The sequence below is a fragment of the Bombus pyrosoma genome, linkage group LG8, assembly GCF_014825855.1.
Source record: "Bombus pyrosoma isolate SC7728 linkage group LG8, ASM1482585v1, whole genome shotgun sequence".
Lineage (NCBI taxonomy): Eukaryota > Metazoa > Arthropoda > Insecta > Hymenoptera > Apidae > Bombus > Bombus pyrosoma.
In genome coordinates this window covers 5914690-6058868 of record NC_057777.1, presented here as the reverse complement: position 1 = coordinate 6058868, position 144179 = coordinate 5914690, and the positions used below count along the sequence as shown (strand labels likewise).

At 42.4% G+C, this 144179-nt stretch overlaps 1 protein-coding gene across 1 annotated transcript; it reads left to right on the top strand.

Moving 5' to 3' along the window:
• The first annotated feature begins 42295 nt into the window (after positions 1 to 42295).
• On the top strand, positions 42296 to 132243 carry LOC122570037 (chaoptin-like). Its single transcript, XM_043731848.1, has 6 exons — positions 42296 to 42655; positions 47226 to 47877; positions 123865 to 124158; positions 125510 to 128602; positions 129488 to 129831; positions 130320 to 132243. Exons 2-6 carry the CDS (start codon positions 47805 to 47807, stop codon positions 130860 to 130862), a joined length of 4347 nt encoding a protein of 1448 aa, XP_043587783.1. The 5' UTR covers positions 42296 to 42655; positions 47226 to 47804; the 3' UTR covers positions 130863 to 132243.
• Positions 132244 to 144179: the final 11936 nt, after the last annotated feature.

Sequence of the window (144179 nt, the reverse complement as noted above, 5' to 3'; positions counted from 1 at the left end):
TGCTCCGTGAACATCGGTGACCGGGGGATGGAAAGAGAAGCTGAACGGACGAATCGGAACGACCGGCCCTATTTCGTTTGAGCATCTCTCGATCGGTATTTCCCGGGGATAAGCATATTTCCCTGGAGTTTCGAGATATCGTGGAAACTTCTTGCCCCACGGATTCCAGGGGATTCGGCGTAATGCAAACAGCCCACCCTCGAAATTGTTTGCCCGCGTGCGTACACCCCCTGTTTATTTCAACCCCTGAAACTTCTTCGCGGCCGCCTATCTTCTTTTCCTTAGTCAAACACGGGATAACCGTACGTCACCGTATCACTGCTTTAATCGTTCTATTTAACGTTCCCCGTCTACGTTGTTTGCACTTACTTTCGCCACGCTGTAGAGCCACATTGTGATTTAAAATTGCACAAGATATTCCAGCATTTCGTACATTTTCTAAGCGTATCCCATAGATGTAATCAACTATGAGTATCGTATAAATGTAAGACATTAAAAATTTGATCAAAATGTTGAGTTTATTATTCTGTTGTAATCGTAAAGCTGAAGCTCGCTTCGGTTTTGTTTCACTTCACTGGAACAGTTATTCAAACGTAAAACTGTAATGGTTTAAAATTAGGGGCAATATTAAAGTTCGAAATACCGTTCTCTTTGTGTTCCGTATATTTCCATGCTATAACCTTTTAACGAAGTTCTAAATGACCTACATTTACGTAACCTTTTTTCGCTTCCTGATACCTATAAAGTATATCGATAAAGTATAGCTGTCACCCTATACATAGGCACAGCCTGTACATTATACCTCACTTCAAGATCTATAATTACAAAGTTAAAGACCTGTTCGTAGGAGATTGATTAAACGTTAAGTAACGATCGAATGTCACTGTCTTCCAAATTTTAAATTTCGTCACGAGGAAATGCAGATTATCAGATGCAGCCGGCTGAATTTTATAACGCGACGGTATTTTAATCTCATTCATTTCGTCGGTCAACCGCTCGTCGATCTCGCTGGTGTATAAAGCGCGTAAGATCCATTGTGCATGGATTATAACGTGTTCCGCGGTGGTGGGACAATACGCAGCACTGTCGCGAATGGGATGCAAACTTTTATTTATTGTTGGTCGTCACGGTATTTCTGCTCGCTTTCTCGATTCCTCTCGCGATCTCTGTACGTAGAAACAATATTTACATACGTGAATAATGATCGTGATTTCAACATCTCTTATTTTCTCAGCGAATTTATGCATCAAAATATCTCGTCACTTGAGAGAAAGCTGTTTGAACACGGACTGATGATTTCGAGCGTGCGATATCGCCGGCTGTAAACAATTTATCTCGTCCTTTCCACGGACCCTATACAATGATACTATCACGAAACGTCGGTAAAATCGAGTTCATGCCTTGGACGATTTGATTACGTTGCCTTATGTCATCGAAGCTGAAGCGACGAGGTGATTCTCGCAAGATTTGTTTCAATCTGTTCCACGCTCTTGACTTCATTTTTTGGTGAAAAGCGTTCTAAACGAATCGTCCGTCTGAAGAAGTTTCAAGCAGTTGGTATAAATTACATCTTTTGCTCGAAAAAGCTATCAAACCTTCCTTTTTGTCCTTTTCCCTCCTTTTCGATCCCTTGGAAAGAGGCTCTCCTTTGTGCAGAGTAGTTAGACGGGTATTCAAAGCTTTTCGGTCGCGCTGCATCTTCCGCTGCTTTTAACTAACAAAATGAGAAAAAGACAGTATCCTCCCTGTCACCCGTAAAACGTTGCTAATACAACGTCACATTTAAATCCAAACACAGTCATATGAACTCTTTTTGTTCAGCACACTCTAACAATTTCTAGAATTTATTCATCGCAAATGTTCAAAGCAAATATCTGTTACTTTCGACGATTAAAATATTTCCGTGTTACTATTCGAGAAGGTCTCGAACATTTAATTGACAATCAAGAGCTGGACGTTTCCTGTTCTGCAACGATAGACGTGCCATAATCCTGGAGGATTAAGGGCTAAACGCGACCAGGACAATACAATTGCCACTTGGATTTTAGTTATTACCGATTACTAACACGTGTTACAACTGTACCTGTAGACAATATGAACGACAATGTGTGCGCAGCGGTTATGCCTTTATAGTTAGCCTGTTAAAATTCTTCATTTTAGCCGCCAAATGGCACAAAAATAAGAAGATCCATAAACATAGATTTACTTTGCACTTCGTTATATTTTGCCCGCGTAGCTTTCTCAGGTTTGTCTTATTTTCTGTAGATGTCTTACTATTTATTGGTGAGAGTGTACTTTACAACAACGCAATACATAAACCACATTCCATCTAAATAGGACGCTCCTATACAAATATTCCATCTATCACTACTATTTCGCGATATTTCATAATACAGAAATCGATAGCAGCTTATAGACTGTACAAACCAAGAACGACTTATAAAGCAGCTCTTTCCTTATAATCTCGAATAGGAGAACCTAAATCCTTTCTAATACACTCTTTCCAAACTCGTCCTTTCTGCCGATAGAAGTAGTCGCGTCGAACGAACGAAGTAGAGCCGAACGATCGTACACACGAGGATGATCTGAGTTTGCCGAGTGACTCGTCAGCAGTTTCAAAAACGGCGAAACAAGCGAATCGTTGGTAGGATTACATACGTGTCACGGCGTCGCGTCGACCCGTTTATGGTGCGACGCGTCCCTATATGGCGATGGACCACCATTCGAAGGCAACGTAACGACTGGCGAGGATTAATTTATGGCTGCGTTACGGCGCTGCCGGTGGCGGGCCATTAGCACGGGGGCAGTGAAATGACTCCTACTGGGATTAATTTAACACCGTGACAACCGCGCCGCGGTGACTTTTGACACTGGCGACCGAATTAACGAGCTATGTTAGGTTACGACAAAAAAAAAGAGAGAGAGAGAAACTGGAGAAAAAGGAAGAGAGGAAAACGGGGGAACAACAAAGCAGATAAAACGGGAGGGGATGGTGTTCCGTGCTGGAAAACACGAAATAGTAGTCGTCGAAAGTTGTCCTTGAACGATCTCATAATCCGATCGTACAGCAAGATTATTTTTGAATAAAACGTATTGGAATATTAGCTACAATCGACACTAGTTACCAGTTAAAATTACTCCTGTCATCTTTTTTTGTGACAAATTATTTTATAGAAATAACTCATTGATTTCTTAATAATAGGAGATAAATCATGGACTTGTGTAATGCAATTGCGGGATTAGAAGAAGGTAGAGTTGATCGGTTTGGCAGGTGACAGTTGTTTTAATCGTTACATTTAAATCAACCAACCATCGATTATTTTCCTCGGTCTACCATTTCACCGAGACTGGATAAGAGCTAAAAAATATTCAGTCCCGAGCTCGTATACATACACATACGTATGTAACACGAACGAAGACAGATACGACGATCCAGATGGAGTGGCCGTAGCCGAATGCCGAATGGGAAGCGGGGAAAGAGTACGGTAAGACAAACAGCGAGCGACAGATGTCGTTTAGTCAATTAGTGTAGCGAACAGGTTGGTAAAATGCTCGACATCGAGGGAAATACTTAGGGCCAAGAGTAGAGAACGGAATAAGGAGAGTGATTGAAATCGATCGCAACGTCGAAAGGCAGTTTAATTAGTCTGCCTCGGTTTAACGTGTCTCCTCTCGCAAACAGATACGGCTGCGGTAGCAGCCTCCAGCAAAGGAAATCAATCGAGCGCCGATATATCGGTCAACGACTCGTTTTCAAAATATCCTTGGAAATCCAGAGGATTGTCGGATCTTCCGAGTAATCTCGGATACCGAATTTCGATCTACTGTAATTAATTTGCAATAACGATTTCCTCGTCGCGTTTGTTTTCTTTTTCTTCATCTCTGACAATTTATCGTTGGCCATCCCTCAAAGATAAAAGACACAATTGTCGTCTGTGTGCTATATGGAAAAAGAACTGTGCGACCACAGACTTTTCCCTTTATCCAGACCAACCAATATGTTTTCTCGGGTATTTCCTTGATAATGGCGGACAATTCATCACAAAATAGCGCATACGTGTCCCACAAACGCTCTTTATTGTCCTTCGCTTGGTTGGTTGCTCGTAAACCCTCCAACAGTGTCCGCACGCTCCGTGGCGGCGTATAGTTTCAACGTATGACAGGTTCCAATTAAAACTTTAGAGTTGCCAGCCTGGCATTTCGGTGAAATTATTGCTACGATTACCGTTACTATTGCTGCGTCAAACTGCACCTGGCCGAGCCAATGGATATTCAATCCCATAACGCGGCAACACGATACTCCGACCTGCCCTGCCTTTGTTCTCCTCTCGATTGTCATCTTGGCGTTACTTGATTTCACAACAGCCAACTGAAAATCCTCTCTCCGCTCGATAAAATTGCACGATTCGAAAGACAGAAAACCTCGAGCGCATCGTAAATCTAAATGTCCGTCAGCCAGTTATTTCAGTTTTGACTTTATCCGAAAGAAATCACGTGGAACGCCTCGCGAATCCTGTTTTACGACGTTACAACTCGCCCCGTGCGACAAGAGCGATTCGACGATGACGAGTTAGCGTGTGGTCGTTGTTTACCCAGCTCGGGTAGCAACAAGTATTCTTAAGAATATGCTGGTTCACAGGGTCGCGCTTCTTTATCCGAACAAAGTGGAGCACGTCTTTCGTACCGGATACGTCCTTTCCACGAAGCGGCGAGACATAATCAAGTTTTCCACGCCATTGGTTCGTTAGCCACCGCCTCTCGATCCCATCTCACGAACTAGACTCTTCCTATTCTCGTTTTTCGAACGCGGTATTCGTTGATCCTCGAAACGAGAAGAAACGTTTTATTCCCAGTCCATATCGAAATAATTTGACGATCTACGCGAAATGTAGAAAACGGTCGTAATTCAGAGCGCGAGACTGCGAGAGCGCAGATTTCGGCCGCGTTATCTGATAACGCGAGGTATGCTTCCTCGCGCGGATCCAATCGAACGCGTATTGAACTCGATTCACGAGCCGAGGGATCGGATAAGCGAGTTCGTTGGTAACTTCCAACTTCATAGATCATCCCGCGGAAATATGATGTCGAATACGCGCCGTTTAAATTTTCGACGATCGACCGGTGCCTGGTTGGCGCGTAACAGTGCCGTTCGCGTGTCCCTCGATCGCATCGGTAAGTCCCCCCGATACTGTCGTCCGTAAACTAAAGGAATTATAGCGATATTCACTTGTCATCGTGGATCGTGTCGTCTTTGTGCCGATGGAAAATTCAACGGTTTATTCCCTTGAGTGTTCGAAATGTATACAGATTCACACAGATATGAATACATTATGAATATATTAATGCCTGTAGTACGAAACATTTCGAAAACCGACGTTGTTACGAGATTCGACTATCACGATTATGTTGTCAAAATTAGAAACTGAAGGGAATATGTATGTAGAAATTACAGTGATATGCAGGGGATGTCTCCGGCGAATATCTTAAAGCGTATCTCTGTCATTTGCCAAGCGTGCGTTAAGTTTTAGCTCGATTTAGTTGCATTTCAGTTGGATTCGCGGCAAGTTTCGGTCAAACCTAATTACAGAAAGCAAAACGCGAGAGTTAGGTTCCCATTGAGACACGGTCGTTGGATGCTGATTATATTCACTTTGGACTTGCGATAACTTTAAATTAGATATTGGTTAAATCATGGCCAGGTTTCACGGGAAAGACGTGTGTTAGCCATGAAGCGGCCGGGTCGATGAGCACGGTAAATCTTGCGCCTCCGGTTCACTCTGTTTTTAATTAATTGCACGGAACGATTACTTAATCGTGCATCGATTGTTTTGTAATTGACGGCCAGATGAATTGGCTGAACTGGATGAACGCCGGGTGATAAATTAGTAGACACGAGACCCCGAGGTGGAGCACGCGCGAGTTTAAAGCTGCCCTTGTTTAAGCTATATTCATAGCTCATTCCCGGGCTGACGTGTTGCACTTTCACGGGAACGAGCACGGCTTTTTTTATGCGATCGTGCACTTTCCCTTGAAAAATTACCATGTACCCCTTACGTTCCGGCAAAACGACCTGAGCGAATAATAACCGAGCCGGAGTTGGTCGAAAAATTCAACCCAACGATCTCACGAATTCCACTGGGTTATCTTCTAGCAGGGAATTAAATTTCCATTTATCGAGCGTATTCCCATTTATTTAATCGCGAATATGATTTTAGAGATCGGCTCAAAGGAGATACGATAAAAATGAATTTTCCATGTTGTATGTAATTTTAAAGTCGAGAATCATTTATTAAAGTTAGAAAGCAATTCATAAATTTTGTTAAACGCACGACAACCATTTCAGTAACGGTGAAATGTATGTTTCATTATCGTTAATTCGATATTAACCAAAAATGAAATGCATGATATTGTATTATAAAAATGAAAATATAGCAAAAACGATTTTATTTTTTAATTTGGAAAGAGAAATTATTAACAGCGTTAGTTTCATACGAATATACAATGATATTTGTGTTGTAGAACCAGTGATATATGTTAAGCTATCGACCAAAAATAAAGCTTGGAATATTACATTAAAAAAGTAAAAATCTAAAGAATCGTACATTTTATCATCACTAATGATAAATATTGAATAATTTTCGCGTTCTATAGTAATTACTTTACTATAGGTTAATGTACCAGGCTTTCGCGAGTACCAAACGAAAGGAATTTTTTAACGAGTTCGATAACATCCAGTTAATGGGTTTAACGCGAAAACGCAGGGCGTACCTTCGCAACGAGAAACAATGTTTCGTTAAGTTTGTTCGTAGCAAATTTGTCTAGAAGAACGAAACTAATTCGAATTTCAACGGAAGCCGCGGCGACCACACCCTCTTCCTTTTAACTTTGAAAGAATGCAGCCGGAGGAACACGCGACACCAAGGGCAGCTACGTGGAATTCATACGCGTCCAAAGACTTTTGGCCAGCATTATGCTAAAAAAATCCATTAATTATAAGCGCCAGGGGCTCGTTCGCGTTTAATTATCGCCGCCGCAGCGCGTTCGTTTCGCATTTCTATTTAACGGAGCCGACGATTATTGATGCTCGAAAAATCGTATCGCGAGCGAGAGAGAAGCTGCCGTCTACCCAAAAACCATTCTCCCATCGAATAGGATGAAACGTCACGAATTAAAACAGAAGAGACGTGAAATTATCCAAATGCTACGTGGACGTACGACGTGAACAAACGAGCCGATCGAAAGAGGAGAGATACCTTCGTGGCGAGAGTTTTCGAAGCTGGAAAAAGCAGGTAGCGAGGGAGAAAAACGCGCGAGCGAAGACCCACGGCAAAGACGGATGGAAGAAGGGTCGGAAGAAATCGTGGAAAGAATCACGCTGGCTTTTCAAATAAATTCCCGCCTCCGTTTGGTATTTAGCCAGTCTGAAGAACTTAAAATATAAATCTTCTTTCCTACAGATGTATTCTCTTTTTTTTTTTTTATCAGAAACAACCCTCTTTCGTGATCCGTCTCTTTTCCGCTGTTGTTCGCTATATTTTATAAGCAGAGAAATGAAAATTCTCAAAATGTAATCGAGAAACCAGGTCATGCGGTCCATTAACACCTTTTCTGCGATGAAAAAGATATCGTCGTCCGGCAATTTCTTGCCTAAACAACTCGTTCGCGACTCAGCCGTCGAGGCTTCTCGTTCCGGCTTTTATCAGCCCCATGACCAGGTGAGATAAGAACGTTATCTCGACAACCGGCGTAAAGGCGGTGGAACGTTTCGCCTGCTTACTTTCACAGGCGATTCGAAATAAATTTGAAAGACTGGCTTTTCTGATCGTCCCTCGGGAACGTTCCACGATTTCCGTTCCACGATCGAATTCTGAGGACAAGGTATCTCGAACAAGGACCCTCAGGACGAAACTGTACAGGCTCTCGAGTGCACGGACATAGTTACGTCGAGACTGCCTCGCTCCCTTCGAGATCCGGCTATTATGTGCCTCGCGATTATTAATTTCCACTTACAATGCCGGCAGGACCTGTCGTGTGTCGATGGTCCTGGTTTCCTGCACGGATCCTCCATGAACACGGGTTCGAGACCTCTTAATTATTGTCGTATTCCACCCTTCTCGCTGCTGCTCCATCTTCAGGAAGCGGTTAGCTTCTCTCGCGTATTATTAGCGTCTAGCTGCCTGCCCTCATAATCGACTATATTGCATTCGGTATAGTGCTGTAATGTACAATTCCAGATTCCTCGCTGTTAAGTTTTTACTTGAAATAACTGTGTTCCTTTCAGAAGTGGTTTGCTTTCTATTAGATCGTGAGCGTTAAATGAGATTTATATTATCGTCCATAAATATTTTTATGGTTCTAAGTTATTCCAAATATACGAAATACGCTTGAAATGAGATTCCCTAAATCCCAACTTGGCCACTGATATTATCTCAGACAAATTGAAATGTTAGTAGATATCGACGGAAGGAGTAGTTGATATTAGATCTGTATGCATTCTAAAAGTTTATATAAATTTTGTACAGTGATACGAAGTACGTAGATTTTACACATAGATTTTACATATTTTATTATAGAAGGAATCTTGAGTGATGCAAGTATATTTCTTGTTTCAATATAAATCTAGTGGCATTCGATATAAATCGCCTGGCAAGGGGTAAAGAATTAACTGTAGAGAAACGTTCTTCTACGATAATTTGGAAATGTAGCAAAATTACGAACCTTTTGACGAAATTGTTCCGAGTGTCCAAGTACTTATCGACGGTATATTTTCTGGTATATCGTTCGTATATATAAAATTCAGTTTGCTATAGAAACGTTGGCGTTAAACGAAGATATACGTTATGATCGCCGATGCGATACAAACTGAATTAGAAATGTTTTGATTTTAATTTCGAGATTTACTCTCAGTGCAGTGATGTGACTAACTATTGATTAAAAATTTATCGCTATTCAGACGATATTTACAAATCGATAAATACCGATGATCTTCGATATTTTCCACGCTTTGAGAATTTCCGAAATAACGACCCCTTTGACGGGTCGATAATTCGAACAGAAATTACGTTCTCTGTGAATATGGCATTTTTGTTTTCATTGATCCGATCCAGCGTCAATATGTACATCACAATTACACTAATTGGAAAAGACTCGGCTCTCGTTTGATGTTTGAGGAATTTTATTTATCGTACAATTTCGCTAAATCGATCATAGAACGAGATCAGTCAGGTACGATCAAATTAAATTGAACCGCGCACAAACGCATCTCGTAATTGAAACGTCATGTTACCAGTAATAACATAAATTCCACTTTACGATTTTCTGTTATCAAAAATATATTTTCAACGCGCAGTACCGTTTAGCCATTCAAACGACACTCTTTTCCAAAGCCTCGTTATTTTACCTGATCATGAATTAAAAAGCAAATATTAAAATAAAGTCGGTAAAAGAACCTTCATAATTTTCACTCTTCTCGTCTTTATACTCCGATCTTTGAAACTTTCCAAATATCGGAAGAATGCGCTAGCGAGATAATAATTATTTCCGCCGTGGATATCTCTTGAAAACTTTCGCACACTCGAAAATTCTTTCCCCCGGTTGCAACCACTCTTTCAAGAGGCGCATGTTAATTTTGAAAACACGCCGCTCGCGAAAACAGCTCGATATTAAACTCAATTTAGAAATTTCTTACCTCCTGCCTTCGCATATTTCGGACTGCAATAGCGCGTTTATGTATATGAAACATAAACCGCAATGAGACGAAGAAGAATGATCATAGAGAGCGTTTCACATCTGACTGATTAAATCGACGAGAATTTCTCGGTTATAGTGGCCACGCTCTGGGTCGAATCGAAAATCCGCCTGTTCCACGTGCGAACGATAATTCGATTCGAATGCCAACCGCCGAATCCATCCAAAATGCGATCATCGACTAGAATCGGATGATCCAGTGTTCCTAATTTCGACTTACTTCCAGGTCGATTTGCTTCCGCTTACACGGATTCTATTTGTATCGCTTTCGATCCGAAAAACGAGATGAATATCCAATCGTTCGTCCGATTCGTCTTATCGAACGTGAAACTTTAACTTCTTAGGATTTTAGAAACGTCTATCGTTCAATTTTATTTCAGAGTATTGGAAGCCATGAATTTCGAAACAGTACACCTGTCTAGTCTTTGAAACTATTCGAAACACTTAGACCCATCCATTGTAACATAAAGATCTCATCCTTTAAACATTTTTTAACAAAATTTACGGCTTCTTTTCTTTTATTCTGATTGGAATCAGAAAAATTTGTCACGACATATTTGCAGAGAATTCATCCATGAAAGGAATGGATCGACGAAACACACAGAAAGATTCGATCGATTGGGATGCCTATTACACCGATAATTCAGAAGTCGATGAAACGCCTATGCTTTTCTATCAGCCCCGAATCGAATACACTTCGCGGCTGTTATTGATAGAGAACATAAAGTTCGCTGTGGATTATTATCTAAGGGCGCATCTATTACATCGTCGTAGATTATAGATTCCTGGGTTCGTGTTCAATTTTCTCCAACTGCGTCATAAATCTCACCTCGAAAATTGAAGGCACCACCATCTCGGTTCGCTTGATCGGCTCGTAGAAGCTTCGCCAAGGAGTCGACTTTTCCTTTTTTCGATTCTGATCTTTTTTCACCGTTTCTTTTTTTTTCTCGGTTTCCAGCCAAAGTGGAAACTTTTCCTCCTTAAAAAATCCGACATCGCTTCGAAAGTCACTTTTCCACGAGAGAACATTCAAATGTGTGTCTCATGCATATTTTTTCGATGTTCTTTCATTTCAAGTTGGTTGTCCAAACGGCAGGCGGAGAAATGCAAATTAACCAGGTTCTCGAAACTACGAAGGCGGAAAAGCTCGTGTCTTTTTCGCGGTAATAAAACGTTTTCTTACATTCTTAATCTCCTAATGACTTTCCTCTGGGTAATTTGTCTTCTAGATTTGATATTTTATTCCTGCATAAAACTCAATGGTTCGATAACTTGACATTACAGAGAAACTTCATTTTTCTTTAAAAACTTACGTCATTCTAAATTATTGCCAGTTAAATATCATCGCAATGCTCATTTTTAACGTATTAGTCGATTTCAATCGTTCGATTTAACAGTTAATCGTTTCGATCATCTTTAAATCAGTCGCTGAATGGACACTTTCCTGTCCACATCTCGTTAATATTATTTATATACATGTCTCGTGTAAGACTCACTTCAGGAGCGGACAAGGGGTACAAAAACAATAAAAGAAATTCATACGAACATGTATTCTATTTAAGCTTGTTTCAATATTATACTGTACTTTCGTGTTTTGATAATCCACCACAGAAATTGTTCCAAATGGCTGTCCTCGGTCTGTATCGTTCGAGATACACTTGGAATTCTTGAAACACTGCGAAATTCTTGCTTACGTACAAACCGAGGATTATCATTTCGAGCACCTTCTAGGAAAATAAGCTTTCGCGGATTATCGTAATACAACAGTTGCTATAAAGTTGAAACAAGGTCAAATAAAATACAATAATTTATACGAATTTTTTCCATGGTTTCCGTGTTCCTCGTCCACTGCTGAAGTAAGTCCAACGTATTGTAGAACATTTTGTACGATATTTTACTTTGTATCTCATAAATGTACACATTTTCCAATTGCTTTTTCTCTGAATAAGTAAACAGCCTGCGAGAACTACGTCGCGAGAATTCGAAGAGGATCAAACAGATGAAATCAACCGGATTCATCGAATTGGAGTCTCGTTATGAGAATACGTCTCAGAAGAAAGTACCGAGAGACTACTCGCCGTTAACGGAATTCCGAGACTCGGTTTTTTTTTGTAGTGGCTGGAAGAAAACCACTTCGGCTCGAACGGCTTCGAAACTGTCGATTCAGGCGGGCTTATCGAGGCAATTAAACTTCTTCCGCGCACGTGACTGCTGAGGAGGAAATCTCCGCGAGGGAATATAGCCCACGACGTTCTCGCCGGTTCGCAAATCGTGATTCCCCAGGATTTCTTACCTCGTGGATTCTGTCGGATTGATGGCCGGGTAAATAGTGGACGGGCCTGACAGTCGACGGTCGTCGATTCGATCGCGCTCCATCGGTCGAATTAATTGTGAACCATCGTGCACCGTGAATTAATTATAAGAGCCAGCTTCCAGGGGTACAATTTCGTCGGTTTGTTACTCGAAATTGGACGACAGGAAATTCACGGACGTTGAATTTTACACCGAAGCCAGCCTCCACGCACGTTTTTCTCAAATTTCACCTGTTATCGTGTTTTCCGGAAGCTTGTTCCGAGGCTCGTTTATTTTTCCCAGAGAATCGACCTTATTGCCAACACCATGTTATAACAATAGCAAGTTTCGAAGCGGAGAGTTATGATTTCCCGGAATCAAGCTTCCATTTTGTCCAATATCTATCAAATTACTCTGGCTTTCACGTAGCCAGAAATAAAGGGTTGCGTGTTTTCGCGATACGGTACAATGGTGAGAGTCCGTGTCTCGCTGATTCAGAGATTAAACCGACTGCGGAATTTTATAATAAATCCCAGGGTACACACGCTTCGAATTTACGATAGCGCGAATTTTTCTTTTTTTTTTTTTATTTTATTCTCCCGATCCCGAGGGCATCCGAGGAACAATAGGCACGACGTGTATAAAAAGAGCTGGCACTACAATGACGATCCACGTTGCGTATCGGGAACGCTTTTCTCAAATAGAAAAGTCACCCGGCGAGTTTTCCCGAGGACGCGGCCAAACGAAACAGCGACGCGTCCCAGGCTGAGCTTAAAAATGTATCCGTGAGCTGGTGTGGCCGAAACGAACGTCTTTCAACGAGGCGAACCACGACTAGAAAACTCGGTTTCATGGAGGTCCGTGGTGGGACACGATATCCAGTAGCGTATGATAAACGTGGTCGCGAGCTTTATTGTTTCCTCTCCAGGGCTCGTCCTCCCAGTCTATCCTTCTCCGAGTGAGCAAAACGAAACGAACCGGTCGGGTCATCGCACGGAAACGAAGAAAAAAAGGGTCGACCAACAGTGGAGACGGAGGAATAGAAGAATAGCTCAGAGGGTGGGAAGGATTTGGGAGGGGGGAAGAGAAGAAGAGGCAAAAGGTGCCTCTAGCGATGCACAGCGTGGGTGAATCGAGCCAGAGAAGGAATCGCATATTCAATCGCGAACGAAAAGAATGTCTTTTGTCGGCGGGGCCGGGTGTGCGACTCCAACAGTAGATTCACATGCCGTTTGAATAACAGCAACCCCTTCCTTCGCTTCAACCTTTCGCCGAATCCTGTCACGGTCTTTCCTCCGATATCTCAGTCACATGTAACCGTTGTTCTTCCTTTTCTTTCTATCGTTAGCCCGTCCCTCCCTGCTTTGGATAGCTGGTTGTTCGCCTTCTTGCCGTCTGACTGCCTAAACTGCATCGTCTATCGGAGATCCAGCCCCAAGATCTCTGTCCTACGCTCTTTCCGCTGCTCCTCTCTTCGAGATGCGAGTTGACGCTTCATTTCCCCGATACTCTCCAGCTGCACTTGCGAGCGGCGCGTCGATCGCGACTCGTTCGGCCGATCTTTTGAAGCGAAAGTTGTTCTTTATATTCTGTCGGATGACCACGTGTGACTGAACCGTGCGGAATACTTAAATAGCGCAGGGAACTGTCAACGAGAAGCGAGTACATACATGCTGACGAATATCTGAAAAACGAGACGGGTTGAGATTTTTGTCCGCGAGCAGCGTGGCTTCTGACCGTGCGCGCCAGCGCAATTAGGGGCAGGCCACGAGGTATAAACGACGCGGGTGAAATTCAATTTGGCGTCGGGGGACACAAAGGCGTGACAGAACGCGGTAGAATTTATTACCGCGGTATCCCGGTTCCTATGTACTCGGCACAGCCCTCCGCGAATTAACATTATAATAAGCTAACGTAAATTCGTTTCGACAAACGCCCGGGAATAATCGCGAACACGTTTAGCTGGCGTTTCGCATTGATTATTGTGGGTCAACGTGCGACCCGGCTTATATGTATTTACCTTGCAAACAGCCGGACTAACGCTTTGTGCGATGACCCTGCTTCCCGTTCATAAACTTCCACCTACGAGTCGTAAATTACTCGCGTAACGTATCGACCAAATGGTCACTGGCGATAACGCTCCGCGTTATGGAATGAAACTCGACCAATTCTCGATGCTCCTTCGCTAATTCTGGAGACGCAAATTGTTGATAAGCGCTCCGTTCCTCGATTTCTAGTCACTGCTGAGGGTTCAGTGAAGTAAGATAATATTAAAAGCACGCTAATATCCTACTAACGACGGTAGCTGGAGACACGAGCAAAATTTCGATTAATAGAACACGCCATTCGTCATCACGATCGGTGGTTCGTTCGACAAATAAGCCTCCAAGTCGAGCTTGGTCCAATTCGAGTTGGCGCCAGAGCCAGTCGGCGTAAAATGAGTCCGTACGAGGGAACTATCCTCGCGCTCACAGTGCGCTGCCTTATTTTCAGCGGCAGATTCTCATCACCTCACGTCCCGTTGAATCACAAAAGGCAACCTCTGGTTTCTAGCTTCGAAAATCGAGAAGCGTTCGACCATAGACCCTTTATCGCCGAAGGAAAGACGATCCTCTCTCGCCTTTCTCTTCCGCCGTTGTTACCCGGTTCTCCGCCCTAGTATTCTTTCTTGCGCGCTTAATTCGTCCGCTAATGTCCGGATATCTTCTTAATCGCGATGGCTACCTGCAGCGGCTACGAAATTTCCGCGTAACTAACCCAGAACGAGAGCAACGAGACAACGGGAATGGCCACGCGAATGGTCGAAGAACGACGAAGCCAGCGCATCCATGCGTCCTTCTTGTCCGGCAAAAAGCATCGACCACTTTTCCGCTGGAAACTTTCCGAGAAGAAGCTCGTCTCTCCCTTTTCTCTTCTGTTATCCACCTTCCACGCTGGTCTTCTGCAATTCTCTATTCTTTGCTCTCTGTTTGGTCATACCGTGCGTCAGCGAGACTGATAGCACCGGCAAAGTTACGCGGACGAAGGGGGATGCCTTTGGACGAAGAAGCTTTCGTTTCCCGGAAACTAAGAACCGTGAGAGAGGGTAGTGGTAGTAACCGGCAACGACTCCGGCGATCTCGTTTACCCTTTATGGCGCTGACTTATATCGCGTCCCAGCGTCCCCTGTAAATTTTCCTTCCGCGACGCTCTTCGTCGACTTTATCTCCTCGCTGGTTCGGGGTTTGCGCCGCGCGCCATTCTTTCCTCTGGTCACGGAACGTCTCGCGTAACTAGCCAGGAGGGCCGTCTTAATTGCGTAATCACAGTGTTTGTGGTCGAACGAGAACCCGAGATTTCGGGGATTTGCATATAGATTGCGACTTAACCGCCTCTCGACGCGCTGGAAAATTTCTCCGGCGACGGGAGCTGCTCCTCTCTCCCTTTCTCTGCAACCTCTACAACGTCCAGAGTTCAACGGTCGAAGATTTTTTAGCAGAGTTGAGATTGGGAAAGGTGGAATAGTCGCGCATTTTGGAAAAATATCGTTGCCACTTGGAATGGAGGGAGGATTTCTGTTTTATCATGATTGTAGAGCAGATAGGATAAAAGGTGGAATGAAAGTGTACATGTAGCTGAATATTGGTACGTCGTTCACTCTGTTCTCTAAACTCAGCACGAAGATATTGTTAGTTATTTCGATCGTTAAAAAAATACTTTGCAGGATTCAAGCGAGCGAAATTTAACCGAATTTCAAACCAGTAATCGAACATTGTAAATCAAAACCCTGATAATTTTTAAAATGGAAAATTAAAAGATTCATCGAAGGGGTGGACTATAATTTTAGAAATCGGTAAAAAATATATCATACATCGATAAATACGTATGGATATGTATCGGTAAATAAATGATGTTCCATTTCATATATTTACCGTGGCTGATTGACCACGAAATTTAATTCGAAAATTTAATTAACAAAAAGTTAAACGATATTCGATTTTAATGTTTCGATAGCATCCTGAATATCGTACGGTAAATATAAATAATTATTCGACTTTGCTCCGCTCCTTCTCCGCCTATTCCTTTCCGTTGCCTAACTGGTCGAGCTGTGTAACTTTTATTAATTTGGTTCTGCATCGGTAACAAGATCTTCTCACTTTGTTATCAATAATAAAAACGCGGAGATTAAAATTGTCCACGCGTCTAGAGATACAAACTTTTTATTGGACGATCCCGGGCGGGAACCTAAAACAAAATCAATTTGCTTTATTAAACAGTTGATACGGAATTGTCTGTTCACCGGGAAGCCGCTGGAAACGACAACGAGTTGGCTTGATTGATACCAGTAAAGAATATCGCCGAACAATTTATTCCCATTGTCCGATTGTAAAATGATTCGTCAGTTTCAAGGTATCGATGTGTTGGCGCGTTGAAGAGCGATTTTCGTTAAAAATATACTTCGCGTTTCGAATGCAAAACACTGAGGAATATTCTTGAAACGAAGTTTGCCGAGATTGGATAGAAAGACCTGTGCCGAAACTAATTGCCTCGGAACAATCTTTCGCAGATTCGGTTTACGCTCGTACACGCCGAGTAAAAATCGTAGCTCGAAAACGTTTCTATTCATTGCTGGATCCAAGGTTGAAATATTTTCAAAGAGAACGAAATTTTCCGGAGAACAGCCATTCAAAGAATTTTTTTTAAATTCCTGGATGCGGGAAATCAGATTACTCGTTGTAAACCGCATAATACAGACGTTTTTACATTCGTGGCGCGGAACACAATTTTAAATTACCGAAGGAGATTATTTTCCGTAAATTGTAGAAATACGATGCATAATGAAACCGACGAATTATAAATTGCCAGCATGCAGCTAAAACGAAAATTACATTTATCCTAAAAATATAATCTTTTGTATCCCATTTACTTTGAATATGATAGAAGCAGAAATTGTTTCACGACGTTGTAAGATAAACGTCTGAAATAATCTTCAACGATCTAATAGATCGTACAAGGTCGTTCAACGCTAATCTGTTAAATCGAAAGTCGAATAAATTGCAAAGTTTCCAAATTTCGTCTGTCGAGAAACGTTTTGTAGGATATTCAGCGACTCGGCAAAGAAAGGAGAAAGAATCTCGCATGGTTTTCGCTGATCGAGTCGCGAATCGAATCCAGGGGATAACCATCGTTGGAATGATGGCATGCAGATTTTTATAGCGGACCGTTTACGCAAAAGTAGAGAAGTTTCGCCGGTGAGAAATAGATTTCTCGGTCGGCGAGAAAAAAAAATGGCTCGGTAAAGGGGAGAAGTCGCTTTGAGATCTTCTTGACGTTGAACTAAGCCTCTTTGGCTCGATGTGCTCAAACTTTCGTCGTTTCGTGTCTTTCCCTACCCCAGGAAAGAAAGATCAAATCGCGAATTGTGCGATGTAGGAGAAAAATAAAATTTGTCTATAATACGAAAGAAGAGGGACGTTCATAAATCGTATACAATATACGTTCTTCGTATTTTATCATAGGATGATGCGAACACGTGGAATAAACTAAGGCAACGACGAAAATGGAACGTCTGTAATAAAAGTAAAAAGTTGTCGAGCTACTTCTGCAGGTAGGAGGGGTTAACGCAAGTGCAACTGACAGGGAGTGCAACGTAGGGTCAAGAAGAGCGTAACTGACGTAATATGAACACTGCGATGAAAGCTTACATAATAAACGTGTAACTAAGATAGAGAGAAAAGATAATAAAGAACTGTCGTGTTTCATGAATGTTTCAAATTAATAACTTAGTTTATTTGTTAGTAGTGAAATTAACAAGCAACCATTCGATAATAGTAACCGTATACGAAGAAAATAATCCAGCAAGTTTAACTGGTAGGGCGAGTAGATTTGATTTCGAAACTTTGACCAACGTTCAGTTCCTTGACCCTTCGTTTCTATATTTTTCACCATTTCAATCGATCACTTTGGAAGTTCATTTCACGATAAAAAGAAGCACTATGTGGGACAACTTTAAGAAAAAACAATGACAAATATTTGAACCAAATTAGAATCATTATCTGGAATTCAAGAGCATCTCCAAGTCCTTTTCCGTTGTCGGATAAATTCGATGACCACTAGTGGCCACAATTGGCTGTACGGAACTGTCTCTGGTGAACGAAACTGACCATTCGGTGAACAATTCAGCTATTATTCCCAAATACGAAATGCACCAAAATACATGAGCAAACGGCTCAAAAAACAAAAGAAAAGAAAAGCGAATAGAAAGGAATGGAATTTGGCAACAGGAATGAGAAACAATTCCGGCAGACACACAAAAAAAAAAACTGGAAAAAAAGAACAAGACAAAGAAAAACAATTTCAAAAATCCGATAACGAAAAATAAAACATTCAACGAGCCTCGATTGTACATGTTGATCCATTGAAAAAAATGAACAAAACAGTTCCGAAAAGTGGTGACAAATGCATAGTTAAAATCAGTAGGACGCATACGCGTATGAAAGACAGAGAAAGAAGGTGTAGAAAGGTGAGTAGTGACCCGACGGAAACGAAAACCATGAATTCTGGCCGCAATGTCAGGCAAGTTTTCTCGCGCTCTGCAGCGCGCACGTTTTCCAATGAAGATCCCAGCTGTGCGATAAAGTTCATTTCGCTGGCCGACCGGCTGGCAACGACAGTATCTTCTCTTCTTTTCAAGCAGAGAGTCGAGAGATAGAGCAGACATCCAAGAGCCCGGCGAGCAAGCGAGCGAGGCCAGGAGGACGATTATCGCGGCGGCAACCGGGTGAAAATTGAAATTTGCCCTCGTCGAGGACCGATCGGCTGCTTCACGGAACAGCGAAGTGCAGGCGATGGAGGGGGAGGAAAGAAACGAAGCAGCCCAGCATCCATTGGCTCGAAATAAGTTTCATTTTCGATAACGGGGAAACGAGAAGGGGGAGTGCGATCAGAATGGACGAAATAATGAGTTCTGAAATCAATCGTCGCGAATGTGCGATCCGATGCGCGGTTATTGCAAGTGGCGGCTGAGAAGAACACGCTATCCAGATGAAAATATGAATTTTTCTGTACAACGTAGAACAGTGTAGGTTTCTCGTTGAAGGAAATGAGAAGCTGGTCAGACGGAATTTTGTTTCGGGGAATTGAAAACCAGTTAGCCGAAACCATAAAAATTACAAATCCATTAGACTCGTCGATCGATCGTCGACTCGAAACGATTTGCCGAGCAGGCTCACCCTTTCCATACACGTTCTCGTTGGTTAAATAGATAAACAACATAGGTTCTTCAATAATTCAATTCTGGGTCAACACTACGTTCTATCCGCCGTTCCCCCTTGGCGAAAATTGCGTCGCAAACTCCCAGGTTTCTTGAAATTGCAGCTTATCTCTGGCGACAAGGAACCGACCATCGTCTCCACCTTCCTTGCCAGCGTTCGTTAAACAGGAAGCTCGTGGAAATTTCCCGTGGTTTCATATGTCACGTACCAGCGTCGTAAAAACGCGCACTTTTCCCGAAGTTAGGTGCTTTCAGTCCAGATTCGACGTCTGCATGTTTACGGAGTGGCCGCTGGAAAAAGTGAAGCGAACCGATGACTTGTCGGGCAACACGATATTGCTAAAAAGGATGCTCGGCGACGTCGTTTATAAAAATTAGCCAGCTTGCCGCTGCACCTTCCAGAAAATTTAAATCTAAGCATCGTTAGACAGAGAAGATATTACAGATGCTACGAAGATACTAATTGTGAGGCCGTATATACACGAGTATATTCTCGAAAAGCTCGTTTTCTCGGTGTAAAAGTTGATCAAAAGCGGGGATGATCTCAAAGAGCGCGTGAAACAAGTAATCAGGAAGTCCAGAGTTGTTTGTTCGGACAATATTGTTCGGCGCATTCGAGAAACAGTATGGCTGTATTTTCTTGACTGAGAAACTCTCCGAAGTAGTCTTAAAATCATAAGGAAAACTGTTTTTCTTTCGGCAAGGCGGATAGTGAAAAAGAGAGAGAGAGAGAGAGCTTTTGGATTCTCGAAAAATCACAGATAGCGCGGTCGACGGCAGCCATATTGTCAGCCTTTTAATTTAATTTAAACTCTAGCTTAAACTCTAACAAACTTCCACTCTAACGAGCGAGAAGATCACGGGGAATAAACTTTCCTACTTTGGGCGGGTATCCCGTCTCATTTATGCGAGAAGATCAAAGACAGGACGAAGTTCGACCGCGGCTTAACAAATCGATCCTCTGGAACGATAATGCCCGGTTAATTAAACGAAGACCAGCGCCGCCGCGGCTCGCCTCGATTTTCGTAATTAAGTCTCGCTCCATGTCTGGAAATTGACAAGCCCTTTTTCGGAATCACAGTTTGCTTTAAGCGCGGAAAAGCTTAATTACCGGTTGATTGAATACATTACGCGATTTCCACGGCAAATTGATCGAGCTTGTTTCTCATGATCGTTTTTATTGAAATTTACTTTCGAAGACTGGAATATCGTTGACGTTCCATCGAGTCGTGTACGATCGATTGGATGAAATTCCTTTCCGTATTATAAAACTCGTATTGTGTTTCGGTTCGTGTCTTTACCTTAAGGCGAACCATTCTTCAGGCAGAATCAAGCTTTTACGTAATCCTTTAAATTGTTTTAAACGATCTACACTTATTGCTGCTGTAACGTAATTCATAAATGTTGATTCGTGTTTTGTTCTTTTATGGGAAAACCTTTAATCTATCGGTATATAATAGATAAATAATGATAATAACAAATAAAATAATACAGCCAATCATTCTCAGAAACCTTCGTCATTCCGATGAACGATATTTCCGACCATTTCGGAAAGCTCTCTATTGTTTACGCAGCTGCTGCGTAAATATTGGCGCAACGTGCACGTAGAAATATCCGTTACACGTCATAGCTTTTCCTTCTGGATAAAATCGTCGAGATTTCGCCGCGTACCGGCGTAAAGTCATCTGGAAACACTGGGATCTGCGACTGCGATTCGTGCAATCACCGTTGCATTTAATAAATTATAAACACGATAATTAGTTCGACTGAAAATTTCCTCATTATTTCCAAACGATCTCGTCGTGTTTTTTAGTACAATGAAATCGAATATCTGTAGAACACGGCCGGTGGTAATATTACGTTATCTTTAGGCCTCGTCTTTACGAGAACACAATGGAATTTCCTTTCCAGAATATTACACTGGCAGAACCCTCCCGTAAAATGTCGTTGCTCCACCAATACTTCTACAACGCGTCCTATAACCAGCTTCGAATTTACCGTGAAAATCCTCAACGATTCTTACCATAATGTTACCATTTCCGCTCAGAGTAACACGAAATGCCCGGAATATGCCTCTCTCTCCTTCTCTCACTCACTCTCTCTTTGTGTCTCTCGATACGTTACCGTGTGCAAACGAATTCTTCCATGGTTCCATAAGCGATTCCATGGCCGCAAAAATAGAACTAGCTTCTCTCATCTTTGGCATGAAAAGCGACGGGGGCCAATATCTTATGGGGCGCGATCGCCTCGAATTCTCGCTTTTACCGATTTTCGTCCGGGTACAGATAAAAAGGGAGACCAGCGAGCCGTGAAAATACCACAGGGAACAGGCATGAATTCGCGGAAATATTTCGCCGCCAGCCAAGCTACACCTGTTCCGTCGGTTCTTCGCCACCTCCCACAAACGCCACATGATTCGTCGCGAGAAACTTTCCAGATTCTGAGGTTGACGTCAGGGATAGTTTCCTTGACAAACCGACGCTCGTAAATTGGCGAACAAACGCAATTCAACAACATTTGTCGGCGATTTTTCTTTCGTCCAACGACGATGAAATTCTCACCACAACTATAGGAAAAGCTATTTTATTTGAATATTACTACCAACTGGTAAAGTGATTGATGGATTCATCTTGTACTTAATTTAATTTACAATTTCGTGATTTTTCGATCACGCCCTTCACATTCAACTGGATATCTAAATACACTTCCCATTAGCATCTATATATAATGTGTTGCAACGACGAACATTACACAAAAGTGTCCAAATATTTCATTACTTTTGACAATATGTACTTTGTTCATGAAATTAACATATAAATCAACATATACGAACATTGTTGCATGTCCTTTTTGGCTTTGGATCTCTGGGAGAAAATGTGAAAAATAAGAATCTATTTGTAATTTTCAACATTGCAAGATAAATTTTACAATATAAAAATATTTATTCCAATACGACAAACCTCCTACATTAAGATCAAAAAAAGAACAACAAAATAGTTTCTAAGATAAGAATTCCTAAATGTAATCTGATTGGGAAAAAATGAGGAAAAAATGGTCAGAGTGGGAAAACATTGCAAAGCTAAATAATTCGTATTTATTAAACATATTGGAAACTAACAAAAATGCTAACTTTAACTCCCGCTAACTTCACGTCGACTATATAATACTTCGTCTTAATCAAAATCCTTGGCATCGAGGTCAGAATGCGACCGATTTGACATAAAATGATCCCTATTGCTGTGATTTTGCTGAATTTTCGATTCACTGCTATTCAATACGATTCAATGTAATCTATTTAAACTATGAGAAGCAGTGATATCGGTGTAAAGTCGACGAAGGAAATCAAGGAGCGGGGAGCGTTACCAGGAGTTACTCGTTGTAAGTAGAATTGGACGCTATCTGGCCGGACGCGAAGTCAAACCGAAGTAGGTTGGCCAGAAGTGAAAGCAAACCTTGTGATACGAAGTAGTCAGGCAAGCAGAAATAGAGCGATCGTAAAATGAAGATAGTATAGCAAATGGGAAGAGAGAAAGAGAAAGAGAGAGAGAGAGAGAGAAGGGAATCAAGCTAGTAGAAATGCAGTAGTTAAACGCTACGGAAGAACTTACACAAGACAGAGTAATTAACGCTAAAGTAGGAGCAGAGATGCATGTAAAAGTAGCTGTAACAAAGGTTCACGAGAAAAGCTGCATAATTAGTGGGCTACACAGGCAGCTCTGCGTTAATGCGTAGAAACAAGGAGTAGTTGGTAGAAAAGAAGCATTTGAGTGAGTAGCAACACGCTAATTAGACAAGTTGAAATAAAGTTGCGGGTCAGGCAAAAAACGTCATAATTAACGTACAAGAGACTAGTATACTTGGAAAATAAAGGTAAAAGCTGAAGAATTCAACTAATTGCACGCAGTACATCGATGAATTAACAAAGTCGGAGTGGTGGATGCGAAATACCAAATCTCTGGCAGAAAAGACCATGGACCCGAGGGCTAAATAAAGGGTATATGAGAGAAACAAAGATGTAAAACTAATTCGTTGGAGATGTTTCATTAATTGTCAAGAGCCTGGAAACATACCAGGCCGCCATTAGCCGAACCAGAATCGAAACATGGACTGAGAGGGGCAGGATTAATGTTCGGTCCGCGCAAACGGTTTCCCGCCAGGACTTCCCCTTTCGCGAGAGCGCGGCTCTTGCGAGCAAGGTGCGGCGAAAAGATTCTTTTCTCCCCCTCGAACCCGCAGACTCATTATTTTTCCCTCGGTTCATGAACCGCACGGACTAAATCTGCCAGAAAACGCAAGGGTTCCGGACAAAGAAAATAGGGTCGACCGTGTCGTGCAATCACGGACGCGATAAATCCGCGAGGCCGAAGCTCGATACGTCGATCCACCGATAAATCATGGCGATCCCCTTCTGTAGCTGGGTCAATCCCGGTTCTGAAATCAAGAACACCGAGGTTGGTGACTCTTGTCCGCGAATTTTTAATAACCGCGATAAATCTCGCGGCCACTGTATTCCAAGGGAACCCGTGGCTGAAACGGGGAGAAAAGGGAAAGAGAATGGGGAGAAGCGAGCCCCAGAAGGTATAACGAAGCTGAGTAGAAAAAAAAGGGAGGAAGAGCGGTCACGATGAAGAATATACTCGGGACTTACTAGAAACGAAATCCTCTTTCGAATTTATCTTCTTTTCGAAGCGGCAGGGTGCACTGAATCTCTGCAAACAAGTACCCTGCGAGCGGGACTAATTGAAACGCTGTATTCAACGGAAGATAAGTGGACTTGGAGCGAGGATGAGCCCAAATGATAGCCATTGAGCGTCGTCGATTCCACCTGCTCTTGTTGTCGAACACCCACATCGATTCTGTAAATTATATCGCGGAATACGTTTTATTAATGAAAGTTGGGAGACCCTTCTGTCTATCGAATTCGCGTATAGCCAAAAGAAAGGACGATTCTTATCCTTCAATCTCAAGTTGCAGGTAGAATCTATTGCACATTTGTTCTCGCATTTCGCCTTCTCGTGAAACTAATGATGAAACGCAAGATCCTGAAAATTGGATATTTAGCGTTCTCTAATTTGTTACTCTTTTACCAACGATTTCCCTAAGGAAATTAAAGGATGGCGGATATTAGTGGCTCGACACGGAGTAGCTTCCGGTCTTCCAGTGAGCCCGGTGAAAAATGAACGAGCCGTTTTTTTTTTTACTGTCACGACGCTCTTAACTTTAAAATAATTTATTCGTGTCTAAATGGACAGCGAAGGAACCTGGCCGCTTTAACGATCCCTCGAATCGGAAGATCTCTTATTACCATCACGGCAAAACGTATCTTTGAAAGCTTTCCATCCATGAATTATTCATTTATCGATAACATTGTTAATCTCTTTCCTTCGTCCCCGCGAGGAGAAAAATTCTTGAACAAAGGGGATCGCCTAGGGATTCATCGCACTACTACCAAACATCATCATTTTGATGTCCGCGGGGCAAAATTGTTTTAATTAGTTGCTCTAATTACATGAAAAGCTACGGAACACCTCGCGACCCGCGAAACGGAGTTACCGGGAAGATTTTACGAGCGAGCACGAGTCCGTGATAAATCACAATTAAAAACGAAAGAAACGAAGGATTTGCAGAGGAAGAGAAAGAAATTTCGTGGCTACTGTTGCCACGCGAAAGCAAATAAAGAAAACAGAAGAAAAGAAATAGGAGAGAGAAGGTAATAGTTGGCGAAGGACGCGGAAAAGGGGTATAAAAATGGCGCACCTCGACTAGTCGTAATTTTCACGGTAATTGTTATTAAGTAGCGGTTCAACCTCCGTATCTCCGATGCGATCGTAATTCATGCGAGATGCTTGCGCATTTGCCAAAAAACAACAGCGAATTAAAGTAAAACGTGAATAAAGCCGTAACCGCGAATCCCCACGGCTATTCTTTTCGGCCTTCCTCCGTGAGAAATAGCCCAAGTTATGAAGCAGAAGTTAAATCGAGCATGGGGCAACTTTTAAACCGGCCGCCGTAAGTTTCCTTCGACTGCTGCAAATAGTTTAATCGCTGATTCTAGTCGGCTCCGAGGATTAGAAGGGCGGCTTCGTAATCGGGAAGTTGTTGGTTTGCTTTGGCAATTTAAGTAACTGGCGTTACGTAGTTTTCATTTCTGCTGATTCGGTGCTTGGACTCTTTCTGCGATGTATGTCGAATAATTGGAAATTGAAAACTGTAAGCTGCTATTGCCGTATAATTAACCTTCTCTCCGGTTATTTCCTAGAAATGTTAATATTAAATTGCGAATGTTTATGCGTTTATGTGAAATTTAAGAGAGCAAATATGAGCGGAATGGACGTAATATGCAAAATTCTATAAAATATTCAAAGGAGTACACATTTGATATTTGCACATCTCCATTTGCATTCCGCTCCTTTGGTTCATAAAAATACGAATTTGAATAAACATTCGCAGTCTGGTGATTATTGTGTTCGATCTCGGTGGCCTCAAGTTCGCTGCTTCCATCGATTACTCGAAGCTTATTCCGATAAACCCTTCGAATGCAACCTCACGTCTCGAGTGTAAGTCTTCCTTTCATTCTCCAATCTTAGAAAGAAGATTCCAAACCGAAAGACCTGCTTCAACGAAAATAAAACTCTTCGTACTTATCTTTGGTTTCGCTAACTGCCAATCTTCTCACGATATAATCTATCTACGATCTTTCCCTCCCAGTTTTTATACCATCGTCCGCCACGTCAGACGTCGGTGGTTCGAGTTTTGCCGTCGGAACGAAAGGGAGTAGCGAGAGGGTGAGCGAATAAATAGCTGATTGCGCGAGGGAACCGAGAGTAAGGCAACGCTGAAAAGAGGCGTTGCATATACTATCAATCAAAAGTTTGGATACATACCAGGAACACGTATCTACGGGTAATGTAGCGTGAAATGTGCGGTTATTTTTGTTCCTTGGAAAGAGCTTAGTCGTAACGGAACGTGTATTCCGCGTAATCGATCCATTTCTATTTCCCTTCTTGCCGTGTAAATTCTATTGGCCTTCTCGTCGGGCTCGGAATGATTCTAAGATTACGCGACATCTATCGTTGTCGCGGCAAAGAAAATCAACGGAAGGAGATCAAGAGAAACAGAAATCCACCCGTTGTGTTTCCAACGCTGCTGTGTTACTCCTGTGACAAATTGGATGAAGACATCAGGAAACGTGCTTCAAAATCGAAACGACGTTTGTCAAGATTACTAGCGCGAATAGAAGCACCCGTGGAGCTCTCGAAACTTTCCGAGGTGGAAACAGAAAGCACAGATCCAGATTCCATTGGAGGAACGTTTTAAAAATTGTTCCTCGAACACCGTAAATCTTCGAGCGACGAGTTTCTTTCTCATTAGCACGACCGAAAGTTTCGAGCGCTGTAAACGTCCGAGTGGATAAGCTCGCGAGAATAAAGGGAGGCGAGGAAGATACAGAAGGCAGACAGAGCAAGCGTGTAACGGGTGGAACGCTTTATGAAGCATTTTCAGACGTGCGAGGCGTGCAAGGTGACCGAAGTTAACCACTAATTGTACCCGGCAAAAGAGAAATTACAAAGGGAACCGACTATCGTCGGCTCCTCAATTTTCCGGCATTCCGCTCGGGTAACAACAACACGTTTCGTCGACTGGATTCATCCTGCACGAATTAATTTTTCAGTGATATCTTTTAATTAGAATATTGTCGAGGGATGGCGAGCTACTCGAACCTCTTGGAAACCAAACTGATCCACTCCACTTTTTGTAAATTTCTCAGCTTCGCTACCTTCATACATGATCGATGTTCACTTTCTTCCATCGTACAGTTTACATTCATCAGTTCGTCCAATGCAAGAATTTTATAAAAATAATAAAAAATAAATAGAAAGATACTCGCAACGTCATCACCTTTTCCTGTTCTTCGGTTTACGGGGGCGAACGATATAAGTTCTGAGTGATTTATTTATCGAATATCCAAGTTTCTATGTGTTTCAAAAGCTACAGAAAACTTCAAAGTCTCGACAATCATTCCTAAGGTCCGAAAAATCTACAAAGCTCTTCGAAGCAAAGCATCAAAATCGCATCTCTCGAATTTTTAAATATCCCATCGCAATCGTTTCTACTCGCACGAAAAAAAGTCCATTATAGCGACCAAGGAAGCAGGGTAGCGTGCATGCAAGCAATTGCCGGATGGTAATGGAAGAAAAAGAAAGGAGGCGACCGCGTCCCCACGAAATAAAATAGTTCCGACCGAGGGCTGACCAAACTCCATCGATTCCCGAATTGCAGCTCTTTCGTTCGTTACGTCGTTAGCGTAGCGGCGGTGTGTCCGAGCGGATTCAATATCGATTACAATAGAGCCGGGCAACGAAGCGGCGGAATTCCGTAGCCGCGTTCGATTTACTTTCAATTCACTGTCCACTGCGCCTCTGCGACGTTTCTCCGGTAATTGTTCACGCGATTAATCACTACTCCAAGAGCTCTGCTTTCCACCAAGATTCCCGAAAATGCCGCGCGAGTATCCGATACCATCGATTCTAGTTTGTTGGAGTTGCATGTTAGACCAGGTTTAATATATGGCCAGAAACCATAGTTATTTTGGAAAAGCAGATTTTAACTGTTTGGCCGCCTGTATACCAACACTCAGATAATACGTGACTTGAAATATTTTAATAGAATAGATTTAGACGATATACGGTTTTAGGTTTCACGTTCGCATATATCAACAGCAAGTACCTTTGTCACCAATTTCGTAATTTTCAACGATCATACTAATAGAGATCCTTTACAGTTTTCGAGCACACAGTTCGTTTTATTCTATAATTGCAAAAATTCGACGGACTTTTGTAAAACATAGAAAAACGAAGAGTTTTGAATGATTAGTCAGATTTTTAAGACGTTAGGAGTACACAGAGTATAAAATCGATATTCACAGAATCGCACGTTTTAATAAATCGAGCGTTATTTCTTCACGATCTGAATTCCGATAAATTCGGTGATTCATCGAAGCAATTGAAGGTTTTTAAGCAGCAACAGCATGACCTAATATAAAGGAACCATTGCAGACGATTCCGACATATGTAACAGGAAAAAGCAAACAACTTTCCACGAACAACACGCGTTGTAATACAATGTGCCACGCAAAGGGCGATATGTGCGTTACCGGGCAACGACTGCACCTCGTTCGACGTGCAATTTTGATTGCATTATGCGCATAATGGATAGACAGCCGGGAATGTGTTTAGCGTCTAACGAAGAAATGATTTGATCGGAAAGCCGCGGTTGATGAGGCCGCCCGAAACGCTGCGCCTCTGATTACGTATCAGCTGCGAATTACAAACACGTTCCGCCTGGTAATTTTATTTGCGCCACAGACAAATATCGATGGGAATCCAACGATCCTCTATGCAACACGTTTGTCCAGTCATTCGAGATTACAAGCGGTTTAAACGTATGGAACTGCATGTTAATATCTAAGGAAAATTGGGAAAACGGTTGACAAAGCTGTATATGCTTCCAAAGCTCCAAATTTTAAAGAATTATGTTTTGAAGAAGGAGAGAAAAGAAAGAAGAAGAGGTCCACAGACTGGAAAGTTCGTTTGTCCACGTAGCCACTGGTGGGCAACGCCAATAAACTTTCATTATAAATCTCCGTACTCGGCGGGGAGAATCAACGAATTAACGTAAAAATATTGCGCACGTTGGAAACCGAGAGCAGCTTTCGCTGCCACCTAGTTGGCCAAAATCAACGCCGTGATATATCGCTCGGATCTGTTCGTACGTCCTAACCGAAAGGAATTCCGCACAAATTTGCTAGCAAGCGTTCCTACTCCTCCTCGAATCTCTGCTGTACCATTCCATCGAACTTCACACTAATTATCTTACGAAAAGAAAACGAAGAATCCTTCTGACGAAATTCGATCGGATGGTATATGTATATATATATATAGAACTCTACTTTTTGTTAATTTCTTCATTTCCTTATACAAGCCTCCAATTATCCAACTCAAATATTCGTTTTAGCGCAAACCTCGATCGGAAATCTTTTAGGCAGAATTTCTATTTAAAGGACTCGTTGCAATGGGGAAACATCGGTTCTTTGCATTGCCGATTGCATCACTGGGTTCCCCGGTGGTCGGCGCAGTGCGCGATACGTCGATTTCAGGTCGCAACGTGGAACGGAAACGCGTAACCATGGCAGAAGCCACCGGAACCATGTCAACCAATGGTCGTACAGAGCCAAATACAGGTTTACAAAGCGGCCGTTTGACCGAGCTCCGCATACGGTCATGCATGGCCGCACGAAAAGCGGATGGAGCTTCGAGGACCGTGGCTCTGCTACGTCCAGGCGTCGTCGTTTAAGCGTTCCGTCGTTGCAACGACGACGCGAACCGAAGCCCGGCACTCTCCGCGCGTTTCCGCCGATCCGACCGAGACCTCTTGTGAACCGGACGGAATCACGACAAAACAGACCTGGCCACTGTTCCCTTGGTTCGGTACAACGTGGTAAAGCTATGAATTCTACAACAGAGTAACTTGTTTTGTACGACCAAGAGTGAATGTGTATTGTTTCAGGAAGAGATGGAGTGGTAACGAATGCTGTCAAGTTCTCGGTTGTTCAATGTAATTCTAAAATGCAGAAATATTCAGAGTTGATTATCGTTAAACCGAAATCCGCTTTTTAGCAATCTGATTTATCTCTTAGAGAGAGAGAGAGAGAGAGAGAGAGAGTGACAAGAAACAATGGAACGTTAATAAGTTTATTCTGTAGGGGGAAACTCTAACTACTGAATGTACCTGTCACGATTCGAGTTCATGTTTCGTGTATCTACGTAACAGACGGAATACTGCGTTTCATCGGATCGAGAAAATCTTCAGCGATTACTCGTGGTCGCGTTTCGATTATCAATTGAACTGCAACGTGGCTTATAATCGAAGCGTCAGAAATCCCGCCACTGGATTCGATAACGTTTCATTGAACCGTTTAAGAATGCATCGTTGGAACGATCGGAACGCAAACGTCGCTTGACAAGATTATACAGCTTGTTTCCTATTCCCGGGTTGCGCTCATTGCCGAGTGTCTCCGTGTTCCAGGCGCCACGGAATCGATAATCGAAGTCCATTAATGATCATACACCGTTATCCTCCGGAATGGCTGCGAATAGAATGCAGCTTAGGAGAACCGAGCGCACCACGGATCCTTTAATTGGTCTTGTTGCGAGACCATCTTTCACGCGAACGTAATTGCGACCCGATTTGCATAAAAAGTAACTGCTGCTGTGTTACGAATATCCGGAAAATTAAAAGATAGCTTTTTAGCGTTGCCGCTCCGAAAAGTTTCCTTCAATCTAATTATCAAATATCGTGTTAATAAAGTTAATACGACATTAATAAAGTTAATTTCGAGCGGTTCTATTATCGAGTACATTTTAGAGAATTGGTTTATCGGCGAGCAATGAAATCATTGTCGATAGTCTTTTACCGTGCATGATTCACGAGCAACATTAGCGAGTTTCCAATTAATCGAAAGAATCTTCGTCGCGATCAAAGAACAAAGAAGGGATGTCCGAAACGGAGATGGCAAGCGGCAACAATTTGGCATAAATTAACTGATTTTCACAATGGACCTTTATACGAGGCCGTTTAACCTCGCGTGTGTAGCACCTATCGAGTTCATTGTTTGCGGTCGCAACACTACGCAGTCACGCTCGAAACGAACAGAAAGGGAGAGCAGTGCGCGCCAGAGTTGAAAAGGGAGAGCATCGTATTATGCGGCATTGTCCCTCAGTATTGTGCATGATCGCTAGCGAGTAATAATGTGAATCTGTCTTTCGTGTGTAAACTGATAAATGGTTGTTCGATGGTACATTAAATAGAACTGGAGTATAAACGGGCAAAGAGGAATTCATTTTACTGTGAGATAAGATATTGATTTGGTATAACGAAGGAACGAAATATCGAATCAGGGGTAGTTTATGTCAGAACAATTGAAATAAGTCGTGATGAACGATGATTAAATACTAATAAGATAATAAGAAAAGTATAATGTAGAATAATGCGTTATGTTATTAGCTCGATATCGTTTTATGGTAACTATTTTTTGAGAAACCATGTCGATTTTCCAGGTCAGAATGAACATCGCTATCAAAATGGTGAACCAATCCGCGGTCACTTTGCTATTAACGAAATTCTTCCAAAAGTGAAAGGTGTCAATAGCAAAATGAAAACTAAGGACAAATATACAGACCTGGTTTATTTTACTTCTCGCTTGCGAACACGATGACAATAATCGAAGTTCTACGAACGATTATGTATTATTCCGAGAAGACGATTGACAATTACAATCTTCTTTATTATACCAGGAGCAAATCGTACGCAAAGGAGAATTCGTGGTTTTAATTAAAAGAATCCCAGCAATATATAATTGAGAAAGTCTTTGACTTTCACCATAGGACTGTCGCTGAGAAATTCGTAATTTCGATCGAAAGAATTTGAAGTATCCTTAAATTATCCGACTCCAGACTTTGAGTAGTTAGAAATTGCAATCGAGAAGAGCTTGAACAATTACGACAAACGTCAAATAATTACAGATCGTAGTCAAGAAAAAGTTAAGCTGTATGATCTCTAAATGAAAAATATACAAGTAATCGTAACAGCCGCTGGTAAGTTTCAAATATACAACGAACCAACAAATTGACACTAAATAATTTATAAATTCAAATTCTTTGAAATCCAATACTTTACACTATAAGAATACTCGTGGTTACTACGCTTCGTATTACACAGAAAAAATACCACCATCATGTACCGTAAGCTATGACAGCGAACCGGACGAATAAAAAGCATGTGACTGATCGTTTGTAGACCGCGCAACTATACACTTCCACTGCCTCGCCAAAACGAATTGAAGAAATATTCTTTTGATCGAGATTCATCTTGCACGCTAGAGGAAGATACTAAATGAAAAATAAAATAAAAAGTTGAGAACCTGTTTGAAAACCAACATCCACGTGCACACGTATACCGGAAACCGAACTACTAATATAATATTCACATCGGTTTTTCTAAACGAAAATCGGTACGAACGAACGAAATACTGATGTACGTATTCATGTTCGAACACGGAACTGTATTACGTCTGATCGATACGAGCATCGCGATCGAACTAATGTCGAAATGCGACGAGACACAAGGGAAACTCACAAGGCAGTATACATTTTATCGTACTGGGAAGATATTTTGTTTATGTTGCTTTTTATAATTCACTCTGTTATGTTAATTATAATTTTAGTCATTTTGTTTATTATCAAGAATTGCACTTAATATTGATAATATGGCTGTTATTAACACAGTATTTATTAATATTACAGACAATTATTTTCAACAATTATTAATATTCTACTTTAATTCTTGATTTTAAAATACATTAGAGGGTGCAAATGCGCGACCATCTTGTTTCTACCAGTAAATATACCGCATGTTAAAATATATTAAACGTTTTGTACGCGAATTGTATACTGATTATAATAATCTTGCGTTAATTCTTTCATATGAAACAACGTTTCGAGAATTTGCATGCATTTAACTAAATTTCGTTCACGGTAAGCTATTTCCGCGATATTCCTCACCGAGTAGCTCTTCAGGCAGTAACTTCACGCTCCTCTGCGAAACTTTCATACGAAATCATACGTATTAAACAAACTACACTTGAATGTTATTTATTTCCTCCCTTTCTTGCAAAGTCATTCACATAACTCCTACATAAAAGTAAATACGCTAAAGAAATTATTCTCCCATTTATCTGTTTCCATTCTTGCAACCTTGTTACTTTAATTCTTGAAATGTTTCACTAATTTCCAGAAATTCCTCATGGATATTCCATAATATTAGTATAAACTAGGTAATTTTCATACTAATTTTCAAAATATTCGTAACTGGTAACGAATAATCTAACGCTAGAACGGAGAAGAACGGTCCTCTTTGAATATGACGTGTGCCAAAGGGACTCGAGCGAATGCCGCATACGTGCCGTTTAGTCTCGTGAATATTTACAGAGATACACTAAGTTCATAGCATTATGAGCTTCTGAGGCTGTGCCACGTGAACGGAACAATCTGTTTGTCCGAAATGTATTAATATCCTACAGCAGCTCGTATAAATATTAATAAGCTGTTCGTATGACGGACGCTGCTGGCGACGCGTTATTTCGATGTTATAATATCGAATGCGGTGCTGTCCTCCCCCGCCTCCTGCTGTTTACCGCATTGAAAATATCACCATGCTAGGAGCATTAAAAGGAGAGCCTCGAAAAAGCGACAATATAATTTATGCCACGTTTCCAATTACGATTTTATACGGAAATCAAAATATACATGAAATCGTATTGACAGAAGAATATATAGCAAAATTAATAGGGAACTTTGTTGAATAGCCCTTGGTTAAATGTGCAATTAAGGAGATAAAACATACGAAGAGATGGTGGATTGAGTAAATTCTATTGGAAGTTTCGTTATACATAAAAATAAGCATGTGATTCGGCTATAGTATTTGATTAAAAAGACTTAATCAGGATAGTATTTCAACTGTATGACTAGAAAATTCACTCTGTACCTATATATATATTTATTATAGATATCTAAGACCTTTTTATCAGAAAGCTCTTTAGTTCTTAAAAGTTCTGCTTAGTTCGATGAGAAGAAGAACTTTAGAAGTGTTAAGTATAATTAATATACAGCTCGACACAAACTTGACATCGTCTAGCCTCGAGACCAGGCTAGAAATCTTTCCTATTATATTAATTCCACGGCATGCATACTTTTTGCCGTGGCAACATGAACTATGTTGTATCTGGCAAAGTTGCCGCCTTAATTTATGATAATCTCGAAGATCCTACTTGAATTGCATTACGCGAGGTTGAGTACCCCTCGTTATCGGTTTTATTCATGCATCGAATAACAAACTTCCGGTTATGAAATGAACAGATCGAGCTCCGGAAAATTAATGTGAATTTCAAGTTATACAACAATTACGCGTAGAAAATTTTCTGGTAATAATCGCTAATAGAAAACCATTAACTCACTCGGTACGAAATATCTATGCGGCTATCACTACCAGGCAATAAATGCTTCGTTCACCACTAATTTGAAATTCTTCCTCTGCTGGTATTGTCTGTGCTTAACGCTCCTGTTCTCCTGGCATCAGTTCCAGTTTCCTGGTTCTCCACGGTTCTTCGAACGAAGCATAAAGACACAATTGTTTAAACGTCCAACCCTTCGTGAGCAAACATATTTTTTAATATTAATAACATTAGTTACGTAGATTGATATTAATTAACTCAAACAATGACACAACGTTGTACATCTATCACCTATTCTTAAGAGGATTATATCTTTGAATCTATCAGACTTTTTGTTCCCTTCTCCCGTATTCCTTTTTAATCCAAGAATTGATACAAACATCGAAAATCCACAAACATGTGCTTATCGTATTTTTCACTCTATCGTATGGTCTCTGTATGAGACACTTAATGCTAATTTATCTTTATGAAGTAATCACTAAAGAAAGTGTAACTATGACGTTGGTGCGCGATTTTTCCAATGTGCAGAAAAATCTTCATTGCTGAGAACAAACAGTACTTTTGCGCATCAGTCTCGATTAATCCACGGATAAAAAAGCTGTTATTGTTTTTAACGAATTCTTATAATCGACCTCTATCTCAGCCGATATATCGACGTATCCCAGCACTATCCATTTTAACGTCTCTGTTACTTAGAAATACCACAAATTCTCCACTGAAGTGATTGAATTTATCAATTGCTCCAACAAACTACCCTTTGCTCTCTGCATCTTCCTTGCGTCCCCGTGTCTTGGCGATCGTCCCACGTCGAAATAACGCGCGTTCCTACTCCGTGCGCGAAAAGGAAACGAGGACGATGTATGGTTCAAGAGGTGCTCGCATGGTTCAGAATCGGAATTAAATCCCGACGGTATCGTCGCGGCGTGTTTGCGAGGGAGTAGCGGGCCGGAACGCTCAATCGCAATTCGCCCGAAAGCGAGCTTTGTGCCTGCCACGTTTCCGGTAAACTTCTCCTTCTCCTCGCCCCTTTCTCTCTTCCTCTCTCTTTCTCTCGTTTGCTCTCCAAGGCGAATGTTGAACTCTCGTTCGCTCGCGAAGTCGTAGGCGTTCCAGGAAATTTCGAACAGCGGTTGTACTCGGCCACGATAAGCCGCCCTCCGGGCGAGACGACCCGTTGCTCTGGAAGCAAAGGAACTTGCCAGACGAGGAGCCAGCGCACTATCTACCAGCCTCGATCCGACGTAATATTACCAGGGCCGAAGCTTCCTCCGCTCCGCTGCTTATTATTCGGCTCCTAGCGTGCACACAGAGTACAGCCGTAGCTTCAAAACGGAAAGGAACCGCCAACCTCTTCCGGAACCGCGTTTCACCTACGCGAGCTCTACTGTTGCGGATCAATGGAACCGATGTGCATCGATCAGCTTTCCATTCCTTTGCTGTGTGACTCGATTAATTTTGTTGTAGCGCGTTGCTATCGATGGAGACGGTCTTCGTATGCTGACTATGAGGATTGCTTCATGTCTTTAGTCCGCTAAATTAGCACTGTGTACTGAATGTGCACTTGTGCGTCGAATTTACGCTGAGAAGATGGACAGCAGCGTTTGGTAGTCAATCCGCAAGAGTCTACATTACGTTACTTAATTTTAAAGTATTTCCCTTCAATTCTCACCCTGTACTTTGGTGATTAAGTATAATATAGAATAAAATTAGGAAATATCTGATCCTCCAATCCAAACATCTATGATCGATGATATCGATTGAACGTTTAAAAAAAAAGGAGGAAATTTCCAATTCAAAGGTGTGTTGGGTCGCTTTATCGACCATTCCGCCACTTTCTTTCCTTCTTCACCGTGCCACTGCATTATCAAAGTGTGAACAATCCCAAACAGTTTCCGAGCATTCGCGTAAACGTATGTATTGGTTCAATTACTCTGGCTTGTCCAGAGCTGAAAATCGGTCCGCTCATTCCGTAATAGTTCCCTGCGGGTTAGATCGGTTGTTTTTCCGCGAGCTGTCGCGCCCAAGGTATGTATCCCCGTATCCCCGAGTAAAATTTCAATGGTTATTCGATCGTGCGCCGGAACCGGGCTCGCCTCCCTACGTGCATGAATTGCAAAACATTGTCACGCGTTGTGACGCCACTCCTCTCCCGTGGGCTTTCGTCCCGGTGTGAAACAATGTTACGCCGATATTCGATGGACTGGTTTGTTTGCGTTCGCGACCGCGCCGGGCCGTGGGCAATCCGTGGAATATCCCCATCGAAACTCATCCGTGAAGTGGCCGGCAATGGTACATATCAACTGGTCGAAGACGTGTAAACGCAGCTACCAACGATCCGCATTCATCCATCCCAACCACTGTAACGAACCGGAATTTTACCCTCGCGATCGAGATGATTCTGGTAGTAATGGGCTAACCTGGTTCATACTAGAACTCCAGTACTATACGAGGGCTATGATATCTTGTGGATTAAATCGATTTATTGTTAGAATGGTGGAAGGTAAAAGGTTGAAAATATAAGCGATATCCATCCATGTATAAAACTACTATAACTTTGCAAGATGCAATTATATTTGCCAAAAGCAAGACACAGACACATTAGTATTTATATAGTCTGGGAAAAATGAATGTTACCAACATAGTGCGACGTGCTTGATACAAGAATTACTAATATTAACAAGTATATAATATTAATAATATTAATAAGTACTAATTTTAAACTATCAATACTAAAACAAGAGCTTCTACTAGATGAACTAATTCTACAAAATTCTATTGTATATTCTCATCTTTACCGATATTTCTCAGAGTTCTATCGTGACCATTATGTATCAAGATTTTATAAAGCACTCGGGTATCAAACAACTTCAAATCCTTTCACGGAGATACAGGCAGGATTCTGCATTCGAGTGGTTGCTTATCAAGCGCTTTTGCCTGGTTACGAGGTAATTCCTTCGGGACGTAAAAAACACGGCTCGCGAAGGAAAACCTGACCTGGTCTAGGGCAATCTCCATGAATCGCGGTCGTATGCACGAGATCGCGCGGTTTTCGCATCGCTCCGCCACTTTTAATGCGTCCTCCGCAGCAACCGGTAACAGTCGGCCCTGCAACCAACCTCGTTCGAGATTTGTCACGCCATGCGCGGATTTATAGACGCGTTCTATATGTACACGCGACTCGTTCATTGTTATTCATTGATGGACGTAAATAACAAAACAGCAGAGACTCGTTAAACAAAGCTAGAAAAGGAAGACAGGCGCCTGCTGGAATATTCATGCAAATCATTGCTACGGCTTTCTTCTCCTAGCAATCCCGTTTCAATCCTTCGTGTTCGATCAGGAATTAATCAAACTAGTGAGCGATCCATGTGCCTCTTTTCAATGCAACACCTCTCTAAATGTTCTACGAGTAGTTGATAATCCTAGCTTCTGAATTTTTGCCCAAAAAGTTTACAATCCCCTCCTCCATACCTTGATTTTCCAATTTCTTTTCCAAAATATTCGTAACTCTCCCTTTCGCCAAACATCAGATCGAGCAATTGATTTACCATAATATCGCAAATACAACTGCTTCAATGTTCATAAAATTATGAAATCCAGGTGGCAAAAAGAAAAAAAAATATTAGGCGAATTCCCAGAAATCAGTGCAATCGATCGAAAAAAAATTCCAAATGAAGCGTTACGCCTTAATTGCACCTTGAAATATTCTCAAGTTTTCTCCGAGCACTTCACAAGTTCCAACTTTTGAAGTTAGGAATCAAGAATTACTGCGAAGCATGACGAATTTGCACACTGTCCAAGTTTGAATCAGCTGGCATTCGACGCCGGTTCTCTCTTCGTCGAGGCTCTTTCTCGTTTTCTCGCCGGCCACACATTCGACAGCGTGCAATCGTATTTCACCCGATGTCCGCCACTTCCGATCCAGCGAAGCTCGCAGGGCTAGCAGACGACTTTTTGTCCGAGCGTCACGTACGCGACGACGACGACAGGGGTAAAACGGGTGCGATTTTATATCGGTGAATCCCAGCGGACGACGTCTGCATAATCGCCGGCTGTCCAATGTCCAACGTCCCGATGCTCCGTTCGACGCGTCATAAACACGTCCCGCTGAAACGCGATGCCTTTGTGCCAAGTTTCACAGATAGACGGAAAATATTGTTGTTCGCCAAAGACACCTTGCATGGTGAAAAGCTCGTACACGGGTTATTATGGGGCTTCTCTTAACTTGGAGTATCATAATAAATGGTGATAAAATACACCTCTGCAATATTACAATTTTAATCAATCAATGTCATTATTCGTTGACATAATTCGGATAATCTGTTTTGACAAGAAGCTTCTATTACGATAATACGTTGTTGAGGCGTCAAACGTACCACGACAAAATTGGATAAATCGACAATTAGAAAAGCTGGTTAAGTCAAGTAATTACCACAAGTTGCCACAAAATTGCTATAAAAGATGATAGAAGAAAAAAGGAAACAAAAAGATAACGCTTCTCTTACGATACACTGTACATATACAATGAATCTACCCTGCAGGTTAATATTAGATTAACCAGTAGTTTGATCACACTCGGTTAATCTCCAATTTATTCCATATTCAAAGGGGAACTCTATAGAAATTCTGTCTTACTGACTGCCTTTAAAGGATATCGTGGTAACTGCCGTTATTCGGCGTAGGGATCCTGCGCAAACTTAAAGCCAGAAAATTTGGTATCGCCCCAGGCGTCGCAGAGGCGGCAGTTTGAAAGACTGGCGCGGAAATTGCCGGCTGACCTAATCTTGGCGCAGCTTTTCGAGCAGCCCATGGAAAATTCGAAGCTTGTGGCTCATGTTGAAGTTCTTGTCTTTCAGATTTCTTGGTGTTCGTGTCGTCGAGACACACACACCGTTGAACACCTTTCCGCGCTGCTTTCTAAAAGCTTCCACCACGTCAATCGATGTGCGATAGGTGTGTCTTCTTCGGGACGAGAACCGGGGTGCAACCTCTCTAGAAAACTCACGAACACTCCCCTTTGCCCCGAGTAGGATCGTTTCATTAATTCCATGTATATGTTTGCAACGGAGTTCGTTCTCGATTTGGATCATCGAGCGGGACTGCTGCCCAGTGCATGCCAGTTTGGCTTGGACATACTGCGAATGCATGTGACTTTGTCCAGCTGCATTTGAATTCTTTCTCAAAAGTCCTCCAGAGGATGCAACTGTCTTCTGATAACTGCTGTCTGTTCGCGTTATAACTCTAGTATAGTCTAGTAAAGGCAAACGATACGTAATTCCGTAAAACGTGTAAAATAAAAATACACGAAATGACGTACGCAGGCATATGGAAACTGTGTTTGAAGAACTTTGTGCGATTCTGTTATAAAGACCGGTTGAAATGCGAATGTTCTATCCTTTACAACGAATCGTTAATAAACGCGGTCATTCAGGTAATAAACAGATCAGTGGATATTTTATCCTCTTGACTTTAAACATCAAAGAGTCAGTTATGTCGAATGAAAGAATGCTGATAATATTCCAAAGTCTTTTACAAACATTCTAAATTAGTCGGCACGATCAAACTGCGAACACCAGAAATGTATCTCCAACGGCGTGTAAAAGCGCAAGTGCCTGCGGTGAATCGCTTTAACGCATTTTCAAAGCTATAGTCGTGCAAATCGTGGGATATTTACGGTCGAATTAACGCGATAACTTTGCCGGCAACGGGGAAGCCCTCCGTTCGGACGCGGCATGTTCACGAGTATGGTTGCGCGTGAGAGTTTTCTATCGTACAAACCCTGTTCTAGTCTAGAGACGAGAACGAAAGCTGTTAAAATCGACTTTTTCGGCAATTAGTGGGAAGTTAGGCGAGAAGAGGATCAACGACGGCTTGCGTACGGGGATATACTTTAGAGACAGATAATTTGCATCAGGCTGACATCCAGGAGCAGTCTAAGCCGGAAATTACACGACGTTTCGTGGAATTCTCACGGAATATCGGTTATCGACGAGCGGAAGAAGCACGTGTGCGCGCGAATTTGCTTTGAAGACACGTTTAGTCCGCGACCATAAAATTTCCGGATACCATCACCCGTCGACCGTCACGTTTCAGGAGCACGATAAGACGGCTAAACACCATCGAGAACTCCGACTACGAGATCCCTATTAAATCATAGCACTTTATGAAGACTTGTATGCTGCCTAGGATTATCAGGGCAGGCTCTTTCTTTTTCGTTCAAGCGTTTGGTCTTTATGCGTTGGGACGTACGTTGGCTTCTGTCGCTGAATTCAAATGGAGGTAGTTGTCAAACTTGAAGGAAACATATGATGGTGCTTCTGAAAGCTGGAATACACGATTAAATTTCAACTCCCAAAATCTTGATTTACACCACTACGATTTTCAGTCCATCGATTAACATTGTCAAGTAAGATACGTTCATTTGTGACAAAAGTGATTGGTTATTAGTGACGTAATAAACGGTGAAATTCCTTATACAATTACATTGTTCTTTATGCGAGTACCCTTTGAAATGAAAACGGACTGAATACGGCAAAAAACCTTAGGTTAGCCTAATGAGCAATTGTGCAAAGTTTCATTAAAATCGGCAAGTACCAGTCGCCAATTTTCCTTCTTAAGTAAAGTCTTAAACCTTATCTTTTCATAGTTTCGCTAACTCGTTCGTGCTGAGTAACTGGAATATTTAAACTTTGACCCTTGACCGATTTTACGATTTCCGTATATCTCGAGGGCAGCTCCTCTCGAAAAGCGCAAAAGCTTCCTGCGAGCAGCTAAACACGCTTGTCCAGCATTTGAAATCCAGATCATCCCCTAGAGAACAGGATGTTCCACCTCTATTACATCGACTTCGTTTTCCTTCGATAATCAAAGTATCTCGCCTGCAACGTCGGTGGAACCGCAGACTGGTAACGGTTTCCGTATATCGTATGAAACTGTACCGACAAACTGCTGCCAGTGGACGGGGAAACGCGACGAAGGGAGGAGGATGGTCAAGAAAGGAAACGCATTAAAGGGCAAAGAAGTGGGGTCGGACGTGTGCGCGAGCGTTGGAAAGGAGTACGATGTGCCGAGAGAGGAAAGTGGAAGGCAACAGGAAGAGAGGACGCATCGAAAACGGGGGAAAAGCGAGGTGGAACCCTCTCAGTGAGTCTCTCTTTCCGTCTTCGAATGTTATTTGTATCCGTCCTCTTCTGCTTCCTTTCTATATCGCGCTTCTTCTTTTCTCGACTCTCCCTCTGCCATCTTGCTAGCGATGGACTCAAGAGCGCTTTGAGTTATTTCATAGCCGAGACATATCCGTCTGGATAATACAAGTCCCTGGCGACTTATTAGGCATGTCAAAGAACTTCCAGAAACGGAGAAAAGTCAATGAGCATGCTCAAAATGTAACATAACATAAGCTGTAGAAAAGTGACACAACAGATGCGGTAGAACAATTTTTCGTTTCCATTTGCCAAAAACAATGAGACGTTCGACTTGCAAGCGAGCTCCTAGTCACAACATTTGTCAGAACGTGCCTTTATCGGGTGAGAAAGGGTTTTCTCCGCAACTCGACGATAGAGTTCAAACTTCACAAGCTCTCGGCGTTCGACACCCTTAAATTCGAAGCGACTGTAACCTCTGTACGACTAAATCGCTCGAAAACTCGCGACACAGAGGATCGAATGCCCATCACTACTCATCCCGTCCCTTCGTCGTCTCGGTTCTCGACTCTCTTCGTCTCTCGGGTTCGGACCCATCGTCGACGTTCTGTTCATCCAAACGCCCTCCCACGCCGCCCCCGCTTCTCGTCCAGCGTTCAATCGAGCCTCTTCCCTCTCTCTCGACGCGCGCTCTCTCTCTCTCCCTTTCTCTCTCTCCGTGTCTCGCCGCCCCTCGCGTCTCGCGCCGGCTCCACCGCTCCCATCCAGTCGGAGGCTCGCAGTCCGCCGGCGACTCTTCAATGAGAACGACGACGGTTCCGTGGCTGGGCGAGCGTTTCCACCGGGTGTCACGTTTCCGTCGACGGAAATAAATGCGTGTGCCGAAGTGCGTGTCCCTGCTCGCGCCCTACGTCGTCCCGTCCCTAGGATCGTTCGGGAGAATCGTCCACGAGAAATTCCACTCTCGTTGTGTGCCGGTCCGTGGCAATTTTTCCAACGCCGCGCCTCGTCGCTTCTGAACCACGATCGCTTCCTATTACACGCGGCTGTCAATCACAAAAAGGCAACTGCAAGCGTTGTCTGTTACCATCTACGCTTTTCAGAATATCGATCATCCGATCCAGAAATTCTACCACGAAGACTCCAGTACTATCGGTACGCAGTTATTGTTCCGTGTTTGTGGATGGGTTGTTTGATCGGTTTGAAGGGGGATTTCGGCGACGCGGCTGGGCAAACAGAGAATTCGTAGCGATAGGTAGTGAAGAGAAGGATTGATTGATTGATGACGAACCGTGGATGTGAGGTTGGATGGGTCTGTTGGTGTTGCGGTAGGGAAACGTAGGGTGAAGTATCTTTCGCGGTTGCACTAGGCTTCACCGGAAAATCTCGGCAAGTTTGTGGTTGCATCGTTCGAGGTAGGAATACCTGAGCACGTTGCGATCATTTTTCCGGAGCTTTGACTTTATACTTTCTTTTGATAGAATAATTGTTAGAGACGCTTCATACCTGCAATCTTTCTCTCGTCTTTCTTTACATAAACGCAAACGATAAAACGTGAACGTCGTTGAAAAAAGCTGAACGAGTTGCAAGGGAAATTTATCTGTAAATATTTCTTCGTCTGCATTAATAGGAAGCTAATTAAAGAGCCAGCCATCGACGAGTCAGCGAGAGAAAACGATTCAAAGATCGCGAAACATTATCGAAAAGGGGTGGAAAGAGATCGGTGGACCGGTGAGAGATTCTGGTCGTGCGAAGACAAAGCGAAACCGCTCGTTCAATCTAAATTTAAGTTACGGTAGAGTCACGTTTCAAAAACGTTTGAACCTCGTTTACCTCCCTAAGTACAGGCGAGCAAGTTTAATAAAGGCAGCCGGATAGAGGGTAGTTCGCAACGAGTCCAACTTTCTTGCCGAGGACTTTTAATCTCGTGATCCGTCGGCCCGTATCAATCTCGAGTGCCGAGGGACAGAGACGAAACGAGAGAGGACGCGTCGTTTCGGCTCGCACCATCCTCCGTGTTACGTGAAAACGCGCAACCCTCGCGGCGGCCAGAGGTGAGTTTCGTGCGTTAACCCTTCGCCAGCTGCGAGACCGACGTACACGCGGCCTAATTAAATCGTCTCGGCCAGGAACAAAATATCTCTATACCCGGCAGACTTTATATTTATGGAAAAATTTCAGCGGAATCAGCCTCTTTATTCCTTTCAAGCTCTGGTAGAGATCGAAAAATATCATTTTCATTTAGGATGTGAAGGATATTCCTTTCAAAAAGAAGAATGTTGTTTCGCTAAAATATAACATTGTTTAGACGATCACGAAGCTGTGCTCCTTTTTCATGTATATTATATCGATATACAAGTGACTGTATAGTGTAATTACGTCGCTGATTATGGACGGCACTTTGTGTAAAGTGGAGTGATTGGAGGATGAGAAGTTGATGAAGAGCCGTCCTCGGAGTAAGTGATTCATGGTGACTCGTGTTTTCGTCAAGGAAACGAACGTAAGTGTCAGAAACATTAACGAGCAGCGGAAGCTCCAATTGTAGCAATTCTATTCCTATTACTATTCATTTCAAGCTTTCGCTTCTAGAAGAAGAATGCAACTCGGCTGCAATTCGCGAAATAGGAACACGGGTAAAGAATAAAAGTACGACAATCACGGTCAAGCTACCCGCTATAGACACCTCGACTTTTCATCTTCCGTAACGTTGTACCTCACGTCAGTATCAAGGCCTCGATTGTTGAAATCGAGAGAAAATCGATGGTCGACGTCAGGCATAATACGCGTTGTTCCGAGCGAGGAACACCGCACTCACTGCGATTTGTTTCACGTTTTAACGCGAGCTTCGCATCATCAACGACGATCATCCGCGAGAGCAGTGTCGTTCGATTATCGACTTCGCCCAGGAAACCGATTTTCGTCGTTTGAAACGCGTGGGCGCGAGACGTCACCTATGACAAACGTCCACGCGATTTTTCGTCGACGTTCAGCCGCAATTCGTAAAAAGAGATCGCGAGATAAGCGTTTCGATCGATCCTTGGATACGTTCGTTTCCGGAGCTCGACCATCAAAGTCGTTACACGGGTTTTCTCGCGTGCAAGTGACGCGTTATGACAAATCAAGCGACACGATATCTTGCCTGATTTTATTCCTAGAAACACACGCTTTGCACTTCGCCGACAAATTCGCCGACAAATTCGACAAATTCAGAAGCTGAGAAGAAAATTGCTGCGAATCCCTATTTAGAAAGCACATCAGTGACCTACAGAATCAGTCTTGGAAATGGATAAGATAAAGAGGTCGTAATTGGAAAAAAGACGAGACGAGTCGATGGAATCACTATCAAAGGAATATCAACGGCGTCGCGGCATAAATATGTATACGCGTTATTTGCATGGCAAACGCAGTGACGATCTTTGTTACCGATATCGTCATGATCGCCGAGGATCGCTACCGATCTCTGACGTCACGAAGCTGAATTCTGCGAACGAAAGAACCCTAGCAGGCCACCGGTATTTCGCTGTGGTCTGAATTTTGATTCTCTTCTGTCACATTTTAATGCGCAGCCATACACGGCTGGGCATCGACCGTGCGCGGTGCACGCGCGTGCATACCTCCGACATATCTCTCACCCGCTGTTCCTCCTTCGATTTGCACCCTTGGGAACCACCTACCTCCACGGTTCTCGAAGATGGACAGCGTCGATTTCGTTTCGCCTTCGTGTCTGATCCATCTCGATCTCGCTAAAGAAGAATTTCACAAGGAAGCTAGAAATTTGAAAAAAAATTACGAATCTTGCATGCAAGTGGAATAGGTGATCTGTAACGTATACGTATCTTTTATTGGTGATCTTAGGGGTTGAAATCATCCTTTGAAGAAGACGCAAAATTTTCTCTTTCTTTGTTATGTACCCCGAGAACAGTGAGAAATATCGGGAAGAAGCTTAGATGTCTTCTTTTTCTGTCTACGATAGCGTGTGAAAATTCCTTTCGAAAAATCAATATCTTTCGAGTTACCCCTACCATCGGCTCTTAGAGGTCGAATTTTCTTCGTAGAAAAGGATATTAGGTACCTTAGGAGTACGAGGAAGCTTTGTTATCGCGCATTAGAAAAGAAAACCAGGCTAAGTCAATCATTTGTCCAGGTAAATCCGACACCGTGGTGCTTACAAAGCCCACCAAGGACCATTAAACTTCTGGGACGATCCTTAGAACATCCCCAGTTTCCTAGTTCTGAAGCGATACCGGTCGAAGCATCGCTCCTCAAACGATCAGCGATCAAAACCATAAAACCATGGCAGTCGGGGCGGGGGGTTGCGTACTTCGCCAGCGTTTTACGGCTTCATTAAGTCGCCGTTACGAGGTGGATACCAGTGGCTGAACAAAGTGAGCTGAACGCGGCGCAGCGATAAACCGCGCCGATTTATGAATACCATGAGAACCTTAACGATCGTTGCTAATCATTTCTGGGATGGCAGGATGGTCCTCGTATCTGGCGAGATTACCGCGCAAATTCGAAAAGCCGAGATAATGGTGGGACCGATGGAATTCTCAACACGAGATCGCTTCCTCGATGGATCGATGCTCGAAGAAACGAGGGCAAATAAAATAAACCGCTTGTGGCTTTAGAAATGCATTAGCCTACTTTAGTGGTGCAATGAAGTAGCTGCTCGTTCAACGAGAAATTGGCTATGTTTAGAGCGGAATTACGATAGGTTGCGCTGATCTTTCCAATTTACGTATATACGAGATTTTGATTAATGTAGCAACGGAATGTTTCAATAATTCACCGTTCTTTCCCGACAAACGTATCTACGAACTTCGATGCCAGAAATCCCTCGACGCGTTGGCGCACGCGCGCGAACTTCAATTAGCGGTCGCTGGCAATTAACAATGTACACGGTACTCGTTCGCCGTGGCCGAAAATTCGGAGGAACAGCGGATACGCCGCGAATTAACGATTAAACCGATCGAACCGCCCCTATCACCTCCATTTTTCCCCCACTCCACTGTGCCATGTACATGTCGCCGATTTATCTTCCCGCATTTTTCCCTTCGTGGAACAATTTCGGGAACCTCGCAATGGGAAACAACGAATTTCATTCAATATTTTCCGCCCCTGCTCCTCCACCACTCTTTTCCCCTCTCTCGATAAGCAAAATCATATTACTTTAATCAATGCTGTCAATAACGTGTATGTTACACAAAACATTTTGAAATTTCAGCCGCACTGTTATGAGACTCTGTTATCAAGATTGTGCCGATAAAGTTTGAAAGAAAATTATTTAAACAGTCGATATTATATTAATAAACCTAAATATTCAGTGGGATAATATTTAACACTCGTTGTATGCTTAAGATGGCTATTCATGCTATGTACTAATTCTCTGCTAAATAATCTGTTCGCGATGAAAATATCTCTCAATTTCTATAATACATTCTCTATATGCAGATTTGTTTCAAACTTTACCGATTTAATTGTGTCCCGTCCTAGTGTCAACGTACAATATTTCTAAATGTATCGTAACACGTATAATATCAACGTAGAAATTTTCTATGTTACACGTTCAAGTACTTTCACGAGCCAATATACATCCCCATCTGAAAAAGTTCACAAGGAACATCCATCCAGTGTGACCCAGTCTGTCGAGCAATTTTTCCGTCCTGGCGCAATTAATCGTTAGAATCGGTAGTTTGCCAAAATCACCAAATTCTTTATCCCACAGGCGGATGCCGGGAACAACCACGACATATCCGCGGCAATCATCCCAGGAATTCGACGAATCTACCGGAAAGACCAAGGGAAAAAGGAAATATCTGGGTTAAGCAGTCTTCTACCAATTCAGGCAGCGAAGACCAACAGATGCGTCGAAGATCCGTAACCTCCGACTGGTTCGGCTGAAATCCAGTCGCACGGTGGACCGAAATCTGATAAACGAAAGGGTGTACCAAGGTAGATTCAGCGGAGATCGATGTGGATCGCGCGGTACAATGAAAATCGTGGGCAAAGGCGCGCCAACGTTTAATCTCTGCATAGTTGGGCGAAAGTAGACGATGCTTGACGCTCTTCCATCGAGTGTTTCTGCTCGGAGCAGCACCGTGACTGACGTTCGACTGGCTCGTTGAATCGATCCGGCAAACCCGGCCGGGTTATCGCGCGCGATTGTCGTGTAGCAATCATGCCGATCGAACTGGCCAATCGTTACTAGAGCGGTAACGGCGATGGCTCGTCGTGCTGCCGATCCGGGGACGATTGATCTTGGTGATCGCGCGTGCTAGTGACTTGCCAGTGTCAAAGTGGTATTATGCTAGTGTGCATCGCGACGTCTCTGCGGCGCGCTTCGCGCTTCTCGCCCACTTCTCTGCCTGCTTCTAAGGGTAAGTGTCATTTTATTTGCGCTTGCAATTTTCCTTTTGCGACGACTGATTCGCCAATCAATCTGGGCGCAAATATTGGATTACTTCAAAATCATATACAATTTAATATTAGCGCATCGTGTACCCAATTATTTTCAATAATTCGTGTCCATTACGTATGCAAAGCTTCCTAATAAAGATAGGCATTGTGTGAAAATTATTCATTAGCATACAGAATCGTGGCTAATGCAAGCTTTCATGTTGAATTAACACATTCGTTGAATATTTTAAAAAGGATTTAGGAATAGAATCAGTTGTGAAACGAGTCGACACCAACAAAGTTACAAAACGTTGTAAACTGTCATCGTATTCTGACAGGATGATACTGTTGCGCCGATTTGATCCTGGAGAGTGCCGCGTCGAGTGTCGTGTCGAGTATCAAAAGATCGGGTGCTCGGACACATATGGAATTATCGTGGGACTCGTTCTCGAACACGGCCACGCCTATGGTCCAATGATTCTCCTCTGTTTTCTCGACGTATTTTGCTTTGATAGAGCTTAATCCGTTTATATCCGCGAGGTCGGAAGCTGGCTACCGAAAGGGAGGCGGCTGGAAATTTTCAATCAACGGATCGCTCGTCCATTTGCCGGATAACTTGTTTTCCCTTTGTTTGCGAATTCGAGCTCGAATTTCCCGCGCGTTCCCGCCAGCCGGAATAAGGCTAAAATCTCTTTGCGTTTACTTGTTTTTCCATTGCCCGTGCTTTTTTCTTTGCGAACCACCGCGACTAAATGCGTTTGACGCGACGGTTCATCGAGGAAAATGTGAATCGCATCAAAAATGTTTCGCTGTCCACGTTCGATCGTACTTAGGAAAAAGTCACCAAACTTGAATCGCCTGACTTTTCCCTAATTTTGAAACTGTTCGATATAACTGTAGAACGTTCCGTTGAAATTCACGCGGATGCAAGATATGAACGAAAATTCGGATAAAGAAGATCTTAAATATTTACATAGCCAACGGAGAGAGGAACATAATCGAGCCGGTCGCAAAGGAGAACGTAACATCCGATGATATTCACGAGGAAAGTGTACGCACATGCATCAAAGTGTCGGAAATTGTTTTATATTTTACTTGTTCGCGGATCACACGGCCCCCGTTCAGCCGATCGGGAGCACGTAATCACACTTCACACGCGTGACAAACGCTATTTGTCTTCAAACTTTCTCGTAGTCTCCGCGAGTGTATGGGAATGCGCCAACTTCTTTCACGCTTCTCTTCTCCTAAACCATTCGTTCCCCTTTCCAGCATGGAAAGGTTACCAGACCGAATACGATGGAATAATATGAAATTGCAATTATTGTTTATCCGTTTGTTTATCTGCTAAGACAACGACGTAAGGCGTGTACTAAAAAGATCGAGATGAAAGATACGTATATTGAAAAATATAAAATACAAGAAGAGCGAAGGGCTTTCTATCGATATATTTTACGCGAAATCATTCAAATCCACAAAAAATGCGTCGTCTTAAATCCATACAGTTTCTGTGAAAGATTAGGAATTCAACATTTTGTCTATATTGGTAAGTCTTTTTATATATCTACGAATGGGCGAAAGAAGGGAGAATGTAGAGAAAACGCGATATATCGTTATGTAACGTGTATGCTTGAAATGACAATGATTGGCCGAAATTCGCAGAAGCAATGGCAATTAGAAGAGGGAACGAGTATTTCATCGCGTCTATCGATAGCACCCTCGTCAAATTTACAAAACGAATTACCCGATAGTTGAAAATCCTTCAAGTAATTAATTGTCCCTGATTACATCGTTAAATGATCCGGTTGAAGCAGAAACGATCGGCAGCGCGAAAATTGCTCGGCTCGAATTCCGCGAACAACAGAGAGAATTCGCTTATTTTACCGAATCGCGTTGATACCGGAGTCGAGATAACGGTCGTATTTCCAGTCAAAAACGAAATAGCTAATTAAATATTTTTATACGAGGTTGAATTTAGCCAGCCAAACGATTCATAAACTACAGATTCTTCGCTCGTTTCAACTAGAATCGTAAAAGCTCACCGAGGCGAATGTACATAGAACAATTAGAAAATCGCCGAGTGGTCTAGCATTTTGTAGCTGTCTGGGAGTTTCGCGCCCCGATAAATACTTCTTCTCCTAATTGGACAAATAGGCGCCGAGTACGAATAAGTTATGGAAGGCTGCTCCCCTTCGTGCAAATAATTGACTTCTGTCAATATTTGGACACAAGTCTGCATTTATTTTGTTCCGACCTATGGAAATTGTCTCGAGTCGAAACAACGACGTGTAGTGTTGATAAAGTTAGTGGAAGAGAATTCGTGAAATTTCACCGAGAGACATACTGGCTCACGAAAGTCCGTGAACACTTTCTATGGCAAACATTTATGTCCACATTGTACGTATCGTATAAAACGTTTTCGAATTTCATTAGCGCTGTAATGAGACCCGACTGTCGCGATTATATTGCTGGAATGTGAAGGCGATCTGAGAATGTACGTAGGAACTACGCGATATTTAGCAACATATAAATCTGTCGAAATAACATTACGATATAACTTTTCCAATGTAATCATAGTCTCGTAAGAGTGCCAATGGAATGTCCAAATGTTTCGTAGAAATACTAGAAACGTTTCCACGAGCCTTGGTACATTTTCGTGAACCTGTGTATATAGAAAATACTAAGAAACTGAAACCATCAGTCAAAGATGCGTTTTCGATGCTTTCAAGAGAAAGATATTCTCTCGTGTGTCTCGAATGATGCGAGTGGGACGCGGAACTATAATTAATTAATCCAATTGCTGGCATCGGTCGAAGAATTGCCCGGTGACATTTGAATTGCGGTTGGTAACGCGATATTTGCCGGCCACTCGAAAGTGCAGCGCACTTTTGGTACTCGGCCAAAGAAACGTCCGGCCGTAAGACGTTCGACCATTCCGATGCATTAGCGTATAATTTATCTACGGATGGCAAAGATTTATGTACGTTGCATCGTGCATTACGAAATATGAGTTTACATTGTGCACTTCCTGTGTTATATCGCCGAAGTGCAACGGACCGAGAGCGGCCCGGGATTAATATTGACAGTCGACGATACTCGCCTTTCGTTCGAAACAAAGATACGCGATGTAAAAGGTCCGCGAGGCTCAAAGGGATTTCCGGTGTGTTTGAGTGCGCGTCATTCCTAGCGAACGTTAACGACGGAAGCTTTTAATACTTTTTTCCCGTTCTCCGAAGGGAAATGCCTTTATCGTAGAGGCTGGTCAAGAAAATTCCCAGGATGTTAACGCTGGCTCGGAGCCTTTAGCAACGCCTTTAATGACATTCTTTGGCATACGAAACGGTTCGGGCGAATTACCAAAGCGAAACGCCTGTCAGCCGACTGATCTCCTCGAGAGAGCAGGGGCCAACGCGATGGTAATTGCACGAGATCGTTGTAAACGGCGTTCTAAGGGTTTCTCGGTGCATTCCTTCACGACCACAAGCATTACCGTCCCACCCGAATCTCAGCTTACCAAGGTCGAAATTTACGCGCGTATCGCCCTCCCAAACAAGCTATTCGACGAATTTCAATGAGTCCAACACCTTTTAATGTGCGATCGTTGTTTTTTATACGAAAGAACAGTACCAATGATCTGAATTAGGAAATTATGTTTCGGGAGCAGCCAATTAAATTAAAAGCAATTTAATCAAAGGCAAATCACAATTCAAATACCTTTGAGGTGGCACGCGATGGAAAAGCTCTCGGGCAACATCAATTATAATAATTATCCGTTGAATATGCAGAGAAAACGTGGCAGAATGTAGCGATACAGATGACACAGTTTCCGGTGATCGGTATGCAAGCCGACAAACAATATCAAAGTGACAGGAATTTCGAACTTTCAACGAGCCATTGTTCTCGATACTATATAATATTAATTACTCAACTTCTAACGAATATAAGTTATGCTTTAACAAAGCGATCTTGACGAGCTCGTTAGAGTATCGCGCTCAGTTTGAAATTAACGACCCTCCATGATTGCCTGTAGCTCTTTGGCTCATTGTTCGATTATTAACAGTTCAGATATTGTTCGTGAAACGTTTAGCGGTGTACGAGCATCGACTGATTACTTTTCGAGCACCGGCGGGACCTTCTGTCGTCATATCCGACTTCTCGGGTTACTCCTCTTCGGATCAAACTATTCCCTCTTATATAAAACAAACTTAACTTCGAAATAGAGTTCGTGTCGCAAATTCCTCGCGCATCAAAAAATATCGACTGTTATTAGTTTTTGATGAATTCCTACTATCGAGTTTTGTATTTTAGGGCTGTCATTTGCTTCATATTCTTTCACGCGCTAATTCTTTTTCGCCTACGATTTTCTACAGTACATGTACAAATTAACCATGTTTGAAGAAATACTTATGGTACAATGGCAGCACATTTTTTGGCAATTATGGAATCTCTCTCTCTCTCTCTCTTGCGTTCCTGATTTGTGCAATGAACTTCTATGGTATATTCTAATACATCTTCTAACCTTGATAAAACGATAAGCTACTGAATTATTTCACTGCTTCGTCTTTAGAAGTCTTTAGAATTCCTCGATAAAGGTTATGATATATTTTATGACGTATTTATATAATACGTGTCAAATTTATAGAAAGCAATTGCATGGAAAGGTCGTATGAGATTCACGAGACACAGCCTGACCACCGCTGGCATAAATCCCTTTGAATTTTTCTCGAAAGCTAAAAAGATTTCAAAGAAAATAAAGCGAATGTAATTTACAGCCTATGCCGGAAGTCGTCGAATCGTCGAGATTAGCTCGACAACGCGATGGCAGTTCTGCGTCTGACACCTGCAAGGCAAATTAATTCGCGACAGCTGTCTCGGTCGTCAGAGACCGATTAAGTGGTGGGTGGAGCTGAGCGGTCGTGTAACAAATTAGGTCTGGTCCGACTGGGTTGCTACATTGGGACGGCTCGCGGAAATAGCGATCGCGGGGTCGTCGAAGCCGCGCTTTGGCGTTGGCCAGATAACCTGACCGCTCCCACCGATAAGCGAGTACTCGTCGCGGCTTCATTATCGCGCGACAATGGGGTCAGATCGCCGCGATTCCTGCCCGAAACGACTCCACGATCCATCCACGCGGTCTCGATAAAGCGGCTACGGATTTTTATAATCGCTCTACGCCACTGTTATCTGGGATCGTTCGGTTCCGCCATCCCGATAATGCGCACGATGGATGTTGTGACCAATCTAGTTATCGAACCATAATTCTTTCTTCGGTATTTTTAATGATTTCGATAGAAATAGCTTCGTAATCTCCCCCAATGACGATATTATCCGAAATAAGAGAACAAAGTACGGCAATAAATCGGAGATGGTAAAAATTGCAGCTAAAATTGTTTTACTTTCAGCTAAAATACTCCAATAGCGGAACGTTGCAGGAACGGTTAGTCGAACGTTTATCAAGCATTAAGTGTTTGATCCATACTTCATCCGACAATCGAGCAAATATTGACGTATCATGAGAAACGCTACAACGAGTCATTCCAGCAACTAAAACAATTTGAAACGCAACAATGTTTATTTTACCACGACAAATACAACGCGAAAGCTAGACTTATATGCTGGTCCAATTCGTCGATCGATAACGAACAAACTTGGGCATAACCGCATTTTCTTTCAACGATGCGCTTTTCATCTGGCAATCGTAGGAACAGTACATCGGTTCGATGTTTCGCACGAAAAGCTCAGTCAGAGTTAAGGATTATTTCTGGAAAGGCAAGCGGAAAATAAACGACAAATCGATGGCCGTCCTACGTTGCTGGATTATTTCTGGATATACCCAGAGATGCATCCCAGCCCGTTGTGATTAAAAACCAATACACGTGAAACAATAATCAGGTCATTAGAAGTAGCCATGATTGGAATTGTTCCGGAAGCCGGTAGTTCTCAATCCGCGGTATTGAGTTTCGAAAATTATTTTGGTACGAGTGGCTATTAGTCGGGAACAAAGGGGAGCCCCAAGAACAGCTAAACAGCCGACGAAAGTTGCTCGTGCAGGCAGAGCAGAATTTCGCCATTCACGTCAGTTAACAAGTATGCACTTATTTTCCACGTGAAACAAAACAGATGAAAATTATATCCCTCTCTAGAGATACGATGTGTTCGCTATGGTCTCGTTCATAGTCACGATGGAACAATGATTTTGCGTGAAACGTTGCTCCTTTTATTCCACGATATATCCCAAAACACTGTAAATACTTTGTAAAGAAACAGCCGTGCGATGCTTTCAATATTTCATTGCTGAATTTACGAGTTCATTTAATCATACGTTCTCGGGTTTCTATCCGTTGTTACGAGTGGTTTAATGTTAATTTCGAAATAGCTCGCGCACTCTGAAGTATCGATGGATATAAGCTACTCGCGAGCACGAAATATTCCCAAAAATAATATTCATCATCCTCGGTAGTAAAACTAGCGGCAAGCTTTGAACTTTCTTCGTCTTGGTACCTTAATTTCGCGTTGCTCCGTGAAGGAATCTTTGCCGAGTGCGCTTCCCCCGTGGCCGATAGCACCCATGAACAAAATAATCTCTGAAACGCGGAAGTATATTCCTTCTCGCGAGAACGGGCTGGGCTAATTAATTAGAAGCGTTACGCGGGTTACTTCGAGGTAATTGCCCGGTCGGCGCAGCTATACACGAGTTACGCTCGAAGCTACATCGACCATTAATTTCAGGGAAAATACGGAGCCACGGGTGCACGGGTGGTAAAAGCAATAAGTTCTTTCTCTGAACTGTCTACGATTCGCGTTCCACACTCAGGAGATGAATAAAATGATGTTTTCAAATTAGAGTCATGGCTGGGAACAAAATTTTCTCTTTTTTCCATGGAACCTAAGTAATTGTATTCTTGGCTTTATCTCGACTATGTCGCATAGAAAATGGAGCAAAGGAGTCCGTCTTGTGTACGAGTCCTTCTTTTTACCTCTTTCTGCGCCGTTTTCTACAAAATATCCTGATAAAACGCCACTCGTGGAGATAAACGGGAAACCGGTGCCGTGGAAATTTTCTGAGACGTCGCGTCTCGGCGTACGCGTTTCATCGTCGATTGGTCTCTCATCGACGACGTCGGCGTATTCGTCGTGTCGCTCCGGGAACTCCTAACTCTTCCACCTGCGCTTATTCTTCTCCTTGTGTTTTTATTTATACATTCGTCTTGTTCGTTCGGCTGCCTTTTTACAGGCGCTCGGAGCCAACAACCACGTTTCCAGACTCACGATCACGTCTCTTCTAGGTTAGAATAAATTCGCTGGATGGCGTAAAAAGTTTTATCGATGCTTCGAGATACAAGTGCCTCGATAATAAAATTCACACCAATACTCTGCAATTTGAAAATCACGAAAATAATGGGCGAAACACGACATACGTTAAACATAGAATGTCTCGTAAAGGTGATGCCAAACTTTACAAGCGCGTAAATCATGTAGCTCGTCGAAGCAAATAAGAGTGCCTCAATGAACATGGATCCAATCGATGCAAATATCAATGCACGTTTCTAATTGTGCAGACACAACGATTCGGTAATCGGCCTTACAACCGTCTAGGTTGATCGAATCGATAATGGAATTCCATCGGGGTATCTTTAAACCGCGTGCCATATTGGCCGTAATAGAGGGGTAGGGACGCGGAATGGTCGGGCAACGAGAACTCCATCAATCCGTTTCGCGGTTTGATTGAGTGCCAACGGAGACCTGTCAGCGGAGACTAGCATAATATCTCGCGTGTGATAATCGAGTCTCGAATTCGGGAGAACGGTGGTCGAGGATTACAGATGATCGGGCCTCCGAATTACAGAATCGGGAGCTCTCTCGCCTCGCTACTAGTAGACTGTTCTCTGGTGTATGGAAAATGATTCCCATCGTGTTCGCCGCACGTATGCCGTCTCTTAACGCTTTGATGGACGGTCTGTTGAAGGAAATACAATGTGCCACGTGTGCCGAAACTCGCTGTCGAAGCTGTAGCATCCTTTACAGTCGAGACATCAGTGTCCAGGACATGATTGAAACGTGAGTCGTCTGAAACGTGGCTGATGCGATGCGATGCGTGGATTTATTGAAAAATATCGATCAGGTATCGTGGAAAGCTAGCACAAAGACGCTTTCACTGTGAAATGCGAACAAGATGTGCTGTAATGATGAATGAGCCACCGAGAAAAGGGAATGGATGCGTGGCTGATCCTGAATGGCATTTTTTCCCTTAAGTGCTGACTCAATCCCTGTTCGTGGATATTGAAACGTGTTATCTATCGAATCGTTTCGATGCAAGACGATAGAGAAAATGCTCATGTACTCGTAGTAGTACCACGAAAATATAAGCAAGACTTTGAAAAATTTTCGATATTTTTATATCGATAGAAAAATCGTACCATAGGAATTTTCAGTCTCGATTATTTCTAGCGGAACAGAATATTATATCAACAAAAACGAACGAACGGGGCTCATTGACAGGAAGCCGAAATAGCAAAACGAGTTAAGCAAAGTACCTTCTATACATGTTCCTTTGCAAACGCTGGCTTTTCAACGAGTCAGCTTCCAGCAACGTAAATGCCTTTCCAGCAGGTTACCTCATACGTCGTTTGATTAACACCATGGAGAGTGTGTGGACGGCGCGGTTTCGGCATGCTGCACGTGACACTACGGGCCTACCATCCATTATTCTGTCCTCTCTTCGCGCGGCGCGGCCCTCGCATTCTCTTCGCCGGCTTAAACTGATTTTCACCGGTACTCCCGTCGCCCGCGCTTCTCTTTCTTCCTTTCAACGTTCCCGGATGTCCCGTTTATAATGGCTGGTACTAATCGAGACAGCGAACTCGTCGCCGCTTTAACTGTCAGTTTTCTCCACTCTCTCGCCCAAACCCCTCGGTTTCATTTGCTAAAACGTCTCTCCGATTACTAGGCCGTCCTTTGTCGAGAACTTTCAACGGCCGAATAGCGCAATTAATATTTGAGAACGACATTCCGCAAATAGGGAAGTAATTTAATGAGGAACGCTTTGTCGTTCGAGCAACACTCGCGTTCGCGAAACGCTCTTTCTAACGTGCAACGAAATAATCCCGGCGTTCTCTGTCCATGTCGCGTTTTGCAATTCGTTTCTCAAGAGTACGCGTCGTTTTTCGAAATAAGTTTCATCATCGTCGTTGGACGAAAATTTTTACCGTTCGCTGTTCACAGCGAACGAGGATCGCCGAGTGTGCGCGCCTCGAATATTTTTCGCTTTGCCGTTATCTCATCTAGAGAAGTAATAAGTTTGACAGTGGTTCGTGTTCGCGGTGGAAGATCAGGACTCACAATACCGGCCGGTTTTTTTCTAAACGGTTTTGCTCGAGTTTCCAGCGAAATAACCAACGGCTGTCTTTGAATCCTTTCGCGTCCTTTGACGAATGGCTCATTTACCGGCTGCGAAAGAAATTAATCGGGCTACCGATGTTATCATAAATCCGTTCATTCATCGCTTTCCGCGAACTGTCTCGCGCGAAAGCTGAAGGCCCGCCTGTGTGCGCATAAAATGCAATTAAGAGCGAAATAAAAAGACGAGATTCTAATAATCTTTCTGCTATTGTAACTATTCGCCGCGATCAAGTTATCCGCTTAACGCGTTCTATCGCCAGCCTACTATCAGCTTACTAGCTGAAAAATGGTAAAAACGGAAACGCTGTATCTTATGAGGCGAACGATCCTAATCTCTTTACGCTTCATATATGCTGCCGCTGAAAATACTATTTAGGTATTAATCTTAGCGCGTAACGTATTCCTCTACGTCAGACATTTATTCAAGGAAAGCTGAGAGGCGTGTTTGCGCAAACAGAATATGTTTGGACATTTTCAACGATCGTAAGCTTGCGAAATCCGTCTTTTGTGTCCTTCGCTCCCTTTTTCATTATCAGAGTCTCTTCCTTCGTTTGTTCGTATTTCTCTTCATTTCCTGCGTCTCTTGATGTCTCTTCGTAACGTCCTCCAAAAGAATTTATATATACAAAGTTAATGAAGCAAACTTTATCGCCAGACGCAAACAAAGAAAAAAAGCAACGGGTGATCTCAAAAAATAACGAAGTACCTGTGGAGTGCAACGAGAGAGTAAAACGCGTCTTCGTCGTGGCAGCACTTTTTTGATTTTGATGGATCACACTCTGCTCGCGACGATCTTTCAACCTGCCTTCCTTCGAGCCACTTCTTTCCTCGTTTTATTAGCCGTCTAATGCTAGCGCTAAGCAAATGTCCTCGATGACAATGATGGACGCGAAATCGTTAAGCGGCTCGAATGGTTAAACCAAATTCAAGAGACGATACTTTTACATCATTTACTGGTTCTTCCTGCGGGGGATAAGACTGACACGAATTGAAAATCGAGATTGATTGCAATTATTTCGATGGCAAATCGGTGTCGAACAACAAATCTGCGTCGAACAGCTTTCGAACAATTTCCACCGTGACAAACACGATGCTGATATCGTTTTAATTAACTGCGTTCCATAGCAAATACAATTGAACATGATACGGCAGTGTGAGCAGTTCAGATTGTATCTACAGAAACTTATCGTAACATGTGATTATCTAGTCACCTAAAATTCAACGGTTTTAAATCCAATCTTGAACTTTAGGGAAAATAACCAAATTTGATGAAGAGAAAATTGAGAATATATCGTGTACTTTATTTCCAGCAAAAAAATGATATCAACAACAATATCAAATGATCCTAAGGTAGAGCTATATAAATTAGCAAGATGAGCTGTCAATGTAAGTACTCGATATACGTCGAGTTTATCGCGTCACTAATAACTCGAATAGTTCGTTTCGAAACGTAGATGATAGCTTGAAAATTGTTCATAGCGAAATTTATCGATTTACATGACAAACTACTTAATTACACTCAAATGTCCTTCCGACTCGAACAACCCTACGTTATCCTAGATTTTGATTTGTGTAAACGTCCAGTTACAACGTAACACCGTGATCTACGTCACCATACGACCCACCCTTAATTCATCTGTGGTCCATGTGAACAGCCTAACCGTGGATTACCCTGGCCAGTTACAACCTACCACCGTGATCGTAGCAATTCCGCCATAGTTAAGAACCGTGACCCACGACTCCTCTATATTATCCGAATGCACGAAACATCGTGAGCCACGACAGGCTACAACACCGGTTACCTCGCAGCAATGGCGCATCGTGAGCCACGCAACCGTGCGACCTGGCCACTATCGGCCACCTTTGACCCAGCTGGGACGTGCTAACGAGTACGTCAGCCAGAACGAGACGGAAAGCCCCGTGTTGGCGAGGGTGTGACGAGAGAAAGAGTGAGCGTGTGTCTGTGTCGGAACAGCTGTTTCCGCGCGATACGCTTTCACGCATGACGTGAACCCGGCGCTATCTATCGGATATTCTTTCGTTGTCACGAATTTTCACCTACCGTTATCCGGTATACGTCGTGTCATCCCTTTCAGTCATCGCGCTGTATGCGCTCGTGGATGAGGCTGGTGCGAGCGCACGGACACGGAATATCGTCTGGGATACAAAAGCCTTCTCATTCGATTTGACACAAGTCCAGTCACGATTTCTCAAAAAAAGATATAAAAAACGAAAATATAGTATGACGAAAGCCAAAAGAAAGCATGAAAGAGGAGAAGAGAGAGAAAGACAGAGAGAGAGAGAGAGAGAGTGTGTTAAATAAGAGAAGAGAGGGTAAACGAGGAGAAGAGAGAACGAATAGTTGGTATTGTTGCTGATGCGCTGTTATCGTAAAAATTACCCCTCGGCAGAATCGTAAATTGAGGAATGCGAACAATGGAAAGAGGGCCAGCGAGGAATATCAATAACGGGTGAAAAATAGATACACCACGGTTTCGCCTGGACGAAAAGGAACAAAAAGCGGAAAGGCTCATTGGCACGAGTGGAACGTCGGGGTTATATCGTTTCACGGCAACCGTACGCATAGCTTTTCTGTAACTACTCGTGTATATGTTCATATAGTGCGCGCATATACGTATACATATGTATAGATGTATATACACACCTCTGTATTACCGCGGAAACCCCGCTGGGAATGACCAACACATTACAAAGGGTAATATTATAATGAAGGTTATATTCAGCGGGGAATCCGCTTTTATGGATTCACTATCCGGGGCGCTGAAAGTCTTTAAACCCGCCGCGGCTGTGATCAAAGAACGACTGAGGCTGGCCGTGCAAATTGCTCCGAGATAAATCGATGATAGGCATATCAGAGACGCTTCTTTTCATCGTGTTATAGTACAGTATGAAACTCGGGGATCGCAAAGTTTCAAACTTCCTACGAAGAGTATTACTTCTGCAGCGTAGCACTGACAAATTAAACTCAAACCAAGTTCTTGAATCTCTGCATATCTTCGCTTATCGAATTTCCTATAGGAAAACGTTCTTTCCTCGCGTAAACGATTTGATCGACGTCTGCGAAACGGGCAGCCAGCAGCGAGTGCCAAAAAAGCTGAGATCACGTTGGATTAAGATCCCCTTCAGACAGCAACAGTGTGCTCGCCACGCGGACTAGCCGTCAAAGCGGCGAAAAATGCTGAAACCAAGCACCGCAGCTGATGTCGTTCCATCGACTTGACACGTTTCTCGCTCACGATCCACGATCGTCGTGCATTTTTCAATCCGACTACATTCATGCATTTAAATTGGCCTGGAGAGGGGGGGCCTTTATAAATCCTGGAATACCGTCAAATCGAGCCCTGTATCACCAACGTAAAACAAACTCGCGCGAGAGATCCGATACATCCATCGTTCCGTCTCGTGGACGCGATTAAATGGCCCGAAGTGAAATTTTTACGAGCCGCGACTGCCTGTCCAGAGATATCGCAAGATCCGCCGTGTGTTTTGCAGACTATCGGCCGGCTCGATTGGCCAAAGAAATCCTGGAACGTAGCCAACAGGTTCCAGAGGCTGCGAGTTTTGGCTGACCTCGGCACGTCCGTCTTCTAAAGATGGATTTCCATCCCTTCGGGACCTTTGACCCCACCATGTAGCTCCGCTGTCGCGGCCAGTTGCATTCTCCATTGGGGTGGAACTATTCGCTTATGCACACCGTTGCTTGAAAATTGGTATAATTTGAGCGGCGCAAAGTAATTGAAAATTTATAACTGTGATGTAATTGAAAATTTATAGCTGCGAAGAAGAATTGATGCGGAAAGTCTCAAGCAACTGGACGAGGTTACGGGTCTAAAATGATTCAATACAGAATATTTCAATAAGCCAGATTAAATGGTACGTGTTAACCACTTTCGCTGCATGTTCGTTTGATTTTTTTTTATAAACAACACATGCGTTTTTTCGTTATGCGTGTTCGTTAATACTGCTAATTGATGAAGTCTTATTTTTAAATTTATGATAGCGTCAAGTTTGCGGGAGTCTATACATTCTGGGAAGCGAGTTAAACCGCCTCAATTGTTTTGCCATTACAGTGTTATTTTGAACGATTTAGAAGGTAACAATGTGGCGGAAACATGAATTTCATTTATTTAGTTGTTTAGTCGGGAAATTGAAATTTCTGCTGATTAACAGCGGAAAAACAGATGTCTCTATTAAATTAACTGACAAGTGGACGATGTCAGTCACAGCGGCTACCTTTTAAATCGGATTAAAATGAAATTTCACGCGTGCTCGGCCGTGCAATCTGGTCGTTCGCAATCGAGGCGCACTCGAATAATTTATTGTGAAGTCGGTTCGGTGTGGTTTGTCATAGTTCTGCTCGAGGATCTTGTCCACGCGTGAAATACTGTCATAAGAAGATTTCGATGCATAAATAAGTGCATTGTATCGATTCTTTATAATATGTTCAACGGTATCAAACAGACAAGGTACGATTTTTAGAGAATTCAGAAACGAAATTTACTACATTAAATTAATTTAAAGTGTTTCACGAAATCTCATAGAAACCTTTCGTCAATATACTATAAGCTTGATACGAAATAGAATTTAGAATTTCAATGGCAGCGTAATAAGACAGGACCATCGTGATTATATTGGCAAAATATGAACGACTCTCTTTACTGATTATATTAGTTATCACTTATATATTATTTACATTTAGTTATTGATTACGTTAATATACCGATATTTAGTGGGATGATCTTTAGTATTAATTACGTGTTTAATATCGAATACTGAACAACATTTGCGCTTTGGCATTAATAACCAAAGCAATAACGAATATGATGCGCACCTAACAGTAAGTTCTACAATACTTTCATGAGCTGCTGTATGTGCAATATTAGCAAACCGAATATCGCGACCTCGTGTCCGCGAACCATACCGAACGCGTGAGCAATTTGGCACGTGGCGGGTACGCGGATTCGCCGTCGACGAAATTTCGGTTAACTGCGTCAGTCGTCGAAAGTAGCGCCGACAGACAAAACGCTGTAATTAGAGCAGTAATTGCCCCGGTGAAAGTACAGAGGAAGAGAACGCGTTATATTGTGCGCGGGAAGAAGAGACAGAGGAGGGAAGAAGCGAAATCAGCCGCGGTACCGGGGCAATCATGGTAATTACTCGTGAGCATGTACATTACTGTGGCGTCCAGTGTCTGAAGAAAAGGAGCGCCTAGGAGCGGCTAGATTTCGTCCACGCCTCATTGCGTCTTACATCTCATATTGTTCTCATCCGATGAAACAAAGGTCAAGAATTTATTATCTCGTCGTGGCGAGAACACATCTTCACGGACAAAAGAATTGCGGCGTGTGCGTATGCAGAGTGTCCCCCAGGGATTAACTGGATATATTTGTCGCGATATCCTATAGGTATAATCGAGCAAAAAATATTACATTGTCTACAAGAAATATTGACACGCCATTATATTTATTATAGAGCATTTTAAATCAGCAATATTTATATATTTTTGTTGTTTGATTATGGCCACGGAATATAACGGCCAAGCTTCGTTGTTAAACAGCCTCTATAAACACAATTGTGTCAGCGCGATCGTGACTCTATTTGAATAACGCGAGTCGAAGCATGTAATTAGGCAGTATAACAACGCGTTAAATCGTTATAAGCGGTGGAGTTTCAACGAAATGTAGGACGCTCAGCGATGAGAGATATTGATCGCTTTCTGTTCGAATGGATTCTCGATATAAATAGACCAGTTGCTTCTTTCTATCTTTTCCTTTTTTCTTTTTTTTTTTTTTTTTGGTCACTGCATAAATGGACCATAAAGCGAGTCTAACGAGGCTCCACTCTCGAACAACAAAGCTGCTCATCACCGAACCACCGGCTTCCAAAGAAGATAGGTAATCCCCGATTTTCCATCGATAATGCGTACGAGGTTACAGTCGTCTCTCAAAAATTGATCGTGAAATTTCGTAGCGTGGTTTGTTCCACCAGGAACGATCGCACAATGCCTCTCGATTTCTCTGGCGTGTGCTAGTGCGAGAGGACGAGATGTGCGCGAACTGAAAGAAAAATTCCCTGAGGGTGTACGACGAGGTCGACCACAAAAGAACGCCTCGATACGCTTTCGGATCGTTTCATTGGTTCCATGTTTCGCGGGAAAGAAGTCGAGGCCAAGTCGAACCGATTATTCCCGGGTTCCAGATGGAAAGCCCAGGCAACCAACCCCTTGCGCACCCCACGGTCTGCCTCCGCCTCGTGAAGAAACACAAACGTTAATTTTCCGTTAATAATTCAGAGACATTGGCGGTTGGCCCCTCGGGCGTTCGAGTATTCCGAGTTTCACCGGTTATGCAAACTTGTCCCAGTGGTAGTAATTTCTCGCCAAGTCGAAACAGAGGTTCTCTCTCTGGCGTCGCGTGGCAAAAGTGCTCGGGTTATTAGCCGCAGCCTGTGGGGTAACGCCCGGACCGTTCGTCGAGAACAAGAAGATACGTCATAATAGACGATGTTAGTTTTTAATTACACATTAAACATTTGCACAGCCGTAAGGATTCGTGTCGTTCCCACGAACGCTTTCAACGCTACCAAATGCCCTTTCTCTTGGCACGCCCGCCATTCGATTCCTTGCAATTTTCGCGCTTGTTTACATGCTCTGAATGGTTATAGGGCTCCTCGTGCTTTTTCTCGCTGTCGTACACTCCGAGGGGGACGGCGATCCCTATTCTAAAAGCGACTTCGTCGCGTCGAAAACTTCTACTTCTGCATCTGCGTTGGTGAATTGAGACGTTCATTTCGGAGAGGAAATCGAGCGAGCGCCAGGGTTCTTTAGATTCGAGAAATTGATCGTTAACGCGTTCCTTTCATGGACGTGTTAGTGGAATCTTTTCCAATGGCGATGTTGGACGACTGATGGTGACGCAACGATGACACGGAATCGGAAAGGAAGGCAGGCTGACGAAAGGGAGTGAATCCGTCACGGTAACTTTTATTAGAAAAGTTCGCGGTGTCGCATCGAATTATGCACACAATGATCCGCGTCGTCGGGCTTCGACGGAAGATTTCTCAAGCGAATGGCGTCAAATAACCTCTGACGTTTCACTGCTAAACGACCAATATTGGATTCTAATCCAGTGTATAGACTAACAGTTCTGTTTCGTAAACGAACAATTAAAGAGAAAAGGCGTAACGTATAATACTAAGACGCGAATGACAAAACTCTTACAATTAAAGTAACTTTAAAAAGAGAACAACTGTAATAATGACTAATGTAAACACGACCAGCCTCGTTCAACTTGCGCACGCTAACTGACCGACCAAAAAGTTCTCAAAAAATACCGACGTCCATCGAAAAGCTCGGTGAATATTATTTTAAAATTATTAGGAGTGATATAGATGAAATAACTTTATCAAATAAGACTGATACTTATGTCCCAAGATACTAGAGTACGTACTAGAAGAAACACTATATTTTCTCTATTGGAAACGTCAGAGCAAGACATAATAATAATAATTGCTGAATCCTTGAATTATCCAAGCTTGTAATCCGGAATAGCAGCTCATCTGTCGAATGATAAAGTAAGATAAAGCAAAAGATAAGTATAATAGTAATAATAATAGTAATAATAGCAACAATAAATATCATGCGTTGGCATACTCAGGTTGTTAGATACAGCTAGTCAAACTTTCTCGTATTCTCACACAATGAAACCCGAAATAGAGCGTAGTTAATCCATCCGTCAACCAAGTCGACGAAATATCTTCTCCAAGCTACCCACATCACCCGTCCTCGACAGAAGCCGACCAAGCCATGCACGGATGAAATTCGAGGATGATCTGGATCGCGTGTAATCGTCCACAAGGTCGCAGGCGACTCGTTTCCATTGGCGTCACGGTGCTAACGAGCAATTACAGCGAGTCCAGGCTCATGGAGGGCGGCTCAATTTTGCAGGCGCATCGATCGGATTGTGCAACAAGTTTTCAACGACGAGAAAGAGAATCGATCGAAGGCTCGACTCTGTCTCTCCGCCCTTCTAGTCGTTCGTATCGATGAGAAAGCTCGGATTTGCAGCGGGGCATAAATCCGAGCTTAAACGACGCTCACCGCCATTTATAAAGCGGTTGCTCTGTCGCCTCGAAGTGCCTGCGCGTCGATTAATGGAATTCCTCGGCGACGTAGCGATCGTTCGTGCGAATAAATTCACGAAGGGTCGCCGGAGATCTCTCAGGGAAAGCGGAGGAGGCCCTTTGCCCTTCGTCGACACTCCGGCTGATCGTTAATGGGGCTCTGACGGAAATTGATTCGCCGAGCAACGGTGAATGCGACGTTTAGCGACGCGCATCCTTCGATACTCGAGAATTCTCGATACAATAAGACTTGTCTGTGCGGCGAGCTCACGAAGACGGCTTTAGGAAAGGCGGAGCTAATCAAATCCTGAATCTGTAGACGTCAGGATTGCGACGAGCCGTGAAGCATATTGTATAGCTCCGGAAAATATTTCGACATTTATCATAGAAAACTTTCAGATGTATCGTGTGCGTTATATGAGACGTTTCTAAATTTCATTGCCACTGTGATTCGAGGTTTGAAACTGTAATTTGAAAGCAATCTGAAAATGTGTATAGAAGCTGCTACAAGATATTTAGCGATATATAAACTTATCGAGTCTCGTAATGATACCATGACATTTCAAAATGTTTCATATAACTTACATGATATATTCATGAACGGTTTTTACGACTGTTAGAATATTCCGTGACAGACATTTACTCTATCTTTGAAATTAGTTCATTTAGCAGAGAGTTTCAAGACCTTTGTTCCTTTCTTAGATGATTTGTCGAAGTTTTTATGCTCATGAATTGAATAACGACTTGCTGCAAAGAAGTAAGACAAATAGAGAGTGTCCGTAGGTAAACACCTAGTGGATCAAGGCAACTTCCACTCAGGATTTGTGGTATAGATAGTAGGCTTAGGCAGAGGCTATTTGTTGGCGGTCTGGAAAGGCTCAATTGATTGGGGTAGTTGTCCGGCAAACAAATCCCTATCCAATCCACTTTCTGCTCTGTATCTGTTTCTAGGAGTTTCGAACGCTATTTGTACAGATGTAACGCGGATCCTATCAGCCATTCCTGCAAAAGAAAAATTGGTTAATATGGAATCGTCGCGACTTCAATTTAGGGGTTGCAAATGGCCAATTTTGTTATGGAGACTGGATCTGTCGTTGAAATGAGACTTTTATCAAATTTATCATCGCCCCTCGTTGTTAACCGAGTTTTGACTGTATCGCGGCTTCTTAAACAGATTTGTTAAGACCCTGACGGTGATTCGAAATTGGTTCACGAAACGGTTGAACCACGAGAAAGCAATCCCTAGCGTAGGGGTGCTAAGTAGGAAAGCAATTTTGCATTCCAAGATAGAGTGTGCCGGAGTGAAATTGGGAAATCGGCTGGTTTGCATCGCTAATTAATTCTAACTACACTATTCGCTGAACTTGCGAAACTTCGATAATCCTGTAGCTGGTTGTTCATCGTACACGTTTTCTTACGCGGATTAACAATCGGAAACAAATTTATTACGACCTGATACTTTAATTCCTTTTTTATTAGGTTGTGATATATAAAGTGCCGCGATATTCGAAGATCGTTTATTCAGATTACACGAAGAAGTTGCTACTTGAATTAATGAAGGATTATTTCAATAAAACACGAACATGGCACTGCTTTCAATTTCATTGAAACACCCGCTAATCCGCCTTGATCTTTATCATCGTCTGTAAATCAAGGCACGTTCCCCGAACGCAACAATATCAAGAGAGTTTCTCGCAGAAAGAAAGACATTTGTAAGAGGGCAAGTAGCCGCAAACGATGGTGAAGCGTAGATCGCGCAAATGGACGAGATGAGGCCGTGGAAAAGGAGTTAAGAGACCAGCCGGCAAAAAGTCTGGAAGACGGCGAAGCCAAATTTCTTGCTCGACCGCAGCAAAGACAGCCGACGTCGAGACTAAAGAGAGCGAAACTCCTCTCGCAATTAGCAACGCCCGGCGTATACCGATAAAGTCAATTAACCTATCGAGTTAATGAAATACCCACTGACGATTAGCCCTCGTTTCCTTGCGACGAGCATCGCGCTCGGTGATAAGGGGATATACGTGACTCAAATTCTCCATTGTGGCTGACGTTATATCTTCGTATCCAAGGAATTAAAATGTTCACCGCGCTTGCAGGCGCTTTTACACGCTTTCCCGCCTATCTCTCGTTTTAATGGACGATTCGTGTGCCACTGGTAATTAACAAGGATAAAGATACAAGTGTGTGTCGCCAAAGTTTCACAGATATTTCGAAAGTTACATGATTTAATATACATATAGAATATTTGGTGTACGTTACGCGTGAGAATTAATTGATCTTCTGCTTTGTGCATCACACAAATTACTGGCGGTACACGTAAAAGAGACCGAACTATCCTGATTGGAAAATTGAATTTACTACGTTTAATGCATTTCTTAGAGACTTTGCGCAACCCAGAAGAGTTGCCCGAGTGTTCGGCAGTGAAACGATTAAAACTCGACGAAGTATTCAAGTAATTACAGAGCAAAATCGGTATCGAACCGCGTGCTGCCGCAGAAGGTTAATTGCTTTCGGTATTTTGCGCCCATAAAGCCCTCGTAGACAGACAGGATACCTTCTTGTGTGTACGTTCAGCCGTCGAAACTTCCAGTTTCCCTACGGAAACTTCTTAAAAGCAGTATCGAGATGCGCAACGTTCGGCTGACGTTTAAGCAATTAACCGCTAATTACTCAGTCATTCATCGCACTTCCATCTTATCGAGTTCGCAGAACTCCGACCTGACGCGTTCAAAGCAAACAACATCTGACATATCCAGAGTAGAACGAGTCCAGTGATTCAATTTACACTCTCGACCATAAGTCACGGATCACTTGTCAATCTTAGACATAAGCTTTGATAAAATCTTCAAAGCATAGTCCTATTTCATTAACTTTCATTTTTTCATTAATCCGTCAAGGACCAGATGGAGCTTCATCGTTATGTTATAACCATTTTAATTTCTGTAAATTTCATAAAATTCTAATACCATCCATACGAAACAAATAACGATAAAAAGAAATATTAATATATACAAGATAATTAATACATACAAGATAATACAAGATAATTTTAAAAAAACATTGCAAATGGAACGTTTCGTTAACACAACGTCGGTCTCTAGTGGGTCGTCAATAAACAAATAAATAATACATAAATCTGTCCGGAGAAAAAACGAATCGTCAATTGCAAATCACCAACCGGCCAACGATCGATCGTCCTAACGACCTGTGTGCGATCTCCATTCTATCAACGACACACCGTAAAGTTTCAAAGAGTAGTCCAGGCGGACTAAACGAAGCGGTCCATTCTGATCGGTCGTTCTCTGGTTTCGCGCGTCAAAAATAAAACGTCGCTTCCACCGTCAGTGACGATCTCCTCTCCCTTCTGTCGTCTATCGTCCTTTATGGGAAACCACGAATAGCTCGTAAGTTCGCTCGAGACCTCTCTTCTATGAATATCTCTCCGGGCGAGACAACGCGATATGCTTGCACAGAGAGGAACAGAGAAAGGAAGAGAGAGACGGGGAAACAGAGAGGGCGAAAGAGAGAAAGTGCAGCAGCCCTGCCGCAGACTCGGTGACGTGCCCGAGGGCACTGCACTCCACCGTCTTTCGACCAATATTGTGACACGCTCCGGATTTTCCGTGGCTTTATCACAACTTCCTTACCTCACAGAGTTCCCTGTTCATCTGTCATCATCAATGACACGACTTCGAGTGGATCGATCAACTTTTAACTTCTTGCCTCGTTTAATTTGTGATTTGTGGTGTGGTAAATTCATAGAAATACTTAAACGTTAAAACAAGTAGTTATATTCACTTCGGGGTTGGATTCGTGTTTTTTAGCTTTGTGATTCAAGAAAATATTTGCACATTTACCACATAGGTAACTATTATAGATACAATATGTTTTCTATGGGTAGACCAAGACTTGTTGTGCACTTATGAAGAATTTGAATACGTGGAAAGCGTTCAGGGGATACATAATGTGTAAAAACATACAAAATGTCCAAAGGTAAACTTTTGATAGTGATGTAATATTTATTTCTAGAATGCGAAACAAATATCCATTTAGGTTTCATCTGTATTTACACAAATTCATAAAATGTTGTGCGTACAAAAATTCATAAAAATTAGGCGACTGCGATAAATCTCTTGTACGAAATGTTGCTACAAATGATCCAACATCTTTTTAAGCTACTCGTGTTTCGTACACGTTAAAAAAAGTACGTTAGCCCACTTCTAAAAGCGTCAACAGAATTTAGAGTGTAACTGATTCAGGTTTCATGACAGAACGAGAGAAACATTGAACGGCGTAATAGAATAGCTATATTAATTTCGATGATTGAGCGACGACGTAGTTTGTCATAGTGTTGATAAAAAATCAAACTTTTTGACAATTATTACCGCGAAAAAATAATGCCTGTAATAAAGAAAGACCGTCACTCCGGGGAAAATAAATGACCCGTCGCTCGATGAAAATTGTAATTCGAATAAACCAACGGTGTACAGGAATAATGACACGCAAAATAACACGCTTGTCACGCTCGGGGATTGTCCAGTGCGTTCGCAAAAGCGCACAATGCCTCTCTGTTGGCATCACGGCTAACGTCAGTCGTGTCAATGCACGCAGATCTAATCATTTTCATTATCGAGTTGTAACGCCGCTCTAATTGATTGCAATGACATGTTTCTTTTATTACTGGCTTGAATTAATGCGCCACGCTTTGAAATCCTATATTTTATTCGTGCGCATTAACGCGGTATGAATGTCGTCGTGTGACTACTCACTGCTTCCATCGAGTAATTCGATTTGCGAATGAACGTGTAACACAAATCGAGAGAAAAATTAAAGGATGCTTTTCGACCTATAAAGCATTTCGGTTGGAACGAAAATAATAATGAAGGCAGAATACCGTGTACGCGTGCAAATCGGCTTTTTAATTCTGAATGATTAAACGAAGCTATTTATGGTTGTAATCCGGGAATTTTTATTTCCAAATATCCTCCTGCTTCGTTCTGCGAATCGATGCAGTACGCATCGTAATATCGTTCTGCAAGTAACGTCGTTTTTTACTTTGCAGTATGGAGTTCTGATTATAAAATAAAATGAAATTGTGACTACTAAAAGCAATTAAAACGATTGCAAATAGAATTAATATAAATTGAACGACACTAGTAAATGAGAAAAGAGTTTTGTTCTATCGCGACAAAGTTTTGTATAACACGCTTCATATATTCATAAAACGTATCAACAAGTGTTCGAACAATTTCGCGAGTTGTTGTACGTCGTGGATTCAACGTGGCCGTAAACCTTACGAGAGGCTGTATCACAGGATCTGCGCGGAATATATTGCGTTAGCAAACCACGAATTCGACCTGTTAGCCGCACACAGTTAGGAGACAGGCTGGCTCGTCGTATACGCGTCCGGCGTCTACACCTCTGGCTCTCAACGTGATGCGTCAGACGACTGAAAAGCAGACGTTTATATAACGAGGCAACTTTATGAAAAGCTAACTGTAACTCTGTCGCGAGTTCGTCGTCGGCCTCCTTCAGCTCTGTTTCACAGGACCGGCTGAAAGTGCCGTGACTTCTTCCAGTCTCCTTACTAATCAACTCCCTCGGCTAAACTCTCTGCTCGTCTTCGTCCCTCCGTCACTGTCACCGCGCTTTTCTGTCTATTCGCGGGAAAGGGAACTCGTTCATTGTTCTCGAGGGCAATTAAGATTTAAGTTATAGCGAAGACGCGTTCTCGCTTATCGTTACCGAACGTTTCGAGGGGAAGAGTCCCGCGTCCAGCGTTTCCTCGAACGACTTTAAACGGAGGGCTTAAAACGTGAGAAAAACGTGAAGCATCTGTTCGAGTGCTTCTCGAGAGGATATCGAGGGAGTTTACGAGTCTGTTAAACTCGTTAGAAACGGTGTCGAAACCCGAGCACGCTCTTTATATCCGACCAACGTGAGCATGACGCGAAATAAAGTGGCAAGCGCGCAACCACTGTCGCAGATCATAATTACATAATAATTACATAATAATTACACAATGTTCAACATCGCAGCGTGATTTTCGTTATTTTAACGGTTACCGGCTGTAATTAATAATTATCATGTAAATATCCAATTGACGATCGTATCGATTTATCAGTCAACTCGTTCAAGTGCGTTATTATTTCGCGTTTCCAAACAATACTTCACAATACTAAATTACAATAATTTGCTCTTGCAATTAACATACCCTCGACGTCAGCCCTTCGTCCAGTCAGCTTACATTTTCACCTGTTAATTACTGTGATTTTAATTCGTTTCGATTCGACCAGCCCCGATGTTGCTCGTGATGTTTCCTTTGATAATTAACCCATATCCTATTTCGTATCATCTATCGTTCGTTATCACAGACCGCTTTAATGTTTGCCGTCATCTCGATTCATTTACTCCTCACGAGCGGAATGAAATTTCTCCATAATTGAGACAGGGAGCAGAGCAAGAGAAGAATGGGGCAGCGCGGCCGCACGAACCAGAATGGTAAGAGAACAGGCGCGCAATCTCTATACCCCAACTTTGAATCGTGCCCGAAATTCCTTGCCAACGGGAAATATCACCGGGGTCAGGAATTATTCTGATGCGGTATTAAACGAGGAATCCTAAGATCAGGGGATTAAGCCGGGCAAAATTTGGGCGTTGAAATAGTGTCGTCGCGTGACACATGCGCCATGCTCGGTCGCTGTCTTCGAATTATGAAATTGTGAAATTCGAAACGTTTCTTGAATTTCCGACGAGAGAGCCACGCTTGTTCATAGTGCCGTGAAATTAGCTACAACTAACGAACGACATACCATGCAACATCGTCGTTCGTTCCTATGTATTATCATGAACTGTGTTAAGATTCACGGAGCAGAATAATCGACGGGCTTGGCATCAAAATTGGGAGAGCGGTCATAGAGAGACAGAGACACGGAACGAGGTGAATCCGGATTGGCGGCGACACGAAATGCCACTCAGAAGTCAGGCGACGGGTCGGCGAGTGTCAAGACACTCCCCTTGAAAAGAGACGTCACAATAAAGTCCGGTGAAAGGGAGCAGAGTCCGATTCCAGCGGGTTGGCTTGGAAGAGAAGAAAACGTGCCCCTGCCCCGATCGTGAAAAGGCCGGAAGCGAGGTCGCATCCGACTTTTTGTCGCTCGGTCTCGCGAGGAGACTCGTTAATACCTGGCCTCGGTGTTTCAGGCGTATCAAGCGCGTGATTCGCGCGACATCGCTGAAGTCCGCCCTTTTGATGTCTCGCCTCCCGATGATAAGCAGAAAAAGGAGAGGTGTATGCACGCGCGGTATGTCGAGCCTCGCCGCGTCGCATTTAGGTCGAAGCGACGCGACGCCTCGCGGCGACATCACAGCGAGAAAAGACTCGTTCCTTACTCTTCTCGTTAGCGGCGTCGGATTATTAAAGATTCATTATTCTCACAACGGCATTGACCGCCGATATCCCCTTGGAAATAAGCTTCGTTATCGAACAGAGACTTGGATCTTATGAGAAGAACGGCGTGTATCGAACTTGGTATCTTCGGTGTCCCGAACGCTCTTAACGTTTCCCTGATACATAATACGAAAGCCTGGAGAATCGATGAAAAGCTTGGAATCAGTAGTAGGGAAGGTTCGATAAACGTACACGCAACAAAAGCTTTTCCATACTTTCCAGAGTCCTCCTGGCCGCTTATCGCGTGTACCACGCGCAAACGATCTCCGAGAGGCATTTCCTCGCGAGATAATGCGGGAGTGGTCGATGAACAGATGAAAGGGAACCGGAGGGTTTGCCCCAGACAAAGCTGGCCGCGAAGCTAGAGGGGACTTAATGCGACGTTACTTTGTTTCATAAGTGTCCCCCATATCGGTCGGTCTCGAGTTAGGTAACTGTTACTCGTATTTACCCGTCGTGAGTGTTGCCCCTTTCCCTCGTATCTTGGTTATGCTTCGACATACGATCGCCAATGGTGCCGTTCGTAGCCGCAGGCCATTGTGAAACGCCGTCCCTCGTGTCACTTGTAACCCCTTTGTTCGAAGAACCTGGCTTTTGTTCATACTCACCAATTCCTATCCTATTTGCCACATCTTGAAATTTATTTTCGAAAACGCTTGACGGATTACTTTGTTCTAGAAATCCATCGATAGTGACGAAACGAGATTACGAAGTAATTTTTCAACTGCGTGGAAATTTGTTACAGCTACGATTATCAGTTCTGACAAGAGAATTTGTCGGACACATACGTCTGTGTTACGACGTTAATAACTTTTCAAACTTTTCTCTCGTATAATTTTCATTCGGAATAACTGTCTTTTATAGAGCGAATTAAGGTTCTTTTTTACAGAATGGATGTTGAAACCTTCGTGAATTATTGTTATTCGGCACTGCGTTCAGTTCCGAGAAATTTCCAATGCAAGATCGTTTAACGTTACGATATTGTAAAATATCTCCGTGCGATATTAAACGAACGCATCAACGAACGCGTGTTTCGTCGAGGAAAATCGTGTTAATGGCGAGACGAATCAACGGAGCGAGAGAAATAAATTCAATTAAAAAGCTGAGAAATCATTATTTCTTTCTTCTTTTTATTTATCTTACTTCGACAAAGAGGTACGAGCGAAGGGGAAAAAATACTACCCGTCCTTGTCGCGAAACTAGCTATTTCTCGAAACTTTAAGACGCTCCAAAGGCGATCGCATTAAGTCGTCTGCCACTTTATCGGAATTAAATTAGCCGAAGCTAGCACTCTTTTTCACGAAAGAAACGACGACGATGCGAAAAGATGTTTTCATTGCGAAAAATTCGTTCCCGTGTCTCGTATATCTACTCGCGATTTTATCATCCTCTCGTAGTTTTGCGCCCGCTCTTGATTTGTCTTGCGCAATTTCAAGTGCAACCGATGATTCGAATGCGAAAAAATATATATTTTCCTTCAATTTCCACCTGGATTCAGCGGAGAAAACTTTGTTGTTGTTTCTTAATTGAATTCTGAAGTTCTCGAATCTAATTTAACTTGGTCGTCGGCAACGAAAATGGTAGCGGAATCGTAGGAATTGTTGATAAAATAGCTGGTATTGTTGCGCGACGAGCACGTCTCCTCCAAATAACTCCCTTCCTTGCCCATTTTTTAATCAACGTATTGTTCCAGATATCTAGATGCAGCTAAACATGAATATCGACGAGCTCGAACAAAACGAGCAGAGACACTGGAAATCCCGGGACGGCATCGTTAGCTTGGTAACTGGAAACCGCGAAAAGTCTGCTCAGACTCGCAGACACTGCGCTCCTCCGTCCGGAATTTGCAGATTCATCGATACGTTGGCTTTGCATGATCAAATATCGTAATGAAGTGGCGAAAGCAGCTCAGCGCGTCAGCTCGTAAACGCGAATCAAAGCTGACGATGCTTCGCGTGTGTATATACGCAGGACATGCTGGTTGAAACTACATCTGGCGCAAAATCATCAGAATTTCACCAACAACATTGCAACGTTCTCCCGTGCTCGATCGAATGAAACGGTATCCCATGTTTGGAAAGTCGTACGTGCGTGTAATGAAAAACGACGGTATAATATCAGAAATAACGTTATCGCAAACCGTTCAACGGCGCGTGTGGATTAGTGAATAAAATCATATCAATACTTCGTTACAGCACTTCCATTAATAGCGCTCGAGTATCACTCGAAAATTCGAAGGAAAAAAGGCAGAACGTCCATCATCCGTTCCTCCGAAGCGATATAAACGGGTTATTGGTCCGAAGCTGTTCACGAACCGATCGTCTCGAGGAACTAATTATTTCTGATTTCGATGCTACCGTGATTTCCGTGGAAATTGGCTGCTGGAGTACTTAACTCTCGCACTCATCAGATATCACGCGTGTTCTATTAACATATGCCTTGCAAGAGAGCTCATAGCCCGTCATTCAGCCCATTGGATAGCTACAGAGGCAGAAAGAAACGAAGAAGCCCGAATGGATAGAGAAAGAGAGGGCTCTTTGTACTTCACAGCGAGAGCTTCATGCCTTCGCCAATCTCCAACGATACAAAAACTTAATGCTCGCGAGCTTCCTGCTTGGTCGTCGCAGTTTTTCTAACTGGACGGACCTGATCGACCTTTTCTCTTCTCGTCGCCTCGTTCCATCGTGCGTTCGCTCTAGAAGAGAGGACAAAATGATCTCGAATTAATGGAACACCCTTTGTGCCGGGTTGCGTCGCGCGGAAACAAAAATAGGTAGTGTTTAATTGAAAAATACGCTATTATTCGGTAAAGACTTAGGGAAAGAGAGAGAGCAACCATTGTCATTTGCATTTTCACCGCTTCGTTGCGCTTTTTCTTCAATTTTTGTCGACGCAGCGAACGCTAGCCGCAACGTCCCGAGGCTCGTCACACGTTTTCCCTGCCAGCTACCGCGATTTTCAAAGCGCTTTTTGATGAACTTGTGATTGGAAAAAGCGTATTTCTACCTCGCTTGTCACTTACTCGAAGTGCTTTTTTCTTCCCCTCTCTTATTTTCCAATTCTTGCTCTTTTCAAGTATTTTTTCCATGAAATATTTTTAATTGTACTCTTGCCACTTTTCTCTGGCGAGATACAGTAGAACTCCGTTCATATAAATCTGCGGAGGACAAACAGACTCATAGTGGAAGCAGGCAACCTGCAAAGTTTAACTAACTCTGACACAGAATATATATTTTGAGATAACAAGGAAGATTGTGAATCATAAACTTCAATTAATCAGGCACTAATTACAAGTAACATTTCGTCCGTGTAAATAAAGTTCTACTCTGTTCGAAAAGTTTAACATTTCATTCGAATTAAACAAGCCATTCCATTTTAACGTAACTTAAAGTGATTACGTGAGGGATTGCAAGTACTTACGATAGTGAAAAAGGAGGGGAAAAACGGAAAGCATCGTAGCCAGCGCGCAGAGGAATAATATCTCGGAAGACATTAATCACGGTGAAAATATTAGTCAAGGAGCCGTTAAGATGCGGCATTGTCTTATTGCAAAAAAGTTTGATAAACGAGCCGGTTTGAAATATCGTCTCTAGGAACGTCATCCGCGAAGATATTTCGTGATACATCACATTATCGCGCCACGATTAAGCGTGATTTTCCATGCGAATCGAGCGCTGAAATGTCTCGCGCGCTATCTTTTCGCCATCCGCGAAATGAACGAGAATTATCATTTTCTTGTTCGATGATCTTAAAATCGACAAAAGTCACCGCATGTCCGAAAAGAATTTCCATACGAGTCAGTGGATCGTAGTTAAGGTTTAGTGGAAAATTTCAATTGTGGAAATCGGCTGTATGGTCGTACCAGGCATGATTCAGCCTTTTAATGAAATAATGGAGAGGAATAACCCTCTCTCAGCCCGAAATCAGATTGCACAAATTCTCGAGCGCGAGCAGGGGAGATCTGAAGCGCGTCGATCTACTACGACTGCTGTGTAAATTTCCCCTCTCTTTCTCTCCTCCTCTCCTCTTTTCTTCTCTCTCGCTCTCCTTGGATTCTGTCGGGGATCCTCTATTCCCGGATATAAATTATCGTCCACCATCGGACGGGATACTGGTTTATAGGCTGGGGACCGAGCACACGCACATGGCGCATACTGGGGAATTATTTTAATGCGAGGGACTGGTCAATGCGTTTTAATGTCACTTGGCAAAAAATCAGACCATCGACCAATCGAAAAATCGAACATCACACAGGCATTTTATAATAGACTTTACGTATAATCAGGTTTTTGTATCGTTTGATTACTTCACTATATTATTACGAAGAGGAGATGGAAGAGGAACGAGCGTCAAAGAAAGTCGGAGCTGAATAGTTCGGCGCCTCGATAGAAAAATAAACCGTAAGAAACTTTTTCCTCTCGCGTCGTTCGATTTTTAGTAGCGCCAGTCAAACAGCGCCTTAGAAGCAACTACTCCTTTGACCTGATTCGATTTTTCGCAATCCGTGTCACCAGCAATTTCTATGAAATTTGTTTCTTGATCTTGCACGAATTTCCTCTGTTACGACGCTACGGAGACAATTTTGACGATATTTCCATCCTGGTCTTCGCAAAATGTATTATTTCTCCATCTTTCAGCGAGAAATATCAATGGGGCGGGGAGGAAGAGAGGAGAAACGCGAGAACGGATGAGACGTAATTATCCGAGTTATTCCGTTCTAACTAAGAATCTTGACATTTTTACGAACGAATCGATGATTAGCGGAAACGCAAATCATCTTTCGTTTCCTTCGCTCTGTCGTAAAAGCGATCTGCTTTTAGTTCGCCGTAAACGCAGCAGTTTTTAAGAAGACAACCTTATTCCCTTGTAAAATCTATCTCTACGAGCACTCGCCGGAAATGCAGACGGGAATTTCTCTAGAGAGGACGTTCCTCCACCCATAAATTTTATGCAAAATTGGTTTGCTTGTTCTGTATCTGTGAGACAAAACGTCAACGAAATAAAACTTGCACGTATCAGCACAGCCGTTCATCATACACGACATTTTTATCTTCGAACAAAAGGGACCATAGAAATTCTTCGATAATCTTCCCAGGATATATCTATGTTAACCCGTGGTAATGGTATTTCATAGAAAAATCCTTCTTCGAGGTGTATTAAAGAAATGGAAAATCTTCCAAACTCATAGTAAATGAATAAAAGCGAGAATTTTTAGTACTCTCAGTCACATTGGTTACATTTGCCTGACATTTTAATTTCAAGAAAATATTTTAAGTTGTATATTCTTCAATTTGCATTCTCGTATTTTACTTATATATTATACTTATTATATACTTGAAAAAACATTCAAATACATTGTATCCAGCCCTTGAATGATTAATCGTACCGACTTTGTTCGTCAGAAAGTGATCTATTTAGTTAATCCTTATCACCTTGGAAACACTCTCTGTGGTGTGTACTATGGTTAACCTGTGAATTTTTATAGAAATTCATACTCACACGATCATAACGCTAAACCACCGGGGCATGAATAGAAATTTCTTTCACCCTCAAAATATTATTATTACGAGTACATATTTTACTTTGGATACTTTGTATGCTTTTTTGCACATTATGTACATTTTCACATTTTCACATTTTCCCTTATTTAAATTTCCAACAAACGTACAATAAACATCCGCAGTTTAATTATAGTAATTTCCTTCGAACTCCATGTATAACAATATGACGAGTTTACCCCGTAAATAAAAAAATATAAATATTCGCAACGTAGACAGGTGTGACCGCTCCTCTTTAAATAACAATTTATCGTATGATTTTGTTGATTCTGATCCGTGGTTAAAAGGGTTGATTACACGCTCTATTCGTCGCAGAGAACTGTCTGCCGACGTAAATCGAATGAAAAAAACTAGACGCATGTGGTGTACATAAAATATAATATTCAGCGAACTCGGAATTATGCAAAAGTTGTTTTAACGTGTTGCAAATGGGAGAGAGAGAGAGAGAGAGAGAGAGAGCTCGTGGCGTGCCACAACGAAATAAACGGAACAAGTGCGGACATTATTCTCAGTGACGCGGCAACATTTCAATTAGTCTACATCGGAAAATTTCCTCGTTATAAATTAGCAAATTAATCGATGGCAGAAGGCACGCCATTCGCCTTTCTCTCTGCGACGCCAATTTAAAACTGCGTTTAATTAAGTTAACACCGCGATTCGCGGACCGGTTCACGTCGTCGAGCCAAGCTTTTAACGTCCGTTTCCTTTCTTGCACGTGAAACGAAACGACATCGCGTCCCTGTTCTTCGACATCGATCGCCCTTATTCCAAGGTAAAGATATTTTTTATTGTCTCGCGATCGTTATTGAAACGATTTCTTTCTGCTTCTCCTTGAAAGGCATCCGTCGAACAATGCTAGAATAATGAAGCCGGAATCCTTTCTTATTTAGTCGATAAAAGAATCTGCAGTTTCTTTTTGTTGCTCTCCGCTCTTAAATTCAAACGCAGTGACTTCAGCAGCTTCCATCGAAGTTTTCAGAATTCGTTAAACCTTCCCGAAAGTTTATAACCGCTTTTCAGACAGTCAGAACTATATAGAAAATAAAAATCTTCGTGTTTCATATTTACACCCCGATCAAAAACGTTAGCACACTTACAAGGAAATAAGATAAACCACAAAAAATTCTCGAAACTCGTTAGAACATCCGCAATTATTATATTTCGTTTAGAATCTTGTCACATAAAGAACGCTATAAAAAGTTTCACTAATTATCACAGTTTTCGCAAATTTTCCTTTACGTATTCTGAAACATTGTTTTAGACAAATATATAGTTCGACTCAATTCTCGCACGTTCTATACGGAATCGGTAAGTGCCCTAATACTTACTAACGACGGTGTACGTTACTTAAACCGTTCGTTTTAACGAGAATTGAAAACGCTATCGAAAACGAGAGACGTGACCGTTATTATACTTACCGCGATAACAATCGCCGTGGGAAAACGGTTCGCTCTCCGAGGCATTACATAAATCTGCATGCTTCTGATCGAACCATTACTCTCGGGATAAAGGCAGCAAGTTCTCGCAACGGGTTTCGATACGCTGAACACTGCAATCATCCGGTATTGTGTGTTATTTTATAGGAACACGTTCGCGTTACGTGTTCCACCCACCGTGGTAGCTTTTCCCCGAAAGGCGTCGAACGTGCGATCGGAGCGTGTTCAGTTGGTTAATCGCGACGAACGATGGCGAATGGAAACCGAGCTTTTCAGGCTGTCGACGTTAGGGGCCGCGTTTCTGCTTCATTACTGAATTCCACGCGAGAGGACACAATGAAGTAAAAATACAACGAAGGGAGCTACGGGTGCTGCATGAATGTAAATCGATGAAGAGAAATCTTGCAAGCTCCAAACGAAAAAAGAAAAAAAAGACGAAGAAAAAGAAGAGAGAGAAGAAGTTTATTGAAAAAAAATCTCCAAGTCATCGACGAAGAATGAAATTCTGCTGAGAGGTTCGAAGGGAAACGCGACTTTTCATACATTTCGCGAAAGTCACAACGCGATTAAAACGTTCAATTGAAATCGAACGTTATTTCAGCAAAAAAGCGAAGGAAACGTACTTGACGCTTGATTACCAAACAAATTGGTTTGCTTTCTTTGATCCTGGCATTATTTCCATCTGCCAGGCAAACTGGCGTACGTCGTGATGGCGTTCAGAAACGATAAACAAAGAAAACGCAAATTCCCATGGCGCTTATTAATTATAAAATATCATGTACAATGAGAAACTCCATACAGAAGCTCTCCCGTTGTTTGGACGCTAGGAAAAACCGGTTGCACTGCGCTAATTAATTTCACACGCTCCCTCCCTCTCTCTCTTTCTCTTTCTCCCTCTCTTCCTCGTCATTATTTCCGTGGAGAAATTAAAGAGTGCCGATTTCTCGGACGTTTTGTCAGGAACGCCGGAAACAATCGGCCCGCTTCAATAAATTTTTAACCAGTGGACAAATGGCCGCGCGGAGAAGTTTTGTTGGTAATTGTTCTATTATATCGCACCACCATCATGAAGTACAAAACTTCGGCGCTGCCGTCATTTGTCTTTCCGAGAATGTTTATACACAACGAAGTTTCAAATTTCCTTTCATTCATCGTGTCACTGCGCTATGCCTGAGACGATTTGAAAATTGCAGTGAAAAAGTATGAAAAGCACAATTTCGTTGATTTCTTTAACTTCGATGTTATTTAGTAGTTAAAAGGGTGTAGTTTAAGCTTCCCTTAAAAAGAGGAACGACCTATTTTCAACCCAGAAATACAAAATCTTTTGCCATGGGTGACTATTTCACGTAGTGTTATGTAAGAGCTATCGTATGAGAATCAGTACCTTTCGAAAGAGCTAAGAAATCAATATTTTTGATGTACATATATTTCAAAAAGAACTCCACAACCAAATTCGATAAAAATCCAATTTTCGTAATATGTGACTGGTTGACAAGGTATTGGATTTTAAAATGAAAAACAGAAAATTGTCACATAACGTGTCTTTTTCGTATGATTCACATTTACTTGCAAAGAAAGCTTTCTTCGTCGCATAAGAATGGGTGTTAGAATAACCGTACGAAGACACGAAAATGGCACAATGGCAGCTGGCAGGCCGTGTCGCTGATCAGTCGACAACCGCGATGGCATTAACGACAGCCTGAAGGCGTTCGCGTTTTCGCCTGGCCTCATCCAAAGGCGCGGAAAGCATTGAATCGACTGTCATAACCATTCGCGATTTCTATACGTGGATAGATATGTGAGCGCGATGAAAGAGAGCTTTGAGAGGGGGTTCGCCCAACTTATCGCCGCGAAGAAAGCGACGCAGCCGTGAGAGACGGGCACACACGCTTCAAAATCCACGGTAAATATGCGCGACAAACGTTTCTCTTACGGAAAAGGGAACCTTTGACGCTCGTATTCGGAGCGTACGGGGCGGAAATTCTCACGTGGGAAAGCTCGACGTAGTCTGATTGCACGCCAGAAAACTCCTGTCAGGGACAGGTCTTCCAGATATTTTTCAAATAAACAGGTCCCCTTGGTTTACAATTTAAACTTTATAAATACTCTGAATTGAAACAACACGTTTTAAATAATTTGGTCAAACTGCATTTGGTAATGCGATAATATCGTCGAAATTGTCCTTGGATAAAAAGAACTTTTGAACTCTGACTGTTCAATATACGCGAGAAGAATGCTGATCGGTTTGCAATTTTTCCCTCCTGAATCACGTTTCGTAACGCAAAACGTCGTAGAAAATGTCAGAGAAACGAGCGCGGTTTTAGCAACGAGCAATTCGCCAAGTTGTGCGAATTCACAAAGAGAAAAAGCTTCCGTCAGTTCCACGTACTTGCAGTCACGACATTCGGAATCTGATAAATCATCTTTTCATTCGTCTTAGACAGTCTGTCAAAAAATGTCTCAAGTGCATAGCGTATCATTTCTAATGGAATAGCAATTTTGGAGATTCAGTGGCCAACGAGTAACGTCATTTTGTCGAAGCATAAAATTGCGAAAATTTCACGGTCGAAGAGTGCGATGAGATGAAACAAAAAGAACTCGAAGCGCGAAAAAATAGTGGATGGCGAGATTGTCGTCACGGTTAGGCGAGATATCCCCGATGAGGAGTGGCGGAAAATCTCACGGACATGCCAAAGAGAGCTGTCCATGCTATTTATCCAATTTCAAACGGCACAGGTGGTGCACAGCTTAGCAGCGGCTCCCAAATGTGACGGACGCATCATACGGTTAGGGTGCTCGAATTAATCCCCTTCCGGTACCGCTTCACGGTATCAGCGGATATCTCAAAAAAATGCCATGTTCCCTACGGTAATCTGGGATAATACGCAGAGAATTGGAAATTCGGCACGCCACTTTCCGCTTAGCATTTGCCTCGTTTGTTCCCCAACTTCATTCATAACATCGCGCACATGTTTTAAAAAAGTAAACTTACAGGAGAAATTAAAAATTAGAATGGAAATTGGAGAAAATTTCCACAGAGAATAGAGTAATTTTTGGGGATGTTTGCCTCGAATTGCGTGATACAAGGATTTCCAGATATTGAACTAACAGCCGTATTATCATATCATATCATATATACGTTTATACATATGTATATGACATGAGAGCAGCAACAGAAATTTGCAACGAAAGACTGACAATGAATTTCTATAAGAACCGACTGATATAACAAAAGCATAATCCAAGAGGAACAGGTTTCCGTTCCTCGTCAAAACGTTTCGAAAGAAGAATTGAGGATATTCGTTTCAGTATCTCATCCGTATACGCTCTCTAACTGCGCGTGTCTTTCCATAAATAACAATTTCAGCGTCACGTCGCACTTTAAAGGAGTTTTACTACTAGCACGAACGATAAAAAAGCGTCTCGCGATATTTCGGCGATGAATAACGCGGCGGTTCTTGAAAACACGATTTTACGAGTGTACCCCCCTTTTCTTTTGCAACTTTTCTACCTTGGAAAACAACGGGCAGAGAGATAAAACAAGGAAAACGGTGAACGAGAGAGAGAGAGAGAGAGAGACGGAGGGAGAGGGAGAGGGAGGGAGACGAGGTGGATTCTGCGCGGAATTGTTCTGACCACGAGGAAACACCGGCAGGAGGCCGGTCCCCTGGGCGCGATAATTTATTTCCTTTACAATTCCGTCAGTACAATGCCGCGTGTTAAAATATTACCCGAGCTTTATAACCGCGTGCATCCCCCTTTCCACTTCTTTCTTTCTGTCTTCGGCGAGATAGGAGGCACACGCGTGTACGTATTTCATCCAGCCTTACGTCGCTAGACTTGTGTGTTATTCAAACGTTTGCTATTTGTAATCGCGTTTGGGAACGTTCGGGGGATTCTCGTATCGCATTCACGATACGCGAGCACAGCGTCGAATAAAAACACGCGAGTTGTGAATTTCAAAACGCGGGAACCGCAGCACTGATGAGGGGTTTGTAGGATGATTTAGAACGGGAAAATAGGAAATAAAAAAGCAGAAGAAACCGAGAGATTTTGAAAATGATCAAATATGATAAGATTGATAATTGACATTTTGTCTGATGGAAATTAATAATTTGTCGAGATTGAGTTAAATTTAAAGAAAGTATATCGGTTAACGGGCATCCAGCGTGAGAAATTATAAAAGGGTTTAAGTGTAAAAAAAGTTCAACGCACCCTTCGCATAAACGATGAAGTTTTCAACCTAAGAGTCTTCAACTCAAATCCCCAGTTAGTCAGGTTTCACGTTTTCTCCTATTTTCTTTGCCATGCTCGAAATTTACCTCTCAGAGGTTACAAAATTTTCGAGCGAAACTTTTCTTCGCACTCGAGAGGAGAAAACCCGTACGCTAAACGGAAAATAGGAGTTGCGCATAAAAATTGTAGAAAAAACACGAGTACCAGCTGAAGGTGAGTGAACGCCACCGACACATCGATGGAGAGTAACAACCTAATGTTGTTGGTACTAGTGACTCTGAAAATGTTGGCTAAAAGAGGCGAAGATTGATGAGGGTAATCGGAAAAACAAAACAGTAAGAGGAAGTTATAAAAGAAACAAACACGTTCGGTAGTTGTACGGGGAAAAATGCAACAAGGGCGAAGTTCGCCAAGATTCTGAGACCGATGGTGGACGTGTTCTGAAAGAATGCCTTTGGGTGTCGTTCCGCGTAACTTCGGGTCGTCTTTCAGGAGAAAGTTAAAGACTTGAACAGAGGAGCGAAGGATAAAAGACCATATTGCGGTGCCGAACTTTGGCCAAAGTTTCTGCAAGTCACAGTGTCTGGCCATAATAATGCGGGGGAAAAGAAGCTTCAACATAGGAAAAGATAGAAAGAGAACACTTTGTACCTGACTTTCAAACTGATGCAGGGGATATTGTTTCAAACCCCATAGCGTCCTGCTTGACGTCGACAGAGGACCGATGTAATAATTCAGACTTTCCTCCGATACCAGCTAGAGGAACAAACGAGTGGAAGAATGAGGTGTCCTCGATCAACATGACCGAGATTTCACCCTCGTTCGTCTTTGAAACCTGCCTCAAAGAAGAAAACACGAGCAGACGATTATTTCAACGTTTTCTATTTTCTCTTGTACGATAACTTCCGGTGCACGGTGAAAAATCCGAGAATGACAGTCTAGAACTACGAAGCCAACTGTAAATAATGGAAACCTGCTCGAAGCAAAGAACGTACACTTCCGTTCGTAAATATTAAGACATGCTGTAAATGATTTCACAGGTCTGATTTATAACGCTGAACTGTTTCATCCATCTTCAATTTTTTTTCATAACTTTCACGATTTGTTGCCACGTACTTTGGATCGTTACCTTGTACAAATACAAAATTCTAACAATTTGGGTCAATCACGATGATTTGTAACAAAGTCAACAGATATCCTAATATGTATGAACAACGAGGCTACATGTTTGAAAGTAACGATTTCTTAGAAACCGTATCAATATCATAGTAAACGGTAGAAGATCGAAGCCATTTCCTTCTATAGCGAAACGTCACACGAAACAGGCCGAACTGCAGGAGACTTCGCGGCGCAGGAAACCAGGCAAACTCAATTCCTGTTCAATCCCGTTTTACAACCACTTAATGACATCACGTGCACCTAGCACGAGGATTCGTTGCGCCCGGATAACGAGGCAGACTTTGTCGCCGAAAGGAAACTGGTCTAAATGGAAGGGCGAAGTGTCTTCGATCAACGCGCTCGTAATTGTCTTCGCCACGGCCGAGTCTTTTACCTCGATAATACAAAACGAAAACGAAAACGAAAGGAGAGTATTCTTTTGTTCCTTCATCCGGCGAAGCGATGAATACCAGTTTCAGACCCAAGCAAACAAATGGGAGAGGAGGACGACGTTGCTGTATCCAGGACGATCACAGTTTATGACGCGAGCACTGGAATACTAATCATCGATTGGAACGAAGGTCTCTTTTAGAGGATCGATCGGTAAGATACAGAACACTGTATTCTACTTGCAACTATAGACAAATTATGCTCGTCTAAAGTAAATCGGCTGCCACTGATCTTGGACAGCGAGGAAATTAGCGGGTCTTCAGTTAGGACGATGTTTGAGAAGATATCGTTACATAAAGTTGCAGGTGTTTTCGTGAATTTTAATTTATCTCGCTTACTTGTATCATTGTTTAACTTTTCAACAGAAGTGTGTCAGAAAATCTTTTCTGCTAGCGAACTGCGGCCTATCTGTTTCATAATACTCATATTGTCCCGACGAAAACTGTATCGAACTACAAGAATCAGGAAGAAATTAGTAATGGTTTTATGACCAAATCTGTATCACCAGAAAGTAAGTAATATATTAAAACTCACTGTTTCCTACTACTCTGTCTTGTTAACTTCTAAATATAAGTATTTTGGAGCAAATCTATTATTATAATTTCTTTAAAGTTCTATACCCCACAACGACTTTCAGTAGGAGCAGTTCGCCTCTATATACAAATAAAATCGCACAATGACAAAGTAAAATTCTGAATTAACTTGTCCATTCTGTCGAACAAAATCCAAAGCGACTCTTTCCAATTCCATAACGATTCTCCGTGACTCAGTATCCAACAGCAGCAATTTCCTCGACACTCATCTTTTAATCCCGGAGAGTACGCGACCGACTGCCGTTTCTCAAAGTGAACGAAGAAAAAGATAGAGCTGATCGCGAACGAAAGAGGTGACCGTAATCTTGGCGTATAGGGGCGAGATAAACGTGGAATGACAGCGGAGGCCGTTGTTCTGCGATATAATACAACCGGAGCAAGATGGGAACAGTTTTGTTGCCTTTAAATGCAAACGGTACGAGCTAAGCGTGACGAATAATCCGATGCTCCCGGGGAATGTCGTATCGCGCATTATTTTTCTCTGTCTCCGGGAAATTTCGAAGTGACTGCGCCTCGGGAAAAATCTCGACGCGATTCCACTGAATTTACCGCTTCTCCGGAGCACTCGTTTCCAGCCAAATGACACGAACACGGTTTGTCGCCAGGGAATTTAATGAACTAGAAATCTTCTTACAACGTTTTAGATATACAAACCATAAGTACATAAGTATTGGGACACTTGCAGAAACTGAGGTAAACCTCCAAGTGTGTTTTCTAATAAAATTCTAAATTATCCACTAAAATGTAACTACGATACAATTAAAACTACGGCTGAAACTTTTGACGCAATTTATGCGGCTCGTAATTGAGCCATCCAGAAGTCGCAATGATCAACTTCGTAAATTGAACAATACTGGACAGTAATGATGTTACGAAGAATATTTTTTAACTTTATCTTACAATTTGCTATTACGATATTATTCAATCTTCTTGCGATGGACGAACTTGAGGAAATAATTTATTTCTTAAAAATTGAATGCACATTTGTGTGATGAAATTAAGAAAGCAAGAAAAAGTGAAGTCGGGTCAATTGGCTTCTGAGAGACTCAGTTCTGTATCGTTTCCCAGGAAGCTTGTCAATTTTTTAGAAAAAAGACACTGGAAGATTCAACGAGTAGAGCTTATCCAAAGGCTACATTTTCTCACAATAATGAATTTCGAAGAAATGTTCAGCGTTTCGCCAGTTTCCCGGAGAAACAATCTTCATCCGAGATCAAGGATGATTCGTGAAACTGCGAGAACGTAGCGAAAAGACGATTCACGACTGGCATTCTACGAAGAGAGGAAATCTTTGGAAAATGAAATAGCGGTACACGATGGTGAACAAACTCTCGCCGCAGAAGTCAGTGAAACTTGCAACGGATCCGTACACGCGATACTTTGCCTAGCGGTGAAACGATCTCCGCTCTAAGACTTCCATCTCCGTTTTCATCTTCCCCTTGCCCGTTCACTGCGATAACTTTGCGTTATCATTATCGAGCCCATTGTTACCGCTCCGTACACACCGTTCAAAATTTACGAAACTGACTACGAAGGACGGGAGGCTATGAATTTCCCCAGCGCTTTAAATCTTCTGTTAGAAGCAACGATAACGAAAATCGTAGTACACCATCTTTTTCGATGCATTTGGGAACTGCAACGTTTGTACGGATGTTGAACATAACGCGCAAACTCGCGAAATCCTATCTTACGTCTTCTAAATAGCATTCCGCAACGAAACGTTCGCTCGTATGAAACTTCAAGTGAACTAATTAACAAATGACGTTCTTAAGATATTACGCACACTTGTTCACGAGTATTAAGATATCTCGTGATTGCGTATAAGACGCGATAGTTGATTACTCGATCGAAGCTTCGCATTTCTAAAAGGTAAAGATTTAAGACTGCACTAAACATCTTTAAGTTTCCGCATATATTGTCAGATTTGTTTCCAAGCTACCAGTATGATCGTGATAATTCACAGTACTAATGAAATTTCGAAAGTTCCTCATTACAGTACTAATGAAATTTCGAAGTAACATAATACGAGCATATTATATTACATAAGTATAAAATATTTCTACACACATATATGTAATATCGCTATGGAATATATTGTAATTGTATCCTGATATTTGTGATTTAATGATGGTTTATTTACAATGAATGGATTACACAGATGTAAACAGAAAAACGATGGTTGTTTAATATGAACTAATCACAATAACGCGCTACAATCTAGACAATTCTCGTCACAACAGGTCCAACGTTCTCTTTCACGCGGACCACACTCTCTCGACAACGCTAGCAACACTATCTCCACAACGTAACTCGCACTCTCTGACTTCTCGATTGACTCTCTCCGACTTCCCAACTAACACTCTCTGACTTCCCGATTGGCAGTGACTGCCTTCGCATCCCTTTTGTCTTTTCTTAGATCCACCACGCACATGTTCCGTAACCGCTCGTGGCCAGGGTCACGTAGGCCTTTTCTACGAAACTATTCAACTGAAGGACCGACGACACATCGATGGGCCTATCGGCGCCTCGGCTCTCGGGATATTGTTTATGATTCACTAGATATCTCTTAAGCCCTTTTCCACGATACTACACATATATCTATGAAAAATATATATTTAGCATATAGCTATGTTTTCGAATAGCCGTTCAATTACACTCTGCAATTCGAGATACACCGATTAATTTCATTATTTCGCCGACATTAATCCACAGAGATAGAACACCGCTGTAAAACCTGGGCAACTTAATATTCACGGGACATCGAGCCGAGTAATTATTTTTCTAACTCGGCTTCGCGTCGCCCTGGTGGCGGCGATCATTAGTGTCGTTAATTTCGCGCGCGTCCCAGCAAGGAAGAACGTGTTTTTCACAGGAACCGGGAGCGGAGCAGGCAACGTAAGCCGGCTTGGCCTGTAACGAAAATAGGATGATTCGACGAAGCCACTTCAGCCACCAGGTTATTTCGGGGCGGCAGTTCGAGGGATGGTTTTGGCGTGGTTGTTTTGGGACACGCCATCGCTACCGCCTCGCCGCTGCTCCCAGACAATTACGGTTTCGCGAATCGAGGGAAAGATACGGTCCACAATTCCTTCCAAAAACAACTGCTTTCCCCCGTGGGATTAGGGGGAAACGCGCCGCAATAGAAGTTGATCATGATCGAAACAATTATTCGTCGAGCGTTTTTATCTCTTTCGCACAGCTTTTTTCGACAATATTGGACAAACGTTGCAAATTTGATTTTTGCTTCAAGTTTTCTTGGAGGTTGGAATATGCGAAGCTCACAGGAGAAAAATATGACGAGTACATCTTTGTCATGCTACTTTATGACTAAGCAGAAGAATTTTATCATGATATAACTGCAAATGAAAATAAGTTAAAATAAACAAGAAATGAATGGATAATATGAGGAAAGTGAGAAGAAAAACGGGTTCCGTTTCGGAACGAGATAAGAAGACAATTTCAATAAAATGGAATTGACTGCTTAGAGGTACTGAATTTTAAAATTGCTTTTCTGTAAAAAAAAAAAATAGAAAATATGATTTATCGTGTTCTCCTCTTGTTTGAATCAGGTTATATGTCTTTGTGTGCAATATAAGCGGTGGAGAAATTTTGATACATTGTTCGTCGATAATTTAGCGACACAATACATTTGATTGTTATTCGATAACAAATCGAGGATCGGTTTATTTTCCGCAGATTGCCGAACAATCGTGCAATATTTTGCATAGTTCGTGTCGGTAACATCACGAGCTTTTGTGAAGGAGAATAACGAATCTCTTTGGTACTTGTAAATTCAAAGTGCGCACAAGGTATTGTTTTGTTCAATTAGCAAAAAATTCGACGCTCGTGGTCGCAAATGGAAACTATTTTTCGAAAGCGGTATCAGCTACGTGAATGAAATTCACTGGTTTTAAACGTTTCAACGAGACAATGCCCCGAACGTAGAAGTAAAATTAACCTTCGAACATTAAGTTACAACAGAATAGAAAATTAATTGCTGCCTGTCCAAGGAGTTTAAATAGATTAATCCTGAATCATTTACCACCCAGTCGAGTAACTTTTCCCTCTTATCCAATTTCGTTTTTAATCAATTTCTGTGACTGATCAATTTCCACATCGGTGCTCCCATCCAGATACAAAAACTTTCATCGCTGCTCGGGCTTTAACCACATCGCAAAAAAAATATAAAATTTAATCGGTTAACAGCCATCTTTTGAGCCGATTCAATTGGCAATTCTTTCGCGACTCGAGCTCTCCCCTAGTTAAACAAACCATTCCATATTTGTCCGTATTCGCTTAGATTTTTTTACCACGCCCCACCGTTAGAAATTATTTTTGCAAAGAATAGAAACTATCAAAAATACATGGAACGCGATCGAAAGCTGCAGCTTGATAGTTTCCACGTTGAAAAACAGCGGGGATGATTATCGGTATTTTTATTCTCCGCGTAAATTCGATAGCACCACCGACAATATTAACTTGCCTCTCCCTGAGAGTGGAAGGTAGAGGATGCAGGGTGGAGCGAGCCGTGGCCGTCAGCGCGGAAATCTATGTAATACACTTTAACATTCGGCGAGCGTCGGGGAATAAACCAATTCCTGAGAGTTCTGGCCTGTTGTTGCCAGCGTTATTAGCCCGCCACGGCTCGTTGTTGGTTCGAGTATCATTAATCCGACTGATATCGCGCTTCACCACCGTTATTTACCCCGACGCAGTTTCCCTTTTCCGTTTCGTTGCAAATCAATTTCTCCTCTATCCTCTAACAAAGTTTCAGGAAGCTTGTATAGTTCACATCCGTTTTAATTGTCGATTAATTATCGCGTGTGCACGACAACGAAATAATCTGATTACGTAGTCATTGGACTAGAGAAGCTTTCAAAAGTTTCTTTATCGTATAACATAATAGAAGAAAAAATTATAACTGTTAAAATCGCGTTGAATTGTACGGCTTAACTGCATCACGGGGAGATAATTATCAACAAAAACGACCTCGCTAGGATCCTCGTGGCGAGTGGAGGATTCATAAAGTTGCGAAAGCTTCGACATCTCATCCAAGGTAGCAACTTTCGAAAAACGTGGGTAGTTTGCTCCTACTACAAAGTTAAGCCGGCGGTCTCCGTAAATTATAAATTAAAGCGCTTTCTAATGGAACGCGAGCCATCGAAGTTGAACTTTTATAAGCGACCTGGAACGAAGGGTGGCTGCAAGTAGGACAAATGCGCTGAAAATAACGTTCATAAAGTATCCCCTCCCACGTATGGAGCCGTTTTTACGTTCTACTTAAGATCGAATGTTTGCGGGAAGTTTTCAGCATCGGAAAGCTGCGCGGCCGATGTTTGGCAACGTAGAATCAAATTTCAATATGCAACCGGCTGTTACGTTTCGCCAAGTACATGATAGTTCGTAAAATAGGTCACGTCGATTTGCCAAACTTTCGCTCGTGTATCGCGGCCGATTTGCCGCGCTTCGATAAGATCAAACTTTCCGAAACACTTTCATCGCCCTTCTTTTACTCCTCCTTTTTCTCTTTCGTATATTTTCTGACAAAACATCCGATTCTCTTGCTGTTCTAACGAAAACTTCATCGCTTTCTATTTTATCTGTAATTTATTTATTCGGTGGGCAGCCACAAGTAAAAATCTATATGAAATCGTTACCAATCTCTTTCCTCAGATATCGGCAATATGCAGAGACCACGTAAAAGAACAGTATTCTAATTCCTAGCGGACAAGGATATACTAAAAATGTGTTTCAAAAATTTGTTAATAAATCCCAGAGTTTTGAACGCAGAACTGCTTATATCGGTAATACGATTGTTAAATGAAATCTTGTTGGATGTTGAATTTCTTCAAGGGAAGAAAGATGGAAAAAGAAAAGTTTACTATCACGTGGCTTTCTCGTAAGATGGGAAATTTAATTAGGCAAGAGAGTTCGATAATAGTCGCTCATCAAGGCAAGGGATACGACAGCGAGCAGAAGTCAGCTGTGTCGCGCGTTTCACGAAGCTTCGGCGATTATTAGAGCACGTAGAACGTTAAATTTTCAAGCGATTTCGCTCTATGGTTCGAAGCTTATCCTACAGGATCGCTCGTCACGCCGCGCAGGCAGAAACTACACGGTGCTTACGTTCCCGTGAATACAGCCAGGGCTCGCATGCAAAGCTGCAAGCTCGTAAGAGATACCTGCTGGCTGTAATGAATTGTATGGATCAGCCATAAAAGTCCCTGGTTCCCGGATGTCCTTATTATCTTATGCAGGATCGTGATACTGTATTTCGCCTTATTCCTCGTTGTGCCTGGGCGAAAGCCGCGCTCGCGACCAGCTTAATTTTCGAGGCAAAAGATAAATTAATATTCAGCGAAGCATAGGAAATCCGGTGGCACGTTTGAAATACTGAAAGCTCCTGCTATGCGCACCGTACGTTTTGAAATTCGTCGGGTCGAGTCGAATAACCGATTCGCAAATGAATTCAACTCACGATCCAATTATTTCCAATAAAAATCCTTCGCATTAGTTCGCTAAATTTCCTCGCTCGGCGGTCAAATTCCGTGAAAATATCAAATTTCCTCAGGTTCGTTGATATCTATACACCAGTGTTAAACAGAGATTTCTGCCAGCAAGTTGCCTGGCATCTTTTGTGGGCCAAATGTGCCACGCAAGTTCACCAATTATTCAGCCAACCAGAGAACCTACTCATGCAGCTTTATTACTCAACTCTGCCTCTACCAAAAACCAGCGAGTTTCTTCGACAATTTCCACCTCCGAAAGTTCCACTAAGAAGAGCCGCACCGTGATGTGGACGGTTAAGAACGAGCATTCCAGGCCGATAGGAAAAAGCTATTTTCCCCGAGGAGTTTGTCAGTCGGGGGCCTTTACCATTCACTCTGTCCATTTTCACATGCGCCAGGCGTATGTAAAATACATAGCTGGAAGCCGTACACATCATCGCAGATTGCGGGTCATTCCATTCTTGGCTCTTTTCTGCTCTTTCTCTTTTCCCATCTCACGCTGCCTCTCGTGCACTCTTCCTCCGCGTGGTTTAGCTTTTGTACGCTTCTTTCCACGTTCCCTTCTCAAGGACTTAACTCTTCTCTTTTTCGCAGCACTATCAGGACTTTTCTCATAAAGCGGTCGTGCTGCGTGCTTTTCATAGGGTGGTTCCGTTTCGCCCTCGCGAGAAATATCAAAATTCCGGGTCGCCGGTCACGGACTATTTCGATGGTGTAACGAGTTCTCAAAATCATCGCGACCAACTTCCACGACAAGTCCTGAAATTTATTCCAAGGGTTACGAGACGACTGTGCATCGCATTTCCAACTTCCAGATACCGACTTTCCCCACATAGCCGCCGACTTCAGCTCGTTTGCGTATCGACGTTACAGCCACGTTCGAGATCGTTCAGCGCGATCTCTTAACGGTGTTGTTCTTCCAACTTCCAGGGGAACTCGAGCTGCTTTTCTCCAGGTGGATGGAAAACGGTTCCTTTGTGCCACCGGGACTTGGATCTGGCGAATCAGAAGCAAGTGTACCTCTTTGTGCGTTTCTTATCATTTCCTCCCTTGGCAAGGAATTAGGTTAAGATAGAGTTGCCGTTCTAGTATTTAAACTTCAAACATAACTGCATCGTGGCTGAGAATGATCAAACTTGTACAGTGACTAGGAAAAATATTTCTAAACACGTATACCTTTGGTTCCGATGAAACCTCCTTTTGTCACATACTATATGCATCTCATTTTCGTGGCAGCAAATTTTTGTAGACATACGAAAGTGCTATTAAATGGTACAAAATTTAATATACTTGGTCCTAATTGCATTTTGTTGAAGTTAAATGTACGTAAATGCAGAATACACAATTCCGCGAGAAAATGTGTTCTTACTTTCTCTCGATAAATGGGACACACAAAATTCAGCAAGTGTATGTAAACTGATTTGTGACTGATTGTTTGCGTCCCTGCTTCTCTCTGGACTTTGTCCCAAATCACATCTTGACTCGTCACATAATTCCGACATAACGTTTCCTTAAGGATTCTTCGTTGCTTGTTTTGAGTTTGATTCAAACATCACACTGAATCAAATAATCCCATATTGTGTTAAGTTTATTTTTCGCGCTGAGCAACGAATGGAAAACGATTTGATAAACCAACAAAGGTAAAGCAAAGTTGAAAAAGCGATGAGAGATAACAGCGAGCAAGCCTGTTCCCCAAAATTCTCGCAGTTAATACAGATCTGCGTGCTGTTTAGAATGGCGTGATGCGGAGCTGCATCTGCATAACGCGTGGAATACAATGTGCAATAGCTGGCTGCGACGCCTAAGGTTGAGCGTCGGTAATGAAATCGCGACTTGCTCGCCTCTAATGACGACCCCGAGGCGTCGCGACGCTTACCGTTTTCACGATAACGATGTAGAGAAACGAACCGAGCTCTAGCCCGTTTAAAATGCACGAAAACCAAGTCATAATAGAATTTTCAACCGTTCGCGATGTTGCGAGACCGCGTACTCCGACGCGCAGCCTGCGTCGTGTCCGAAGCGTTTCTTGGTCGCTCTGGAGTTTCTGTTTTGCGTGTTGCTATCTAGAAAAAATCATCGTATGCAAATTATGGAATTAAGGTATCGGTGTGCTCGGAGTTCGTGATAGTTTTGGATAAATGAAAACTTTCGAAGAAACTAACATCGTGTAAATGCATAACGCGTTGTATAAAGGTGAAGTATTTGCAAGAATTTTCATCATCGAAGGATTAATATTACCTATTCGACATTTTATCGTATGAAAGGCGTGTACGGTTTTCTTGAATATTTGAAAACAAGGATATACGGTTTCGTCTCAAACTGTGAACGTGTTACGTTACTTTTACGTCGCTTTACGCTATTGGACACTCTTCTCGAAATAGCCAGTGCCATCCGAAAGAAGAACAGCTATTTCGCCACTACAAAGCTTTCTTGGATCGCTGAAATGGAGGAACATGTCTTTCTCAGAAACACTGAATCGAAGGCATTGAAAATTCAAACATCCTCACTATCTGTCGACGCGCTCAAATTGGACAAACGTCACAGTAGCTAAATTGCCCGAGATAACCATAAATTCTCTAGCCTATTTTCTCTGCAATTCGCCCGTACTTCGACGCTAAAATAAAAATTACCACCCCAGTCACGCGAATCGCCGAGCATTCTCATTACGATTCCACTGGCGTCGGCAATTGCAGCAAGTCGCAACGGATGTATATCGCGATACTTTATCGGCGCTTCGTCCAGGTCACCATGGAATTTTTACCGTTCCAATCGCTTAGCCCCATTAGTGTCGCCAGAAAATGGAACGCCCACGAGTTTTTAACGTCAACGTTTTATGGTGTATCGAGGTAGCTTGTCAAAGGACATTGAAAATTGTACGATAAATTTCCCTATGTCACGTTTCTACCGTGAAGTATCAAATTTTCGCGTTTTTGAATTTCCATGAAATTCTCTATCGTTCGACCGATCACGAACATTGCCAATATTTTACAATATTTTCGTAAAACAAGTTAATTTCTTTAGCCGGCTGACAAAGCAGATTTGTAGGAACAAGTCTACGTTCTCCAACTACTCCGAAGAACTTAAGAATCTCCCCGTCGAATTTCCTTCCAACTTCTTCGCCTAAGGCGCCACTGCTTAAGCACCTAAGTACCTTTAAATCGAGTTTTACCTGCTTAAAACTCTTTTGATTCGCTTTAAATAATGAATAGCTACTAGGAACAGGGGAAGTATTTTTAAATCCAACTTCATTCGAGAGGTTTTCTCCGCGAGGAGGAAAAGTGCCGTCGAAGAATGGAACAGGCAAGACGAGCCTCCTATTAATATCTTACGAAACCGATAAAACGAATTCTTCCGGGAAAAAAGGAAAAGGAAAACGAAATAAAAAGCTTCCTGCAGAATTATAATCAACATCGTTATCACCAAGAAACGCGGATTCCGGCGGCATTCCACCGAAACGGGGGAAAACAGCTAATAGACCGACGATTACGTAAAGGGAAGGTATTCCAAACGCTCGATATCGTTCTTTTAATAACACCTGCTGTCTGAAACGCTGTTTTATAACTGCATTCTCGAAAATCTTAAGTATCCTCGTTGTTCACAGTAGTCTATAACCGTGCACGCCAGACCCAGCCTCAACCAGCGTTCGCGTCGTTGCAAACGTTGGATATGGCCATTGTTGGCGGAAAACGTCGAGGCACAATGGAATACCAGAGCGATAGAGCGTCGCTATCGCTGCACGGGATATCAGTTTATCCATAGATCGACGAAAATGGTGAGATGCGCAAGCTCGCTTCTTCCTTGTATCTATGGTTGGTTGCATCGAGCATCTGTGACTCTCGGCATCTGACTTTCTAACAATGGGAAACTATAATGCGACGCATAGTTGGATAGAAATGCAGAGAACACGTTCGATCCTTCGAAATGGATTAATATTTCGATCAGTCCAGTTTTTCAAGCAATCGTCAGTTCCGATATTTCGAAATGGATTAATATTGGGATCGGTCGAGTCTTCGAAGCAATTTGTCCGTTCGAGATTGACGGATTCGAAATAGAAGGATTTTGGTTTTATGATTTGAAACGTTGCCTCGTGGCTGGCCTTGACATCAATTTCGCCAGTGTTACGGGCAGATTGCTACGGAAGAGATCGATTCGGCCAGTCGAAACAATTTGTCCGCCGGCGAATAGGCTTCCTGATCAGTGAACAGTCCGGCAGACAGGCGTGGCGGCGATTCGTCAAGCGGCGACGCGCGTATGCTTCGTATCGGTGGGCGTAATGGTATTTGTTCCTTCGCTAACTGCTTGGGGAACTAGTTCGAGTGGGTGGAAAGAACCAGGGCAACGTAATTCGGCATTCCCTTCGTACGCTCGGGTCATTATACTTAATCACCTACATTGTTTTTTATCATTCGAACCGAGAACGAACTAAAACAGGATGTATAACGTCTTATAATCTCGAAACTAACGATATCTGTATCCACATTCGCTAAGAGTTTCTTACTTGTTGCGATGAATATATGTACTTAATGTTCAACACCAACTTTCTACAACACTCCAACTTGAATACTTGGTAAAATCATTCGGACCAAGAATAAAATCGCGGAACACAATTGGGAAACTGAAAAGACGCTTACGAGATTCGACGTCTAGTAGGCCGGGATTATTATGATATCGAGAGGCTTGTCTTGGAAAGATGCGCGACAGCAGTGGCAGAGAATGGTACAGAGACAGGAGGCAGGGCCAATAAATTTCAATGCTCAAGCTGGGTTCTTTGGCTAGTGGATGGAGCTGGTAAACCGAAGAATCGAAGCAGTCCTGGCCCTGATTACCATCGTATTAGATTTTCCATGAGAGAGAGAGAGAGAGAGAGAGAGGCCCCCTCCCATATCTCCTAAAAAATTCCCTCCTTCAACTGCCACGTAATGAAACTTCCAGGTTGAAACCCCTTCTCCTCGGATATATTTCGTTCAGCAACAAGCTGCTGCATTTTTCATTCCGTGACTTCGTCGAGGATAAATTCGTTGGAATAGGAAAAATCGACCAATGGTATACCAAACTGATCGGACTAGAACGGGATTCTGAATCTTTAATGGCTCCTGTTGTGTTCTTTATGCTTTCGATGGATATAGTTCTTGATTTCCTCCTTTTTTTAAATTGTCTATCTACATTTTCGTTAACAGGTTCGCGAAAACTATGACTGCTAGGCTTTGTCGAACGATAGAGGGTCGAGAGAGGCGGAACGAGAAACTCTCGACATGCAGTCGGTTCTTGTAATCCGTGTCCACACAACTATTAAAAACATTTATCACGTTTTGTTCGGTGTTTCGCAGTGCATACGAGACAATCCATGAACAGACGACACGATTGCAAATATCCGTTTGTCCGGTCTGTTACGCTCAAATTTTTCTCAACTATCCTCGAAAATCCCTGTTCCCCGAAAAACAACAACGAACGCATGTTGCGCTCGCTGGTCCAGCGTTTACAAAATACCTGAAAGTCTGTAACATAATACGACAGCTCTCTTCTGCTATTTTTGTTTTCGTAGCTGCTTTTCTCTATTGGTATGAAGCCAATAAAACCATACACGTGTACACGCAAACAATGTCTAATATTTGTAAAATAGCGAGTTACAAACGCGAGAAACAAACTTGGAGAGCGCTGCGTTTTCAGTTCAATTTTGCCAGATTTTACAGCGTTCTGTATCCGTTTTCGGGTTGAAAGCCGCGCATAACACACAGCTAAAACGCCATTGAGAAGATAAATACGCGTGGCGTATTACAAAGCGCGCGTCATTATAATGTTCCAGGATTCGATTTCGAGCATGGCAAAGATACTTGAAATTTACAAACCTCTTGCGGAGGCTCGTTCAACAAATTCCAGTAGCTTCGATCGCGGTCGTCGAACTGATGAAACGCAACCAACTACCGTCGCACAGATAAGCTTATCTGAAATGAAGATTTCCAGATTCGAGGGAGCATCGGTGAAATTCCCGAAAGTCCAAGATTAGTTTCCATGAATTCAGCCGAACGAGTAAGGTACCCGGGGTTCAATTATACTGCGATACGAAAACATTCATTTCCGCTTGGAAATTCCATTTCGATCGGGGCTCGACGCAGCGTGAAGGAGCTCCGGAGGTATCTGCGGTTTCGCCGGATTAGATGTCTCTCGGCGAGCGCGCGATTCACTTCCTGCCGGATCTCAGCTGGCAATAACGTTTCGAGCGGAAACGCGGTCAGGGCTGTGCACTATGCAACGCGAGACTGCGTGCATTTGCCTGTTCGTAAGGGATCCGATTGAAAAGACGTTCAGCCGTTCTATTCGGTAGCTCCAAGGAAGGCGAAGCAAATAGACGACGCGCGGCGAAAAAGAACCAAAAGTCTCTTGTCGTCGATACGTCTACGCGAGTATGTGATACGGATAAGTGGAATGCCGGGTCACGTATCTCCGATCCAGGTCTCTCTATACCGCGCGCGCACACGTCGGAAACCAAACGACACGTGTACTTCGATGCCTGAGTTGCGTTTCATCGGCCGTATCGTTGCAACGATAGGCGCAACTCGTCGACGACGAGGGGTGTCTCGAAATTTGTACCAACGTGCGAAGAACGTCTCGAGTTCCTCGCGCTCGTTCGAGCATTCCACGTCGGAGATATGGGCGTTGTGTTGTCTGGGGAATATTGAATAATGGAAGTTATCGAAAACATCGACGAAGATGGATATGCTTCGCGGTGCATGTTTCATGGAGACATTTCGGGCCGATTGCATCGAGCAGCAGGCTTTTGTTGCGCCTCGATGATCTTTTCAAGATGTTTCTCTCTAGAGGAAGATTGTCTTGTGAAGTCGCTGGAAATAGAGATGACGACACACGCATCGATCCTTCTACATTTATCTATTCTTGTTAATAATTTCTTACGTTTCTAACGCGATGGAAACAAATTATTACGCGAGTTTCGGCCGCTCCGTGGTGCATTTGTAGTCACGGCCGGATTTCCTTCCTTTTCGTTATTCATTATCGTTATCCGTGGCAACTTATTCTCGCAAAACTTGGCTTAGTAGTTACTCCGGCAATCTCGTTTGGAATAACGAAGCAAAATTAATAAGACGCTACACTACGTCGATAATTACAGTCCCTGGCGTGCCAGTTGGATTACGAAAACGGACGTTTGTCACTGTTTGAGTAAAAAAAAAAAAAAAGAAAAATCTGAGAGAAGATTAATATCTGCTAATGATGCTGTTAACGCTTAACGGTAACTCCTTTGACTATAAGGAAGTGTAACATCTAATAACAGGAGCAATCACTGAAGTAGCAAGCGTAAATGACTTTAGTATTAACACAGCGACGAAAGTAGAAAAATATATTTACCATACTTTATGAAAGTAATGGAATCTCTAATTATGCATTGGCGACTGTAAAGTGATGTAAAAACGACAAAACCAATATTGACGTTTCGAAAAGAGCCTATTAAAAAGAATAGAAATTAATATTCTCCTGTAACAGTAAAAGTGCTTCTAGGAATGCACTCTGATTTAGAAGCAATAGAATCTGGAGAAAATCGTAAAATAATTCAGATTCATTTCTTTGTTACATTTAAACGTAATATCGCTCATTTTGCTTCATATTTAAATGCGTAAAAGCTAGCTCGCAAAACAACACTCCTGCACGACCTTACTTCCCTCCCTTAAGCTTTCTCTTTACCAGTTTCTTCGTCAAATTCCAAACTTCCAATCATAGTACGCGAGCGCTGACAAAATATCTCAACAATTCCAGTTTGCGCGTTCTCGACGTCTCGTTTCCACCAACCCTCCCCCCCCCCCTCCAACCCCGATCTCGAAACCCACCAAACGGCAAGATCGCGAGCGACAACAGAAGAAGCAATTATCCGGAACAATTTACCATCCCGTCTGTGTAGTCTGGTCCCACGGCGAAAAAGTGTCGCTGCTCGCGAATACTCGCATCGCGCGTGACGACTGGCGAACAACCCCCGCTAACGGCGGCCGGGGATGGAAATTGCTAAGCCGTTGCCAGGCGTAACGCTCAAGTACGGCGGTCGATGTTCTGCGGCGGCAAGTTTGCGACGTGACGCATCATTTACGGCGTTGCCTCTAATTTCAGATTGTATTTCAGCCAGGTTAATTCCCCGTGCCTGGGTGCGTGGCCGTTTGGCCCGACAACCACGGAGAATCCGGCGTGTCTACGTGTGAATCTCGCACCGATCCAACGCCGGAGTTAACGTCGTTACCCCCAAGAAACTTGCAAATGCAATTTATATAGATTGTGCGTATCGCACGATCCATGCTGCTGGATTAACTCCTGCGTTTACACGCAAACGCTGCAAGCGAAGTAGCCTGACAGGCGCAGTTAATCGCATCTGTGTTTGAACAGACCAATAATATCGCGTTCGTCATTTTGCCGGTTAGACCGGGCGATTGTATTACAAAGAAATCTTGGGAGAATTTGATAGGTACGTTTTTCTTGACTTTTTCATTTCCGTGTGACTTTTTCACTGAAAAGATGGATTTTTAATATGACGTAAATGGAAATGAAAGATGGGGGAAGATATTTACGCATGTAGAATAGAGACGAAGGCATATGTAATATGCAAAATAATATAAAATGTCCGATATGGTATTTAGTATTTCATGAACGAAACAAATTTTTGTTTGGGTTCTTTAACTGTATTTACTAGATTCTACAGACTATTTCGCTCGGAATTCATTGTATTTGTAACGTTTGTTGAATCTGTTACCGATACAATGGCATTGAAACTTCTACACACATCATCGATTGAATCCAAATGGTTCTAGACCGAAAGCGCCTTCGGCGAGACGTTAAACCAGAGTTCTGTCGTCTGGAGAGAAGGTCGAAGGATCACGCAAATAATTGGTAGGTATCTCGTGACCTACTTGTTGTCTGAGGTTCTACGTAAATTGAGCCTGACTGAGCATTAATTGATCGCTGGAAGGCTGATTGCTTCGGGAGATCGTCCAACTGTTTCCACTCGATGATTATGGTCCGACTGTTCGAGTTTAACTGATAAACGGACTGCTTGTTTTGACTGAAACGCATCGTTGACGTGATTTCCTTGTATAATCAGTCTATCTGTGATAATCAGTGTATGTAAGTTAAGGAAAACCAATCCATTTTGATTCGTTTAACAGGTTCTAATAAAGCTTTCCGATTCCACTGAGATACAATAGTCTAGTAGATGAACTACAGACTACTTATGGTCAAGAGTCTTGCTTAAGTTAACTACAAAGTAGATTTAGAGATGAATGGCAAGAAAGTGGATACAGAAATTCTACATCAGACAGGCCATTCTTTAAACTTCGGCAAGAGTAGAGAGTAGGGGCAATGGTAGATAGCACTCCCAATTGTATCTTTGCCTTTCAATTCTCTTCCATTTCCTTTTCTTCCTTTGCCTTTTTTCTTTCCCCCCTCTGTTTCTTCGTTTTTCCTCTTCTTTTCCTCCTGTGTCCACTCATTTCCCTTCTTTGTTTTATTCTCATTCTACTTCGTCTCCTTTCTTCTTTCTCCTCCTTGCCCTATCCGTTTCTTCCGTCAATTTAGAATAAATGCACGAGCCTTCGCGGTATGAGATAAAATGCTTTAGACCCGCGTAATTTCGTTATTATCCGGGCTTCAATCTTAATTTGAACGTTATAAGTTGTAGCGAAGTTACCGATATCCAAACCATGCGGAAGTTATAGTTGCCGAAGTGGTCTACCCAGTTCCGAAGTTCTGCTGTGTAGCAGTAACCGCAACCCGTGGCTCCAGAAACTGAATATAATTAATGGAAAAATTACCAGGGATGATTTGTAGGTCGAAGTTCCGTATCGCAGTATTATATTCTCGTCCCGTACAGCAATTTTACGCAGATAACAGCGTGTCTCACCTTGTCAGAGTCTACCTCAAAGTTTACCATCTAAAATCTTCCAAGTATTAATTATAAAAACACCATTATTATTATTATTATTATTATATTAATAACGATATTACTCTTTCAATTTTTATATCTTCTTCTGATAAAATTCGTCACAAATTACAGTTTGGCACAGGTCTCCGTAGGAAAGAAAATTTCTTGTAGATGGAAAATAAGAAGAGAAAGGTATGTTCGGAGAACAGGTCCCGTCTAGAGTCTTTTGTCGCCTCGTTCCACTGTTCGAAACGCTTATCTTTCGATAATCTAGCCGGTGGAACGAGTCTTGAAAAAGAACACCGGCGGGTGTTAAATATTCAAGTCTCATATGCAGTATCTCTTCGCAGTCGGATGTTTCATGATACCGGATTCGCGAATCGATACCGTGCTCTGTTTACGACCCACCTACGCTGCTCGACTGTTGTATCCTGGGCCCTTTTAGACCAAATAGCTTCCAGTAAAATAGTTTTCCCCTTTTAAAATGTACGGTGCCAGCCGGAAACGTTTTCAATACTTTTGCGTGCGCGTCAACGTCGATGATCAGCGAATCGTCAAATAACTTTCAAATTCTCGACCCTTGTCAAAACCAAACGAAATTTCGCCGAGTCTTCGAGCCAAATTACTCCAGCGATAAATTGAAATTTCTAGAGTATTCGAACTGTAGAAACTGTAGAAGCAAAGAGGTAAAACAATTTACCTCTATCTAAACATTACACAAAGATACGCGTTCAATTTATTCGAGACAACTTCGTTAACGTGTACTGAATCATGCATCCACTCTTGATCGGCGTGCGATCGAAAAATTGAAAAAAGTCGGCTAAAATTCGCCGGTCGTTGCCTATGGTCGAATTAAAGCTCAATGGCCGGAGTTTCGGCGGGACGAGATCGATTCGGCGCCTCGTGGGGTACTTTTATTTCGCGTAATTCACGGACTTTGACCGTTCGACGACGGTAATGGAGCAACCGATCTCGGCTCGGGGCGATAGCGCATTGTAATCGATAGCGTGCAGGTCCATTCTTTCCATTCCTTCATTACCGAGGAATCCACAAAGGATCTGACGCGTCATTAACATCGAAACAAGACGAGTCTCATGAATAAATTCCACGAGAACGAGCCCCGTCTTTCTCCTCGTGAGCGCGACGCGCTCGCTTGTTAAACGCCTTTGTTAAGGGACTGTCACTTTTCGCAGGCCTGAATACCTTTTGCCTCGCGGCTAGCAAAAACTTCTCTTTTCTACATTCTAAATATCAATTCTCCTTTCTCTGTACGAGTCTTTCTCCCCTCTGGAAATTTCCGCCAGCTTCCGAACCACGAACCTCGATAAGAAAGCTCCAATCTCCTTTCAAGAGCGAAATCCACGAATTTCATAATGAATAGCGTTTAGCGAAAGCGCCGACGGTGTCTAAGCGGCGATTTCTCGCCAACAATACAAGCAATCGCTAGCAGCGTTCGCGGTAATTGCATCTGTTATTCGTAGACACGGCGGCGCCCGAGTGAAAACAGGGGAGGAGATTTCAGGAAAAACGAAAGGAGGGGTCAGGAAGTCTCGTGGAACGTTTTTGCGGCAAGGTGTCGCCCTTTTGTCGTGTCTGCCCCGCCTTTCTACGCCGAAACTCGCTCTTGATGTGCTTATGAATTTTTGAACCGGAATATTTTTCTATTCTCCGTGTTTTTCGCGTAATCATGCATTCGATAAAGATTGCAGCTTTTTCGAGTCGTTTCTTGTTCGCAGCACGATATCTTCGGCACTTTCTTCGTGTTTGGTATTCTTTCCGGAAATCTTCGATTTACAATTTCTTACAGAAAAGTAATCTTTGATTAATTATTTTTGGAAAAATAATGTTTCTAAGAAGACATTGAATCGTTGGATATACCTTGGAAAATTGGTTTAGAGTTATCTCTGCGAAACATCGAACCGTTTCTTGTCCGAAGATTCTTGTTGATAATACCTCTTAAATATTTTCTCTGTTTGATATTTATTCCTTGAACCTCTGATTGCAAATTTCTTTTTAATTGGTCTTTCGCCATTGTTGAGTAGATGGTGAGTCGTTGGATATATTTTGGAGAATTGATTAAGAGCTATTTAAGTGAAAGATTGTACCATGTGGAATATAGTCGTGCGAACAGTGAAGGTAAGATCAAATAGATTGGATTAGCACAAGCGCATCACGTTCATTAAGTGAATTGAGTACGTTGATTGCATTTGAGAGAGTTGAAACATTGAGTACGTTGAATGTGTTCCATGTGAATCTTTCTGTTTCGTCTCAGAAACAAATTTTTCTTTTCATGAAGTGCCATATATAATATTTTCTAACGATATCGAATAATCTGTACGTTTGTATACTTACGATGCAATGAAAATCGTACAATTCTAATGACACGACGAAGGAATAGAGAACGAAATAAGGAAAAAGCAGAAATATCATTACATATCCTCATGACGATACATTTTCTTAGACGCTTGAAATTCGATTCGATCGCTGTAATCTCGACTAACATTCGCGTCGAATTATCGCTGTCCTTCACACAGACACTGTCCGCAATTCCCATAAATATAAAAAAGAAATATCTTGGAGCATGTGGCGTGAAAATCGAACGCAGGATTATGCCCATAAAGAAACGCGTTGTATGCTGTATTTTCACGATTTCGTTGGCGTTCCGTAGTTTTTATGGAACCACGTCTTCGGATAGATCCATATCATGGGGCTAGGGGGCATTTCCACGAACGTCGGAAAACGCAAAAATTGTTCTACGATCGACGACGAATCGAGGAAAAGCAGAGTCATTTTAGGAAATCGAACTGAAACGTACACTCTCGCGGGAGAAATGAATTATCCAATCCCATTGTCGTTTTGTCGTCTTTTTATCGGAGCATCTTCTCTTCTCAAATCTATTCTTTCGCGGCGATACTTGGTAAAAGATATCAATGGGGGAAGGATTAAAAGCTTGTTACGGAATGATCTTCGAATATCTTGGTTGACAGTCGTGAAAATTTATGTGACTGCAGCGCGGACGAATCGGAAGGACGATAAATCACAGGGACGACAAAAAGGAATTACACGATTTTACGTAAATGAATGGACGGAAAGAGAGGAGATTCAACGCCGAATGTAACGGGTGGACGAGCTTTGACGAATTTCATGAGAATATGTGCTTCGTCGAGCCACAATTTACCGTTAACACCGGTTCCGGCATTTTCCACGCGTTCGTTCAATTTATCAGATCGGCCACGAATGTGTTCAATTCATTTATTAAATTCTTCGTGAGTGGCGTTCGACGCGTCGGCACGAGAACATCGTTCCACGAACGTAAATTTCACCTGGTAATTTCATTAACCCTTGTAAAATTAACGTCCATCCGCCTAGACGCGTCTGTCTCATCGTTGAGTTTTATCACGCGTAATTTTTCCAAAAAATTAGAGGAATTTATGTTATACATTTTTAATAACGTCTGGCTATCATCGAGAATGAAGAAACGACGAACGTCGACAATTATCTCTCTTATTTTCAGACACTGCACTTTTGAACCTCGAGCACATTTTCGACTATTGTAATTCGGATCCCTCGGGCGCCTTAATACTTTCAAGACGTTGGAGGCTTCCGTGACATTCCGGGAATTCGTGTAATTTCCATTTTTCGAGCAACTGTCGAAATAATCCGCTCTATCCGCCGATCGATCCAAGATATCACGAGACTCTATCCGCATTATTCCTTTGTCAAGCAAACATTACTTCGTCTCGTCGTTTCAGCTACAAAACATAAAACAAGAAGCCGATAGAAAACCACCCCTTAACTGTCTATACTGAAATAAAACTCTTATAAACGTTAAAAGACCTTTAATCCCTTTTCTCGAGTATTTCTCCGTGTTTTCGCAAAACATAGCTGCCTCTATGCTCACATAAACGTTCTCAAACGTTCTGTACGCCTTTGCAGAGCTCGATTTTCCTCACAAAGCAGCGTCGGAGAAAAGAAAACGGAGGGCTGATCGTGAGAAGAACGAAGTCGAAGGTGAAAGAAATTAAAAGGTCTGGCCTGGCGGCTTCGAATGGCCATAGAAGAAATTGTCGGAGGCGGAGGCAGAGGCGGAGGATCGTCTAGGGCAAAAGGACGAATCGACGGACTTGAATTCTAATTATAAAAGCGGCGATGATAACATTATGCCTGGCGGATTTCCGATAGCGTCGCGTGGTACGGATTAACGACGCTATGGAAACGGTGTGGCGGGCGAACAGCCAGAGAGACGGTTAATTAAAAATAATATTCTCCGTCTGGTGCGTGCGTGTTCATTGGCCGCCACATAATCGTGGCAGCTGCCGCTTAGTGTCGTGCTACGAACCCATCTAAAATCGACCGAAGTAACGACAGATCGCGTGGAAGGGTACAATTTATCTTGAAAAAAGACTTCAATAGCTGAAAGTCCTTCAACTTGTAAAGTAAGCCTGATTAAACGTGGTTAAACAAAACTACCGGCGATGAAATATCTTTGTTTTCAAACGTTTTAGAGTTAAACAAGGCTCGTTTGGGAGGGCTCCGGTGATTTACAGGTACTTCTGATTTCAGCTAACTTCCGAAATCTTCAAGCAGCAGCTAATAGAACTTTGGTAGCGCAACTCGAACAGGCAAAGTTGCGAGACTCTTCAAGGAATTCCAGGACGAGTTTCGTACAATTAGAAGACGAGAGGGATCGCGAGACGGCGAATAAATTCGCAAACCTTTCGTCTCGGTTTCGCATATCGTCTGCATTCCCTTTGGTAATCCGTTTACCTCTCGACGCAACGAAATGGCTCGTTAATTTACTGAAACAGCGTCGACCCGTGTTCTTTCGTTCTAAATTAAAACGGGCATCGGTTGCGATACGAAAGCTCGGCCGTCCAGCCAGAAATTAGCTTACAGGTGTATCTAATACCGTTCGGGCGATGAAAAATTGAAATGAGATTTCCTCGTTTTTCTACAACATCCGATACTGTCAGTTTATTTAGAACCGTAGGAAAACTCGCAAACTCGTTTTTTTTTTTTCGTTCCAACCTTTCTCGCCCGCAGCTTTCTCCTTTCTCCTTCTTCAATTGGTTTCTCGCACTGTGTTTGTACTCCCTAGGCCATAGAGCGGCGTCGTACCTCGAGCCTCGGATTAATGAGCGGCGCGAAATTAACGATGCGGTCCTCGAACAACGATCCCTCACCGATCTACTTCCGTCTGAGTCGCTCCGAACCCCAGGAATACGCTGAATAATTAATTTTCTCCCCAGTGAATAAAATTCAGAATCCAGGAAATGTAACCTGGATATTTTTTGAATAATAAATCAAAATTCTGCACGATATGCTATCATTATTATACATCTATGCGAATTTTTAGATTCGAAGATAAGATTTTTGAAGATTCGAGTAGTGTTCAGCGCCTAAGAATATGAATCTAGTATCACGTATTTCAACAAACGTCATCCCTTTAATTTTGTAATTAATTAAGCTACAACTTTATTTTTTACCACGATACTATTTCATGATTTGAAAAAATACTGGTAACACACCACTATAATTCTCAGCTTCCACCAATCTATCGTCACCTCTTACAAATCTTCGTAATTCCAATGAAAGCTTGGACTTATTCTTATCGTAGCTACTGCTAGGTACAAACGTCCAAGGACGAAGGAGAATTTCTTTCAAAAATCAGACGGTCGTTCGGTGGCAAATGGATCGGAATAAGGGTCGACTGGAAGACAAAGTATACGACTGTTTGATCAGCAATACGTAAGAGTTTCGAGCTAAGCGGAATCGTCCGTTTGCCAGGGTGGTTAGCAACAGAAACGCCGTAAAACTGCACGGTGATCGCCACTATTTGGCGTACGCTCTCGACGATAAATATTTCCCGATTGTTCTAGCGGAGCGTGGAAAAGGCCGCTGCATCTTGTTTACGGCGAACTTCCTCTAATTTATACGGAAACTTCGCCGCGCCACTTTTAAAGCGTCGTCCATTATGATTGCCCGGCAACTTTCACGAAGCAGCTACTAATTTATGCGACCGGCTATACGTGCCGCGTGCTTCCGTAGCGGCGTTTAACGCTAGTATTGCTTCGGATTCAACCACGTACACGTTCCAATCCCGCGGAAAGTTTAATCTACTTGCTCCCGCGATTTGTACACGATGATGCAAATGTAATGGAACACTAAGTTTTCGTGATCGAGGCAAGAGATAACAGGACGAGAAATATAGTTAGAAAAATTCCATAAATGTTCTACGTGCGAGTATACTGTCCCGCAAAGTTTTGCGGCGGGTTACTTTCGGATCGTTCTATATATTCTCCGTTGGAAGTCAAAGATTGTTTCCAACGCGAGCAGGCAAAATTTCGTTCTCCGCCATCACGAAGAAATTCGGCAATCTCCATTCTCTCTTTCCTCCGTAAGCTTCACAGGGAACGTATGCAGATCGTGAGAGCGTGTCAATCCATCTGCCTTCCGTCGCATTACGATTCAACAATCGCAACGGTGAATTTTAATAAAATTCTCTGGTCCCGAGTTAACCTACCTGTTCCCGGTTCGCGCTTCCCTCTGATTTAATAAAACTTTCCGTTTCTTCTTACACCGTTATCCGATCGAATTTTAATCCGTCCACGCTTTGAAATCTCATCGCAGACTCCTCGTATTAGCATTCTACTGTCTACTCGGAACGAAATGAAACTCTGTCAACTATAAACACCGGCCACCGTACCACGGCTAGAAACTAAAATGGGGATTAAACTTCGAGTAATTCGAACCATACATACGTAGTTCGAATATCTCGTGCCTATTCACGAGTCAGTTCCGAAGCTCGTAGATCGATCAGAGGGCTCCTTCGCTCTGTATACTGAAACACAACACAGCCTGTTTCGAGCCGAGCCAGAAGGTTGCCGGATTCACCGGGATAAACAACGAGGTGGCACCGATTAAAACCATGGGGAATCGATTAAACTGTCCACGGGAGGATAAACGATCGTCGGAATTGCATCGGCGCGAGAAACGCACACGGTGCGCGCAACTCCGATACCCTGGCGAGACTTAAAACGGGTTAGGCGTGGGATGCGCGCACCCGAATCGATATTCAGTCATTCTTTTATACGTATCCAGTCGCCGCTACACGCGTTTCCTCTGCCTCCTTCTATCGATGTTTCTCCTTGGTCGGTGTCCCCTTTCCTCGCTACGCTTCCTCAGAGCAAGAAGAAGCGGCCCTTCCTATCTCCCGAGCGATATTTCTTTTCAAAGTGCTGAGCTGCTCCGGCTCTTTGTACTACGCCATACTTTAACCCGTCCACGGGGATTCTTTATCCTTCCATCCGTCTCCCAATCCACCCTTTTCTCTATCCTGACTCGACCATTCCATCTCCATTGCGTCTCCAAGTCGGAACGAACCGGAACACGAAGAAGAAGAACAAGCGACTGTGAAACGAATTCGACCCCTTCGAAGCTCTGTCCTCCGGATGAAGTCGAATTCCGTTTCTAATAAACGCCAACGGCTCTCGTGTCGCCTAGGCACGCTCGTTTCATCCACCTAATCGGCTGGCTCTTGCTCTTCCACTCGGCCAGATCGATCGACAAGGAAATAGTAAAACGAGAAAAATGTAGAGCGTTGCGTTACGAATAGAGAAATCCATTTTCCGGGTCGCCAATTTTGTGACCTTTTTTTATATATTTTTACTTTTAACTATTACTATTTTTAACATACGTACGATAGCTCGTTAACGAGTAAAATCTGAAAATATCACTTTTGATCCTGTCGATCGAACTCCTGATGATACGCAAAAGTCAATGAACGTGTAAAACTGTAACACAATGTGCATAAACTTAATACACCAGCGTACGACTTTTAAATTGACGCTTAAGACTAGGGTCTTTAGATTCCACTCGACAAAAGCTGTGCTGCGCTGTAAAAGAAAGTCACAAGTTCGGCGTGACGCAAAACGAAGATCACATCGTGGGATGAAAAGGATTTGCAGGTGATTTGCGTATGGAATATGGAGTATAACGAAGATACCTATCTGAATGGATTAATTAGCCAAACTACGTAGGAGACCTATACCGCCCCAGTATATACGTGATCTCTATCCATGTTAATTTCAGGGGATTATCCCTTTTCTTGTAGCATTGTATAATACCATGTAACGAACAGGGAAATGGCTTGAATAGAAGTACCTTGACGAACTGTCTGTTCAAAGACAAAATGGATGAACGAAATGGATCTCTTTTTAGTAGTAACGAGAATGAGAATCCTAATAGATAATTTTACTTTTCGTGAAAGATCCCTGTACCATTTCGATTGCGTTCATTATAGGTAAACGCATTAGACCTGGAGCTATCAGTCTGTATCAGGCTATAGACCTCGTATTCCAAGGAATCCGCTAAGTTCATAGCCAATTAGACCACCATCGCTCACGATTACAGGGGAATTTCTGTGTATCGCGAGCGATATCGATCTCCGGGTCTTACCGCAAGGGGATTACCGTGAGTGGAAACCCGAGGGAGTTACATTATTATCCAAAACTCCACTAGTCTTGTGAGAACGAACACAGTTTTCTCGCACTTGACCTGCGTAACGCTGAACTCCTAGCAGGAAACCACAATTAATTTTTTAACTGCAGCCACATCTATCTCCGTCATATTTACAATATTTCGCGTCAATATTTATAAGAAATAATTGGTATAATTCAATTCGATACGCTATACGCGAGATTGTTTATTCATTTAGCAATTGCTAATAATACACGCTATTTGTATTTCCTCCTATTTGTTCGTCATATATTACCGCGAATCGTTTATTGATCGAAATGAAACGTTTCTTCAAAATAACATCAGCTTGAAACGGCAGGTGGTATCGCCCGTTCGTCTGACAGACATCGGTTATTCGTCACGAATTGAAAAACTGTTAAATATACCAAAAACGTACCGTCAGCTATTCGCGTATGTATCTTCCATCACCCATTCGTATTTTACGACTCGCTGTTACGTCCCTGTTACAGCGTTCCGTTTTATGCACGCAAGGTCGGGCAATTTCCGTCTGATTTGCCCACGAAAGAAAACGCCCTCAACCGCTTAGTCTCCTTGGCCAAGGCCTCGTAAACTCGAAAAGGCAGCGGAGATGATAATCGGGAGGACTTGGATCGAGAGATCCTTGGCCGGCCGCAAAAAATTTCGATCGCTCGGAATATTCTGGACCGTCGGCGTCGACCCGAATCAATGTACCACATGAAGATATATAGCCCGAATCCATTACGACATCTTTTAAACTTCTGAGGATTTATCGTGGCAGCTCGATAGTCGTAGAATCGTTCTCCACTACGATCGAGTAATCGGTATTCGTCGGCAGAAACCTGGCAATCAGCTCGAATCCTCTCGTGCCCGACTGGCGCTGATTTTTCGAACAGAATGCACTCGGCCCGAACATGCAGCTGCGTGCAGCGTATATCGGCGTTTGATCGATTGCGGTTGTCGCGTCGTTGCCCGCGAATCAATCAGGTTTGCCTTGGTGGTCGCAGTCCTCTAGTTTGCGGAAAGCGGTGGATCATACAGGAACGTGTAAGAATTTATGCATAGGACGTTGTAACGGAAGATCGTAAGTTTTAAAGCAAACTAGTGGCGTTTAAAATATCTAGCTCAGCCTAGAGACCTAATACTAAATGTTTTGTATAATACCTTATCGAGATAAAAATGCTACACTTTATGTAAAGTCTATATGTATAAATCGTAAAGCATGATAGAATTAAGGAAGAGCGATGAAATATTCCCCTGTGACTGGAAAATCTAATTACACGACGTCTCCGTCAATCGATGTCTTCCCTTTTCGTTTACAACAGTGATGAAAAAAGTATACAAGATCCTCGATTAAACTTTCTTTGAACACACAGAAAATCACCGTCGAAATATCTGATGTTCCGGACAATCGCGCCGTATCATGCTTCTCATCTCAGTCGGAAGAGGGATGGAAGGTGGATCGTCAAAGAGAGAAACGTATCCAGGAAGATGGTCGAAAGAGGGTCCGAAGTAACTCTCGAATCAGGCGAACTTTAAATCGTCGAAGCGGCGATTGTGCTTCCTGTCCTGCCCCCTCTTCCTCTATCCAAGCGGCCGCCACCCTTAAGTTACTGCACGTGCGACGAGGAGCAGTAAATTCACGAGAGCTATCGCGACCAAAACTATTCCACGTAAGGAAGCTAGAGAGTAGCGCTTCTGGTTAAGCGAAGGGACTGTTCGATGGAACGCTCGTTTGTTCCAAGATCAGCGATTTCCGGAAACGAGACCGAAAAGAGGTTACATATGTGGGCAATACCCGCGGAATCCGTAGGACCGGTCGTTTCCACCCTCGCCTCGACCGTCCGGGAGGACTTTCGTTGATCGACCGCTCCCACTTTCCGCCGGAATATCTGGCATTTGTTTCCGTCCAATTCCCCCATCGCCGCCGCTGCCGGAACTCACGCTCCCGGCTTGACGAACGTATTCAATATTCAGCCCTGGAGAATCGTCGCGAGGGCTGTTTGAAGAGGGCTCACTTTTCCGGGACGCGCGCCACACGCCACGGATCGGCCTGTTTGTCGGGGGAAACGACCAACGAATCTTGAATCGCTCGATGGTAGTTTGTGCAAGTTTTCCTGATATCCTGCAGGAAACGTAGGAAAATAGTTAATTAGAAGGACATTCAACAAGGGTAGGGAATGCTTGAATGGGAATTGGGCAGCAATTCCATCATTGGCCTAAGAAATTTCCAACAAGCGCGTATATTGTGTTTAAGTTGTCCACAAACCATTCTGATTAATTCCATAAATAAATAAATTGAAATGCCGAAAAAGATGATCGTCTATTAATTTACCTTGGTATTTCGGATTACATAAGATATTCTGCCGTAATAAATAAACTTGTGAAATAATATTTAACGAGCCAATTTCAACGAGACATCACAAAATGATACAAAGTACTAGTGTAACAATTAATGTCTAATAAAGTTACCGAAAAATTAGAAACTAGAGGGAATTCTTATTTTTGAATCGGAAAGAGAGGAAGGGCGCGCGAGACTGCTCCGTCCCTGGTCTCTATCGACATTGGGAATATTCAAATCACGTTTGCACTCGTCCTGGTTTCGCTCATCGAGGTATTCCAAGCCAGTGTTGCGTGGCCTGGCAGAAGAAGCACGGAGAACGCGACTCGGCTAATTCGAGAAACGAAATCCCCCCACACCTGGGCCATCTCGTTCGACAGCTGTCCGTCGAAATTCAAAAAGACGCTTTGAAGACGATTCAAATACCGTGGCATTGATGTAAACGCAGCTGATACGTGAGAATTCCTGATTCTATGAGAAATCGGATTGTCCAAGATTAAAATGAACCTGAATCAAATAAAACAGTGAAGGAAAGGACAAGAGGAATTTAATTAATTTTATATACACTGACGTAATAATAACCGCTTCGCTCCAATTATAATCCACATCGCTTCCTTTGAAAAAGAGCTGCATAGATTTTTTCGTCTAAGTGCTAGAACAGCCGTTTAATATTCCTCGCCACAACTATCAGCTTACGTTGTTTGATCTTTGCCCCGTTGTTTGATATTAGGAAGTAGAAGACAATTTCATGACATATTTGCATAGAAAGTTTTCTGTAATTTAATAGGCTGTCCTTGAATTACTGACAATTTTAAAATCAATGTTCCAATGAGAAAGTTAAAATTAAAGTTAAAAGCGATAGTTTACATGTTCAGCCTCGCAGTAATGATTGGGTGCCACATTTGCATTAATTGTACAGTTATTAATACTAGCCATGTATATACTTTCATCGATATATTCTGTGTTCCCCTGGAATCAAGAAATCGCTATACCATGCTTAACTATATATATATATATTTTCCTATGTACGACTCCGTGTAACTTTCTATTTTATTGAATATTCTCCATAAATGATGAATAATCTGTTTTCAACATCAAGGGAACCTGGTTCAGCAGTCGTATTTATCATAGATTATGATTGAAAGAAAAATGGAAAGAAACTCATACACATATTTCATGGATTCTTATGGTGCTTAATGGGGCTTTGAAAAATCCTCAATAGTGTTCCGACTCTTTATAGGCCGTTCTACACTTTGCCTTATCTATTAATTCTTTATCCAGAGATATTTTTATCCTCTTATTTTTATGCTTGGCTTTGTATCCGATACTCAGACAAGTCTGTTGATCTTTCGCCCTAGTAATATCCGGAGCACGTGTAAACAGTCGTCGTTAGAAACTTTGAATCGAATTCTAAACCCTACCCCGCTACACCGCGGTTGAATTAATCGTAAACGCGTGAGCACGCGAAGGGAGCGAAACTCACGTATGACCGGAGTGATAGCGGCGACTTCAAAGCTTCAAAATTTCACTTGCTCGCAATTATGCCCGAAGTTCAAGCTTGTTTCGTAGCGTTTAGGAAACCCACAGACAAATGACACGAGCAGTCCTTCTTGATCAAATTCGGACAACCCGGCTAGATGACCCAGTAGAAAACTTTGTTCGAAAATAACCCCTCGGGTCGTGTGGATCTTTCGACTATAAGTCAAACCAAGATTCGAAATCAAAGGAGTACGATATCACGACGTCGCTAAACCCGAGGATCAGAGAGAAGTGGTACAGCAACATCGTTAATCTCTGTTTGCTCGAGTATCATTCCACTGAATCGAGAGATCTTCAAAGGCGTTCTCCTAACTATCATAATCTTGACGGCAATTTAGGTCAAGCAGCAGCCGTTGTCGATTCAAGATCTATTCCAATCGAGCCTACTATTCCATACGAATGACTCGAACCAACGGTTACGAGGATCGTTCAAATACACAGCCGGCTTCGATAGATGGTTCGCGCAGATACGAAAAGTTTCGTTAGAAGAAGCAGCTCGCAATTCCGAGGCAACGACGGAAAACTGTACGACGGAGAAAAGGATCTGTGGCGTTCGAGGAATTCGGAGCGATCTCCGTTAGGACGGAGGATCGCGAGAAAAGCGAAATTGGGAGGTGGTAATCTTAGCCGAGGCGCGGTTCGAATTCACTTAAACCTCCAGTTTCCGAGATTCTTCGGGAGTCACTTGCCGAGAAAGATCTCTCTGGCGAAGTGAAAACGTTTGAAAGGGGATAGGCGGACGCGAGAACGCGGAAATTGGAAGCTTCTTCCCGGGGCCGACTGAACTTAGCCTTTGCCCTTCTACCACCAGAGAACAAGGTAAACCGGTTAAAAGCCGATGCACCGGTGAGCAATATCCGCGAGAAGTCGATCTCTCTGATCGTGAGTAGCTGCTCCCAGGAATCGAACGATCTTTGAAGTTTCGATTCGGCCAGGAAAGCGTGGCGGGTAAGTAGAAAGCCTGGACGAACCGAGTAAATGAAACAGCCCTGGTCAGGTCAGAATTGACGCGATACTTCTTGAAATCAGATCGGACTGTGAGATTTCTTTTCAGTTACCGTTCGGTTACACCGTTTAATTAACTTTCGATAAAAAATAATATCACTCTTTGAAATCGCGTGGTTCTCTCGATAACCTATCGATAGAATAACTTCTTTTGATGCGATATCGGAATGTACACCGAGTCGAATGAATCGTCCGAACGAAGTTTTCGTCCTTTTAAGCAGCGTATAAACAGAATTTATCACGGTAGGATGATTGGACAGGTAGCCGATATTCCGTATTGCAAGATTTGTAGGCGGATTGTTGGTCGACGAGGCTTCATGTTTACACAGTTCTATTTGTACAATTTATTTTCTGAAGAATATGAATTGTAATTTAATCCGATGGCACGAATGCGCCAAGCAGCGTACCAGTTATCGTTACTTGAATTAAATACGGCCGCGCGTCTGGCGTTGTCCGATCGATTTGACATGCGAGTTTAACTACCGTTTCCAAGTGTTCGATAAATACGCCGCTGTTTAATTATTAATTACTGATTTTAAATCAAAACCTCTGACTACATTTAAATGCCCTCTGCATAAATGAGAAATGCGTTATAACGTATGCCGTAGAACGGTTAACGAATAACGTTTGCAAATCCAAAGGAAATGAGAAAATAATTTCACCGAGTGAAATTTTCAATTTTCTTTATCGCTCCCTTTCTCTTCCACTTCTTTATCATTCTCTTCGTTTCTTCCATTTATACAGTCTCTATTAAAAAAGTATTTTCTTCCCATCGTTATCCATTCTACAGTCTACGTACATCCGTTGAATTTGAAATGTTCTAACAAGGACATTAACTCCAGCAATATTTGCGGTATTAATTTTACCTGAATACGTATTTAAAAAATAACACGATATCTCAACGATATTCAAAAAACTAAGTAAAAGGATATAAAATACGATTTCCTACTGAAGGTACACAAATATGTTTAATAAATTCACAGCCATCTTGCCTAAGTTCTATGAGAAAGTGCATTTTTGCTTTCTGCCAGTAAATTGGATATATAAAATCTAGGAAATGTACGTAGGCCTTTGTGATTGATTGTACACGTCCCTCCTTTTCCCTCGACTTTATCCCAAAGCACATCCTGTCCAATTCACCACATAAAACCCAGCATAACATTCCCTTAAAGACACTTCATCGAGCCGATCCCCATAAAAAATCTCGAAGGGGATCTCGTTGACAAATGCCTGTCATCGGATACATGAGCTATTACGCGTTGAGTCGAACGCATGAACGGAAGATCCAACCTCGGAGAACCCTGATCGGATGATTTTCTGTTTACCATCGAACGTTGCACAGTGTAACTCTCGGTTATTTTGGAGGTGGTCGATTAAGGCAGAATATCACTTGGGATTCAGGGAACGTTTTCAATTTAAACATTAATCTTCGTACGATTGGCTGGCGAGTGATGCTCGAGAATCCCCCGAAGCTACCGCCGTTTCTTAAGCGTCTCCCGATCGACTCCGAAGCTTGTCCCTTCCACGTGAATACATCTTTGATCGTCCCACCAATTCCTCCGTTCGTGGCTGAATATCGTGTTGATACTGGCTGATATAACACGCAAGAATAGTGGAGGAAGAATTTTCGAAGGACTTTCTATTCCATGATCCAATTAAGATAATATCATTCGACATGTTTAATTTAAGCCATTAAGAGGCGAAGTTTGCAATTCTTTTAGTCAATTTCCATTACTAAATTTTATCGAATTTATATTGCACTTCAATTATATTGCGTTAAAAGGAATTTGAACAATTTGCTCGGTATTTATTTCGTTAGTTACTATCCTCTTGACTCGAAGAACTTAAACTATCTTGTATTATTATTACGTTAAAATATTTCTTTCAAATTACAGAAATTCTTTCTGTAACTCTGATCCCTGTTTGGAGTTTCTGTATCTATCGAGACAAGAGAAATACAAGAAGATGGCATGGTGCAAACCTCTTTCCAAATATTGGAGAAACATCGAATGATTTTTTGGGAAGCAGAGTTTTCGAGAGGAACATAAACGACGAGCAACTCGTGGCGGGCATATATTTAAACAGCTGAAAGCGTTTCCAAATTTCTCGCTCGCGCCAGTACCAATTTGAGGCTTTTTCTCAGCATCATGCCGGTTCGAAATCCAACGTTTGAAGTTTCGAAACAATTCGATTCGTTCCGCTTTCACAGTTGTGTGCCTCGTCGGAACCGCTTGAACAATACCGCGCTATAAAACAATACTTTTATCTCATATTTGCTTTGTGCGGTCGCAATCAACGCCGCGAATGAGGTTGAACGACGAGGGAAAAGAAAAAAACAAGAAAACCACGGAGAACGAGGTGGGGAAAAGAAAAAATAAAAGAAATATACGGCAACCCAAACGAAGTGGAGTTGAATCGAACGCGACAAAGACACGTTCGTCGCGTCGTCGTGAAAAACGAGACGGTTTTTATTTAGAATGGTCGAGACAGCGGTACCAAGTTGCCCGTTTGCGAGAACTCTGCTCGGCCGAACGCGTTTTAACTTCCGCTTTTTTACAGATTCATGACCTCCCCGAATGTTTCTACCGTTTTATCACGGTTGTACGGTAAAACGCGCCGCAGAATCTGAATTCCAGAGGACCAGGCCAGAAAGCGTCATTTTTTCCCATAGCCACAGCTCGACGCGAGACCAGCTGTTTTAACAGCTGCTTCAAAATTCTGTTTGCAGCTTCGTTTTGAATATTCGACTGGACTAAGGGAAACTAGATTTTCCGATTGTTAAGCTGTGTGCATTTTATTTTATATACAAGGAGGCAAACTTATAATCTCTTTAGTACATAGAATGCTCAGAATCGTAAGAACAACATTCCAAACCATTATCTCGAGGATTTTGCAACTTAAAGTATCGCGTAGTTTATGTACTTAATTATAACTATTTTAACTTATTCTAATTCCGTCTAATCTCTTGTGAGAAGAACGCGATTTACTTCATCTCCTAACACGCCGCTCCTTTTCTATTCCAATATTCTGCAAGAACTTCTTTCAGTACAATTTTTTAATGTACCAACGACAAATTTTCTAAACCGCAGAGCTAATCCTAAAATTCTTCTAATCTCTCTCTGTAATTCACGATATATTTATTTCACTAATTTTTATCACTTATTCTATTTATTTATCAAAGCACATCTACACTGATTGATAGAAAATGAAAAGACGAAAAATTAACACGACTGCCATGGGGATCACCGGTCACCGGTGACGCAGCAAATATTAAAAATACATAGCACGATTGTTTGAAAAAAGAACAATCGTAATAATTGTCTACAAGGCCCTGGGGGTCACCGGTGGCCCTCGCCACAAAATATGCTTCAAGCATGATTTTATAACTCATTTTATTTGCTGCAAATAATATTTCAACATAATATGCATCGCATAATGAAAAGTTCACGTCGGTACCTTGGGCAATCCATGGAAAATTCGTCTGGCAGTCAACGTATTAAACGCTGTTAAGAAACATCGGTTACAACTAGCAGCAAATTACGATCTCACAAGAAAATAGACACGCCTGGTCGCACTTTTTGACCGGGAACAACACGAGTTGCTCGTAAAAAATTACACGTTACCCTTTGTGGCAAGTTTTCGCCGCTACTGATGCGACCGATGATGTCGAAACGGGGTCGTCGAAACAGAGAATGCTATAAGAGAACGAGGTCGGCGGTGTGGCCCATTCGTGGTAAGTAAAAACGCGGCCTTTACGCAAGGGAGCGTCGTCACGCGGCTTTTATGGGATTACAAGCGCGACGTAGTAGTACGCCCCACGGTGGAACAAGAACTTCTCACCGACAAAGTAATACTCCAAGGCAGACAGGAATTCGCGATGTTATTACCGGTACCGGAAATGGAAGTAACGTGTCCGTGCTAATAGGCGTCCGCTGACATGAACGATCACCCGCGACTCGCCTGTCTTCCATCAGATGTTCCAAGTACACGACGAGTTATGATCCGGTTCGTACCAGTGCATCGATCATCGTTTTCCTGCAGCTCGCGTTGATCAGAGCAGAAATTCAGTCTAGGTCCTGTATGAAACTTACAAGAACCTAAAAGGATGACAACATTTTTACACCGGTTCTTGAAATTGGATATCGAGAACAATGTAATAAGAAAGAGGAAGCGTCGAAAAAGTTTTCCAAATCTTCGCGATAATTTACCGGCTAATGGTTGGTGAATTTATAAATCACATTTTTTCTTCTTTAAATGATCAAAGTCTATTCTGAGTTTCTGATTTGCGGGGTGAAAGTCTTCTGACGTATACATGTATTATCCATTATCTAAGCGAAAAGTTTACTGTCGAACCATCAGTGACCAACATTGCACTTAACGCGTGAAGATTTTCCTTCCCAGTGAGTTCTAATTGGAAGTTCGAAACAATTTGAACCCGCATAAACTTACAAATTGACAAGTTTAGCTTATAAACCACCGATAAGTTTGGGAGTTTAAGGAGGCAATAAGTTAAATGCTGATGCGGTATCTAACAAGTTTACATCTTAAAGTGCCGTCCAGTTAGTTTACCTAGCTATCAGTTCGTAGTAAATTTAAATCTCATTTAAATTACTTCGAGTGATTAAGAACTTTCGTTTCTCTTCGATCTGGACCCTGTTTCCATCAAGTTTGCCTGCCGCGCCGCATTAGGAAATTCGTGAAACAGAGTTTCTCTGGTCTTTTTGCAGAGTCAGGAAACTGAATGTTCGTTATAACGCAAGAAGCATAATTTCCGGGCAATATAGAGGCAAGTGCCGGTGCGGGATCTCTTTTTCACGATATGCACGCCGAGTTTTCGACACGGTGCTAACCCCTAACCACTCAGCGCGTTAAATGGCCTACCCGTGTTCCGCCGAGGTTCGTGCGGTCGAAACACAAAAAGCGCGGGAAACCATTCGCAGTTGCAGCTGCATAAAAACGGGAACCGCTTATTTCGCGGTTTGGGAAGCGGTCTGTATTTTGTAATTTCCTTCGTTGCAATTCGACTACGAAATAACGGTAACAATAACGAGGACACGAATACGTTCCTTGCACTTCTAATTGTAAACGGCGATCCTTTATTGATATTATTGATAAACGAACGTTTTACATACATACTGTATTCAATTATACAGATTACCTACAAAAACAATCGCAAATGAGATGTTGCGTTAATCTTAAGTAGATTAAACCAGTAAACAGAAATTCGCGGTTTATTATACGATCCATTTGTAGAGTGTTTATGTGTGTAGAGTATAGTTAGTGTGTGAGGTTTAATGACGAGATTACTCGTTGTTGAATATATCGAATATATTTAAAAGAATAAATTAATGTACAGCCTGTAGGCTTGAGTCGTTAATACAAAGTATTAATCGCAAAATAAAATCGCGGATAAATACTCGTAAATGCTCGTTGCGTAACTCGGTAGATACTCGTGATACTCGGAGATATTGTAGATACTCTGTGTGTACTGTGTATGTAACTGATTCGCTCGCTATCGCGTCCGTTTATTTATACTGGTCGGTGGAGAGTCGGGAAATTCAAATTCGTCTTCGTTCGACGGTTGCTTGTAGCGGCGACATTGTTTTGCCTAGAGTTAATCTGTTCTTATATTACTTGTATCCTAACGATCTTAATACTCCGAGGCAAAACAACAACATGATTTGAATTGTCCTCCGACTCATGTGCCGCTGCACATTTTTCATTTCTTTTCCATATTCCAGAAGGTTTCCCGATATCTTCAGGTACATGATTGCACCTGTCGTTCGCTTACAGGTCCCAGACATGATCCATGCACCAGATGCGACGGAATGAGCCTGGGATCCGCGGTCTACGCAGTTGGCATGCATAATTCCACGATTGTTATTACAGGAAATCGCTGTATTCAGAATGTGTCTCGCACGGAAACCCGCGTATCCCGACTGCGTGGCACGCCGGAAGATTGCTATTCATGTGATACATTAACGGCGCACAAGCGATCTATAACGGGCAAATCGGGCAACGAAAGCCAGAAATTATTTAATCGAGAGAGGCCCACATAGAAACAAACTTTGCTTAGCACAGTGATCGATGAGAAAGTGACGGATGGTGAATGATGATGGAAAAGTATCAAGAATTAAAAGCGACCGAATCGAGAGTGGAACTTTTGCAACAACATAGTAATTAAGAAATATTAATTACATTTATACCGTTGTGTTATTATTATTGTTATATAATTACAGTTATACAGTTATATTAATTACCTCGTCTATATTCGTACTTCGTTCATACGAACAAGATAAAGAGGATAGAAGGTAGATACACCATTTTTCACGACTCAGCTGGAGCTTCTAGATCATCTATCAATGGCACACTTTTAATAATCTTGAAAATTTTGTGGAATTCCCAATTGACATCAGAAAATCTAAGCGATTCCATCGTTAATTGAATAATGTTTCTACCGTGGAATCATTGAATTCTGAGAATTGTCTAACATGTTCGAATTATAATATTTGTACAACTGTATGGACGATCGTTCATCGTTATAGTAAGCTACATTAAGTAAATGTTAATCCTGCGTAGTAAATACGTGTAGAAAGGAAGAGTACTGAGAACAACACGATAAATGAATCGTGTGTTTCCGCTATATGAAAGCCGGACGCCACACAGACGGGAACTCATTAGAAATCATCGACAACATCGCTGCGGGTGACTATTTAAATGATTCTCTTGATAGAACGTTTCCTTGCAAAATTATTAACAACGGATCGAGCCCAGCGGAAACGCGTGTTAAGATACCGCGGCTATATTTACTCTCTCTCTCTCTCTTCCTTTCTCTTTGTCCTCTCTTCCATCCCCTTTTGATTCTGACAATCCACCCTACATTAGCTAATTAGTGTTTAATTAGTAGAGGCTGCAACACAACGCGCTGGATAAAAATCATTAGCCTGCTCCGCTATAATTATCCGCTTTTTGATTCACCTTTATCCTGTCGTCTGACGGGCACCCTGTTTCGCTTTATAAATCTTTTTTCTTTCTACCTATATTTTCCGAAACTTTTGAATCTTCTGCGTGGTTGAAGCTGGAGATTTCTTTCTCGAAAAAGCTCACAAATTATCAAGAAACGACGAGTACGGGGGTTCGTTGTTAGCATCGTTTTAACGCCAAGTAAATAACAAGAAAGACGTGGGTACAGTTCGCTGATCCACTAGCGAAGATGTGCAATTTCCGAAAATGTCAACGAGAGTAGATAAGGAGTGACGTTATCATTAAGCTAACAAGAAGATTATTAAATCGCAGTCGCGTTGCGCAGGAGACATTCAGTCTCGTAATAATTAAAAGACAGAACCCGAAGACATCGTAATGGTAGTTCCTCTTCTCGACTCTTCTTAATATTTTCCAGTCTGATGACGATGTCGAAGACAGATAAGAACGAAGAGGAAAAAAAAAATACCGTGAAAGAGGCAGAGACGGTACTCTTATTATCGGACTGGTTCATTATCGTTCGGAACGCTGCATCGATCGCGATAATTGACGATATACAGGCTACTCCAAAGATCCTCGCTTCTAAAGAAATTTTCTCTTTCTTGCAGATATTCTTTAGGACTTTAGAATACCTTCTTCCAATCACAATCAACCCGAGGCCTACTTTAAACTCTTTTTAAGGCTATTTTAATCACAACGCCGAAACCATGAAAAAGTAAATTGAAAGAGAGCAATCTGAACAATTTTCTCTGCATTGTATCGTTTCAGGAAGATCGTCCGCCAGCGGAGAAGCTCACAGCGACGCGATGTCGAGATCTCGAGAGCGACGAAGAAGACTTTCCAACGTCCCAACGCGAGGCGTCCTCAGGCTGATTCTCCAGCTTCTACTGATCCAGAATTTTGCGTCGACGGGAACTACCGGCCAGATAGCTGAGTGCCCGCCTCCTGAAACAATTCCCGGTTGTCCCTGTTACAATTTCGAGGATGGGCTTTTCCTGGAATGCGCCGGAGCCACCGAGGAGACCCTGAGGAGCACTCTCTTAAGCGTTCTGAGCGCGTCCGGTGAGTACACTGGCTGAGAACCTAATGCAAACGCCATGAACTGTCGTCACGGGGCTCTACGCCGAAGAACATGGAAAATGGTAATGCAAGTTACGTCGGAGAAACTTTTTCGATATTGTCCGCCTTGCAGTTCAATTTTCATTAGTTAACAAAACGGGCTGCATCGAAACATGTCGCCAACACGCTGCGAGAGATTGTTATTATAATCAAGATAACAATGTAACCAATTTGTCGAGGGCGGGCGCGAGCCCTGTATAGCGGATCAATTAGGGTTTAATGGGCCACTACGCCGCGGCGACAGCGCGTAAACGTTTCGAGTTCTTGACGAGGTCACGTACCGGCTGATTCAATAACGATGCTATCGAAGCAACAAATGTTTCTTTCTTAGAAGCGTAATGTTTACATTTTTGGAGCTCCATTAACCGATTAGCTGTTGCGACCTCTTTGAAAAGTGTGTATCTAAAATGTGTCGCAAAAAAGTAAGTGATGACGAGTATACTCGTGACACACACACAGTACGCGCGGCTATTACAATATGGAATTAACTTGTAATGGAATGAATGTTTTCATATGAATGTGTCATAACACAAAATATTGCCATCCCTTCGTTGACGAGTATAGTCCTCAAAAACAGCTAACTGGTTAATACGTCGAACACTTGCTATAAATTCACCGTGTTTCCTGAGGGATAGAAATTTGCAGTCGCCGCGGGTCATCGAACGATAATGACGTAAATGGTTCATAATAATTCTGTTTTGTTCTCAACACAGCCGATATTATTTTACAAACTACTATTAAACGGCAAAATTGAAACCATTAACTAATACGAGTCACAACAATGGAAAATATGATGCAGAAGCAATTATATTGTTTCTTGTGCCGTGATTAAATCAGCTGATAACTTTTGTCGTACATATACGTAAAGTTCATTAAGCAGAGACGAATCAAACTATTAAAATGTAAAAATTTCAAGAAATTTTAGTTGTTGAATTACTTATGTTATCTGTATAGTAAAACCACAATTTAATAATCAGAAAAAGTTCCTAAAAAGAAGCAATTAGGCAAACGTTCAACCAGTTAAATTGCTGCTATTGAATCACGCTGTAAAGTGCCCCGATTCTAATGCTCCAGTATTTTGTTTCGAAGTAAAATATTATCGTACGATCGCACGTAGCGAAAAGGTAACATAATAACAGCGTAGTAAGAACAACATCTTCAAACGACGTCATTATCCTTTACTCTCTCTATAAACTGCAAACGAACATTCGGCCGACCAATGCTGTCAAATCTAAATTTCGCGTTATCGCGACTTAATGAAATTAATGGCGGTGCCTTTTACGACCGTTTCCAGGAACAGGCACGATGGTGCAGTCGTTGAGCGTTTACGAGCTGGACAAAACCGTGGAGGAACTGAAGGACGGCTGCTTCCCGCCTGGTTCTCAGATCAGGCATCTACAAATATCGCATTCGTCCCTTCGAGAAATCAGCGAGGGTGCATTTACGAATCTAAAAGACAGTTTAGAATCCTTGGCCCTACTTTCGAGCCGTTTGCTCCACGTGCCGCAGAAATCATTGGCCGACCTTCGTAAACTAGCAGCCTTGGATCTTGAAGGCAATTTGATACAAGACCTGTCATCCTATTGTTTTTACGGATTGAAACTAATGAAGCTGACTCTGAAGGGCAATCAAATATCGAAAATCTCGGAATACGCGTTTGCAGGGCTAGAAGATAGTCTCAGTGATCTGGATCTAACGGAAAACAAGCTAAAGCTGTTTCCCATGGCGCCATTAAGAAGGTTAGAGAGCCTCGCCTCGCTGAGACTCGCTTGGAACGAAATATCCGAGCTACCAGACGACGGCTATAGTCTATTAAGCGCGCTGTTGATCCTAGACTTAAGTAGCAACAACTTCGAGAAACTGTCCGAGGATTGCCTGCGATCGTGCCCAATTTTACACACTCTATCCTTCTATTACAATTCCATAGAAACTATCCATAAAGACGCATTTATTTCGCTCAAGGAACTCGAATCGATTGACCTGAGTTATAATAAGATTGTGTTTCTCGACGTGGCGACGTTCAAGGGGAACGAAAGATTACGCAACATCGAGCTGAGCAATAATCACATCCACTACATCGGCGGAGTGTTCGCCAGGCTGCCCGAATTACGTGAGCTTTACCTAGCGGAGAATAATATTCTAGAAATCCCCGGTGACGCATTCATCGGCAGCGTGAGCCTGGCTGTTGTCTACCTTCAGCAGAACGCCATCAGAAGAATCGATGGCAGGGGTCTTACCAGTCTGACCCAATTGGCCCAATTGCATCTGAGCAACAACTACATCGAAAAGGTGCCGCTGGAATTCCTCGAGCACTGCGAGAACCTCTCCTCGCTGTCTCTCGACGGTAACAAGATCCACGAGCTTCAACCAGGCACTTTCTTAAAATTACATCAACTGAGGGAGTTACGGTTGCAAGACAATAACATCACCGAGGTGAAACGGGGTGTTTTTTCGCCCCTTCCATCGTTACTCGAGCTCCATTTACAGAACAATGCAATCACCGACATGGAAACAGGCGCGTTGAGGACCTTGCACAGTCTTCAACACGTCAATCTACAAGGTAATCAGCTCACCGTACTGGGTGACGTGTTCCAGTTATCCGCTTCGGAATCCACGTCCGGCGGAAGTTCACTGGTCTCCATTCAATTGGATAGCAACGGCCTGGCCGTGTTGCACAACGACTCTTTACGTGGCCAAGCATCGGTTAGGATCATGTGGCTCGGTCATAACAAGTTGACACACCTGCAGGCGCCGTTGTTCAGGGATTTACTGCTGGTCGAGAGACTCTACTTGACCAACAACTCGATATCCAGGATAGAGGACGGCGCCTTTCAGCCCATGCAAGCTCTAAAATTCCTTGAACTCAGCATGAACAAGCTCAGTCATATTACAGCACGAACGTTCTCCGAATTGCATGAACTGGAAGAATTGTACCTTCAGGACAACGGTCTTAGGCGATTAGATCCGTACGCTCTGACAGCTTTGAAGAAGTTGAAAGTCCTAGATCTGGCGAACAATCATCTAACTGTCCTTCACGATGCCATCTTTCAAGAAGATTTACCGATCAGAACGTTGAATTTGAAGAATTGTTCTATTATAAATATAGAGAGCGGGGCTTTCAGAGGACTTAATAATTTATCCGATTTAAATCTCGACGACAATCACCTTACGGCTCCTGCCTTATTTAACCTACACATTTCAGGCCTTCGAACTCTAGCCGCATCTGGGAATAACTTCAGCCAAATCTCAGAACACAGCTTGAACGGCCTGCCATCTCTACAGGAATTGTATGTCGATAGAGCAGAGATCTCTCAGTTACCGGAGATCATCTTCGTATTAAATCGAAACCTGGCCCGGTTACACTTAAACAAAAACAACCTACGGAATCTACCTCCGGGCATCTTCGACAGACTCGTCTCTCTCAGAGAGATTAAATTGGATCACAATCGGTTCCAGGACATTCCGTATTCGGCCTTGGCCAATGCCTTGAACCTCGAGATCCTCACGCTATCCAATAACGAGATCGTGAACGTGGACGTGGCCAGTTTCGCCAGCCTCAAACACCTGAGGGAATTGGACCTCAGCCACAATCGAATCGAGACAATGTCCGGCTTTGCCACGGCCAACCTATCCTGTCTCACCTCCGTAGACCTCAGTCATAACCACCTGAACGCTCTTCCTGCAAATTTCTTTGCTCATTCTTCGACACTTCGCAAGGTGGATCTTTCTGAGAATAAATTCAGACAAATTCCAGCTGTAGCGTTATCCGGCCAGAATCTTCCTATGCTAACTTGGTTGAATTTGACTAGGAATCCCTTGAATAGGATTCATGTTCTCCCTTCGGAAGCGAAATACCCATTTCTTCAAGAAGTGCACATATCAGGCACGAATCTCAGCATAGTAACGTCCCAGGATTTCGAAACGTTCCCTGCTCTATTGCATTTGTATTTGAGCCAGAATTGCATATCGAGGGTGTCACCAGGAGCATTTAGAAGTTTGCCTAACCTCTTAACCCTGCATCTGGGAACCAACAACTTGGACATTTTGCCGAAAGAGAGGCTACAAGGGATGGAGCATCTAAGGATTCTGAATCTGACCCACAATCTACTGAAAGAGCTGGACGAGTTCCCGGAGGACTTGAAGTCCTTGCAGATATTGGACCTCTCGTACAATCAGATCAGTATTGTGGGCAAGGTGACGTTCAAGAATTTGGTCAGCCTGGTGGAACTGCATCTTTATGGTAATTGGATCAACGCCATCTCCAGCGAGGCGTTCAGACCGCTCAAGAAGCTACGATTGCTGGATCTCAGTAGAAATTACTTGGAAAACCTACCGTTGAATGCGTTCAGGCCTCTCGAGACGCAGATTCGGAGTCTACGCGCCGAAGGTAATGTAATGATCGAAGATAGTTCGTTTCGGATTATTTCATCCAACAGTTTGAATTACATTTCGAGCTAACGTCTATATACGGGTTAAAAAATTGCGCAATGACGCTTAAGAAAATAAGAGAAAAATGCGAAGAAAAAGAATCCGGAAAAGAACGCAGTATCAATGTTTCATTTGCTCGCATAACTTCTGCTGAACGAGCGGCCAGCTAAACGCAGAGAGAATAATTCTATACGCTATCGATCCAAATAGAGTTACTAGTGTTAGAAATCCAATCATATCGCTGGTCACGTACAATCGCCTCGAATCGATACTCAACATCTGAACAATCAAACACACTCTACCATTCTCTCTCATCCTCTCTTCTCAAGTCTGCAAACTGGTCCCTTACGGTATAATGTCTGTCGTCTACCTTCCCTAATCCTGCTCTGTTTCGACTATTAAAGATTTTCAAATTTAATCGGCACACAGATGTGCAACACACAGTTCCGCTCACGTGCTGTCTTCAATCAATGCTTTCATAGTTCTCCGTCAAACTTGCTCTGTTATGATCGCGTTCGTGTCTCTATCGTGTGATTACTATACTATAAATTTCATATTCACAAAGCGAACTTCCTTTACATTTACAAAATTTCAAAAACTCGAAAATAATATCAATTCGTGTGATATCATCTATGAATGGAATAAAATATAAAAATAAAACACAGACAATTTACTTTAACATACAATTGCTCACCAAAGTATCCAGTCCAGTCAGATATTCAATGTATCTCATATAAAATTATCAAACTGAAAGAAATAGATTTTTGCTCCATTTTATGGTCTTATTGTATTTCTTTTATCAACTGCAATTCCTAACATCTAAGTTTCGCGTCGCTTCCCGCAGAGAATCCTCTGGTCTGCGGCTGCGAGTCTCAAGAGCTTTGGGAATGGTTGAGGGACCACCAGAAGCTGGTTAGTGGAGTAGGAGGCGGTCGCGGTCGCGGAAGAAACGGTGTCGGGGTCGGCGATGTAGAGGACGGTCTCCTCAAGTGCCAACAGCCGCCGGAATTGCAAGGTCTGGTTTTCCTGGATCTCGACCCCCATGAGTTCTGTTCCGCTCCGTTGATTCTCAAGCTCGCGATTCAGGACATCCAACCGTTCTCCGTCCTCGTGTCCTGGCAAAGCAGAAACCACTCCGGTCTTCATGGCTACCAAGTGGCCTACCACGCGCTGGACAACGTCGATGAGGTACGTTTTCTCCCTGTGCATTGTTCTATTGTGAATGCCCCATAAATTGCCAGGTAACCATACGTCTTTATTCTCCGCTTGCATAAAAGTCTCGATAAATCATACAGAGATATTTGAATTCTTCCTTACTACACACATTTCGACACCGTATAATTTCTAAATCTTTTTGAGGTCTGTACGTTGTGCTTTACCTTGATATATTCCTTGTAACCGCTGTATTCGAGTCTCTCTTACGAATATCGAATCTATTAGGAAGACATTCACATCGACTAGTATCGAATCACTATTTCTTGCACCATGTGTAATGTATTCTTGATTTAAAAAATCCACTTGCGATTCTTCTATCCGACTCATCTTTTTATCTAAATGTTCGTAAATCATAAACGACGACAAATATTAGTGTATCAGTCACGAATATCTCTTGTCAGTAATCCGAGTCTTTATTGCAAAATAAATTACTAAATTTCCCCATTCGATACAACTTCCAGGTGCGAGGCAAGCTGTTGGATCCTAAAGCACGTTCAGTGAGGCTGACAAAGTTAGCCTCGGACACCCGGTACCTGATCTGCGTGCTGGGACTGGGCAGCTGGGGCACGTCAATCCCAGAGGACATTGGCTCTTGGCAATGGAACGCTTCTCACGACGACGTGATCGAGGGCTCGGCCCGTCCCGCGATGGTGAACTCGCTCACCAGTCAGTGCACGGAGGTTAGAACCCTAGACGCGCCTGATTCGATCGTCGGCGACGGAACAATGAGCGACCGAGGAAGTCTGGCGAACATATTGACCAGAAGACTGGGTCTGATAGTTGGCAGTTGTATGGGCTTCGTGGTGTTCATCGTGTTGATCTCCGTGTTAGGTTACATGAAGATGAAGAAGCAGAGGTCCACCGAGAAGAGAGACCAGCCACTTTCGTCCAATCCGCAAGCGTACATGTCCTACAGGCATTTCTCGTTGCAAAGCGGAGACAGAGCGGACAACGCGTGTCCCAGTTTCATCAGCAACATCGGCACCACTCCGTTGAACTCGTAGCACAAGCCAAAGGAGTCTCGAAAAGAGACTGAGCACCGTGGAATCGAAATGAAGAACTCACCCAGCTGTGTAGGTATCTTTGGCTAGTCAGGATCATGAAAACGACGACTAGGTCCTGTGAAAAAGAAGCGTCGAAAAACGAGTCAACATGGCGCTAACTTTTAGTCCCGTTTGCGGGCACGACTCGGATATAGGTTGCTCAGTTTTAGAAGGAATCCGTTAAATACTAGATCGAGCAGGGCGTCAATGATCGATGCAGGCAATTCAATTAAGGAAAGTGCCAAAACTGACGCGCATAGGTTTTAACGAAGAGTCTCGATTGGTCGCTGATTTCCGCGGATCTTCGTGATGTGTCTGTTAATTCGCGTGCGTGAATGGATCTGACAATGGGAAACGAGACCGTGAACACGTGCCAAAAAGATATTCGAAGCGGGTCGAAAAGAGATACAATTCTTTTGAAAGGACTTGCGAATGTATTGCTCAGTAACGACAAACAAAAAAAGACAACAAGCGACTCTGGCCCTTTTTTCTAGAAACAAAAGCGGACAAAAGGAGACAAATTACCGATCCTTCTCGACCATTCGTATGAACCGAACAACGATGTAAACGACCCCTTTTGAAACATTCGAATCTCTCCTAGGAAGACTGATTTTTTAAACGCCGTTTCTCCAAACATCCACAATCACACCATCCTCCAAAAAGTATTCCCGTCATTTCGATGCTCGTATTATATATTGTGTGTACGATACGTGAGGATTTTTTGTAAATAATAGCATATAAAATATCGTGACTTAAAAAGAAGAAACGATGTTCACACTGACGATGCTCTCATAATATACCGCGAGGATACTCGTCCTTCTAGTGCTGCGCAAGCAATATTACACTTACTTTAATCGATAGTCTCGACGATCAGCACTAAAGTTAATTAAGAGGGCGGTCTTTTAGAAGACGCGAGTTCGTTCAAGGTATTTTTTTCTCCATAAGCGTCCACCGCTACCGGAAAAATCCTAACTGCCGCGGCTCTGTTTCACTTTCTCTCTCTTTCTCCCTCTCTCTCTCTCTCTCTCTCTCTATGTCTATCTCTCTCTCTCACTCTCTCTCCCCCTCTGCCTCTCTCTATCCCTTTATCTCTGTACTCTCGTGTATCCACCGCGTGTCGTCGATCGTCCGGCATACGGAATTTTCTCGAATAAACGCGACCGAGTGGCGCGTCACTCCTGCCAAGAAACGAGAGAACGGAGAATCGGTTTCGAGTTGCCAACTGTGTTATACGGTGACATTGTGGAAGATGGATTTATTGTATATAGATAGAAGATATGTATACACATAGCATTCTTTATTATAGCATAGGCTTTCGGTTAATAAAAATACACCAAAGCTATCGATCGTCTTCATCTTACTGCCCATCAACATTAAACGCCCTTATTCGGTGTTTCGACTATTGAGACTTGCCTTGACAGAGACGAAGATACGCTACACTGAGGCTGAATTTACACTAGCTGGTTCAATCGCCTTGCAGACATGGCCCAATCAAGATTCAATCGAACGATAATCTAGCTAGCGTTTGTGGAATAAATTCCATTACATGCTAATAGCTTTATCGAGCGCCCTTTCGAGACGTTTAGCCCATCGATCAAAGACGCTATTACTCTGGTAAGTACTACGTGTAAATTATAGAAATATAAATTAAAGCAACTTCATTCCTTTGGGGAAAATTTCCTGATAAATCCCGGAAGATTTTCTTTGCGTGTTATGCATCAATGATGAGGTACCATGATCGTACAGGTAATTACCTATTCGACCGACAATCAAACCAAATGGTATTTCAAGGGTATACAGTGGACTATCCATTAAGTCACATCTCATACGGCTAATTAATTAATTATAATGGGAACTTGGTCGGAGCAGCTTAGAGTGAGCTTGTGGCTCGCTTAGGTTCCGTAATTAACTCCGGGTCAGGCCGAGTACATCCCAGAGCGTCAATCAGTTCCGATCTGGCACGTCGAAACCAAAACAATCCGCTTCGGGGATATATCGAATTGCTCGCTTCAATAATGCCCGCTTCAATGCGAGTCTATACTGAATCATTCAACCTATGAGCAATTAATTCCAACCACGATGAAACGAGAAATCAGAGATGTCCCATTTATTAAAATCTCGAAAAACGAATAGGAATCACATTTTTATTTTACTCCGATAAAAAATAGGTTTAATCGCTAGTGCAAATAGTGTCGAGCTCTTTAAGGGGTTACACGATTCAGTCATTCGTTGATTGTTCCTTACAATTGCTAAATTCACTACGATTGCAAAATCTATGAAACACGGTTTGTCATTAACTCGAATAATACTCGATGTTTCGCGAGCTAAATCGCGTACATTGAATTCCACGTCTAATTAACAAAAATTCATGATAGCGACCGCGAGTACATATCCGACAACAACAAATAGTAACTTCCTGATTGGATTTTTCGAACGGGTCACAAACGCTGTCGAATTAAATTACGTGTCGAGCCGGACGACGAAGAACCGACACGGCGATGAAACGTACGACGCCGGTATATGGAAGTAGCCTGAAAGCGGCGTGATTCAAAGCTCGTGAAAGAATATCCCTGCAAAACTTGCACATTAACAGTGCCCTGAGACCCGAGTTGCAATTACCAAGCGTAATTAACTCTGAGAGTTCGTTCAACTCACGCCACCTATAAACCTAACCTATAAACTATATATAGGGCACGTCTTTCATTGTTATTTTAAGTAAAGAGTAAAAAGTGACTTTCTTAAATGAGAAGACATTTTTCATTTCGTATCGATTTATATAAAATGCAATGTCATAAAATGTAAATCACAAAATGATAAATTTCACTTTTTATTAATTTCTGAATTTCATGACATAAGTAGACGATACCGATAGGTTTTTTATCCAGCGGTAACAAAGTCATTAATAAAACGAATGAAATATTACAGATTATGAATGAATCAATTTATTCGTAATAATAAGAAAGAACAATTTTGAGCGAGTGTATCTACAAAGAAACAACAAAATTTTTAAACAAATAAACTCAGGAAATGTGGAACAAAACTTACTCTCGAAATTGTCGCGTGTTTCGCGTCAATATCTTAAACGATTTTCGAGTTATAGTGCTTCGAAGCTGAACGTTCAAAGCGCGCGCAAAAAAGCACATCAATCGGAGCCAGAACGACGTGACCCACATTTTTTCCTGAAAACGCGTGCGTCGCATGTAGTAGTAATAAAAAAAAAAATGCTGACTCAATGTCTATCACTGACCAGCGCACAGGTGCTTGAGGTACGTCAGTGGCATTGAGCTGAAGTAGATCAATGGCGTTGAGTAAACTTTCAAAAATTATGATTCACTTTGAACTGCTATATCCCAGAAATGAATGGTCGTATCGAAATAACTCAAGCGATGTTTGAAAGGGGAGATTTTTTACTTTCCGATATTGCCAATTAGTTTAAGTATAGTGCAGAAATCTCTTATCGAACTCTAACTAAAATTGCGTTCAAATAAATGAAATTCATGTGGACGAAAACCAGCTATGATCGAATTCGCATAACGAAAACTTGAATAACTTATTAAAATTGGTATACAGAGGGGTGCATTATGTGGCATTAAGTTACACAAGCGTCAGAGTAATCTGATAAATTGTTTGGAATAATAAAGACGAAGCAGCCTGTTTCTGACACGTCTCCGTCGATAATAGACTTTCTAGCGAAATTCTGTTGAAACATTGACCTGTAAATCGCTCTCTTTGTTACGTAAGTTCTCGGTAACGCTGCCATTGGCCCTGGTGGCCTCTCATTATACCGTTCCATCCGGTACCTATTGTTAACGCCAGCAAAGGTACAAGGTGCTACAAGGGACCTTCGGATTCTAAGCACAGCTATTAATAAGAAGCCTCCCCGCTGCGATACTCGGTCTGGACAGTAAGTACGGCAACAGGCGCGGGCGGTTTGTACGTCTGTTAAAATAAATTGGACCACCGCCGGGGTAAACCGTATTACGGCACCCCGGCGAGAGAGATTGCTCGACGAAAAGGATTAATGAATATCTGAAGGCAATATCCCTGGAATCTGTTTCATTCCAATCCTCTCTGTGCATGTCTTGAACATCAAGTAGCACGAGTTTTATTACCATGTCATGTAAATACGACGAATCACGAAAAATCTGAATAAAAAAGCAAGAGTAAATCGAGTCCGTTGTTCCCTTCTTAATTAACGTTCCATTCAGAATGATTCCACAAATATTTCACGAGCAAAAACTAGCAACGTTCCATAAACGGAATTGCGCGATGAATCGAGAGAAATAATAGTGACGCGTCAGTGGCACGCAAATTCATCAAACACCGGGGCGCTATGAATTCATGGATAACGTTAATAAACGACAGAACGATTTACTTGCGAGCTCTGGTCATTCCTCGGCTCAAACGATGTGTTATAAATAATGGCGAGAACCATTGAGCCCTCCTCTATTCTGGCTGGTACAGGTCCATTGTTAACCTTTCGCTCGGCAGACTAGGCTACCGGAGTCCGGCGGTGGCGTGCACAGTTCTCCAAGTGCACCTATTAATAAGGAGTGCAGCACGCCGTTAGACCGTGCAGTGTAACTGCACTTCTAGCAAGATACCTCGAGTCACGATGCAACGAGCATCGTTCGCGGAGAAAAGGCCAGATCTCTATAGCCGGCTCAGCCCGCCATTCTATACACGAGAAACTTGCTGTAGAAGCAATTGTATTAGAGAGAGCCAGGCATCCGAGTCTCGCCACTGCGCCATCCTCTCTCCGACCGACGATATCATTCCTACTCTTTTTTCCGCCTAACCGCTACCGCCTCTACTGTTCCGCGTTTTTGCCCCCGACTTTTCGTTCCTCCCATTGTACCCACTATTTTTTTTTGCTTGTTAAGAAACAGCAAACTCGAGGCGTGCATCGACCAACTGGAATTTCGCACGCTCTCTCTCTCTTCTTTTTCTCCCTCTTTCTTCCTCTCTTCCTTTCTCCATTTCTGTCTTTTTATCTCTCTGTCCCTCTCCTTCTATTTTCCCGAACACGATGAAATCATTCTGCTAACGGTCCCGTAAAGGACATTCCATAAGGTTTTGATGTTATTCGGAATTTCCGAAATAGAATTGTACGAAGATTTCGTTCATGGGTAATTTATTAATAAAGAAGGATGTTCTTTATCAAGTGCGATCTTTGGTCTTATTTCTTTTTATTATCACGTTCACTAAATCTACTATACCTAATATAAATACGTCGGTTATTGAAGAAAGCAAACGGAAAGGAACTAGCACAGTAACACTCGAAGTTATCGCAAATATGTTGGAAAAATTGTTAGAACATGAAAGACTCTTTATAAAAATATTCAATTGTCGATTAAATGTAGCAAACTGACTACATATACCTGGCATGTTTATCGATTTAGGTTTCGCTATGAGTATGGTCAGAAGCTCGAATATTGGAAACGTCTGTGTATTAAAGCTGTTTGTCGCGCTCGTAAAATCCTCGGTTTTCCGCCGAAGGACACTAGGATGATGGAAACTGTTTTAAATGCTCGACGTATGGTGTAATCTGATTTGGAATGGTTCCATTTTCTTGACCCACGCTCTGGAGGGAAGGCGAACAAAATAGCTCGGAACCGGGTAAATATACTGGAAAGGAAGCGGAGACACTCCTGGGAAACGCTCGTTTCTCGGCGCGGGGAGTCGGCAATCCATTCGGAATACGTCTCAATTTCGTCGGTATAGCTTGGCTGTAACGGCCTCCCGGGCCATGCTCGTCACGCGAACCTCGGCCGTTTACTAAATTACACCCTATTGTCTCGTTTCTGCGAGGGCATTCATTATGCGGCAGAAACGCGCGAACGGTAAAATAGCAGCGACAATAGATCTTCTGGATTTAACGTTAATGGAACTCGAGAATTACTTATACGTCCGTTGTACGTTAAGCGACCATTTATTTTCCTTGAACGGAATTATTGAGACTCGACGTCTCCGAAGCGACCGCGCTCGTCTTCTGCTTGCTCCTTGCAACGCCCGTTCCAACTTTCATAAATGATAGCGCGACTTCTGTGTTCTACATGCAGTGTGTATCATGTTATGCGCGCTGCTACGCGTTCTATTACTTCGTGGAATCCTATGCAATAATGCATGCCACGTCTTATTTGGTTACGAGTCGTTACGGCGAACATTTCCTGTATATTCTTCGTGCGCGTTTCTTCCCTTAACCGAGTGCTGCATTTTATAAATTCATATACATGGTGTCTTTACCAGTATGTTTGATGGGTAGGTAACTCTGAATGAAAACGACCATTACGATTATCTCGAATGGACCAAGGCCCATAGTATATATGATTTTCTTTATTCAGAAACACACTGGTAATGTTATTCAGTTTCCACATTGTAGAGATACTTGGACATCGAGTAGAATAGTTTATGTAGGAACCATTCGTATATGGTCAAGGGAAAAAAGCAAGCAGAACTCGAGGAATGTATTTACGATATATCGTGTGAAAAATTGAACGTACAACCCAATATGCTACGCAGATACACAAGACCGAAGCGAAAATTAATGCGGTGCGCGTTATTTTCATACAGCCGTACGAGCGTAACGTGTACGTTGCTCGGCCAATAGCAGATAATTAATATTTATTCACTATCTGTTGGGAAATAAACCCGGGTTTCGCAGTATACTGTGGCATTTACAAAATCAAATCGAAGCACAATTTATGATTCGTCAGACTCGCCGCTTCGCTTTTTATTCCCCAATTCCGTTGTATCAAATAAAATATTGTTTAATATCGAATAATGAATCTCATATTTCACCTAATTGCGCAACAAATTGCGCAGAAGAGACAACTCTCAGAACTCGCATTTGCGATCCGAAATGAAAATTATACGAAGCTCTGGTAGCTCGATCTAAAGAAGCACGGGATGGCGAACAGTGACGCGTTTAATGTTTCACTGCTCGTACGAAACCGCGATTAAACAGCGATTTGCGAATGCGATTCAACAAAGAGAACGTCAGGGGAGAGTATACGTGGTGAACGGTGTAATGTTCGTTGACTACAGGTAATCCCCTTTCCTACAATACGTCAAACATCGATAACGTTAATCGGGCTCTCTTCGGAACGTAATCGTGCTACAACCGATAACTGCCGCCAACGTTTCGATAGTCTAATTTTACGGTCGCGCCCGATCTCTCGTTCGGAATAATGGCTAGCGGCAACGCGATAAATCCACCTCGGCGTATTATAATGGATTAATATAATTCAATAAAATGGAGCCGGCGCAGCTCGTCCGCTACGATTAATGCAACCCGTTGACATTCCCATGCGTTATGTTATGATCGCACCTCCCTTACCAGCCCTCGAATAACGCCGAATAACACCGTAGCCCGCCGCGACCACTCGTTACAATAACTCCATTATGCGCGGCCGATATACATGCCGTTGTTCCAGCTCATTTCCACCAGGCAGAAGGGCTTGTATCATGGATACCCGGCGATGAGGATACACGCACCGCGACCTGATAATCATATTATCTAGCTTGTTAATCGTTTCAATAGCATTTACTCCATGGTTTTCCATTTTCTTCCAATTAAAAACTTCCTTAATTACTCATGCAACTTGGGTTCTATGTAAATTTCCATTTCGCTTCTACACGAGGACCACACAGATGAAAATTGGGACAAGTCGGTGTTTCGTATTAAAATACTTCCCATTAGCGGGGGAAAAAGTAAAAATCAACAAAGATTGACTTATCGTATTTATCTCGGATGGAAAATTTATTTCCTGAACGTTTCGAAGATTTTGTATAAGCTTGTAATTAATTATCAACGTCCTACGAAACTATGTATTGATTCATCGAGTTTAATCCATTTTTAGAAATGCTAGCGCGAAAACACGCCCTCCCACTGCCCAATAACAATATCGATGATTTTCATTGAGATGGAAATCGTGGACAGTAGGCGTGATTGCGAAAATACGGCGACGCCGGGTTTGTAGTGCATAATCGCGCGTAATCGGCCAGAAAATTTGTGGCACCGTGCTGGAGAACAATAATTGCGGCCGGCTAAAAAACGAACAAGCCACGCGCTGCACGCGAAAATTATGCGAACCCGTTTGTCGTTGGCAGCGCACGAAGTCAACTGGAAATTACCCGTCGTCTTTTGTCTCGTCTGCGAAAGAAAATTGTTCCGGTTCGTATTTCCCAACGAGAGACTTGTATTTAGAATTCCATATCTTCTCCGTTGGACGGCAGTTTTTCTTCTGTTTATGATGTTATGATGTCGGCGCCATTTAAAGGAGTTTGGTCATCGATTCTTTCCTTTTTTGTTTTAAGAAATTTCCACGAAGGAAATTGCAATTGAATATTCATAAGCTAAATTCATTCCTCATGTCAGAACTCAAAGCAACGATATTTATATTCTTGTATACGCGAGTCGCGGACCCTTAAACTATTTAATCGCTAATTTAATTCCATAAATAGTAACAAACGACACTGCTATGTCAACCGAGGGAAACAAAATTGAGCACGCTGCGGCACGAATTGCATTTACATACGCGCAGAGTAGCCACCATGATGTGGCGCCAGGAAAAATACACTCGTCCCATTTCCATCTCTTTTAGCAAGGCCAACATGTCATAAAAAAGGGGAACAACAAACCATGGCCCTGCCACAAATTTGTTTCCGCCATATATGCATGTGAAAATTGGGTCACTTTTAAACAAATAATTAAATGGAAAGTAACGTAATCTTATAACTTCGAGTCAATGCGAAAAAGGGAATTCATAAAGAAAGATTCGTATTACGTGAAATCTAGCGAACTGAGGCGGCTGTTTGTGCCGAGTTATTCACTTTGTGCGTATAAGGATTGATTTGGAAAATACATAAATAGACTGAGCTACGTGATAAAACGTGAAAATTTCATTTCACGTGGCAATCCTCTATTTACCATCATTCGTCGCTATAATATATAGTTATACATATTTTTACCATACTCGATAATTTTATTCAATGATAACATCGGTAATAATAATCAAAGAGGCAGGGAGTCCTCAAAAGTTGCACGATCCTCGGAGATCGTTTATCATAATGCCTATTCTTAATGTATGCACGGCCAATATCTCGAACAACAGACTTTAACGAGACCAGGCGGCTTTTATGCGCGAGAACTCTCAGACATCGTTCCCGTGGCCCTGCCATTGTTGTGCTTTGCAAGGAGTGAGTGCAAGGGGTAGCTGCAAGGGGTAGCTGCAAGGGGTGAATACAAGGGGTTGGCGTTCCCCGCCAGACATTGAGCATCTCCTGCACACAGGCTTGTACAGGCCCGTGACAAAACCCCGAGGAAGTATTTGGGATTTAGGTCACGCGCCGTGTCTGCAGTAGCATGAAAGAGAGAGTATACCACGTACAATGCTTCCGTGATCCATTGATGAATCTCTCCATCGGGAGGTTGCTGCTCGAAGATATCCTGAAACCCGACTTTCTTCGTGTAGAAACAATTCATTCGAATTCCATCGTGTTTTATGCATTCTTCTTCCAATTTTTTCTCAAATTACTTTAAACAGGGAAAGTCAAAGCAAAGTTTGAAATATTAATAGGGATACATACCGGGATCTATTCGAGAGGAATATCTTTGATTACTGCGCAAAATAATGGACAATATGTGAGGAATTTTCGATATTCTGCGAGACTGTCCATACTCCGAACCACCCATAGCACTTTTCATCAATTACTGTCCACGTCGAAAGGGTTAATAGTCACTCACGCTCTAACAGGATTAACATGGCATTCGGATCCCGATATTACATGGTAACACTGCTATAATTTGATTAGTCTGCGGCTAATGGTGTTCGAATTAATTGCTTTCCAATTCCGGCAAATATATTACTTAATAGATCATGTACTCCGCGCGATTAATACAATTGTTATTCTCTATAAATTAAATTTCATTTCTATTACATAAGAGTTTACAGACTTATAGACGAAGAGCTCGGCACATGGAGCCCCACCAAAAACGCGGTACTTTAAGATTCTAGGCATGTTCGTTCGGTAACGTAAAATTTAACCGACGAATCTCACGGAAATCTCGAAATACGACTTGTAAGACTTGCAGAATCTCGAGCGATTCGACGGTTTTCTAAACTATTCCGCGGTAAATGGAAATCGATTCTCGTGACAAGAGAATAGGACAAACCCCGAATCGCGTGATAAACGATCAATGGATTTGTTTCTTTCACCCTACCAATCTGAAGAATTCCGCAACTTTCCTAAATTCCGCGGCCGAATATCGCGATCCGAACGTTTCCAACATCTTTCTCTCGCTTTTTTTTTCTCGCCCCTTAAAACACGTACGTTTACATTTTAAACACATTCAGTTCATCTATGCAAAAAGATGGTCACTCGCGTTCCGTTTCATCTCGCGCCAGGCTCCTAACTTTACGATTGAATAAAGAATTCCCCGAGACGCGGCGTTTACGTTATTGAACGTAAACACATGGAATAACTGGGAACCTGGTAGGTCTCTCGGGATAATGTTACACGCTTTCCCGCGATATTCTGATATTACAAATTTCACTGGAAGGAGACAGCTTCTCGCCCCCTCGGACCATCTCTCAGTTTTCCAGTTTCTTGCAACCTCTGGTAATATTTGACAAAATAGCACCTTAAGGATATCTCTATACGCTGCGCAGAGATGTATTTCCAACAGCCGATAGTTTCGTTACAAATAAAATGTGTAAAATGGTACGTGAAAATATAACAAGTTACTGTGAATTATCACAATTTCCGAATTTCACAATACATTTTACAAAAATTAATTTTCCATCGACTAACTTTATATCTATCAACAGCAAATTCTATATAAAATATCCATGATATATCATGAAAGAGTAATCAATTATTTCAATTGTGAGCGAAAGTGTTTCGATGAATTTTAGGAAAATTTGCTTGCAAAGTTTGACTATGCGACTAACAGGGCTTATTTCATTAAGAAAGGGATCGAGCATGACAGAAGGTAGACATACATATGTACCTATGTATGTTGCAGAGATTAGACCGCGTAAAGACCGGTAGCGGATAAATTCAGAATCCGACGAGAAAATAGACGGCAAATAAAAGACGCAAAGCAAACAGCCTGCCTTTTGAGGCAGCACAGCAAAGACAATTTAAGCCACTCCTGGTCTACGCCAAAGACGGTCTCCGACTGTGCTTTTCATCACGTTTCCACGGGTAAATTAAAAGAAACACACTTGCTCCGCTCAAGGAATGGAAAAAGACAGAGCAAACCATGAGCAAACATGCAGGAATTCTAACATGTAAATTCAGGATTCTGGTAGATCACTCGAAATTTAATTTCAATTCTTTCTATCAGTGTTTCAATTTCATTTGATAAATACTCGATTAATTTATACGAAATAAGTTATACGGAATAATTTATACGAAAGTCTCACAACGCTGATTGCATGTTGCGAATATTCACTCACCCTAGCTACATCACATCCACTCTCCTTTTATGCAAGAATTTACTTATTCTCAAATAAATTCTCCTTTTGGAGCGTCTTTCCACAACACAGTCTAATCCTATGCTCGTTGTGTAGATGAAACAACATAAAGAGTTTTAAGAAAACTCGGTGCAAAGAACTAAAGTTGAAAATGAAATTTAAATTTTAATCTAATTTTACAAATAACCACATCTTGCTACTAACGTAACTTATGCAAAAACGACAAAGATTAACACTACCTTTTAGTGTTAATTAGTGCTTCTGTTATACCTACTTATTTCTCGGATAAAATCTTGAAAATAGCCTACATAACCATCAATCTAACTTAACTATCCTACCTAACTTTTAATCTAGTTTAACCTGTCTATTAAGAATCTGGAGACTCTTAAGAGCCTTGCCTACATAAATATTTAAATATGATAAACGAGAAAGTAGGGGATTTTGTATGAAGTGTATACTTCAAGGTACTTACAACGTACACTTCCTGATATATCATGTATCTCTCCCCTCTCTGTTTGTACTATAAAGATTTTTGAAACAACGACTCAAAACAATTTAATGAAATCTTAAAATTCTGTATAGTTCCTACTAACATAAAAATTATGTAATTTCATTGTAGGCCGTACGTATTCTGAGAATTTTATGGTTCTTTATAATAGAATAGAAAAAATAGAATAATTGATATCCACTATTAAAAAATTCCATCTAATATTTTTAAGCACAATATACATAAATCCAATTAATAAAGTTACGTAGAATACTACAAATAATAATTCAAAACAATATCACAAGGACTAAAAAATATTCATCAACGAAGAATAAATAAATTTTTTCGTAATGAATATTTCAATATCTTCAGTAACAAACGCTCTGTTAATAAAGGGTGCTGAAAAATAAATGAAGGTAACCAGAACGGCCACAGAAAATAATAATCATCCACTCGATATAGGTAAAACCGAACAAACCGTGAGTGAAGTATACTTTCTACAATATTTCGCAATGTTAACACGTAAAATTCATTTATAAGTTCAATATTCTTAAAATAAATCGCGAGGAGTGCTGCATCTTATGTGCAATATTAATAAATTTATCATTGACAAAGAAAATAAAAAAAAAAGATAGGAAATTACCGAAACTAACCACAATAGAACATTTCAATTATTTTCGCAACACTAATAATAATCAATGCCCGCTGAAACTTACATCTAGGCTCGAGACTTTCTAAATCGCAAACTAAAAAATAACTCACAAAGGGGTGAAATAAAAATGTAAATCATGAAAACTGAACCAAGTGCACATGGATGAACAACGATCATAGCGATCGCTATCTGTTCGCATGTACATGCTCGAGCAATAAATAAACGTTCGTGACGAAACCCACTCGCGATCACGATCCATTCGTGTCAGGTTCACCGTCGATTTTTCGAATGAAATTTCCTGAAACAGGTTGGACACGCGAAAATGCGCCTACCCGACGAGAGACTGTGCCAACCTGCCCGGCCTTGCCTACTTATAGTTAACACCCATACCAGAAAATATGCTACCCGGAAACCTATATTTAAAATTAAAAAAATAGCAAAACAAGCACATCAACACATTCACTCCACGGTTCTCACACATAACCCGGGCGCAAAGGCCTACGCTAGAGAAACCTCCCGGGACGCCTTCGACACCCGAGTTTAACATACAACATGCACACTCTAATGTTACGTACCATTTTCCTGAAATCGACTGACGAAGGCTAGCGACCATTGCGTACATCGTGATAAAAGTAAATCTCAATTTTAATTAGAAA

Bases quoted from the DNA above. Each gene is read 5' to 3' on its own strand.
- LOC122570037 (XM_043731848.1), top strand. From the start codon at position 47,805: ATGCTAGTGTGCATCGCGACGTCTCTGCGGCGCGCTTCGCGCTTCTCG. The intron at 128,603-129,487 runs GTAATGTAATGA...CGCTTCCCGCAG, and splicing joins TCGGAGTCTACGCGCCGAAG to AGAATCCTCTGGTCTGCGGC. The intron at 129,832-130,319 runs GTACGTTTTCTC...TACAACTTCCAG, and splicing joins CGCTGGACAACGTCGATGAG to GTGCGAGGCAAGCTGTTGGA.